The sequence below is a fragment of the Mytilus galloprovincialis genome, chromosome 2 (genome assembly GCF_965363235.1).
Source record: "Mytilus galloprovincialis chromosome 2, xbMytGall1.hap1.1, whole genome shotgun sequence".
In the NCBI taxonomy this organism is placed as follows: Eukaryota; Metazoa; Mollusca; class Bivalvia; order Mytilida; family Mytilidae; genus Mytilus; species Mytilus galloprovincialis.
Window position 1 is genome coordinate 5,852,947 of NC_134839.1, and position 121,896 is coordinate 5,974,842.

General features: G+C 32.0%; 3 protein-coding genes and 2 long non-coding RNA genes across 9 annotated transcripts; 2 read left to right on the forward strand and 3 right to left on the reverse strand.

The window, feature by feature from the left end:
- Nucleotides 1-50,039: 50,039 nt before the first annotated feature.
- Nucleotides 50,040-58,994, reverse strand: LOC143062092 (uncharacterized). Its single transcript, XR_012974540.1, has 3 exons — nucleotides 58,942-58,994; nucleotides 51,521-51,841; nucleotides 50,040-50,731 (listed from the first exon to the last, which is right to left on the reverse strand). It is a non-coding gene; the product is annotated as an uncharacterized LOC143062092 (long non-coding RNA).
- A 5,933-nt stretch (nucleotides 58,995-64,927) lies between these two features.
- On the reverse strand, nucleotides 64,928-71,612 carry LOC143062739 (uncharacterized). Of its 2 annotated transcripts, none has more exons than XM_076234501.1 (4): nucleotides 71,594-71,612; nucleotides 67,292-67,348; nucleotides 66,693-66,964; nucleotides 64,928-65,030 (listed from the first exon to the last, which is right to left on the reverse strand). In XM_076234501.1, the coding sequence occupies exons 2-4, from the start codon at nucleotides 67,317-67,319 to the stop codon at nucleotides 64,935-64,937; spliced, it is 396 nt and encodes a 131-aa protein (XP_076090616.1). In that variant the 5' UTR covers nucleotides 67,320-67,348; nucleotides 71,594-71,612; the 3' UTR covers nucleotides 64,928-64,934. The 2 variants fall into 2 exon arrangements, with proteins under 2 accessions (XP_076090616.1, XP_076090615.1); XM_076234500.1 differs by lacking the exon at nucleotides 71,594-71,612 and adding an exon at nucleotides 67,501-67,519.
- On the forward strand, nucleotides 67,822-75,711 carry LOC143062740 (microtubule nucleation factor SSNA1-like). The gene is made up of 3 exons (XM_076234502.1): nucleotides 67,822-67,976; nucleotides 72,952-73,151; nucleotides 74,280-75,711. Exons 1-3 carry the CDS (start codon nucleotides 67,925-67,927, stop codon nucleotides 74,382-74,384), a joined length of 357 nt encoding a protein of 118 aa, XP_076090617.1. The 5' UTR covers nucleotides 67,822-67,924; the 3' UTR covers nucleotides 74,385-75,711.
- Nucleotides 75,712-82,355: 6,644 nt separating this feature from the next.
- On the reverse strand, nucleotides 82,356-113,817 carry LOC143062741 (endoplasmic reticulum transmembrane helix translocase-like). 4 transcript variants are annotated; one of them, XM_076234504.1, is made up of 27 exons: nucleotides 113,505-113,817; nucleotides 110,451-110,540; nucleotides 109,377-109,564; nucleotides 108,308-108,536; nucleotides 106,992-107,061; nucleotides 106,393-106,499; nucleotides 105,465-105,594; nucleotides 104,804-104,986; nucleotides 104,256-104,393; nucleotides 103,442-103,562; nucleotides 102,262-102,413; nucleotides 101,512-101,687; nucleotides 100,746-100,856; nucleotides 97,876-98,001; nucleotides 96,797-96,902; nucleotides 95,791-95,900; nucleotides 94,932-95,024; nucleotides 94,422-94,494; nucleotides 93,534-93,557; nucleotides 92,907-92,971; nucleotides 92,349-92,471; nucleotides 90,901-91,018; nucleotides 88,344-88,540; nucleotides 87,034-87,176; nucleotides 86,292-86,403; nucleotides 85,005-85,148; nucleotides 82,356-83,531 (listed from the first exon to the last, which is right to left on the reverse strand). In XM_076234504.1, exons 1-27 carry the CDS (start codon nucleotides 113,760-113,762, stop codon nucleotides 83,424-83,426), a joined length of 3,495 nt encoding a protein of 1,164 aa, XP_076090619.1. In that variant the 5' UTR covers nucleotides 113,763-113,817; the 3' UTR covers nucleotides 82,356-83,423. The 4 variants fall into 4 exon arrangements, with proteins under 4 accessions (XP_076090619.1, XP_076090621.1, XP_076090622.1 ...); XM_076234506.1 differs by lacking the exon at nucleotides 93,534-93,557 and adding an exon at nucleotides 93,678-93,701; XM_076234507.1 differs by lacking the exon at nucleotides 93,534-93,557 and adding an exon at nucleotides 93,966-93,989.
- LOC143062742 (uncharacterized) lies at nucleotides 113,724-119,295 on the forward strand. The gene is made up of 2 exons (XR_012974833.1): nucleotides 113,724-114,040; nucleotides 115,661-119,295. It is a non-coding gene; the product is annotated as an uncharacterized LOC143062742 (long non-coding RNA).
- Nucleotides 119,296-121,896: the final 2,601 nt, after the last annotated feature.

The following is a 121,896-nucleotide window of genomic DNA, read 5'->3' on the forward strand; positions in this document are numbered from 1 at the left end:
AAAAAATAATATATACAAAGTGATTTAATAAGCTCTAGATAAAGCATCAGCTATAACATTATCTTTACCCTTAATATGTTTTACAATTACATCATATTCCTGTAACAATAAACTCCACCTAGTCAACCTCTGATTCTTGTTTCTCATTTTATGCATGAAGGTGAGAGGATTATGATCAGTATAAACAAGAATAGGATATACAGTTGGATTCAAATATACATCAAAATGTTGAAGTGCTGACAACATTGCAAAACACTCTTTTTCAATAGTTGAATAATTTTTCTGATGTTTATCTAATTTCTTAGAAAAATATGATATAGGTTTTTCAACATTATCATCTGTCTCTTGATATAAAACAGCTCCTATTCCTACATCGCTTGCATCAACGGCAAGTTTAAATTGTTTTTCAAAGTCTGGAGTAATCAGAACTGGACTATTAATTAAAAGTGATTTGCTATTTTCAAAAGCTTTTTGACAATTTTCACTCCAGATAAATTTAGAATCTTTCCGTAAAAGATTAGTCAAAGGTTGAACAACAGTAGCAAAATTTGAACAAAATTTTCTGTAAAATCCAGTCATGCCTAAATATCTCATAAGTTGCTTTCTATTTGTAGGAGGTGGAAATTTGGAAATAGCTCCCACTTTAGTCATAATAGGTTTTACTTGACCTTGGCCAACTGTATGCCCTAAATAATCAACAGTGGCCTGACAAAATTCACTTTTACCAAGATTAACAGTCAAATTTGATTTTGACAATCTATCAAAAGTATCATACAAATGTTTTAAATGCTGTTCCCAGCTATCACTACATACAATAAGATCATCAATATAAGCATAACAACAGTCTAAATCTTTTATAACATTATTGATCATTCTTTGAAATGTAGCTGGTGCACTTTTCATGCCAAACGGCATTACAGTATATTGAAATAAGCCATCTGGTGTAACAAAAGCTGATATTTCACGAGCTCTCTGTGTCAATGGAACTTGCCAATAACCTTTCAATAAATCAAATTTACTCACAAATTTGGCTTGACCAATATTGTCAATACAATCGTCTATCCTTGGAATCGGATAGGAATCAGATTTTGAGACTGAATTTACTTTTCTGAAATCAGTCCCGAAACGATAGGTTTTATCTGGTTTTGGCACAAGGAGACAAGGAGAGCTCCATTCACTGTTACTCGGCTCAATAATATCATTGTCAAGCATATATTTAATTTCTTTTCTCATAACTTCAAGTTTGAGTGGATTGAGCCGGTAACGATGTTGCTTAATTGGAGAAGCATCTCCTACATGGTGACGTTCCCTTGTCACCATCTTACGGTGTTTATATATCTCAACTTGTACGATTCGCTCGTGTATGTAACAATGTTTTAGATTTTAACGAGAGAAATTTATGTATTACTGAAAAATTATTACACCAGGGTTTTCGATATCACAAACTAGTCAAAACATTTACTAAATTTTATCATCGGTATAAAGACATCATTCGTAAATATAGCTCAACATGCAGACTTCTAATACGTTCAGGTATTTCACATCCAATTTTTTATGGTAATATTCTTTATAAAGCACAAAGGTGTCAGTATTCACCTCAGAAACTTACAAAACCTTTGAATAGACTTATTAAGAAGGGATATAATTACGATACTGTTGTCAAGTCATTAAAGATTGCATATTTTGGCGTTAATATTGAGTCACTGATAAGGTCTTTGCATCGGAACTAAACACATTTATTCTAAAAACAGTTGTTGGCATGACACGGGTTATGTTCTTTTCATATATGTTATGATGGTATGATACTAAACCCCTAACGGGAAGGATTGTGCCTGATGTTCATATGATGAAATCATAATCTTTCAGTCAGTTTAGTTGAAGTCTGGAGCTGGCATGTCAGTTAACTGCTAGTAGTCTGTTGTTATTTATGTATTATTGTCATTTTGTTTATTTTCTTTGGTTACATCTTCTGACATCAGACTCGGATTTCTCTTGAACTGAATTTTAATGTGCGTATTGTTATGCGTTTACTTTACTACATTGGTTAGAGGTATAGGGGGAGGGTTGAGATCTCACAAACATGTTTAACCCCGCCGCATTTTTGCGCCTGTCCCAAGTCAGGAGCCTCTGGCCTTTGTTAGTCTTGTATTATTTTAATTTTAGTTTCTTGTGTACAATTTGGAAATTAGTATGGCGTTCATTATCACTGGACCAGTATATATTTGTTTAGGGGCCAGCTGAAGGACGCCTCCGGGTGCGGGAATTTCTCGCTACATTGAAGACCTGCTGGTGACCTTCTGCTGTTGTTTTTTGTTTGGGCGGGTTGTTGTCTCTTTGACACATTCCCCATTTCCATTCTCAATTTTATCAACATCATGACAAACAGAAGTGGTTTTGTTTGGCACATCTGGAAAAAGATTTTTAAAAGAAAATACCAAAGTTTTTATTTCTTCTCTACGATCAAAAGACAGATGTGCAACTTTTGAGTCTAAATTTGACAAAATTTCTGAATTTTTCAATCTAACTGTCTCTTCCATAGATTTAGAACTAAAAGGTTGTTCAATTACATCTGGTTTGTCATGATTGTTCTCAAATTGAACCATGCCTAAAGTGGCAACTGGTTTACTCTCACATTCATTAGTACGCTCAAAATATGGCTTTAACATATTAATATGACACACTCTGTTTTGTTTACGCCGACCTGGAGTTTTTACAATATAATTCAAATCATTGATTTTACTGTCTATTGTATAAGGACCACAATATTTAGCCTGTAAAGGATGTCCAGGGACTGGCAAAAATACAAGTACCTTATCACCAGGCTCAAAAACTCTATCCCTGGCATCTTTATCATACCATATTTTCATCTTGTTCTGTACATTTTTTAAGTTTTTCTGAGCAATTTGACAAGCAGTAAACAATTTTTCTTTAAATCTAGATACATAGTCTAAAAGATTCAAGTCAGTATGTTCAGTAAGCCACTTTTCCTTAATCAATTTTAACGGGCCTCTTACAGTATGACCAAATACCAACTCAAAGGGACTAAATCCAAGGGATTCTTGAACAGCCTCTCGAACCGCAAAAAGTAGAAAGTGAACTCCATCATCCCAGTCTCTGTCAAATTGAAAACAAAAAGTTCTAATCATGTTCTTCAATGTTTGATGAAAACGTTCTAAGGCACCTTGAGATTCTGGATGATAAGCACTTGATCTGTACTGAGCAATCCCTAACTGGTATACGACTTGCTGAAATAAACCTGACATGAAATTTGATCCCTGGTCGGACTGTATAGACTTAGGAAGTCCTACTAATGTGAAAAATTTGATCAAAGCTTTGACGATAGTAGGTGTCTTGATATTTCTGAGCGGAATAGCTTCAGGAAAGCGGGTAGATGTACACATGATCGTCAATAAATACGCATTTCCAGTCTTGGTCTTTGGTAAAGGTCCAACGCAGTCAATTAGAACTCTACTGAAAGGTTCGTCAAAGGCTGGAATAGGCAGAAGAGGTGCTGGTGGTATTTTCTGGTTAGGCTTACCAACAACCTGGCATATATGGCATGATTTGCAGTATTCTGCAACATCGTTTCTAAGTCTGGGCCAGTAGAAATGTTGCAATATTTTTAGGCAAGTCTTCCTTATACCTAAGTGTCCAGCCAAGGGGGTGTCATGGGCAAGACCAATAATTTCTTGCCTATAAACTTTAGGCACCACCACTTGGTACACCACTCTCCATTCCTCCTCTGGGGTAGCATCGGGAGGCCTCCACTTCCTCATTAAAATGCCGTCCTGATGGTAATAGCATTCGGCCACTTTGTCTGCTTCCTCCTGTGGTTGAGCTCTCTGGCTGAGCTGAAGAACCTCAGGGTCTTTATGTTGTTCTTCAAATAAATTCTTTCGGTCTAATGAATGGCTGGTAACGTCTGGCCATGGCATAATAACATTCTTGTTAACACTAGGTGGTTTTGTAATGGCCTTTTCTGAGCTACCAGGAACTTCAATGTCAGCTATAAAAGTGTCAGAAAGGTCCATGTAATCAAACTTGTCTTCTTGCAAAATCTCATTTTGTTGTTTTCTAGCCATCGCCCTAGTAACAACACAAGCTGGATACAATTCAGCATCATCTTCAGGTGATTTAAATTCCACCACCGGTTCACTGGTAACAATTGGTTCAGCAACCACTTTGTTCCTAGCTAGATCATTTCCTAGCAATAATGTAACACCCTCAACAGGGAGATTAGGACGAACACCCACAACAACTGGTCCAGTTATCAAATCTGACTTCAGATAAATTCGATGGAGAGGAACATCTATACAACCTAACTCTACACCTTGTAACAAAACGGAGGCACCAACAGAAGTCTTCTCAGACAAAGGCAACACACCTTCTAACAATAAAGATTGAGAAGCTCCAGTGTCCCGTAAAATCTTAATAGGCTGAAGAGTGGTATCATCAACAATAGAAACAAACCCATCAGACATAAAGGGTTTATATTCCTCCATGTAATCACAAAAACTGGACTTAAAAGCCTGACTCGCAGGTCATTCCAATGTACTGGTAATATAAGGTGTCGTACACGCACTGGTCTTAGGCTTATTATCTCGTTCATTCTTCTTTTGGAGTCTAAAACAATCAGCCATCAGGTGACCATTCTTCTTACAATAAGCACAAATCAGTGACTTCTTCTCAAAAATATCAAATTTTGGACTAGACATATTATAACTGGACTGACTCTTATTCTGTGCAACAGGCTTACTATCAGTACGCTCAGTGCTTTGATTTTTGTAATTTCCACTGGAAGTATTAACATTTTGACCCTTGAAACTTCTTTTATGTGAAAGAGTATAATTATCTGATATAACAGCTGCATCATGTATTGACTCAATAGTTTTGTCGTCTAAATGTGTTTTTAATTCTGAATGAACACATTGTTTGAACTCTTCTAATAACATCAATTGTCTTAGGTTATCAAAATTGTTATCTGTTTTCTTTGAAGTAAGCCATTTATCAAATAGATCTTCTTTTTCCCGAGCAAATTCCACATAGGTTTGCGAATCAAACTTTTTATAAGATCTAAATTTCTGTCTATATGCTTCTGGTACTAGCTCATAGGCTTTCAAAACTTCCTGTTTCACCGTGTCATAATTAGAACTTTTTTCTGATGGAAGTGCAGCGTATATTTCAGCGGCCTTACCCTCAAAAACACTTTGCAGCATGGTAGTCCAATACGGCATTGGCCATTTCAAATTATTAGCAATTTTCTCAAACTGTGGAAAATATTTATCGACTGTTTTTTCACAAAATTTTGGAACCAAACGTATATTTTTTGCTGCATCAAAATAATCTGATTTTAACTGGACTTTAGTGTTGCTTTCTTCTTTGACCATTTCAATTTTCAGTTTTTCCATCTCTAGCCTTTCCCTCATTTCAAGTTCTGCCTGTTTTAATTTAAGTTCATCTTGTTTTAATTTGAATTCATCTTCTTTTTCTTTTTCTTGTTTATCCATTTCCAATCTTTCCTTCATTTCCAGTTCCTTTAATCTAAGTTCATGTTCTAATTCAAGCTGTTTTAATTTAAAGGCGTCAACTAGTTTGTCTATAACCAAATTTTTTATAATTTGTTTTCTCATAGATACTTTAAAAACTAATTTCAGTTGTTTAGCTAGCAACACTAATTCCTCTTTCTTTAAATTATCAAAACTCTCCAGGTCTGGCGTTTTCAAAAATTTACCAGCATCAAATGCCATTTTGTAGAATTTTGTTGGCTAGTTATAATAAAAATATTAAACAAATTTTGAATTAAGATCCCGGACGAGCCCCCAATTTCTGTTACGGCCAGAAATCGCCTTTAAATTGTAGCCAACAAAAGACACAAATCAATAATAAAATTAACAAGATTTATTATACAAATGTTTACAAAAGGTATTACACAAATATTACTGTTAACTTAACTGTCAAAATATGAGTCCAATCTGTTATCTTTATCTGTATCCGGAAATCTTTCGGAATCCAATTTGAATATTACGTTCACTACTAATGTCACAATCCAGTATGATGTTGTTTGTAGAATAAAAGTGTCAATCCAAATGCTGTGAATACTAATGTCTATCAATGTCTATGTCCAAGTTTAATTATGAGAGTTTAACTTTAGTGTCTGTATATATAGTGTTGTCATGGAAAATTCTAGAACACTCTATAATGGAACATTGTGGAAAATCCTGGAAAGTTACAACGGAAGTTTCTGGAATAACGTAGAAGTTTAAATTACGCATCTTTTATCAGGATCATTCTAGAAAGTTCCAATCATTCATAAACTGCACAGTTATAAGATTATTTGGTAAACAACTATCAGGCCATACAACACAAATTAGGCCAATATAAATAAATACAATAATTACAATATCATAACAATAGCAGTATCAATTTTTCTACCAATTTTCGTAATCACAATCATAAGTCTTAAATAACAAAATCAGAACTTCAGTACTACTCCTGCTCAATCGAAAGATCAACTTCTTTAATTAACATCTCTTTCTACAAACAGAAATTTGAAATATATAATTTGTGTATGAGATCTCAAAAATTCTTTTAAGTAAAACAAAATAATAGTGGCAACAACACACATGATATGACAGTAATCAAACTGTTCTACTTTTTGATGGACAACTTTTCTTCTGAGTTAGATATGTTAATAGTTTAACAAGTAGATTGCTTTCTTGATTGGTAGTGTGTGGATAAGCATTATAATGTTGAATTATGATTATCATTTGTCATATATTTGAATCGTGTATATTCGACATTAATGTAACTAAATAGCCTAGAAAGTCAGCCTCTTTTTCGATATTAAAATTCACTGAGACGGACAACTTTTAATTAAAACAGAAGATAAAGTTATCTAATGTACTTGATCACTTGCTTGGAGGTAGGTTTTTGTCAAGGATGAAAAGGCGGTGTGATTTCAATTGTCAGGTTTTAGTAAAACTTTTGAGTTTTGATGTACTATAATTGTTGGTACAAATGAAGTCCAAAGATCAAGTAAATTTTCTTTGTAAATTGTAACGTTTTCATTCTCCAATTGAATCATTTAGAATAGAATAAAAGAGGTCATCAATACGGTACTTGAACAATTAGCAAAGTTGAAGCGTCTCCTTCCTCTGTATTTATTTCTAAAGCAGTGATATTTTTAAAAGTTCCTTGAATTTATATTATCACAGTTCTGCTGTTTCTAAATAACTTCTCTGGTGAAAATGCATATCAACTATTCCTAGACACTAAATTGTAGCGATTTTAGTTTGACAGTAACATTTATTATTATGTAAGATGTCTCTCGTTTTAATACATTTGGGTGAAATTACATTTCAATAGGGTTTAGTCCGCTGTTTTATTTGTTTGAACGGTGTCTATTCATTTAAATTCACCGCCCGGTATCTTTAGCACCGCCCGGTCATTTATGGAACCGTCAGGGTATCGCCTGGTATCTTTGTAACTGCTCGGTACCCCATCTTTAGAACGGGCGGGGTACCGCCTGCAATTATGTACATAAGGGAATGCGAGAGAGATCAGAGAGGGAATTGGGATAGTAAGTTAGAACAGTTGAGAGGATAGTAAGAGAACGAGACGACAGTGAATTAAGATTATTGTTCAGCTGCTTTATTATGTTAACATGATATATATCTAAAAGATAATATTGTGATTTTAATTGAGACTTTGTGTTGTGGTTTGTTTTCTTTGTGCCATTAATTTAAACATGGATATTACGTTATTTACGCTACCTAAAACTAACATATAGACAAACATACACAAAGTTTTATATATTCGTAATTGAGATAAATGTTGGAATATCAGTGAGATTTAAACTATTTGGCTACAGGTTAAAATTTTCAGTTCAAGTTGTGTTTTCTTAGTAATAAAGATGGATCGAAATAGAACTGATTATAATATTCATCCGATGGATTTTACAAATGTTGGAGATGAGCAAACTGTTTCTGGAGAATTGAACTTTAGGAACAGAAGTTCGTATTTACCAGGATTATCTTCACTATCTCAAGAATTCCAAGTGTTATCCTATGCCATTCTGAGGACACCGGGAGATTCCAGAACCGCACACCGAATGGTCCCTGGGCCCCCATTGCCGACGATGCCGACAACTAACATGTGGGGTGGTTTTGACAGTAGCAGTAATTGAAAGGATGAATCTATTATTTCAAGCAAACCTATATATGATATGAACCAGAGGAACCAAATTCCAAAACAGCCGCAAATATTCATATATGGAAGAAATTCGTTCTTAGATGGATTTGGTTTATCTTAAGTTTGATACTTATGATCGGATGGTTTTCTGTAACATTTCATTTTCATGACATTGTTTGTTCGCTGAAGCAAAATGTTTTACTATTTGTGGTTACCCTTCTGATAACATTTCTAGTTTCGGTAAGTGTTAAGTTATTCATAGATGAAACCTCGAGACGTTTTGAACACTTTGACAACCAAAATGAAAACGATACCGTACGTCAGAAATTGAACAGAGCATTCCACATATATAAGAGACAATGCAAAGACTGTACCGGTGAACGCATCATCATCTTTGGAAGCTAACAGATCCGACGTTCAGGTGAAGAGAACATTTAGTGGCAGTAACGATGATGTGCTTGCAGAGTTCTTACGTTACTTTGAAAACTTTGCGTCACTAAATGCGTTGAATGAAGAGAGAAAAAAGGTTAGTGTTCTTTACTAAACCTAAGAAGGAGGAAACCGGGTGAATCGATTTGGGTCAATCTATTGAAGATTTTTACAGGCGTGCATACAAATCCCATCCAGAACCAGTCCAGGAAAATAGTATCGAATCGTTTATTGACGCTTGCGGTGAGTCAGAGGATTTCCGCATGTTTAAAGGCGAACTAAGCCTAAGACACTCTAGGAAGCTGTTGGATGCCATGCAAGAAGAATGTATACAAATGAATGACGGAAATATGAGTTAGGTCAACAGGAGAAATAATAGATATACCGTGTAAAAAAAAGTGATGTTCGTGAACAGAATTTAAAGAAGAACAATTATTCAGAAAGTCCTTTGAACAACTGAAGATATCAAAACAACAGATATAGACAGTGTACGAATTGTGGAAAAAGAGGACACACAAGAGAGTACTGTTGGAGTGAGACACATTCAGAGGATTAACAAATTTTGCCCGGTGACCCCCATTTTTCTGTTTATAGTTCTTTTACATGTATAATGATAAGCTGTATGTTTTTTAAAAAGTCTTATAAAATTTTCATATTTTTTAATAGTTTTTGAGGTCTTAAACTTGTCAATGATAAAGCTATGAAAGAGGAACGCCATGGCTAAAAATTACAAAAGACAGACACACAAACAATAGTACACATGACACAACATAGAAAACTAAAGAATGAGCAACACGAACCCAACAAAAAACTAGGGGTGATCTCAGGTGCTCCGGAAGGGTAAGCAGATCCTGCTCGTTGAAAAGTCAAGAGAGAATATTTTCCAGCCAAAATGTCAATGGCTAATATCTTGAAAACAAGCACGGTGACCTATATTTGTTTTGCACTTTTTACTCCTTTGTTAATCACCTTTCAATATATGCTAGTGTTTTGAAAAGTTAATTATTTTGAAACTGAGAAGCCAACTCCCTTAAACATTTTTTGATTCGAGCGTCACTGATGAGTCTTTTGAAGACGAAACGCGCGTCTGGCGTAAGTGTCAAATATTTGTCTTGTTATCTATGATGAGTTTATTTGTAAGGACACTTATTTAGTTTAGGTATCCAATACAGTGATGGAAGATCCGTTTATCATCTTTGGTAAAAATTCCTAGAATAAACCTATGACTATCCAGGATTTGCTCTTTTGTAAACGTTTTAGGGGTAAATGTTAAGTTATGATTTTAATTACCAATGCCTGATTCATTTATCAAGCAGTTTAGCAAGCACCTGAGATCACCCCTGTTGTCAGGTTTTTTTTCGATCTATGAGTTTGAATGTCCCTCTGGTATCCTTCGCCCTTGTAATGGGATTTACACAAACAACGATGTTGTTTTGGACTTTATATGTAGCGACAACAACATATTTGTCATGGAGATAGGACATTTGTTTTGCAAAATTTGGTTCTTAAAAGATTGATGACGCATGGGTATTAATATGCCCATTCAGATTTTTCTCTGACTTGTGTCAACAACCTCATAGCCTTAATCTATTCTGAAACAGTATCTACGTCTTCTTTCTAAGGTTTAACCAATTGCCTGAAATATTTTGAAGTTATGTTTCAAATTGATGGGTTAATAAGGCCCTCTATGTTTCGGGCCTTTGGATAACACAAATCGCAGAGTGTTATTGACATTGTTAAGTTCACCAGTAATAACGTTAACGTGGCTGGCTGGATCATACCAGTATATGAATGGGGCACATGCACAGGTGTTATCATGAGGTTTATACTTAAAGTTTTCAATATGGAGAACCTGCAACGCGTGTTTGTAATTGAAAATTTAAGTTGCCATTTGGGCTGTACAGGTATAACAATTTGACAGGTACAAACTGATAAGCTCAAGTTCATTTGATTTTCATAACTTTCTAGTATATAATTACTATCTTATTGGATACGTTTTCATTTTTCTAGAACTCGAGTTGTAAGTTGTCATATAAATTACACAGTATATGAGTTTGACTCTCCCTCTGGTATCTTTCGTCTATCTTTTACAATGGATCAGTAGAAACTGTCGACAACAAACATTATCCACAACACAAGATCTGCAAAAAATACATTTTACACCCTATTCAAGCTGTATCTGTCTACAAATAAATACAAATTAATGTGACAATTTGATAGAAGGGTTTTCTTAATCATGTTTGTCGATATGATCTTATAGCAGTATTCAACAATAATCTTTTAAAAACCAACACAATGAACCATGTAAATCACTCCAATGCAATTAAAATAATATTTCAATACAACAAGGTCGAAGTTTGAATTTCAAAAATGTATGTGCACACGAGAATAGAACAATGTATTTCTAAAGAACTTACTTTTAAATATCTCATATTATTTTATTTCAAGGTAAACATCAAAATGAGAGAGTCATATATTAACAGTAAGTATATTTCGATTACATAAATTTATTACTAAGTTGGTTAATATCATGTTTGGTTTCATCGTTTGTTCGTATGTTATTAGTTGGTCTGTCTTTTTTTTTTGTCTGTTTTTACAAGCAAATACTTTGTTTATATTTCGGGGGTTTTTTTTGTCAGCATGAATAACATTTTATATTGTAATGTTTGGTGTGGTAGATAAGTTTTTATTTTCAAGAAAGGACGTACCGGATACAGAGAATTGAATTTCGCTAAAAAAAAAGATTCACTTCAGCAAAATTATGCATTCCAAATAAGTAAGAAGGAATGAAGTTTTACGAGACACGTAAGGATATATAGCTACCTCTAATACAACACTACAAGGATACACTTAGTACAGATTTCAGCATACATGCAGTTACTAGTAGCTTGTTCACAGACTATACCAACTATTAATAGAATCATATATTTTGGCCTAAAAGATCAATCAGTACACATCTAGCATCCAATGGCTTAAATGTGAACACGTAATAAACAACCAGAGAAAAACTTTACCTTTTGTAATGCCAACAAGACACTTGAAAGGGAATTTATTCCGGCTTGATACGGTAATTAAGCCTATGCAAATACACAAAAGGACGCCCATGAAATTTGTAAAATTGTTTAAATGTTTTCGGAACGTATTTGTCTTTCTAAGCGAGCAAAAATCGTTAATTCCTCAGTTAATTTCGGTTTGAAACGTAAAACGGTTATTTTTACTGGTTATACAAAGTTGCATGCGTTATACCATGGCGGGCAGTGGTTGGGTATTGACATGATTTATTACATACCTTTTAAAAAAAGGTCCGTTGATCAATTAATTTTTATTAAGGGTGTACTTAGGTGATCTAAGGTAAAATTAGATAAATCAAGAATTCAAAATTGATACTTTAAGCTGAAAGAGTATTAGTTAAGGATCAAAATAAGCTAAAAATGTTGATAGGTCATGGAGCTCCTTTTCGAGATATTTGATTTATAAAATATGGCGGGAAAAGGTTGACTCGGACTTTTACCTTATATTTGCATTTGTATTATTTGGGTCTCAAATCGAAAGAAAAAAATCAAGAATCTGCTTAAATTTTGTCAAATGACTTTTTATGAGCCATTAAGTCTTATGTTGAAAGATAAATAAGTGTTATGGGGCAAAATATTTTACCTTGTAACCTATGGAAAACACCAAGGAGTCCGAACATTTGACACTTTTTCCAAAACCTCACCTAAGTACATTCTTGAATACGGTTCCAATTCACTCAGGTTAGGTTTACTTTAAATGGATTTGGCTTTTTTTCTTTGTATATCCTTTTTGTATTATATAGTGCCTAACGATTATTCAAGTACTGACATATCCTTAAGTTTGGGCTTTAGGGATGAAGGCCTAGTTATATTAGGAAAAGCGCTCAGGTGCATCAAGTTTATATAGTGTTATTTCTATTATCGAAAACTAAATTGATACCACTTTGGTAGACAGCTAGTCCCTAAAAGGTTACCTAGCACCACCTTATAAGCCAGTTTTTCCATAGTGGTATTATAAAGAACAAACTTATCCTAAATTTTCCGCTAGCTTTCTTAAATTAAAGTTGATAAATTAAGAAATTATTAAGAATCTATTTATAGTTCAAACTCATTCAGGTAAATTTTACTAACGTTATCATTGATTATTATATGTATGTAATATTGTTGGTCATTAAGCTTACCACGTATTTAAAAACCTATAGTCAATGGCTAACAAGTTGGGTTTTTAACGTTCTTGGTAAAACAAAATCTGAATGTGGACGATTTATAAAAGAAGTGTGGTTTACATTGTAAGTTACATAATTTTCAACAGATTCTTTTACAAAAAGTTAAGCTGTGATAGTTAAAGTTAAAATAATTTACCCCTCCCCTTTTTCAACCTGTGTTAAGGTTGTTCAAATGATATTACTGATAGTGAACGATCAAGCGTTGAGATTGATAATCCATTCTAATAGTACTGATATCAATACTATATAATCATTAACAAATTCCAAAGATATTGAAACCTGATTTATACAAAAGGCCAACAGTAACCTTGAAATTTAATTACAAATACACAAATATAATTACAAATATAATTTCCGTTTTGACTATAGTCATATAACCGATATTAAACAAGACATTGTAATAAATACAAATTAAAAACCAAAAATACTTTTAAAAATGAACTTTAAACGTAATGTGTTGTTTAAAAGAAGAATGAGAAGATATGGTATGTCAATAAACTCATCCTAGATACAAGGATTGACATTTTTTACGGTAGACAAGCGCCTCGTCTACAAAAGACTCATTATAGATACTCTAATAAAAACAGTTAAAAAGGCAGGAATAAAGTACAAAGTTGAAGAGCTTTGACTACCAAAAATAATCTAAATGTTTTGCCAATTAAATGAGACAAATCTCAAACAGAGACCAACCGATGTAAAATGTTTAAACTACAGATTACATTTGTAATATATAATGCACTGACGACGCAGGGTTCGATCAAGCCATTTTCAAAAGGGGATTCCAACCAAAGATAAGGAGGGGAGGGTCCGACCGTATGTCCCTATTCAAAAGCATTGACCGGCAAGAAAAGAGTGTTCCAACCCCCCGGAACAGCCCGTGATTTCTCACTGCGACGTTGTTCATTTCAACACAAAGTTTATACGCAAATCTATTCAAATGATTTTTAGGGATAAAAAATCTAAAAGTGAATCAGGTGAGAAGAAATAAAAAGATAAATAAAAATCTATTTAAGTCGGCAAGGCAAGAGTTGCAGATACAAAGTTGTAATCGTGCATACCAAAAACGACAACTACATTGCTATTTCAAATGAAACAGTTTGTGGAGTATCTTCTGGACAATATTTTTTTCGTATACTAGCCATTGCATTAAAAGTTCCCTGTTTTGCGAGGAAAGTCTATTGCTCCTGCTGATAATATATCATACATCTATCTACACCTTCGTCCTTTATAAATCCTTGTCGTCAAATATTCGGCTTTGTGTGGTCCTGATGGTTAATCCAGAATTGCGCTTCGGACACATGCATTTTTTGGTTTTGAGATGACCCCTTGTTTTTTTTCACCTGTAATCGTATGTCTGAAGTGTAAACCTAGGTATAGACCTAGTTTCCGCAGACGTCTAATTATCATTTGACATATTCGCAACGATATGCGGTCGCATAGTTTTGCTACTCACGAAAGATACATTAATAAGTTGTTATAATGCATTTAAATATTCTCTGAACTGTTGTTATGAAAACGCAGTCACCTTCTGAGGTAACATCACATTTAAAGTTTTCCCTGCAAATGCTGAAAAACAACGGAATGATTTTCGAAGTTGCAGAGACATTTTAAAAGAGCAATGCATCTATTGCTGTATCATATTTAATTAACCGACATTGAATAACTAGAGGTGTGTTGGTGCAACTGAACCAGTAAATATCAAACTTATGGTTAATAAACCAGAAAGACCTCGCCGTCAAAAGGAGGCAATAAACAATTAACAATGCTCAGTCATATATAGATATACGAAGATGTGGTGTGAGTGCCAATGAGACAACTCTCCATCCAAATAACAATTTATAAAAGTAAACCATTATAGGTCAATGTACGGCCTTCAACACGGAGACTTGGCTTACACCGAACAAAAAGCTATAAAGGGCCCCAAAATTACTAGTATAAAACCATTCAAACGGGAAAACCAACGGTCTAATCTATATAAAAAACGAGAAACGAGAAACACGTATAAATTACATAAACAAACGACAACTACTGCACATCAGATTCCTGATTTAGGACCGGTGCAAACATTTGCAGCGGGATTAAACGTTTTAATGGTACCAAACCTTCTCCCCTTTTCTCAAACAATAGCATAACATCACAACATAGAAAACCTAGTTTAAGTTATTTGAAAGCCACTCATGTTTTTTTATTGAAATATAGAAATACGAAACGCAAGGATTGGGCGTGCTATTGTGTGTTTGACACGTTTGGTCTATTTTCCCCGTATGGTATACCTACCGGATTGAAAGAGAGGCAAAATACCAACATGACCAATTGGATACTAAAATTTCGATAATATAATGACAATTCCATGGCAAAATAAAATGACTAACAAACAAACAATAACACACAAAACTCATAACAGAAAGTTAACTACTGAGCAGTGGAATCCCACAAAAGACTCGGGGTGATCACATGTGCTCTTGAAAGGTAAGCAGATCCTGCATCACACGTGATACCCGTCCATTAAAGCTTAGTATAAAAACAATCGTAATGAATTTTTTATGGATATCGTAAAATCATAATGTAAATCAACCTAAAATATTTAAAATTTATTCAAAACATGATTAAGCTTATGTGTTTTAGACTATCTTTGTCCGTTATTTTCGCCAATATGTAGACATTGTTTTAGAATAATAAATCAACTTATATTTTTTTTTCGTTGTTCATTTTTTTAAGTCAGTTCTATTAAATATTTAAAATAAGCTAGCAACCAAGTTAACAGATAGTGTATTAAAAAAGACACAAAGACCAGTTAAATAAGTTTTTCAGTGAATACAAGCAAATAACAAAAAAAAAGAAACTCATTTAATAAAACCATTTTTTACTTTTTGTCTTCCTCAAAATTTAACAGATGTGTTGATCACATGTTCCTCTGTGTAGCATGGTTTAGCTTTTGTTTCACTTTTAACAAAATATGCCGTATTGTATCCTAAAGTTATTTATCTATAGCGTAAGCTGCCATCTTAAAAAGTAAAGCCATATATTATAGCTTTTTTCTTTAAACATTTTTTGTTCAATTTCACATGGGGAATGGTTGTAAACAAAGTTGAAAAAATGTGTTAAAATAAATAATTTCGGAGAATAAATGAGATTTAAAATTATCCAGAAGTTATTAACTGTTTATTAGAATCCACATATTGTTAATACCAGTATTTCTGCAGACCCTTTTTCATTGCAAACACAATGCCTTTTTTGAAAAATGTACCTTTGTACTCTAAATTGTTTCTTCGGTAAATAAATTCAAGTGCAAAAAAAAAATAACTAACGACTGATGTATGACTGAAGAAATAAAATGTCTTCTTAATATTGTTATGTACCTTATAAACTTGCTTAATATCACACCAATGTTGTCCAAATAACTTTAATCATATCAAGAAGGTTAAAAAAACTTCAATTTAAATTTATTGATCGGTTTTATAATAAACAATTACATGAATTCTGTTTTATGGTGTTTTTTGTTTTATTGATACTTAATTTCGAACTGGAGAAAATAAAAACATTCAAAAAGCTCTGTATCTACATAAAACAAAATTCAACGATTACATATTGTTTCTTAGATACATTGTTTTCTTTGAAATGTTAGAATAATAAATAAAAAATAAGAATATTTTAATCAATGGTGTGGAAGCTCGATTCCCCATATGGAATTTACTGACCCCAAATTTATCGTTTTAGGTCAATAGCACACTACGAAATGCATTTATCTTACCAACTATCTAAACATGTGGTATTGATACTGTTGCCCTATCAAAGTGATTAAGTCTTTAATATCGTTAGTTTTAAGAACCTACTTCCATTATTTTTTACAAAAACAAATGCCAACAATAACAACTTGTTAGCTTTAAATTGATTTTATTTTATTTTTTCAATCGTTATATAAAGCATCAATTTCTTCGACTGTTTAAACCAAGAAATGAAGAAAAGTAAGATAAAGAGATTTATGGTGTACAATTTAATCAAAATGTGTGTATTTACCAAATTCAATCGTGTTCAATTCGGAAGTTTGATTTACAAATTTCTCTGTTTTGGTAACAAAAAGCATCGTACATATCTTATATATATATAACTTCAATCGCGACTTTCCAATTGACGTTTTAAAACTATTCGGCATTATTGACTTTTTTCATAGGGAGATAACACTTGTCTCATTGATACGTGTGTTTAAACGTGAATCCTAACTTAACATTTGAAAAAAAACATGTAATTAATGAAACATGTAATTAGTTATCAAAGGTACCAGGATTATGATTTATTACGCCAGACGCGCGTTTCGTCTACATAAGACTCATCAGTGACGCTCATATCAAAATAGTTATAATGCCAAACAAATACAAAGTTGAAAAGCAATGAGGATGTAATACAAGAAGAACTGTTACTTGGCGAAAACTGGAATATGTTTTCATACCTATCAAATATATAAATATATTCAGCAGATCTGCCGTGCCGAGTGTCGGTAATAGGGTGTAGTACATGAATCTATGAACCCCATCAACATTAACGGTTTGGCACTTATAAAACTTTTGGACAAATTGCACCTTTCAAAATCAAAATCAACAATTATGCCTTAAGAAAAAAGATTTTATTTGTCAAAGATAAATTTTAGTACAAAAGTATCGAACGAGTATTGTTAATACATTATTTTAGGTATAGTGTGTACTTATTGTTTACGTATATTGTATATTGATTTATAGATGGCTTAAATAATGATTGAAATTCCATGGATGGAGCCTCCGATGATTATGAGAACGTTAAAGACTTAAGACCCGATGATTATGAGAACGTTAAAGACTTAAGACCCGATGATTATGAGAACGTTAAAGACTTAAGACAAGATAATAATCTCCAGAGTTCAACTGCACAGGTTAAAAACGTAAATGAAAGCCGCCAAGAACCGTTGCAGTTATTTTCAAAACCAATCAGACCGAATACAAAATATAGGGCCATCAGAGATATATGTATAAGATTGAAAGAGCACAAGTGGTCCATATTTGCATTTGTGTGGGGTGTTATCCTGACACAAGCGATAGTTGTCCCTGTGATGTTTGTGAAATGCTCGTCTTCGGAAAAGGGTATATCTTATTTCTGTTTATCTATTATGATTGAGATTTGTCAAATAGTCATCAATGTGGAAGAAAAATATACATTTTTTTAATATTGACATTAAAGTTTTCAAAACTCAATCATGTATTGCAGTTTCGAGGTCTCTTACTATATTTTCAAATTGTTTTTTGTGTGCACACATAGTCCTATCGTTACATTTTGACAAGAGTTATTAAATTCATATACCCCAGAAAATGCACTTTACTTTTAAAACACGCATTTACTTATTTTAAAATCAATTTTATAACATCCTATTGGCAAATTATTATACTTAAGGGTGTTCGCTACTATATTTTAGAATAACAAGCATTTTAAAAGACTTTTGTTAATTTATAATATAATTAAAAGAACTAAAGAGACAGAAATGAATAAGTGGTCCGTGAGCTTTTTTTCAAGATATTAGCTTTTGCAAATTTGGCGGGAAATAATTCTCTCTAGTCATTCCATAAGTTTATCATTGTCACCCTTTTTCTATTAAAAATAACAAGAATTTTCTAGCATTTTTCAAACATGGCTAGATGAATTATATGATATTAAATTCTGAAAAGAAAAGTAGGAGTAAGAGGTGAAATATTTGTTATGGCTATACATGGATAAAACTAGATGATACCAAATAACTGGCAAAAAGTCAATAATAAGAGGAGCGAACATCCTTTAACAAGATAAACACATGATAACGGTCCATAATTCAACAGAAATTAACTCGGGCATCTTTTAATATATTTGCGAAATGACCGAATACGATAAGCATTGTTAAATATGTCCTCGTTATAAATTTAAAGTTTTGTGAAAAAAATGACAAATCTAGCTTTTTTTATTTACTTAACTCATATATGATGAAGTGTCTGTAGGAAAAACTTAGCTTGATTTGTACAAACGCACAAATTTACAGTGGAAGACATTTTAAAAGAAGTATTAATATGCAACTTGTCAATATCTAAATTAGCAAATACATGAAATATGTATAGCTTCTTTCAAAAAGAGTATGCGGTGAAATATAGTTTGCATTTACGTAACGTGGTCTGCTGGAAGTTGTCTCATTAGAATTCATTCATAGTGTACTCATATTACAAACAAACAAAAATTCTAACTTCAAATTTCTTCATAGGCAATCAGAAAGACAATTTTAAAGTCAAGGTACTTCTTGAACTTAACTGGATGAAACTATTCCAACTTTACTTATAACTTACTTAAGCTAAAAGATGATATCACTAGGATGTTACGTCAAATTGTAAATGTATTATTGATTATGAGTTTGTTTCAGATAACCAGGCTGGGTACATATTTTCGTTGAGATTTGACAGGAAATCGACTTATTCAGTAGTTTTCTTGTCTGATGATAATAAAGTATTGAGTAATTCTTTCACAAAAGAAACCCCGAATCTCGTAAATCATCCGGAACAGTTTAACACTTACAAAGGAACAATAGGAGATAGATGCTTAACTTCTACAAGTAAAATATACTTTGAGATCATGTTCTCGTTTGAAATATTAAAGTCTTTGAACAGCACTAACTTGGTCGTCGAGGTAGGAGTAGCCAGTCGTGAAAAAACAGATACTGAACATCATGTCGGACAACACGGATGGTCATTTGCAATACATAATTGCAATACTGTCATATGCCTTACAGCCAATCATTTTGATGCAAATACAGATAAAGAGATTAAAGTAATAAGTAGCAGTAATACAGCCGGTTCACTTGTCACTGGAAGACTCGGATTCTTTGTTAACATGAAACGCAATGAATTTTCCGTTATTGACAAGGACAGTTCAAAAATATTGTTCACGTTTACAAAATTAGTGTCAGCTGACCAGCTTTGTCTAGCTTTTGGTGTTTATAACCCTCATTTACTGGAATCTAAACTGGAAATAATATACTCGTATGATTTTACAAATCTTCCACACATGAATGTTGTTGCTTAGCAAATTTTTGGGAAATAGTTAGACCCAAAGAATATCATATCACATAAGTCAAAATGATATACGGCAAAGTGATTTACAAATTTTTGATTACTCATAGTGAGGAACTATATTTTAAGCAGTATACTGATATCATTATGCAAGTGCTTGCAAGTGTACTTGCAAGTGTGATTTAATAAACTGCGGAGAACATTATGTTATAGACGTATAATGCCTATTATAAGGTTTTTCTTGTCGGAGAACACTACGAGGACCGAGGGGTGTCAGGATCGATCAAATGAAAGACCGACCGTACTTTCTTTTGGCAATCCTGACACCCGATGTGTGTTCTACGAAAAGAAAAACCTTAAAATATGCAATAGCTAACTTGTATATCGTCAAAAACAAATTATTTCCAAGAAAGATTTGCAGAATTAGCATCATATTTTACCGACCACACTTAAGTGATATATATTCCGTATTGATACCTTCAGGTTTTATGACGCCCTACGGCTTATTTTAGAATGTGAAATACAAATCACTAATTTAAGGTAGCACAATACAAAGATGTTTCATTCCCAATCAGACATCTTTAAACTGATGTAATACCACTCATCCTTCTTTAAATTTTATAAATGAGGTACCAAAAGAAAGAAGAATGATTAATCTTTCAAATTGTGATAGTTTCATTATGACATAATTACTACATAATTAATTGTTATGCAATTAGTTGCTATATTGTGATGTCCATACTTGAATGAATTTAGCTTCTTTGTTATTCATAGCATCCCAAAAATTTTATAGATTCTTGCACAACACAGTTTGACCTCCAAAACTTTGTCTCAGATTTTTCCTACTGTATTTCATTCTTTCATAAATCTTCAATGAAGTTTGCAACATCAATTCATAAGAGATCACTAAATTCAATTGGGTATAAAATTTGTTCAATTGATGTTTTTGGAAATCTGAGACACTGTTTTAGAGGTCAAGTTGTGTTGTACAACAATCTATAAAATATTTTGGGATGCTATGAAGAACAAAGACTTCACATGATTTTTTTTCGAAAGTTAAATACGCGCCAATGACGATTTTAAGTTAAACCTATCAAAGATAGAACTTTAAGAAATAAATTCCTTAACTTGCAACAACTGATTATCAAACGAATTAAATTTTTAAAGTAAATTATAGTTGTCATTTCTAACAAGCATAATAATGACCTCACACAGGTCATTATTTTATGCCTTGAAGCATGGTATCGTCCAGGTAGATTATTCGAAAGAATGACCCATCGTTCAGAAAGAAAATAACTCCACATAGATATACATAACTCTCATTAACATTGCAATATCCCATCTATAATATATGCTGTTCTAAATGTTTCAGCATTTGATGAATCGTCGTCCAATTCATGCAATTCTGATGCACGAAATCCTTTTTTTTTGTACAGCATTGTTTGTTTGTTCTTGCGAATATTTTTATTTTATAAATTCCTTGTAAATTTGCGAATGCGCATATCGTAATTTGACCGGCATTGGAAGAACAATCAGAAGTGCTGGCAGCCACCAAACGACAGAATCAGAAGAAGTAGCATCAAATGCAATATCTTTATTTTTACTCGAACGTCACGAATGAGTCTTTTGTAGACGAAACGCGTGTCTTGTGTACGTAATTTCAATCTTTGTACTGATAATATTGTGTTTATAGATAAATTTCCCATCGTTAAAACGGATATTGTACATTAATAAAAAAAAAAAGTATGATATGTTGCTTAAATTTGTCGAATTTAAAAAAGGTCTTAATCTTATGACTTCTATAAAATAAATTATTATCTTGAAATGAAATATAAAATGGATGATTTTCCGTGTAAATTGTCCAATTTTTAAGTTCGACTTTAACCATGAAGAAATCAAACAGACCTTATAAATACTCATGATACTTTTTCTTCTTAATTGTGATTAAGATTCATTGAAATAATTGGGAAAATATCTCTGTCCCCATTGTATTAGTATCCTTGTTAATCGCCATTAAATCGATGTTTAACTTATATAAATATTGTCAATCTTTGGTCCTAAGTGGGTCGTCCGTTTTGCTGTACAGGATGTATAAATTCGATACCACATCCGATACATCGATCTCTGTACAAAAGTTATAACTCTTTGAGAAGTCCGTTCGTGGCTTGTTGCGAGGCTAAAACTTTATCCTAATTGATTAAGCTTATTTTTTTTACTTATCGAAAGATTTCTATTACGTGTTATGAAATTAAAAAAGGAATTTAATCCTGATATTTAATGTAGCGAATTGCTGAGGTGTTTTCTCAAGTTAACTAATCCACATCAACATCAGTTCACAAGAGACTTATGTGCAAACTCATAAAGGTTATATGATTTCAGCCATAACATAATATGTGTTTAATGTTTGTAGTTTAATTTACCATGACTTATTTGTCTGCATTTTACATTATCAGAAAATAATGCAATCCATCTGCGATTCCTTTAACGTCTTTACACAGATTTTCTGTACTTCTTTTTCATATTTTTCATATTTATTCTTTAATCATTTTTTACTTTCCTATTTTCGACATTCCGACCAAAACTTTCTATTTAAATAACAGGGGTTTTGGAATGATATTTTAGAACGTGATATGTCGTATCTTCAATGAAATCATTTTGATTTAAACAATGTGATACTTTTTATGTATGAATTTCACTTATGATCCCAGGTTAATCACACAATTCAGGAAAAATTGATAGATTCAGCTTTGAGAAAGTACACCATAATTTGTTTTAAATTGTTCTTGGATTTAAAAGGAAACGCATGTAATATAACTTCAAAGTCTGAGTAGTTGCCTCCTTTATAAAAACTCAAGTTTATATATTTTGATAGATTTAACTGCCATGAAATAAACCCTCTTGTTTCTTGTTATACACGCATTCAACGTAAATATGTCTGATGATGGAATATATACTTGGTATACTATTGCCAATCACATTTTAAAGAACTTCACATTAATGAAGAATAATGTGTTGATTTTGATCAACCTTTTAAAACTAATTAAAATGCATTTCATTTTTCTTTTAAATATTGTAAAAGAAAAGTTTGATAAAATCACTCCTGAAAAACTTTCTAATATTGATAAAAGTTTAAAACTTTACCTGTATAGTAAACTTTAAAATGAAATCAAATCTGAAAACTACTTGCATAATCTAAACAATTTTAATAGTTGTCAACTTTTAACCAAATCCCTATAGAGACCATAACTTTGAAATTGAAATAAGTCGATATAAATAGATTCCAAGAGAACACAGACTGTGTTAATGTAGTAAAATTTGAGATGATGAGTAACATTTATTCCTTCATTGCCAAATTAAAATAGTAATATTAGAAATCCCTTAATAAATGCAATTAAAACCCATTATCCTAATTCTAACCACCTTGAATCAAACTCTCAACTTAAACTTATTCTAGATCCCAATAAAAATATGTTGTCTAGTGCTGTAGACCATTAAACAGCGATCAACGGAATTGCGAAAATAAGGTCCATATTGGTCAATTATATACCTAAAATATTATCAACTTCACTTGTTTAACACTTTTATCATGTATTGTGTGTTTCTTGTCACTTGTGTATTTGATGTAAGAATTTGACCCGTCAGGGTTTCACTTTTGCAATAAAGTTATCATTAATAATTTCTGGTATCGAGTGACCTCAACTACGAGACCACTCGTAAAACATTTTGCTACCACAAGGGTGAGGACAAAACCTTGATGAACAAATGTAAATAAACGTGCATTTGAATGTTAAAAATTATAACTGAGTCTAAAAAACTAATTTTTAAAATACAACAAATAATTTGACAAATTGTTTATGGAATGTTAAATGTACAGATAGGAACACATGGAAATATCAAAGCTTATTTGTGACTTAATCCACGTACTTTCTTTATTGTTATCCATGTCACGATCTAATAAACTTTGGCAACAAACTCAAAAGATACTTAGCTTAGTACACACTGCAATAAATAAGTGTTTAACGGTTGAAAACTCGCAAACTACCAAATAAACTCATCATAGATAGAAGTGAAATGTTATATTTAGGCCAGAAATGACTCATAAGTGACGCTCGAAAAAAATGTTAAAAAGGCCAAATAAAGTAATAAGTTGGAAAGCATTGAGGACCAAAAATCCTAAAAGTTGATAACTCAAGTCAACACAGAAGTGCTGACTACTGGGCTGGTAATACCCTCCGGTAATTAAAACTCCACTAACAGTTGCATCGACCCAGTGGTTGTAAATAAACTCATCATAGATACCAGAATTTAAATTTTAATATATTTACGCCAGACGCGCGTTTCGTCTACAAAAGATGTGTCATGCAAATAATTCTTAATAACGTTAAAAGGAAACGAACAATCCTGATATAACAAAAAAACAACCAAATTGTCGAATTTTAATATTTAGGAAAACATCAAAATGTCGCAGGGTTTAACTAGTTTATCGTTTATATGATATCTTATTTTGTATTGAAAAAGTTTCAAGACATGAAGCAATTAAGGCTTTGACAAACTGTATCTTTATCTTATTGTCATTCCTAATGTTGTAATCTGTAAGCCTTATTTTATTTGGTCTGTTGCTTTCCAAGGTATTCCCTACATAACGTCTTTTTCGAAATCTGAATCGATTGTCTATTTTGGAGTTTTGTGAGACAAATGCAGAAAAAACTCATCATAGATACAAGAACCAAATTTTGTATATACGACAGACTCATCAGTGACGCTCGAATCCAAAAGGTTAAAAGGCCAAATAAAGTACGAAGAGCATTAAGGACCTAAATTCCTAAAAGTTTTGCAAAATAGAGCTAAGGGAATATATGCTTGAGGTAGAAAAGCCTTAGTATTTCAAAAATTAAAAATTTTGTTAACAGTTAATTTAATTATAACATTGAGAGTGAAAACCAAGTAATGTGTCAAAGAGATTACAACCCAAACAAAGAGCAGAAATCAAGCAATGGGTATTCAACACTACGATATTGCTCTAACCATGTAGGTTGTATATTTTTAACATTCACATTTGTACCTCCTGTTTTTGTTCCAATTATTGCTTCTGAAAGTAACAAAAACAAATATTGAATTAACCGACGTAAATGAATATATTATAACTACATAATGGCATCAAATGTCATTATCAGACACAACACGCTGAGTTCTACATCACAATGATTTTACTAAATTTACTATGTCTTTTCAAGATTAGTATATTTACATAATTATTTCTTCGTGAATTTGAAATAAAGGGAGGCCTAAATTCAGGATACATTACTCATTGAATCATTTTTCATTGTTTTTGTCTCTATGGACCAGCCTAAGTTCCATCTTTTAAAAAGAAGAAAAAACAATTTCATTTGCTAAAAAATGAAAACCACACGTTTATAGTTTCATGCGTCCGTAGCGCTTTTACGGATTTACCTTAATCAGGAACGTTACAAACAAAATAAATATGGAAAAGTAATAATGTATAAAAACCAAAACATTCCCAAATCTGTCTTAGCTAACGTCAGCAAAGAGTTGAACCCTTTGTTTATAATAATTTTTTAATTTATTAACGGAATGTATTAAAAAGGTTTGTTATAAAAGAGGGACGAACGATACCAGAGGGACAGTCAAACTCACAGATTGAACATAAACTGACAAGGCCATGTCTAAGAAAATAAAAAGACAACAGAAAAATAATAGTACAGAAGACACAATATAGAAAACTTAAGACTAAACAACACGAACCCCAAACAAAAATGATGCTCCGGAAGGGCAAGTAGATCCTGCTCCACATGTGGCACCCGTTATGTTGCTCATGTTATTACAAATCCGGTAAATAGTCTGATTCGGTAGGTCACATTAGTGAAAAAGGGAGGGTATTTAAGTTACGACATATGGAACATATCCGATAGCATCTGTGAAACGGTTATTCCGTAACGGTCAACCAACTCGTGATGTTGTCCGTAAAATTTTCGAAAGGATAATTTCAAAATCACCATATGAAACTATTGGTTTAATAGCTTACCCGTGAGCAACAATCCTCTATCAAGGAAATCATGATAGGAAATACAAACCCAGAAATATCGTATCAATTCGGAGATATATACTTTGAGTGCAGGCGCTGCTAGAATGTTGCTACATAGAAATGTAAATCATGCCAGTACTGAAGTACTGACTAATGTCCTGAATGGTCGAAATGATTAAAGACCGCAGGGGAAACTAATAAGGAGTAATACATTTGCACATTTTTACTTAGTGTGAATTCGCATGAGAGGAGGTGTATAATAAGAGAGATACTCGTGCCCTGTCTGTTCTCCTGGATTTGCTCTTTTTGAAGTTCCAGCGATTTTCTCAGAGTTGTGTTTTTTGCTATGATATTTGTTATCGAAGTAACAAGGATTATAGTTTAATACGCCAAACGCGCGTTTCGTCTACATAAGACTCATCAGTGACGCTCAGATAAAAATAGTTTTAAAGCCAAACAAGTACAAAGTTGAGGAGCATTAAGGACCCGAAATTCCAAAAAGTTGTTTCATACGGCTCATGTAATCTATTCCTAAGAGAAGAAAATCCTTAGTCTTTCGGAAAATTCAAAATTTTGTAACAGGAAATTTATAAAAATGACCATATAATTGATGTTCATGTCAACACCGAAGTGCTGACTTCTGGGCTGGTTATACCCTCGGGGACGAAACGTCCATCAGCAGTGACATCGACCCAGTGCTGAAATTATTATCAAAGAAGGACGAAAGATACCAGAGAGGCAGTCAAACTCATAAATCGAAAATAAACTGACAACACCATTGCTAAAAATGAAAAGGACAAACAGACAAACAATAGTACACATGACACTTCATAGAAAACTAAAGAACAAACAACACGAACCCTACCTAAAACTAGGGGTGATCTCAGGTACTCCGGATGGATAAGCATATCCTGCTCCACATGTGGCACCCGTCGTGTTGCTTATGAGATATCAAATCCGGTAAATAGTCTAATTCGGTAGGTCACATTTATAAAAGGTACCAGGATTATAATTTAATACGCCAGACGCGCGTTTCGTCTACATAAGATTCATCAAAGACGCTCAGATCAAAATAGTTATAAAGCCAAACAAGTACACAAAACGGGATCATCTGTGAAAACTATTGTCACCTTAAATAAAGGGGCATTACATGGAGCATGGGCTTAGAAAAAGCATTAACATTTGATTGTTTTTATTGAAATATTTGTAAAATAGGAATTTTGAATAAAGATTTCGCTAAAGTCAATTTGTCAAAATAAACTCTATATATAGCTGGTGTATTATTTTAAAAGTCAATGAATAAGTATCCACGAGTCTTGCAATGACGTTGTGCATGATTTTGTTTTGATCAATTTTGTTTTAGATTGTCATAAAAATTAAAACGTAGACACGTCATTTCGATTAAAATATAGTGATTTCTGGTTGAATTCATCACAATAGATATGAAATTCATGAAAAATCGGAACCGATATTTAGAATACTTAAACTTTTACACTTAATTATCCCATATTTACGTTAAAACGTAATGTCCAACGTTACATTTTTTGTAATAAAGATCGGAGTTCCGTTTCTTTCATTCTATATTTTTTCTCCGATCGTCGGAAAACCTCATAAGAGTATTGCTATTAATATAGGTACTACGCTTATAACTGCAAAATCAATATTACTGAAACTGTTAACCGGAAAATTACATTTTTGAAACCGGTTATAAAAATGTCCAAGCATATGCAAGGTAAACATATATCGTGTTTGTTCATTTATATTGTGAAATTGGAAATGCTGATAGGAAAAATATTTTTGATATTAAAAAGTCTTTTTACTTGATTCCTTGTTCATGATATTTTTTGGCCGGAAACCATGTGCATAGTTTTCATTGCACTGAATTCAAAAAATATATCCATCTTGTCACTACGAAAAATAAGCTATATTGTCATAATATGATTACAAGTGAGGTTTTAATCGGCTTTTTATCTTATTAGAATGCAGATACGTTACGTATGTAATGAGCCTGGGTAGATATACATTTTAAAAAACAATAATGTCAAAATCGTAAAACGATTGGACATGTTTTTTTTTGGTATATATTTATGTAAATGAGCATGTAGAATCTACAATTCATGAACATCTTGTATCATTTCTGTAATAGACACGGAATATTTATTTATTAAGTCTAGGAACTTTCCAATGCACTTTAGAAAAAAAAACAGATGTTCCTTGACAAACCCTTGCTCATTATGTTTTTACTCAGACACTGATGACGTTTTACACAAAGTATGAGTAGAATAAACGTAGTAAATTCAAGCTCTTAAATATCGTATGAGTCGTGAAACGCATTTTCCATACGTGAGGAATATTATATTGGTGCTAAGGTGAGAAAAAAATATGATTTCGAATTTAATTCGTCTCGTTGGTAATAAGTGTGGTTGCGATGAACCTTATTGTAAAATTCGAGTTGAATATCAAGAAATTATGCGGAGGGAGCTATACTTGTGGTTTCATAAATCTGAAGTTTGGATTGTTAATGGAAAGAACGTCATTAATATATCTCTATGTTAAATTTTAAAAACATCTATTTGTTCTTTTTGTTTTTACAAGTGTATGATGGACTCTGACTGATATGAACATTAGATAAAGGTCTACCAGGAGAAGTGAATAGTTTGAATCTATGGTTCTTCAATTTAACATGTATACTGACAATTAGATGACCATGTTTCTTGCTTTTATGGGGTCTCTTCGTACAACCTGACTTCAGAATATCTAGGTGCACTCCTTTCTGTTGCTTATTCTTTAGTCTGTTGTTTGTCCGTTTGTCTTCTTTCATTTTTAGCCATGGCGTTGTCAGTTTATTTTCGATTTATGGGTTTGACTGTCCCTCTGGTATCTTTTGTCCCTCTTTTGTGACGATTGATGTAATTAAAACTAACAACATACAGTTTAACGAAGTATTGTTATAAAATCAATGATACATTTCTGTATAAAAAGAATATACCAACATTTCATATTTTGTTATTCGTGTATTACTTATTTTACTTCAGCAGATGGACTCAGAAATAACAACCTGTGTCTACCAGTGACATTTTGATTAAAATAAAGCAACATAAGTGGTCAATACTGGCTTTATATGTGGTGTAGTCGTGGGACTAGGGATAGTTGTTCCAGTGATGGTATCAAAATCTCTTCGGTATGCTAATAATTGCTTTCATGTAAAAAAATATATTTGTGGACACATATCAACATATCTTATACATGTAATATTGCTTCCGTTTAGTTTATTATCAGGTTCTTGCCCCCTCCCATCTCCATTTCGTTTTCACTTTTTGCTTTGTTCATTTTAGTAGTTTGATGATATCTACTGCTTAAAAAGAATTTAAAAAACGAATAAATAGGCACAGTCTTCTTTGACGTTAAAATACTAAATCCCTGAGATGTGTTTTAGTCTCTGATGCATGATATTTTATTTTAATTTGGTTTTGGCTTACAACTAGCTTACAGTAACTGCGAGTTTTCTTAAATCATACTTTCGTGTTAATTGGACCTGTTGATACAATTTGTAATGCGTTTTTATGCCCCACCTACGATAGTAGAGGGGCATTATGTTTTCTGGTCTGTGGCTCCGTTCGTTCGTTCGTCCGTCCGTTCGTTCGTCCCGCTTCAGGTTAAAGTTTTTGGTCAAGGTAGTTTTTGATGAAGCTGAAGTCCAATCAACTTGAAACTTAGTACACTTGTTGCTTATGATATGATCTTTCTAATTTTAAAGCCAAATTAGACTTTTGACCCCAATTTCACGGTCCATTGAACATAGAAAATGAAAGTGGGAGTTTCAGGTTAAAGTTTTTGGTCAAGGTAGTTTTTGATGAAGCTGAAGTCCTATCAACTTGAAACTTAGTACACTTGTTGCTTATGATATGATCTTTCTAATTTTAGTGCCAAATTAAAGTTTTGACCCCAATTTCACAGTCCACTAAATATAGAAAATGAAAGTGGGAGTTTCAGGTTAAAGTTTTTGGTCAAGGTAGTTTTTGATGAAATTGAAGTCAAATCAACTTGAAACTTAGTACACATGTTCCCTATAGTATAATCTTTCTAATTGTAATGCCAAATTAGATTTTTACCCTATTTAACAGTCCATGGAACATGAAAAATGATTGAGTGGGGCATCCGTGTACTTTGGACACATTCTTGTTGTTATCTAATATTCACTATATCTCGTCTCTTTATTTTTAATATATACCAACTTTGATAAGTGTTTGATATGACTTTGAGTTTTAACTTCTGTTCTCGTACTATGAAACAAATATTTCCGTACTCCTTGACTGTACTTTATTTACCTGTGTACATTACTAGTATTCTATTTGGCAGCATTTGATTCAAGGTTATGGTTGTCTATCTGAAATTGTTTAACATTTTACCCCTTATGTTATTGATTTTGTATTTCCATTGTGTCATCGAACAAATTTATTCGTTTTATTTTATTTATTTGTTTGCACCTGTCCTAGGATAGGCATCTGATGATCAGTGGTTGTCGTATGTGGTCCATAAGTGTTTCTCGGTTCTCTTTTTTATATTGATTAGACCGTTGGTTTTCCTGTTTGAATGGTTTTTTTTTTCACTAATAATGTTTGGGGGCCTTTATGCTTGCTGTTCTGTGTGAGCCTTGAATCTGTGTTGAAGATCGTACTTATTTTACTTTTACAAATTGTGAATTAGATGGAGAGTTATGCCATTGGCACTCTTAACACATCTTATAAATATGTTAAATTTACGGAATTACTTTTAATACAAAATATATAATGCAGACTGAAAGTGCAGTTCATCTATAAATCTATCAAGGTACATACTCGTTCCTTCCCTTTTGGGGACTTTCCATTTTGACTTTCTTTTGTTATTTTACATTTCACTTGTAAAAACTACTTTGCAATGCTTTTTTCTTGAGGTTACATACTATATAAAAAAGTTTTATTTCAGTTAGGAAGTAATGGTTCATTTTTCAAATTATTAATGAAATTAACGTTTTAGATTATGACACAAGAGAACAAATTAAAGTAATGTGTGTGAGTAGTACAGCTGGGACAGTTGCCACAGGTAGACTTGGATTTTGTGGTTAATATGAACCGCAATGAGTTTTTAGTTATTAACAGACAGTCCGAAAATATTGTACACCTTAAAATGGAAAGCTTCTGCTGACCAACTCTGTCTAGCGTTTGGTATCTCTAACCCTAATTTTCTGGTAGCAAAACTTGACATAAAAAAAATGAAAACAACAGGTTTAATAATTTCATGCGTCCGAAGCGTTTTTCTGGATTTACCTTCATTAAGTATCGAAAATCGTTGAAGAGCTATTTGTCAAAAAATACCTAATAAATTTCAAAATTTATAAACGGACAATTTTAGTAAAGTTTGTTAAATCATGTCAGTACCGAACCATTGACTACTGAGCTGATTATACCCTCGGGGACTGATAGTCCACCAGCAGAGGTATCGACTCAGTAATGTAAAAAAATGAAAACAACACGTTAAATAATTTCTTGCGTCCGAAGCGCTTTTCTGGATTTACCTTCATCAGAAACGTTGAAAGCCAAACATTTAAAATCCGAAGATGTATAAGTACCGAAAATCGTTGAAGAGCTATATGTCAAAAATACCTAAAAACAAATTGCCAAATTCATCTGATGCCTGTCAACTTTGCCTGAGGGAGGTGAAACCTTAGTTGTATGATAATTTCAAAATTTATAAACGGACAATTTTCATGATTTTAGTAAAGTTTGTTAAATCATACCAGTACCGAAGCACTGACTATTGAGCAGACGATACCCTCGGGGACTGATAGTCCTCCAGCAGAGGTATCGACTCAGTGATGTAAAAAATGAAAACAACACGTTAAATAATTTCTTGCGTCCGAAGCGCTTTTCTAGATTTACCTTTATCAGGAACGCTCAAAGCCAAACATTTGAAATCTGAAGATGTATAAGTACCGAAAATCGTTGAAGAGCTATATGTCAAAAATACCTACAACTTTGCCTGAGATGTATGCATACGAATTTACATCACTTTTAATTATCAATGTTATTGCTTAGTAAAGAAGAAGCAAAACGGGAGATAATGTCTGTGTACGATTCCACATATATTCCAATTAACAATGTTCAATCTTGAACAATTGGAATAGTTAGTCAATATGACCCTCAATGTTTTGTAGAAATATATTTGGAACATAAAAGCAACTTTCAATAATACAAATACTGTAGTAAATAAAAATGTATTTGCTTGACAAATTTTATCGCGTTGAGTTGTTTTTTACAAGACATCAATTTGAATTATTTTCCAATTTGTCGATAAGTTGCGATATCAATAATAAAATTTGATACACACTTGTCAAAAAAAAAAAGAAGACAGATCATATAATTTCACATATATTGATAATGTTCTTTCAGTTAAACATTTTTTGGATTTGGTACCATTATAAACATATCCTCCAGAACTAACAATTAAAAAAGACCAAGACGCGTCTTTCCCTGTCTCAATATTAATGTCCCCCATCTTGCCCAGTACGTTTTAGAAACCTTAGGTTCACAAAACAAGTGATCAGTTTACTGTAGTTTCTTATTTATAACATAGTTGTTGAATTTGGAGCATAGTTTAAGGCATCAAGTTGCCGACATTCCTATGGGAACGATTATGTGCATCTCCTTGTTGACCTCTTCTTGTTTTTGTATATGTCAGAGTTCGTTTTATAAAGTCTGAGCAGCAGCTGCAAGCTCTTCAATGCCGAATGAGTTATGAAATGTATATTCTATATGCAGGTAAAGTGATTTAGTGCCGCTAAGGTAAGATGGGGGACATTAATATTGAGACAGGGAAAGACGCGTCTTGGTCTTGGTCAGAGGCTCCTGACTCGGGACAGGCGCAAAATGTGGCGGGGTTAATCATGTTTTTTTAGATCTCAACCCTCTCCCTACACCTATACCTTTGCGTGAACAGATCAAATATTGTAGAAAGTCGGATGACACCATACCGGTAAATATAATTGGCATCGGACCGATGTTGCCTTTTAGCCAACCAAAGTCATACAGATAGATATGGGAAGATGTGGTAGGAGTGCCAATAAGACAACTCTCCATCCAAATAACAATTTATAAAAGTAAACCATTATAGGTCAAGGCTCGGCCTTCAACAAGGAATTCTTATTGTTTCTTTAGTTAGGTCGTTTTTTTCCATATTCATCAACCAGTCTTATGTATAATTCATCTTTTCGTTTTCCCACTGCGGCAATACAACTGTGTCTTCATTTAAGTGTTGAACTACATAGTTTCTATGTAGTAAATACCTGGCAGACTATACACCTGTGCCAATCATGGATAGTTTTTGCTTTTTAGCATAGGAAGGGTTTCAAACTGGACTGTAAAAGTTCGTCACGACTCGGAAGATTTTCTACATTTTCCAATACGATTCCTTATTTAGAAAAGGGTGAATTGGACAGAACTCAAAAAGTACGTTTTAGTTTGATTTGATCTTAATTTCGGACGATTTTATTTATATTTAAGCTACACTGAAGTTAAATAATAGCACTTTATAGAACACGGAAATCGACTTACAAATTCAGTCAAAAACCGATAACGAAGTAGATAAGGAATTCCAGAAACTATAGTAATTTTACCCAACATCATAAAATTACAGAAATTCGTGATTTTAAGAAATGTTGAGATAACGTCTTGGTCTCGAATGAAAAAAAAACGATAACTGACGAGTAATTTGGTGTGTTCTTAAACGGATAGAGTGCAAAAACATTTAATGAAAATTAAAATTGTAGATCCGAGAAGGTAAGGATTTTGAGAATTTTCGTATAAAATGCCAAATATTTAGAAGGACTGCAAAAGTTTGCTGACTTACAGTTGTAATTATTGTTTTTTCAATATTTTAAAAATCTAATCCACTAATTGTTCTGCCTAAAAGAAGAGATACGTCTAATTCCCTTTGCTTGAAAAACATGTCGTAATTTTATAATTTTCAAGTAATTTCTGAAATAAACGCAAATTTAAAAAAAATTGCACCGTACGATTTTGTGACGACCGGGCAAAAATCAAAATTAAATCATTATTCTTTCATTTAAAAAGAAATAAGCCATACGTTAGGTGGGTGCATTAAAATCCTTAACTATACGTCTTTTTCAAATATTACACTCGCCTATTAAGTGTGCTTTTTTGTGACTGTGGCATAAAAAATACAAGCTAGAAATACAAAAATACCTTCAAAAAATATAAAATGACATTAGTGTGTTTAATCCTAAATATTTACTGAATATTATATATTCCTAGAAATAGCAGAATGATCTAGCCAATGTGAGGCCAAAGTTGCAAAATGTTGAGAAATATGCTTTCTTCCTGGGTCATAAAACATATCATCTAACTTGTGTATACTAAATCGGGAATATAAAGTAAAACAGAGAATTTATGTATACAATAAGAAAGTGACTCAGTCACGAAAGGTTCACATCAAAGTCTTTATTTTTCGTGCAATGTTCATGACAGATATCATTTCACGTTCAACTTGAAATTATGTCTGATTCCACGTTTTTTTCCTGTACAAACATCCCCTTGACCACCCTCTGTAAATGGTATGATTTATGATTTTAATTTCTTTCGTATAGAAAACAATAACTGTGTGGAAGTTATGCAAAAATAAAATGTTAGCAGTCAGTTCTATAAAACTTTTAGTGAGTTCATACATCAGACTGGTAACTTCATACAATCAACTTTGCATTATGTCAAAACTTAAAGGGACTAAACTTAACGCTCGGCCAGTCGCCAAAGGCGACCAGATTTTCGGCTGGGCGAATATATTTAATCATCCTGATCGCCTAGCTGGCGACTGTAAAAAAAATTGAAGTAAATCCCATTTTTACCCTTCCCCCCCCCCCCCCCCCCCCCCCCAGCGATATTAACAAAGACTGTTCCCAAAAGGAAACCTGTTTGTCTTATCAAAGCGATAGTAATAGAGAGTATTTCCGAAACCCAGTAGTTTCATTCTAATAACCTAAACCCAGTCGGACAGCTATGTTTTCAATCCGGAGTCACGATATGTCATATACCTCCTTCTTTCCGCATGTTTTCTTAATTCTGATAAATTTTCTACGATTATTTCATTTTTGAATAGTGTTTTCTTCTAAACTTTTCAATAGCATCGCGAAAGAGATGTTTTCTTATTGTCTTGGAGTCATTACAAGCCTGTGTTAGACGGTAACTTTTCCCTGAATCGTTATTTACAAAATAAATCAATGAAAAACGAAACGCAAAATCTCGTAAATTAATATCCCAATATCTAGTTTGATATCCAATCTTCATTAAAAACTTCTTGAAAAATATATTTTGATCAACACTATTAGAGGATTGCTTGGATTGAGATAGTATTTAATGTTAAAAAAAGAGCCATATTGTCTAAAGGTCAACAGGAAGTTGAAAAAATTGAAGGGAGATAATTTTGTAAGGAAATAACTTAAAATAAATATTGTCAAATCTTATGAACATTTATGGTGGCAATAATTCAAATATTATTAAGGTTACCACATAAAACATTTTCAAAACTCAAAACCTACAAGTAGGATTTCATCATAAGGCTTCATTAGAAAAACTGTTTTGTTTCATACCATGAACATACATTTAAAGAAGAATCAAAGAAATGTGTATTTGAATATAAATAAAGACTTTACTTTCTGTTTTACTATTTGTATTTATGATCCTCCTTACGTGGGAGCACTTAACAAATGTTTTTATTTTTAACAATTATTGAGAAAAAAAATAACAGTTTTTAGCTTCTGCAATATTTGCAATGTATTGTTGCATCAAAATAATATGATCCTCTCCTGTCTCACCTATCACATTAATAAAACTTCTTACTTAGGAGCACTTTGGTGTGTACTTAAAAAAAAGTAAGGTGCCCTTTCGGAAAACTAGCACCCTTCTGCCCTGAGATTCAAGCTGGAACACTCTTAGTAACGTATATAAAAAGTAATTTTCTGTGAGTCTTTTAGTATAAAGATTAGTGGGCTCCTAAAATTTCAAATGGGCCCCTGAAAATTATATCTTAGGGGCCCAGCTGGCCTCTAGAGAAAAACAGTTAAGTTTAGTCCCTGTTAATTTTTAATTTTATTGTGGGTTTGTTTAAACACGTCTAGTTGATTTATTAGCTTAGTTATGTTAGATACATGGTTAAAGATGACACTGTTGTGACAAGATTTTCAACCTGACCATGTGAGGCAGAAATTTTACATTTTTATTGACAAATAGGCATACAGTAATATGACCACTGGGGACAGAGGCAGGATTGGCTACTTTGATAAATCTTGATGTCGGAATGATTAACTTCTAAACTTTACATTTATAGTATTCTGAAATGATTGCATTGAGTTCACAATAGTTTCAAAGAGGTTCTAGACATTTCACGATAGTTAACATAAACATTTGATAACCTTGCAACCATTTAAGTCTTGTTTTCAAAAACAAGAAAATGTGTTATAGAGAGTTTTCTAATTGAATAAATGTTAATCTGATTTGCACTTTGTAAACGTAAATACAAATGTTTCACAATCCACCTTTCTTTTGGGGAGATATATAATACGTACTGAATCCCAAATATGATCTCAAAGTTTCATCTCATAGAACCTTTGGAATGTCATCAGTATAAAACATATGATTGTGGTGTAAATTGGAATCTGAAGACGGCCTAAAGTGAAAGTAGGTGTAATAGAGAATTTTTAAGTTTAAACTCTAACAATATAATGTAAATGTTGAAAATATGCCACACAGCCCTATGTTTTGACATTTGAATAAACTAGTAGTGCATATCAACTTTCCCTTCGATATGAATTTTAACGGAAGTCTATAGTTTAAATGGCACAGTTTTAGCCGCAAAATGAGTTGTCATGGAAAATTGCATTGTCTTTATTTACAGAAATGCAACCCATTTTCCAAGGTGAATTAAAAATGGGTTTGAGCTTAAATATGACAAAGAAAATCGTCGAACTCTATCAACAAATGGAACAAATGGAAAACAATAGTCACGTGAGTCATAGCTCTGACATTGTACAGGCATTGTTCAAAGAAAACAGTGATTTAAACCTGGTGTTATAGCTAGTTAAACCTAAATTCTGCCATGCAAATTTACATGAAGCCGAATGACGAAAACAATGTCTTTGGGTTGTTTTTTTTTGTCTGATTGCAAAGTTGAAGTATATAAAATACGAAATCTCTGTTATAAAGTTATGTGGCTACGACTTTGGCTTTTGTTTTACACATATAATTGAATGCTTTCACGAGTTGATTGACCTTTATGGAGTATTCGTCAAAATACAGATGATATCGGATATGTTCTTTATGTCGTAACTACCATCCCCTTCACTTGTCACGAATGGCACCTACTGAGTTAGACTTTTTACCGGCTTTGAAATAACATGAGCAACACGACAGGCGTCACATGCGGAACAGGATATGCTTACCCTGCCAGACCACATGTAATCACCCCAAGTTTTTAGAGGGGTTCGTGTTGCTGTTGTTCCCGTGTTCCCCTGTTTGTGACCTTTTCTTGACTCATCGTTGTTTGGAATTTAATGAGACTGTAGTACAAGTGAGAGGTTTAGCGCTATAAAACCAGACGCAATCTACCATTTTCTACATTTGAAAACGCCTGTACCAAGTCCTTTCGTTTGATGTGTTTTATTATTTGATTTTGCCATTTGATTAGGGACTTTCCATTTTGAATTTTCCTCGGAGTTAAGTATTTTTGTGATTTTACTTTTTAGATGTCAGAGGGTAGAGGAATCGGATTATCATATTCTTGAAATATGTATCCATTGTGTTACGAAGTTCCCGTATGTCATATAATTATTTTCCTTGACCTCATTTTCATGGTTTACTGACTGCTGGAAAAACTGTATATAACTTTTTTCCTTATGTGAATGTCTCATTTGTGAGTTTGAATGTCTCTTTTGTATCGTTCGCATCAACTGTTGATGTAAATGTCCTTTGGTTTTTTTAGTCTTTGTTTACTCCTTGGTTTTGATTGTTATTGTCTTATTCCTTTTTATCATGAGTTCTATGATATCTATATTTGGTTACTAATTCTTGATATCCTTGCAGAGTCCATGTGTCGCTTATACATGGTTCACCTGACTGGACCTCATTTCATGGATCAAAAAAGGTTGAGTTTTAGTGGTCAAGTCCTTATCCCTGATACTATAAGTACTGTGTGACTGTCAAATTAATTTATTTGGAGTATGGGATGGTAGCAAAGTTTACATGTCTTTGTGGCCAAGTTAACCTGAACTTACCTCATTTGCATGGGAAATTGATCATTTTAATTTCATGAAATACTGGTATAATAAAAATAAAAAAAGGTGGAGCGGAAGTAAGCAGTACGATTGACTGATGTATTGATTGATTGTTGATAGCTGTACGCTGCATCAGCACAAAAAAGCTATATCGCACCGGGAATGTATATAATCATAACATGGCTTGGTATGAACTGAAAATCCATTATTTTGCACAAGACAGGATGAAAAACAATACTCTGCAACATGAAATGCAGGATAGTTAAGGATATAAATGGGTACAAAAGTGAAAATATATTTTAACGCAGCGAAACTGCGGAAAAATATAAGAATGTGTGGCAATAGAATAAAACAATGGTCAATTTGGAAAACAAATCTTGCTGCCGCCTTGGCACTTATACGTCAATGATTTCGGTTGTTTGCTCGAAAAAAAAAACTATTGCTAATTCAGCTTTTAAATATTTGCAGCTGTTTCTGCTGGTGTATAATTTTTAGCAAGAACGATCATAATGTGTATTGTCTTCTTGCACACAGAGGGATTACGGTCGAAAACATTATGCAAGACCATTGACTAGCCCTGCTGAGCCATATTCCGGATGTGACTCGAAACCGACCGATTTATATATAATTAGTGCTTATACTACAATTATAATAAAAGTATATATTCACAAAAAAGTTAAAAGTATTAAAAAGACAGACAAAAACGTATTCTTTCAAAGACGATAATAATTTACAAAGTTAGCTGGCTATTCAAAACAAACATATCAACCACACAACAAGCAAACATGAGAAATAAAATGAGTGACCGATGTCCTTGTTAATTACCTAAATCAACAGATTGATTATGTTTAGGTGTAATCTGTGTTTAATCAATGACAAAATGTTGACCTATATTGTGTTTTGAATTGCTTATTCTTCAATACTACTTTTATTTGACGTATGAACTTTTTACACGCATGCAACGTGTCTTATAGCCTTAATCAGAGTAAAAACTATCGTGATTATATATGTAATAATGTTGCTTTCGATGAAAATGTGGTAAATTTGGAGTAAAATTTTAGTCTTACAAAAATGCTGAAATAGTTATAGCAAAATCACTTAAATACTTTCCGCTTTTGTTATATGATATATTAAATGTATAAGATATCTCATAAGTACTATTGTAACTACCAACAAAGAGCGTAATAAATATATTTTTCGTGTTGAAGATACTCCGTACAAAACGATATCTGCGGGTACCCTGTAAAAACACGAAATTTAGAAAAATCTTGACCATGGGATCTGACGACGACAATTATGATTTTAAAATATAATAATTTGCCTTTAATTTGGAAATAAAGTTAGCCGTGTGCTGTCTTTTAACTAAAAATTGTTTACTATTAAAACTTTTTTATACAACGGGCACGCTACTATTTTAGACACGCACTGTCTAGAATCTGTCATTTCACCAATTGTTTTAAATGAAATAAACAACTAACAGCGGGTTTTTTTTAATGGGACAAGCAAATAAACATAGGGTGATGTTTAACTTTTTCTCAGAGTATCTTGTCATATAGTTTCATATGAATACGTAGGTTAACCATTTATCAAACATTAATAAATAAAAAAATAAGAAACATCTGGAAAATATAATTCAATGGTAAACACAAGTGTGTAAATCATTTTTATACCGATAGATTATAGACAAAACAAGACGAGACAAATACTTAATTATACAAAATCAATAACAAAGTTTATGATAATTTTACAAGTGTGAACATTGTTACCCAAAACCTAGTTATGTAAGGCTACAAAAGTAAATAAATACGATAAATATACATTTTTTTCAATAATTTGGATTTTAAAACCAGATTAGTGGTAATATATAAGTCCATTTTCCTGATTGTATTATAGGCAAGAAAAAAGATATATATGAAAACAAATATATCCAGGAATCACTGTAAAAAAACACACACAAACACAATATTATAAGATAGTTTAAATTTTAATCAAAATTAAAACCAATTAAAATCGAAAATATGTTGTAAGCTCTTTGAAACAAAAACATTAAAATATTGTTATATTGTGAAAGTGACGCACACTCCTTTTAAAATAATATTTAAATGTCTTTTGGACAACAAATGAACGGTAAATCGCGGAACTAAGGACCCTTATCTGCAAGAATAGACTCAACGCGAATGAAGTATCCATGTAATTACATTTGTAAACGTATAGTTTTTGTCTTGTTAAAAGTTTATTTCAATGTTCAAAAAATATTTCTAGAAAGTACTAAGGGTCATTTTTGCCCAAACGTTCATTTTTTTCAATATCGACAATTTTCAATCTAAGCCATCGAAAATGTTTAAAGCTGATGCAACATTGTTTTTGAAAGATATCTGAAATCTTTTTGCCTAAGCAATAACATATGTAATTGGAAGAGTTGTGAAATCGTATGAATACAAAATCTCCAATTTTGCTTCCACTACTTTAGCGTTATAAACTCCAAACGCTAGACAAAGTTGGTCAGTAGATACTACCCTTGTGAGGGTGTACAATATTTTTGAAGTGTCCTTGTCAATAACTGAAAACTCATTGCGGTTCATATTAACAAAAAATCCAAGTCTCCCTGTGACAGTTGTCCCTGCTGTATTCGTCAAACTCAAGATTTTGATTGGTTTATTTGTTTTCGAAATCAAATGCTGGGCTGTAAGGCATATGTGAGAAAGGCAATTATGAATAGTAAACGACCATCCAAAGTATCCGGCGTAGTAGTAATTGTCTATCTTTTTGCGACTTATCACTCCTACATCGACAACTAAGCCAGTTGAGTTATCCTTAAAGGACGATAATATCTCGTACGAAAACTTAATCTCAAAGTATATTTTACTTGTAGAAGTTAAACATTTATTTCCAATTGCTCCTTTGTACGTGCTAAACTGTTGTGGATGATTTACCGCAATCGGAGTCTCTTTACTGAAGGCATTACTCATTACTGTATTATCGTCAGACAAGAAAACTAGTGAATGAGTCGATTTTCTGTCAAAACTCAACGAAAATACGTAATTGGTTTTGTCATCTGAAATAAACGTTTGCAAATGAATACAATAGATAGAAATATAAGATACAAATAACCCAACAATCTTTTTATAATGTATGTACACTTCAGTACACATTAGTATCAACTTTTCTTCATAAAACTATCTATGTTGTGTCATGTGTACTATTGTTTGTCTGTATGTCTTTTTCATTTGTAGCCATGGCGTTGTCAGTTTATTTTTGATTAATGAGTTTGACTGTCCATTTGGTATATTTCGTCCCTCTTTTAGAAACCTTGCTTACAATACCTTAGGTATCTATATTAGCCTAATTAGGTAACAGAGTTAACTGTTATTTTGTATAAATATTAATTTTGTAATTAACTGGTGTAAGTTCATGATTTGATTTTATTTACCACTATACCTTCCTCTCAAAGATATTCAAGACAATAATAGTTTAAACAGTATAATATGTCTAGCGGGACGGCTGCAGTGCAGGCGATTTGGTGTCACGATATCACAGTAGCATGGGTTCGAATACCGGCGAGGGAAGAACCAAAAATTTGCGAAAGCAAATTTACGGATCTAACATTGTTGGGTTGATGTTTAGACGAGTTGTATATACATTATGTACACAGCCATGTATCACCATCATTGATGGCGATCCGATGGATACATCTGTTGTAGAGTTGTCACTGACTCAGACGTACTTATATATACATATATACAACTCGTCTAAACATCAACCCAACAATTTTAGATCTGTAAATTTGCTTTCGCAAATTTTTGGTTCTTCCCTCGCCGGGATTCGAACCCATGCTACTGTGATATCGTGACACCAAATCGCCTGCACTGCAGCCGTCCCGATAGACCACACGACCACCTGGGCTCTCAAAAAAAAGAGCTTTCGCTGGCCGTGTGTTACCTTCCCTCATCAGTTTTAATCTAGCGGCGTACTACAGTACATGATATAGAAGGCATGAAGATGTTCTTGTTACAGATCAGCTAAATTATATATAGTAAAGGATCCTACAAATTAATGTAATATACAGTCACAGAAAATATATATTATTAACATTACGACGACATTCAAATGACTGAACAACATTGGTGGTCAAACACAAAAGAAATTAGTACACAATATTGTAAAGGGAATGAATATTTAAACATAAATAAGTACGTCATATCATAGAGAAATATCTAACGAACCGGACTATATACATTGACAAGCTGTGCATGGGCAACAAATAATAATGGAAATAAGTGCGACCTGAACCTAGGTCGCAATTAAAAACTTTTCTTTTCGAAATTAGAAAAATCCGTAACTGTTTAGTCTGCAAATTGTCAAAAAGTATCATAAGGACATAATAGTGACGGTTTATAAGTGAAAATAGCAATTAATTAAGGAACAAAATAAGTCAAGCTATTGATAGGCAATGGATCTCCTTTTCGGGATATTTCAGTTGCAAAAAATGGTGGGGCAAGCTGACACGGCCTTTTACCATATATTTGCATTGGTTTTATTTGGGTCTCAAATCTAAGAAAAATAATCAAGAATCTGCCGAAGTTTTGGTGAATGACCTTTTATGAGCTATTGAAGTCTGATATGAAAAGAAAAATGGGTGTTACGGGTAAATCTATATTTTACCTCATTACTTAGAAAAAACGTCATGGTGTCCGAACATTTGACACCAAAACCTCACCTACGTACATCCTTAATTGAAGTTTTCCATGCCATTTGTATGGTGTTGAAACAAAGTCCTATACGTACAAGACGTATACCTCTCAAAATCCTATGTCAAGTTTTGAAGTTTTCTTACACCGGTTGCAGGCAACAGTAGTTAACCGTTACCTAAATCGATTAACAAGATACCAGGAGGGTGAATGAACACAAAGGGGAGAAGACTAGGTGCTTCGAAGAATAAGCTTCTCCATTTATATATTTATGAAAATGTTTGAGTTATCTAATCAAGATGGGGAAATCTTTGATCTGTGATGGGGTATATTCTCGTTGTGATAATTTCATTATGACATAATTTTTACATAATTAATTGTTATGTAATTAGTTGCCATATTGTGATGTCCATACTTGAATGAAGAAGCTTCTTGGTTATTCATAGCATTGCAAATTTTTTTTAAATTTTTTATAGATTCTTGTTCAACACAGTTTGACCTCCAAAACTGTGTCTCAGATTGTAATTCATTCTCTCATAAATCTTCAATGAAGTTTGCAATATCAATTCATAAGATACCACTCAATTCAATTGGGTATAAAATTTATTTTATTCATGTTTTTGGAAATCTGAGACACAGTTTTAGAGGTCAAGCTGTGTTGTACAAGAATCTATAAAATATTTTGGGATGCTATGAAGAACAAAGACGCTAAATTCATTCAAGTGTGGACATCATAATATAGCAACTAATCACATAATTATTAATTATGTAATAATTATGTCATAATGAAATTATCACAATTTCAAAGATTAATCTTTCTTCTTTCTTTTGGTACCTCATTTATAAAATATAAAGAAGGATGAAATGAATTACATCAGTTTAAAGTTGTCTGATTGGGAGTGAAAAAATCTTTGTATTGTGTTACCTTTTTTCCTGAAATATAATGTATACAGAAAAATGATGATTATAAACCCTTACCCGAGGACTTTGATAACATCACGGGAACAACTATCGCTATGGTCAGGATTACACCGCATATAAAAGCAAGTATTGACCACTTGTGCTGCTTTATTCTAATCAATATATCGTGTGAATCCATCTACTAAAAGGAAGTAAGTTATAAAAAAAGACATAAAATGAAAGTACACTTCTTTTTATTCTGGATTCAAAATTGATTCTTAAACATTATTTGTTTTATTTCTACAATTTTGATTATTAATTTTAAAGACTTAAAGATGTAATGCATTAAGATAGTTGATTACTATAAAATAGTGGCACCAGTAGTATATCGTTGTTCAAAAGTCATCAATCGATCAAGCGAGAACAAATACGAGTTGCAAACTAAATCCAAGTGAAACACATGAACTATCAGAGTAAAACAACGGAGCAGCAAAAACACTGAACTGCAACAAAATCATATATAGAAACGGATATCAAATGCCTTATTCCTGTCTTGGTACAGGACATTTGATGACAAAAATGTTAGTTGATCATGGTTTTATGGCTTGCCAAACCGCCGCTTTATATAACAATGTTAAGAATATCGATAAAATAAAAACATTAGTCAGCACTTCGTTGTTGACATGAACTATCATTGATAGAGTCAGAATTATTTTTACAAAACTTTGATTTTTTATATACTAAGGCTTTTCTATCTATACGGAATAGATTATTTTAGCATTATTTGGCAAAACATTTAGGAATTTTTAGTCATCAATGCACTTCAATTTTGTACTTTATTTGGCCTTTTTAAAAAAACATATTTGAGCGGCACTGATAAGTCTATGGTAGACGAAACGTCTGGCGCTAATATAAAATTTCAAACATGGTATTTATGATAAGTTTATTTACGTGACAGAAATATAGTACAAATAAACACATGAACACTCAGGACAGAGAAAACATACTAAATAAATAATATAAAGGAATATTACATCAGGGTAATCACAGAACAACAACGAACACATCCATGAATTTACGACAGTATACCAGTACACCACAAACGGAGACGGAGTATAAACTGCGTGTCCTAGAATGCAGCAACGCCACAAACAGAGACATTTTTTTTAAATTTCTAAAAACAGAATATATTTGTTTTATTGTACACGTACAAAACATTAATTCACATGGGGTTAAACTTTTTCACATCTGTCGTTTTAAGTTTCGCAAATATTGACAATATTTAGTTTCTTCTATATAAAACATAAAGAATTAGGAGAAGATCGATAATTTCAAATATATTTGAACGAAAAAGGTCCGTGAGCTCAAACATAAATGTTGAAAATTTGAAACTATATTGACTAGGAAGTCTTTTCACATAAGCTGAAGAAGAATCTATGGTCGAACATTTATACAACCAAGTTACCTCAAGCATTTTTAAGTTTTTCTACTTACATTTATATACTAGATATGTATTCTAACAACTGCATGGTAGTTTACTATTAACAGCGGTCACCGATAAAACATATAGAGAGACTTGTGAGTATGACTAGATGTCATCGAATTTACCAATGAGTGATGTTCCTATCATTAAAAATCCTTTCCAAACTTTTCTGATGGGATTTTATAAATATATCATTAAGAACTAGAAATTAAAGAAAAACAGACACGACTTCCTCTCTCATTTTTAGACTGATACCTCGAATTTGACATAAGCGGTCATCGCAATACCAGAATCTATGACAAACGAGACATTTCTTATTTACAAATTATCAATTTCCTCCAACTTAGTAGCAATATACCAACCTCACCTGCATATGGGGTATACCTTTCCCAGCTCATTCGGTATTCGATAGCTTGTAGCTCCTTCTCAGACTGGGTAAATGTCACCAGTTTCTGAACAGAAAGTTGATAAACCAAGGTTATATCTAATAGTTATCAAAGGTACCATGATTATAATTTAGTACGCCAGACACGCGTTTCGTCTACATAAGACTCATCGGTGACGCTCATATCAAAATATTTATAAAGCCAAACAATTACAAAGTTGAAGAGCATTGAGGATCCAAAATTCCAAAAAGTTGTGCCAAAAACGGCTAAGGTAATCTATGTCTGGGATAAGAAAATCCTTAGTTTTTCGAAAAATTCAGAGTTTTGTAAGCAGGAAATTTATAAAAATGACCACATTATTGATATTCATGCCAACACCGAAATGTTGACTACTGGAATGGTGATACCCTCGGGGACAAAACGTCCACCAGCAGTGGCATCGACCCAGTGGTGTGAATAGTTATCAAAGGCACCAGGATTATAATTTAGTACGCCAGACGCGCGTTTCGTCGACATAAGACTCATCAGTGACGCTCATATCAAAATATTTATAAAGCCAAACAAGCACAAAGTTGAAGAGCATTGAGGATCCAAAATTCGAAAAAGTTGTGCCAAAAACGGCAAAAACGGCAAGGTCAAAGTTCAAAGACAGTCTCATCCTTTCGTCGAACAAAGTTCATTGGAAAATACCAAGACCTTGGTGATAAATGTTCCGTATAAACCCCACTTCAGAAAAAATATACGATAGTCTTGAAGTTCTGACGTTGTTCATCATCTGAGTTATAGTGTTGTTTTATTTGTCATTGTAAATTATTACTTTTTCTGTTTATATTAATTTTGTAAAATCTATTTGATGTAGTTCTGTCGTTGTGTTATTGTGCTCTTGTATTTTTTTGTATTCTTGTCTTTTGTTTTTGCAAATGTGCTTTGTCTGTAATCCTTTTTGGTTTTTCATTGTTCACATTTTTTATATTTATAACGATTATAACGCAATGGTTACTGCTGTATACCTATTTTTAACATTTTTTTCTATTACATTTTTTTGTTTTATTCACACATTGTTGTCCATATTATGGAATTGTATGCGATTTCCATACAAGTAAGAAGTTTAATCCGCAAATTTCTACATAAGAAATGCCTGTACTAAATCAGGAATATGACAGTTGTTACTAACAAGAAGCAGAATTCATTTAAAACCTTTTAAAAGACAAAAAGAAGGATCACCATACAGTCAGTACTTGCATCTCATATAATTTATGTATATATTATAACATGTAATTGTTCATATCGGCACTAGGTGGTAATATCACCCCAAGAGCCGAAGTCTCGAGGGCTGATATCATTTTGAACGAGCGCCGATAAAAGGTCTGATATGAGAAATATAAAATAATATAAGATTATTACTTGTCATTTTCATATCGCATGTATTATCAGCTCTAGGTTCAATATCAGCCCAAATGCCGCATGGCTCCAGGGCTGGTATTGACCGTGGGCTGATAATACATGCGATATGAAATATGACATGTTATGATCTTTTTATCATATGCTTCAACAATGGAGAAAATAACATTCATATATTGATCCTTTTACGTGGTTCCCAAATAGAAGTTCAAAGAGTGAAAAGTTCACGGACGTCAGACCAAAATTTAGTACATTCGATATGAAATCTTTCTGTCATATGCCACAACAGAGAAGAAAAACATTTTGATGTATACGAATAGACTTTAAAAATTCAACAATATACATAATGAACACTGTTTGGAAAAGCTAATTTTTTAAAGTAACTTTCTAAATTATGTTTGAAACTTTTATTTAATAATCTTTTTTTTTTATTATTATTATTATTTTACACAATATATTTTCCAGTATTTAAATAATTGGTTTGTACAATACTTTGTAATGTTTTTCACTGAAAACATAGCATTGAGGTGTATTTTCCGGAATTTGCCGAGTATCACCGGAATGCCATGCGATAACGTCACGGAAAGGCATGTGATAACAATCGAAGCATGTGATAAACTTTTCATATCAGCCCGCTAATCACCAATTCGAAAAACATGGAATTTACGTATTTTTAATGCTATTATCATACAGTTAAATCCATATGTTACTCAGTCTAGGTATATGATAATTATCTTTTTATCACATACTTCAGCAGAAGACAAGATCTATTAAAATTTGGTTTTCTTTGAACTTTTAGATAATAATTTACAGTAAACCAAATACAAATTTCTAATTATTTCTATTAATATTACAAGCATTATATTTATCTTTCCACAACAACTATCATGTTCTTATTTTGAAAAAAATATTGTCACCTTTCATTTGATGGTTTCCCCCCGAAAACATGTGCATGTTATTTTCCTTTATAATTGTCATGGGCATTTCTGGCATTTTATTTATGCCTGAAGTTGTTGGGGCTGGAACCTGTCTAGAGTTGGACTACAAATGTCTTTCTTAACATGTCTATATAATCGTAATTCTTTGTGCTCCTCAACCAATTTGTGAAAAGTCTTAAATCACTTGCGGTTTTTCGCATCATGTTGTCGTTTTTCAAAGACTCGACAAACGCAACTGTGTCGTCTATCGTGTTACCAAACAAAATTTCCGGAATTGCACGAAGTTGCATGCGATAAACGTCACGGACATTACCGAAAATGCATGTGATAACATTCCGGAAGCAGTCAATAAAGGTTCCTTTATCAGCCGGCCGAGTAAATTATAGGGGTAAATTCAGTAAATAAACATACGTCATCAGGGACCGCCTATTTGGGGGAGAGCTTTCAGTATAAAACTGAAGTCATGTGCTCTTCTGATTGGTAGATAATGTTTGTAATAAATGTTTTTTGGTAGATGGATCTAAACTAGAGTTGAAAAAAATAAAAAAAATAATTGCTGAGTGTACTAATTTTTTTTCACTACAGGGTTGAAAAGTAATGGGGGTCAGTATAGGAATTCAGTGCGAATCTGCATTGTTGTAAACAAGGCCATGTGATTGCCCCAAAATACCGCATGATCCTATGTTTTTATTGTTGGAAAAGTTAGGGCTACATTTGTACTTTCATGAATGATTTATGAAAGTTTCTTATTTCTAAAGGTAAATCAGGTATAAATGTAATTCTATACATAGATTAGCATTAAAGTCAATGGGATTTTCTTTACTGAATTTACCCCTCTAATGAATCTGGTTAATAAACATAGTACTTCTTTCATAGCCTTTTATTATTTTTAAATGTTATTGAACTTTAAAAATAAAGTGATATTTTATACAAGTATATGATAAAGAGATTTATCATATACTTATGGAAAATAAGGGTTTAATTGTATTCCTTTATAAAACTTATTTGTACATATATATATTCATTTTATTTGAAAATTGTCTTAGCAGTGTGATATGACATACTTTTGTTATCAACTGCTTCCGTTTTATATCAACTACATCAGGTTATTATCGCATGCCTTTCTGTAACGTTATCGCGTGAGATTTCGATGTCATTCTACAAATTCCAGAGTATACACCTCAATGGCACATTTTAAGTGCAAAACTTAACTAACAATAATAAAAAAATATATATTAGGAAACATTTATTATTAAAAAATGCAAAACAAATGATATTTTAAATGCATTTTTTCAAAATTTTAAAATCGTTCTAAGACTTGTCTGTATGTATTTTGTTGAAGTATATGATATAAGACCCCTTATCAGCCCATGGTCAAAATTCTCCCACGAGCATGTCGACTCTCGGGCTGACAAGGAGTTTGATATGAAAAATACAATGTTATAATCTATATTGAAAGCTCCGAAAGTTATATCGGAAAAATAAATTGTTTTTAAAATGTATTCCAAGTGAAAGTGACAAAATTCGTAAGTCACACCGGTTTCGATAATAATAACACAGGGTTAACCAGCTATTTTTGATTATTCGAGTCATATTATTCTTTTAAGTTTTGAAATGAATTATTGTCGATTTCGATCTATATTTCCTGTTCAAATTATTTGAAATTTAAAATGAAAAAAAATGTTGTTTTTATTGAAAGAAAACTTATATGTACACTTTCATAACTGTTCGGTGTGAGCCAATGCTCCTTGTGGAAGGTAGTACTTTGACCTATAATTGTTTACTGTTTATACATTGTGAGTTGGATGGAGAGTTGTCTCATTGGCCCTCATACCACATCTTACTTACTTCTTACTTATATTTCAGACAAAATTACATATTTCATGACAAGTCATTTTTTTTAACAATGATAGATTGAGATAATGATGATTAAAAGATACTTTGAAATATGTTTGCAAGAACAAGGAGTCGTGATAGAGTTTTATCGAATATGTCTCGTATTGCTATGCAACAACATTGATAATTGGAAGAGTTGTGAAGTCATACGAATACAAAATCTTCAGTGTAGATTCCAGTACTTGTGGATTATAAACGCCAAACGCAAAACATAGTTGGTCAGCAGATACTACACTTTTTAAGGTGTACAATATTTTTGAATTGTCCTTGTCAATAACTGAAAATTCATTACGGTTCATGTTAATAAAAAAACCTAGTCTTCCTGTGACAACTGTCCCGGCTGTGTTACTGCTACTTATTATTTTGATCGGTTCATCTGTTCTCGTAATCGAATGCTGGGCGGTTAGGCATATGTAAGAAAGGCAATTATGAATGCTAAACGACCATCCATTGGTTCCGGCATAGAAGTACTTGTCTATTTCCGTTGAACTTATCACTCCTACTTCGACGACTAAGTCCGTTGAGTTATTCTTTAAGGACGATATTAGTTCGAACGAGAACATGATCTCAAAGTAGATTTTACTTGTAGAAGTTAAGCATCTGTCTCCTATTGTTCCTTTGTACGTGTTAAACTGTTCCGGATGATTTATAGCATTCGGTGTCTCTTTACTAAAAAAATTACTCAAAACTGTATCATCATCAGACAAGAAAACTGTTGAATGAGTCGATTTCCTGTCAAATCTCAACAAAAATGCGTAATCGGTCTTGGCATCTGAAATAAACTTTTGAAATGTATACGTAAAAAAATCAAATATAGAAAAAACACAAAACCTGGTTTTTTTTTAAATTAGAAAGCTCAAAATTTGTTAAACAAATTAATCTTTGAAATAGACGACGTTTTGGTGAATACGACAAAAAGCCATCTAATCAACCCAACTAAAATCAGGCTTACAGATTTACATTACAAGATAAGGAAATAAAAATAAAAAAATATATCTACAACTTGTCAAACTCTAAATTGCTCCAAGTCTTGAAAAATTGTGAACAAATTTTAGTTTATGGAAAAACTTGCATTCAAACGACTAACTAGTTTAACTTCGCAATTTGTGTATGGTTTTGTTCTAAATACCGTTTTTCTGCAATGCGATTGTTTTCTCAATTTTGCTTATATCTGTGTTTTTTTGTTTTCTTTAATAAAAAAAAATAAAAAAAAAAGTATTTTGTGAATGATACATCTTTTGTAGTCTCTGCTAGTTTTAGATTGTCAAAAGTTAAAGCACTTGTTTATTGGGAAAAGCACCTGAACAAATGGGCAACGGACGCCTTAATGACTTGGATTGCAGCTAAAACCTGTGTTACAAATGACCATGGTATTGTTGATCATGTCGGAGCAGCAATAATATTTGTAATAGAATTTTAAAATCGCACATTACAATAAGTTCGACTTTGGAAATTAGTTTTATCTGTGTTAATCTCTTCAGCTTATCCGAATAAAGATAAATATATGTTTTAAATAATGAAAAAAAGCATGTTAAATATATGCTGAAAATAATTATTATACCCTTTTCCGGAGACGATGATTTTGACATCATTACAGGGACAACTATCCCTAGGGTCAGGCTAACACCACATATAAAAGCCAGTAATGACCACTTATGTTGCTTTAATCTAATCAATGTATCTCTGGTAGTCAAAGGCTCATTGTTTGCTCTAACTGCACTTGTGTTCATCTGAATTTGTACATGAGTGTCCTGGCTACAGGTATTTACGTTTTTAACCAGTTCGATGGAACTCTGAAGAGTATTATCTTGTCTTTCGTCTATAATGTTGTCATAATCATCGGAGGCTACATCCATGGAACTTCTATAATTGTTGAAGCCATCTATAGGAAAATATAAAATATACGAAAAAAAATATATACACAAATGCGTACATTATTTCTCTCCAGAAATGCATCATTGAATCATAAACGGTTTTCCCAATTAACCAACTGTTGATAATTGATTTTTTTTTTAAATTCGTCCATTTTATTTGTTCGTGCTTAACTCTAAGTTCCGGTGTGATTTATAGATAGAAGTACTACAATTTATCACTGACAGCTGGTGCGACAGATGCAATATTGGTAATATATTAGTATACAAATCAGAGGACTGTTTGACAGGTCGGTTAATATATATTCCCATTTTATCTGGTTTACCGTACTTCTTGTATGTTTCACATGTGTCTTTTCTTTTCTTTTTTTCAAATACGAAGTCAGGACTTCACTTTATAACACAAATTTCAATAAATCAAGTTAATATATTTAAATTGAATATATTGTCTACGATTTAGACAAAATATTTAAATATATATGAGTAGTCTTGTTTCAAACATCACTTTAGGCGGAATAATGCAATAATTCGATAAAAGCAAATATATTGCTTAAATTTTAAACCATAGTGATTGATTGATTGTTGGTTGCTTAACGTCCAGTGTGAACCATAGTGTAAGGCGGTATGGTTCTAAAATATCTCAGTAGCATGAGTTCAAATCCCGGCCATCAAGGGAATATCAAAACTTTGCTTCTGCAAATTTACAGATCTTACATTGTTAGGCTGATATTAAGCCGAATAATACATACAGAATGTGTTTTCATCCTTGTATCACCATCACTGGTAGAGTTGTCACTGGTTTAGTAGCACTTATAATATAATTATTTCTGCATCCTACATTAATTGTTTTTTTTTTGTAAGATCCTTTTAATTTATAATTCAGCTGATCTGTAAAAATTATATCTTCATGTCTTATATATCATGTACTGTGTTACACGCTAGATAAAAACTGACGAGGAAAGTTAACACCAGGCAACCAAAAGCTTTATTATTTGTAGAGACTAAGTGGTCGAGTGATCTAGCGTGTCGGGGACAGTGCAAGACGATTTGGTGCCACAATATCTCAGTGGCATTAGTTCGAATCCCAGCCAGGGAAAAACAAAAGTTTTCTTCCGTATAAGAGGGACGAAAGACAAACAATAATACACATGACACAACATAGAAAACTAACGAATAAGCAACACAAACCCCACAAGAGTCACCCGTCGTGTTGCTTAGGTAGTACTCCACAGTTAGAAAATAAAATGAAAAATGAGCCACAAAATGTTTAATCATCTCCTATTCCTGGATTTCTAATACATTAACCTAACTGTTTGTGTTGTACATATGCATAATTATGTATGTAATCAGTATCTTCCATAGATTTGATTTTCAAAAGTTTAAAGGGTGAAAAATAATTCCTTTTATGTGTATTCATGGCAATATTCTGCAAAATTTGGATCAAACTAGAATTTCAATGCCTTTGAGTGATACCTTTTTAGAAACTGTTTTCATACCCTTCCTAATGATCAAATAAAAAATGGGTGTCTTTCGCCCCATTTTTTTTTGTTTGTTAAATCTAATCACAAAGTTCGTGCGACAAAAAGATGAAAAAAACATTGCAATAATTGCGGGACCAATGTATGGTATGGCCAAACAAATACGGACTGTCATACCGAAAATAGCCTATATTACATACATTATACGATCTTGATGTTCATATAAACCCAATACGAAGGCTATTTAATACTCAGCTATCCAAAAATGAATTCTAGTGTGCACTAGCTCTTATATTTGAACAATCCACAGGGGCCAAAATGCGAAACTACACACCTTACTGTGGAGTGCTACCTTATGTGATAACAAATCCGGTAAATAGTCTAATTCGTTGGATCACATTCATGAAAGGGAAGGGGATTGTAGTTACGACATAAGGAACATATTCGATATCATGTGTGAAACAGTTATTCCATAACGGTCAACTAACTCGTGATGCCGTCCGTAAAATTTACGAAGGGCTGATTTCAACTTCACCATTTGGAACTCTTGGTTTAAAAGCTTCCTTGTGAGCAACAATCCTCTATCAAGAAAATCATTATAGGAAATGCAAGCATGGGAATATCTTATCAATTGGGATATACATATACCCCGTATGCAGGTGCTACTTGAATGTTGCTACTTAGAAATGGAAAGTTCACAATTGGACAGCTGAAATCATCTCTTTTGTCGTAAAGTTTTGTTTTCAACCGACCCTCATTGTCAATTTCTAGATGTAAGTCAAGATATGAGGCCGACTTAACTGTATCTGTAGTATCCTTTATCTCTAGTTCGATTTGATAGATGCGTTCAACATAGTCACAAAATTTTGAATTATTTAGTGAATCTAATTAGCGGAAATAAGAGTTAAAGGATATTGCTAACTTCTTATCTTTCTTCCCGAGAAGTTCCTGTATGAAGTCAGCCTCATAATAATAAAGAAACAAGTCGGCAAGAAGAGGGGCACAACTTGTTCCCATTGGAATGCCGACAGTCTGTTGAAAAACACGTCCTCCGAACAACACATCTTGATAATGTCAATTTCAGAGAATTTTTGATTGAATCAGAGTGATCCTTTACAAAGTAGGATTTATTCCTCCCTAAGACAAGATACTTGTATCTACGTTGGCCATTCTTTTTTATGAAACAAAGCAATACCAACTCTTTCAATTTGTCTTTTAGTTTGGAATGTGGAATATTTGTGTAAAGTGTAGAAAAGTCAAATGTTTTAATACTATTACAAGATGAAAGAGAGTTAGGTTGTTTGTTCTCTAAAAGATCTTTGGAATTTTTAATTATCCACATCTGATTCACGCCACCTCTGGACTAGGCAGTTTCAGAATAACTTTGAAGCCCGTCTTTGATTGCTAATAAAATAGATTTTAATAATTTAGAAAGAACTTTCGTGGAGCACTTGGAAGACCCAGCAATATACCGTTGTTTGTAAGGACACTTATGTAGTTTAAGTATCCAATACAGTGATGAAAGATCCGGTTCATCATCTTTGGTTGAAATTCCAAAGGAACATAGAACAGACCTATGGTTATCCAGGATTTGCTTTTTGGTAAGTGTCGTAAGCGTATATGTTGAGTTTCCAAGTGAATTGTCAATACCTAATGCGTGTATCAAGCAGTTAATGTAATGAGTTTTACACACAAAAACTATGTTGTTTGGGGCTTTATCTGCGGGATATTTGTCATGGAGGAAGGATAAGTGTTTTGCAACATTTGGGTCTTTAAAGCTTGACGTAGCATGGGCATTAAAAGACCCATTCAGTTTCTAAATTCTGATTTGTATCAACGACCTCACTGCCTTAATCCATTCTGAAAGAGTGTTTATGCCTTCCTGCTCATGCTTAGCTCATTACCTGGCATAATCCTCGACTAAATCCACCAAAATTTTAAAGTTGTATTTCCAATTGATGGATTTAGGCTCACGATATTTCGGACCTTTTGATAACACATTTCGTAGGGAAGTGGTATTAACAATGTTGAGGCACCGGTAGTAGCGTGACCAGCAGGATTATATGTGAATTGGGAATTAGCACAAGTGCAATCAGGAGGTTTAGACTTAAAGTCGTCAATATTAAGATACTGCAAAACCTGTATGAATTGAAAATTTTAGTTGCAATAGGTTTGGTATAAGTAAAAGAAATGATTGGTAAAGACTAATATTTGAAATAAGGAGGTATATTCGATTGAAATAATTTATGATGAAGGATATTGCCTAAGTTGACGCCATTGAGACCTTTGTTGGTAAAGGAAAGATTAAGGAAAGATCTTTTCTCTTTTTCATCTTTTCCAATGCGGACTGGCTTGAAAAGTCTGTGACTTGCAATATCCGAAATTATAGCTGTTTGTAGAAGTTTGTATTGGTTTGAATGAGAGTTTGTAGCAGTGGTTTCCAAACATAAATTGAACAGAGAATTAAGTTTAGAAAGGGATAATGAATACCTAACGGCTTTTGTATAAATACATACAAGTCATTAATAGAGACATCATGCAGAGTAGTTGGTGTATAATGACGATGACCATGACTGCGTCTACGTCGAGGAGTAGAGTTGATAATATTCATCACATTCACCGAGCTACACGAAGGACTAGATAGAATACCTATACCATCAATTTTGTTATTGCAACCATAGATGAATTTCCCTTGTCAACAATTAATAGTTTTGTTATATCTAAACTTGTTCGATTCGCTCGTATATATAGTGTATGTTCCACGTATTTGATTTCAACGAAATCTGTGTATTACTGAAAAAATATTACACCAGTGTTTTCGATATCACAAATTAATATTAACTACAAAGCACAAAAATGTCGGCTTTTACCTCAAAAGCTAACCAAACCTTTAAACAGACTTATGCAGAAGGGCTCTAGTAACGATACTGTTGTTAGGTCATTAAGGATTGCATGTGTTGGTATTATTATTGATTCACTTATAAGGTCTTTGCATCGGAAATAAACACATTTATTTTAAGACCAGTTGATTGCATAATACAGGTTATGTTCTTCTCATATATTCTATGATAGTATAATACTTAACCCCTAAAGGGAGGGATTGTACTTGATTTTCATATGATGAAGACATAATCTTTCAATCAGTTTTATTGAGGTCTAGGGCTGGAATGTCAGTAACTGCTAGTAATAGTTGTTCTTTGTTAATTTATGTATCATTGCCATTTTGCTTAGTTTCTCTGTTACCTATTCTGACATCGGATTCGAACTTTTTTTAACTGAGTTTTACTGTAAGTATTGCTATGTGTTAGTTTATTAAGGGGCTAGATGCATTAAGGGGGTTGAGATATCACACAAAACATGTTTAACCCGCCGCATTTTTGTGTATGCTCCAAGTCAGGAGTCTCTCTGGCCTTTGTTAGTCTTGTATGTTTTTTTTAAATTTTAGTTCATTTATCAGATTTGGAGTTTTCACAGAACTATTACACCATTTTAATTTGGGGACTAGCTGAAGATCACCTCCGAGTGCTGAGTTTTTTTGTTGCGTTGAAGACCCATTGGTGGCATTCAGCTGTTATCTGCTCTTTGGTCGGGCTGTAATCTCCTTGATCATGCTTTGATAAATTCCAAATTTCCATTCTCAATTTTATAACTACAGTCCCTTATATAATAAGAAGCAGAGTATTTTTCTTTTTATCTGAATCTAATAGCTTTTTTACCTACGATAAATGTCAGTATACCATATATAAAACAATGTTGACTGCTGTATCTCCGTTTTTGACATTTTTACCTATTATGTCTGTTTGTTTTGTTCACACATAATTGTTAATATAATGGAATTTGATGCGACTGTCATACAAGCGAGAGGTTTAGCTAGCTAAAAAAAAAGTTCTATCCACCGTTTTCCACATGAGAAAATGCCTGTCCTAAGTCAGGAATATGACAGTTGTTATCCGTTCGTTTGATGTTTTTGATCTTTTGATTTTGCCATTTGGTTAGGGACTTTCCGTTTTGAATTTTCCTCGGAGTTCAGTATTTTTGTGATTTTATTTCTTTCAATGGCAATAATTCCTAAAAGGCGTTAATTGACGGCTAGTCCATGTTAATTTACTTATTTGTTAAATGAGGATCCTCTCTTGTTGAACATTTTTACTATAAAACAAATTCTATCTATCAACTTTTGTTACCACAATAAAAAAAGAATATACAAATTGGTGTAAAAATCATAATTTCAAGGAAATAACTTTTATAAGTAGTATTTTTACGATATCAGTCAAGTTTTACTTATTCGTAGATCTTATTGATCTACTTATTTATAATCTTAAGAATTTCTCTCTATCTCTGAAAAAAGACATTTCAGGGGTTATAACTCCAAAATGGGTTTTCCAAATTTTATGAAAATCCAAAGAAGAAATACCTTTACCGGCGGCGGACATTTAAGCGTATTGGTGGGACATTTGAGCGGAAAAAAATCGGACGTTTTAACGCCAAAATAGAACCCATTTTAGAACCTGATTTTTAACCCATTTTAGCGAATATTAGAACTGTCAATGTTAATTTTAGCGAAATATGTTTAACCGGCATTATAATATATAATAAATACAAAACTTTAATAGACTCAATACAGCACAATGTAAAACATATGATGATCATTGGAATACAGCACTAAATATGAAATGTTAAAAGTTTGTTCTAGCCTAGAATTTATATAATAGGAAACGTACGTAAATGGGCTCTGGATATACTCCCTGTACAATACTGTTGAATGGCATCAGAATCTATCATATATAAACTTGCCAATTAGTATGGAACATGGAACGACTCTGGACCATTATTTGTTCGCCTTGAATTACCCTGACCCTGAACTTCTGCCCAAAGTTCAGTGAGCATTATTCAACCAGGTAAGTTTTCGCTTAAATGGGCTATCGAAAATACAGGTGAACGGATTAATCCGGGGCTAAAATGGACTCTAATGTCGGCGCTTACATGTCCCATAGTAGTTCAATATGTTTCGTTCTGCACCCACCTTTACCTGCTGATCAAATTTATTCTGCCCTATTCCCGCTCTACCTGCTTCCGTTTTTTAAATCAGGCCAAACGTTGAATTCTTCTTAGAATTTACATTTCATTGATGGTTAATTCAAAATAGCTTTTCCAATTCAACAGGAGATAGACATTGGCCTGCTGATCATTTATTTGTAGTAAGATTTCATGTTACTGCTTTAATATTTAAGATATAAGCCATTTAACTGCATTTTACCCATATCTTATAATTTTAGCAACAGCGGCCACTTATATCTGGGATCCTCGGATAAACTTAAAACATGTAGGGAACATTTAACTAAACCATGGCCCAGTATAGGTGGGAAAGATTTTTAAAAAAAAGTCTTCGGCGACGACGGACGCGAATGGATTAAAAAAATCATCTGTAACAATGATATCAATCAAAATCTGCCATTCCAACCCATTGGCAGAAAAGATTGAAATTCAAACGGTTCAGTTGATAATGCACAAACTGGCAAGCAAATATATTCGATCAAAAGCGAAAAAGAACAAACACTACACATATATATATATATTCAAATAATAGTAATAAAACAACTTTGTCATATATGATGTAACTGAAATGCACTTACTGTTGATGTTTGACTCTATCATTTTGACTTATAAACTTTGAAGTAAAATAATATGGTTTGATGCACTGCACGTATTTCTAAGTAGTCACGTGTGCACATAATTTTTTAAAAACCTTGTGTTCTTTAAATATGATAATTTAGGTCTATTGTACAATGTCAGTCCTATTCTGCACAAAAAACCCTTTCCATTTAAATGAAACATGAAACTAGACACAGGTTAAATATAATGTAGCACATATTAGATTAACTGAACATCGTTTATTATGCAAAAATACAACAGTTGCTTTAAATATTGTATCCCAAGGACGCATTCGATAATTCTAAGTTAGTTGTGAACTTTTGTGATCCATTCCATTAGAGTTACAGTGAACCAACTTATTTTCACGAATAACACCTCCTTTATACCCAGATTTTGAAATTTGAGTAATGTGGTGTAAATAAGGACTTGAAAGATCAAAGATTAACAAATTCGTGGCGATTTATATTCGCGTTATTTTTCAAATTTACAAAAGTCGCAAAATTGGTTTACAGTATATAAGTCAATAATTGGTGTGGTTTCCTTAAAAGTTTATAACTCTATAGTTTTGAAAAGTTCACAGGAGGTATAAATGTGAAGTTTGATAAATTGAATACAATACATTTCATGGTTATTGCCATGTACAAGTTGTCAACACTGAATTCTTGACAAATAAGTGACTGACAAATCACTACAACTAATCAAAGAGCAGATTGCTCTGAGGGATATCATTGCCGTTGTTTCATTGACACATGTACACATGTAGCTGGATAATATTATTTCAAAACTAATTAAAAAAAAAAGTAAAATCACAAAAATACTGAACTTAGAGGAAGATCAATTGGGAAAGTCCATAATCACATGGCAAAATCAAATAACAAAACGCATCAAAAACGAATGGACAAAAACTGTCATATTCCTGACTTGGTACAGGCATTTTCAAATGTAGAAAATGGTGGATTAAACCTGGTTCTATAGCGCTAACCCTTTCACTTTAATGACAGTCTCATCAATTTCCGATATTTTTACATTGATGCGTTAAATAAACAGACACAATAAATATAATAGTCAAAATATGGGTACATCAGTCATCATCGTTTAACAATTTTAAAAGGAACAATTTAACAGAACACAAAAACATCTACTATCTGCGAACACATTTATTGAGTGTCTGACGTCAGAAAATTTTATACGTCACATAAATTTGTCGTTCAATGTGCGTACACACAATTTTAAAATTTTCATGGGAATGTTAGCATACAGGGTTAAAAAATCAAAAGTATGTAAGAATAAATTTAAGAAATAGACCGAGATTTAAAGTAGTCCAAAAGTTATATATAGAATTTATAAGAATCCAAAAATAGTTAATACCACTACGCGATTGAATGATTTTGACGTTTGTGGTTCAACGTATATTGTAATTCATAGTAGAAATATATCATAATGACATATAATAGAAACAATATCATACTGACGGGATCTTTTAAAGTACAGAGTCACGTTATAAGAACAAAAGAAATACAAAAAGTCGCAAATACAAAACAAACCACAAAAAAATGAAAGCCAATACAAACACATTGACGAGATGTATAAGTACCGAGCCACGTGAAACGGATATCACATGAAACCATTCAACAGTAAAAGTAATATTAATAATAGAACAAAGACAAATGAAAGAACTATAAAACACGTTGTTAAAAGAGGGACGAAAGATACCAAAGGGACAGTCAAACTCATAAATCTAAAACAAACTGACAACGCCATGGCTAAAAATAAAAAAGACAAACAGAAAAACAATAGTACACACGACACAACATAGAAAACTAAAATGATAAACAACTTCAGTACGAAGAATCTATACATCAAGACCATCGTGTATTATTTGAGAAGTTGATACGGAATATTTATCAACAAGGTCTTGGTACCTTCCGATGAACTTTTTTAGAAAAAGAACGAGACGTTCTTTGACATACCCCTGTTTCATCAACTTTCTACTCAGACACTGATGACGTATTTCAAAGTCTGAGTAGGAGCTGCAAGCTCATACTCCCACATGTAAAATAGTTACCGCACATGTAAAATAGTTACAAAATAGCCAATCCCGGTTAAAAGTGTATGAACAATGTAATGAGTCCTATTGTGTTTTATTTTTGTACTATCAATTCCAATTTTACTTTCCACAGCAGTCACTGAGACTCAGAGTGAGAGAAGGTATCTTATCACCTATTTTCCTACGTTAATTCTAGGAGGAATCCCATTTCTAACTCTTTAAATATTTAATTTCCTTTGGGTCAGTGATCCTGACTCCTTTCCGTACACATTCCTCGGTTTAAATTGCAATCGTTTTTAATATAACACGACGTTTATTGACAGAACATTAGCTCGAAGTGTTGTTTTGATTCAGAATTCACAAAAGTTACTTCCGGAAGGGAGACAACTCGAAACGATAATATGGAAGACTCCATTTCACCTGAAGGGGTGTTCTACGATGCGGACTACATTTATTTTGATTTAAATGATGCATATGATTTAAAATTATGCAACAACAATAACTCTCAATAGAAGACATACATAGAAAAGATCCCATGAGTTATAAATTAGTAAATTGAGTGGGGAATCCAGAGCAACCATTCAATCTAAAACCCCTTGAAGTCAAGAAACAATACGCATGCGCATAATTCCAAAACAAACCCTTGAGCAAGAACGTATATTAAATGTTTATTAAACGACCTAGATGGTTCTCTATTTCTTTATGGAAGTACAATCTCAAATATCAGTTTCATAACGGTAACATATAAGAAAAACTCCATTTCGGTTCTTATATGACAGAAATAGATTTATCGGAATACAGAGAACGATCGCATTTTATCAAAACTGGGAATTCCCTCTGACGTGATTCTAAATTTATAAAACACTAAAAATAAATACTGCTTAATTCTGATTTTCCGTGTTGTTAAAAACACGCATATAAGTCAAGGGAATTATCAAACATGAAGATTATGAAGAGAACATTATAGGAAAGTTGTTTAAGTTCAATCCCTTTGTTCGTTTTTACCTTTTAAAGCAAGACAATCATAAGAATCTGAGATGTTCCTTAATGTTTAGAATAAAACGATTGACGCGAGGGCAATGCTCTGAGCCACCGGTATAAGTCTACAGATTGCTTGAAAGCAATCGTATCCCAAAAATGCTCTATATCACTCGAAAATATCCTTATTATAGCAATTTATGAACTGACCACAACGTCGGTGGAGTAAATTTATCAATCGGCAATCCTCGGGTGACTCCGCTACTCTCCTTGTAAGAGGTACGGAATCGGCCGAGTTGTGACGAATGGAAATATGTTTGTTATTATACATGCTATGTATGAAAATGCTAGATCCGTGTTAGGCAAGGTTCAAAGTTATCTGAATATATTCAAGTAATATTGGTGTTCGTTAAGGTGAAAATCTGTCTCCTGTACTCTTTTCACTGTTTTTAAATGACCTGGTAGAGTTTATTTCCAAAGCTTATGATGGTCTATCTGATGTATGTGATGCAACTCACCTAGTACTTGATACTGATGAAATTTCTGTTTATTTAAGATTATACTTGTTGTTATATGCTGATGACACTGTTATTTTAGCTGAATCCAAGGTAGAATTACAAACTGCTCTTAACGCAATGTACTTGTATTGTAAGACATGGAATTTAGAAATTAATGCTTCAAAGACAAAAGTTGTTGTATTTAATAAACGTAAAATTATTGACAAACCTGTATTTACTTTAAATGGTGAAATTTTAAATGTAGATGACTTTGTGTATTTAGGTATAATTTTTATGTCAAATGGATCTTTTTCCAAAAACAGAATTAAATTGTTGGATCAGGGTAGAAAAGCAATGTATAGTATGTTGAGAAAATGTAGATCCTTTAAAGGGACGACATCAAAAGATCGATGTAGGATAAAAAAAACTTAAATCGAATAGTTTGGGGTGGGGGGTCAACATTGCTGCAAGTTTTGTTAATCTAAAATCGATTTTACATATATCCATATAGGTAAATCAATTTTTCCCAAATTAAGTTAAGAAGGGGGGTAGGGGGGTCAGCGAAAAAACTATGTGAATTAAGATTTTTATCCTACATTGAACTTTTGATGTCGTCCCTTAGGTTTACCTATTGATATCCAACTTAAAATGTTTGATACTATGGTTTCTCCAATTCTACTTTATGGTTATGAAGTGTGGGGTTATGAGAATAATGCTGCTGTTGAATCTTTGTTTTTACAATTTTACAAAATTATACTTGGTGTTAAAAAATCTACTCCTAATTGTATTTTATATGGAGAATTAGGTAGATATCCTACTGACATATTTATAAAGAGCAGAATGATAGGTATGTGGAAAAGGCTCGTATGTAATAAACAAGACAAGATATCTGCTATGTTGTACAAATTGTTGTTTAATATGCATAAGAAAGATTTTTTCCATTCTAAGTGGATAACATATATTGAAAATATCTTGAATGATTTGGTTTTTCTGAATATTGGATTGTACAAAATGTACCAAAATGTATAAATTTATCAAAACTTGTTAAACAGAGATTATGTGATCAATTTAAGCAGAATTGGTATACAACTATTTTTAACTCACCAAAATGTCTTAACTACAGAATTTTTAAATATAATCATGGTTTAGAATTTTATTTACTTAATTTACCAGATGATTTGAAAAGAGCCTTATGCAATTTTAGATGTCTAAATCATCGACTCCCTATTGAAAGGGGTCGCTTTTGGGGTATAGAACGTGACGACAGAATTTGTGACATATGTAACAAAAACCAATTAGGTGATGAATATCATTATTTATTTAATTGTACTTTTTTCAATAATGAAAAGAAATCTTTATTACCTTGTAATCTTATTACCAATCATAATACTGACAAATTTTATGAATTATTTAATTCTGACTCTTACAATGTTGTTCTTACAATTGCAAAATTTTGTAAAATTGTACTAGCTGTTGTTAATTAAACTAAAATTGTTTCAACCATTAATATGTCCATTTGAAGTTTACTGTCTTCCTTTATAAATGCATTACTTTTTCAAATGTATATATATGTTAATGAATGTTTATAATGTTCACTGTAGACTTGCTACATGTCCCTTCCTAATTATTATTTTTTTTTTCAATTTTGCCCCTTTAATAATTTTACTGCTATAACTAGGAGATTACAATTATACTGACATCTGCAGGAGGAAGCCTTTCTCCAAGGGCAATCAGTAGGCTGGCACTTATCAGTAAACATATAAATTAGTAAGAGAGAAATATTAGAAAGGGAATTGTAGCAAGTCTATGTTCACTGCATTACTTTGATACTTTGTTATTTGTTATATTATGAATACTTATGTAGTATTTGTTATTGTTCACATACCCCTGTTGGGGTCTTTGAGAAATAAAAAACTTGCAACTTGAAACTTGGTAAATTTATGACATTTACGTCGGATGACTATTCGTTGTATTAACTTGTGTCGTGAAGTTAATGTTACAGGTTATACATTGTGACTTGGATGGAGAGTTGTCTCATTCGCATGCTCTCGTGCCACATCTTCTTATGTATACTAGATTCATAGGAATCTCTGTGTGGTGGATCTTCGATCACTGTTCAAGCACAATACTTATAATATATGAATAAAATATCCACTTGTTTGAATGGGTAATAAGCTGTTCCTTTAAAATTGAAGCAAGCTTGCTGAGTGAAGCGTATACAGTTTATTTAAGAAGATCATTCTGTTTGTAATTTTGACTAAAATTACAACATTTAAATTCTAAATACATTAAAATTGTATCAGCGCCGTGTTTTTCTTACAAAAAATAATGACATATAGATTGGATAGTAATTAAAATAAGTAACTGATATATTTAGAGCTTTTTTAGGTATTGATTAAACTTCAATATTTCCTTTTTTTATATATATAAAACAGTACTGAAATGCTTCTAATCAAATTTCTTTATTTGTTTCATAAGTATGATTTTCTTTCAGCATAGTTGTCTGTCTCTTTAAACTGTTGATCAGTAGTTTAGACGTCTCATTTATCTGCAAAACAAAAGATGACTGTGAATTCGAAGGCATGCGTTAATTTCTCACGGTAAAACATTTTCATATTATTTATCTATTATAAAAAAAATGTGGTATGTTTGCCAATGAGACAACTCTCTACAAGAGACCAAATGACACTGAAATTTACAACTATATGTCACGGCCGTATGGCCTTCAACAATGAGCAAAGCCATTACCGCATAGTCGGCTATAAAAGGCCATGAAATGACAATGTAAAACAATTCAAACGAGAAAACTAACGGCAACATTTTTGTACAAAAATGAATGAAAAACAAATATGTAACACATAAACAAACGACAACCACTGAATTACAAGCTCCTGACTTGGAATAGGCACACACATACATAATGTGGCGGGGTTACACATGTAAGCGTGATCCCATCCCTCCCCCTAACCTGGGACGGTGGTGTAACAGTACAACATAAGAACGAACTATAAAAATCAGTTGAAAAAGGCTTAACTCATCATCAGATGGACACAAATACAAATACTACAAAATTATACAAGTGGACGTGGCAGGGTTCTTGGATATCCCAACAACAACAATTAAGACACTAAATACAGATATGGGTGTACTCGCAGATACTGACAGCTAGTTCAAAGCCACTATAACAACTAATAAAAAAAAATCATGCATGTAAGACTGAATTATCAATCAGTACACATCCAACATCCAATTGATTTAGTGTAAAGATGTCATAAAAATATGATCAAGAGTATTCATTGAAGAAATGAATTTATAAAAGGCAATCAGGAATGTTATGTCACACTCGATAATATCCACATATTCAATATACGAAATACGTTTCACGGTTTGGGTAGCGCACAAGGGACGTGTGTAGAAATTTCTGCGGCAACATAACACCGGTCTCAAAGTCACATCCGAGGTAAAAATCAAAAATTAAAAAATAAATAAGAATAAAAACAATTTTAAGCTCTGTAGTTTAGCTGCAACCCGAATCTGCAGTAGTTCGAACCTTAATTCCAAAGCGAAAATTAACCCATGGTTTTAACCTAGAAATTGAATATTAACTCAAGGTAATACTCACACTCTTACTAAAACTGTAATTCAAGGTTTAACTCGAAGTCTTGAAGAAAATTCAAATTATATTAAACTCCTACCTTTATCATGTTTACATTTGTATGTAAGTGGAACTTAAAATTGCTAAAAAGATTCATGTAAAACATAACCTAGATCAGCTTTAATGAAATAAAATAGAATTTGATAGTGTGTTTGGGTGTGTTTCTTTCCATTTCTTTCCCAGATTTTTTTTGTGTACATTTGTGGCAAAGAGGGCAACTGAGATTCCACATTACTCAAGTATATTCGGGATGAAATATACATAAAAATGTGATTCAAAGTATAAGAATCTGAAGTGTTTTCTTACGACCGACAGGTGCAACATGTAGAGCATGATCTGCTTACCCTTTCGTGGTACCTGAAATCACCCCCAGTTTTGTGTAGAGTTTGAGTTGTTTATGGTCTTTAGTTTTCTATGATGTGTATGGTGTACTATTGTGTGTCTGTTTATCTTTCTTTTTTTTTTTGGCCATGGCGTTGTCAGTTTATTTTTGATTTATGAATTTGAAGTCCCTCTGGTATCATTCGCCCTTCTTAAAAAGATATTCAAGTTTACCTTTGCAAAGTTTTTTTCTGCTTCGGTAATTTGATCGATAATTTCTTTGCTTTCTTTTTCCTTTCCAGTAAGGCTTTCGTCTACTTTCTTCAGTCTATCAAGTCTTCCTTTAATTTCCGTCTGAAGTCGTGAACACTCGTGTGCTAATTGCTTTTTGTCATATTTTTCGTAGGTTTTCTCCCATAATGGAATTTCATTTAATCCATCAGCCATTTCAGGTCTAACTTTTGGATTATATGTCCTTATATTGAGTTTGTGGAGCTTCTTAGAGCCTATCAAAATATACCGAATGAAATATTGTAATGTGTAAGTTCCAGTCAAATGTATTTTCGTTCATAAAATTATTAGATACTGACACATGACGAATACTAAGGAATCATATCATGAAATCGTTAAATAAGAATTACAAATTTTATTGATGAATTTATTTTTCTTTCTTTAATGAGTGACTCAGTCTTTACTCTGTTGTTAATATTAAAAATGAGTTTCGACATGATGATTGACTCTCCATGATTTGATCATGTCTCCGGCAAAGTTTCAACAAATAAGATTGACCGACCCGAAGCAATGCATTTCTATTCTAAGTTTAAAAACAATACCTTGTTGTTTGTCACAAATTCCACCCATCTTTGTGTTTGATTTCCATAATTAAAAATCTGCAAGAAAAAAGTAAAATTCAGTTAAATATTTAAAAAAAAACAGAAACTGGTTATGGTAATCATTACATTTTTGTTTTGGTTCAAAATATTAACAATAATCTTAACCATTTATTGATTATTTCACAAAAGAATTTCACACAGAAACACACTTGTATTTAAACTTTCAATTCACTAGCAGTAAATTAAGCTGTACGTATACGTACAGCTTAAAACTCAGTGATGTGATATTCGATCCGTTATTTACTAAGGGTGCTAAAGGAGGGGGTAATTGAATTATGAAAGTTCGAACGCTTAAAAATTTCTTTTTCTCTATTTGTTTCAACAATTCCTTATCCTATATTTCTTTATTTCTTTTTTTTCTTATCTATCCTACATATATATACGTTTTTGGCGACTCGAGAAAAATCCGGAATAATATCGTCATTATTCCGTAACCGAAACACTTTTAATTTGAACAACATTCTTTATGACGTAGAACTCATTTTTGCTTATCAACACAAAAAGTGCAAACAAGTTTTGACAGCGAAACTCAAATTTACTTCATTCATTTTTTTGCTCTCAAGCGCCCTAAATATGTCGCAACAAGGGGCTGCTTTACAGAGTTATAATAACGAACTCGTAAAATGTAAGTAACAATCGTTAAAGTTTAGCATTTCATTCGTAACAAACATTGCAAGATTTTTTATAAAACCAAGTCCAAAACAAACACACAAATACGATATATATATATAATTCCAGAACTTAGTTTTCTATCAAAATTTCGCTTTAAGAGAGTATTTGAACACAAGAAAACTATTGAACCAAGTAGTTAAGTCGAAATAATTAATCAGAAAATTGAACGAACGTCATCAAGATTATTTTGGTGCCATGGTGGACAATCATTGTACATTTGTACATGTACAAAATGTATCTATGTCTATGACAGATGTTAAAGATGTCAAATGTTTACATTGTCTAAACCTTTATCCTGTCCACTTTTATTTGAATGATACCCACTGAATAAGACAGGTCACTGGATATGTACTAACATTAGCACCAAACCACTTTCGCACCCTACACATTCCCACCTCACATGTTCGCTCCCGAAGTCTGTTTGCTCCCTACACGTTCGCACCCAATTTATACCAAATAATTCTATTTTCTTGAATAAAATTTGAGGAATTATAATATAGATTTTTTTCTATTAATTTGATGATTAATTATTAAATGTTAATTATGTCATTATGTATGATTACGGTGCAGTCCGGTGTATCCGCGCACCTAAGACTTATGTCTTCACTTCATTTAACTGATAAAACCAATAATTGGATAATATTGTGTGAATACATTCATAACATACTTTTATTTCATAAACTTATCAGTTTGTAGGGTTTCACCCTCAAGATGTTGTTGTAATGGGTTTCCAAAATTGGGGAAACCCATTTCTGAGAGTTCCTCCAATGTCCGGTGATTTTGCGCATGCCTTCCAAAAATAGCTTATTTTGAATAGAGGAAAGATTTGCTGCTACAAAATGTAGCTAAATTCAAACCAAGCACACTGCCAATGATGCAGAGCAAAAATTATTTCAATTTGATAAAAAATTGACTTAAGTATAACAAATTTTATCTGATGCTGAATTTCTTTTAATGGCCATTGGCCAAATATTGTAAATCACGGGATTGCAGTTATTATTTCAATCTGGAACTTATCTATTTTATTCTTTTTTCTCCCTTCGGAATGCTAAAACAATAACAAGAACAATTTCGTTTGTGTTACGGTGTTGATATAACTATATCAGCAAATGCGCGGTATCACCGGCCGCGCGGACACCGGGGACTCCACTGTACTGCTAATTGGTAAATTATACACAGCTAAATTTGGTGTTATTGTTGAGTGTTTAATGATCATATAAAAAAGAAGATGTGGTATAATTGCCAATGAGACAACTGTCCACAAGAGACCAAAATGACACAGACGTTAACAACTATAGATCACCGTACAGCCTTCAACAATGAGCAAAGCCCATACCGCATAGTCAGCTATAAAAGGCCCCGATATGACAATGTAACGAGAAAACTAACAGCCTTATTTAAATAAAAAATGAACGAAAAAACAAATATGTAACATATAAACAAACGACAACCACTGAATTACAGGCTCCTGACTTGGGACAGGCACATACATAACAGTACAACATAAGAACGAACTATAAAAATCAGTTGAAAAAGGCTTAACAATAACTCATCAGATGGACAAAAATACAAGTGGACATGGCCAGGTACTTGTACATCCCGACAACGTATTTAGCTTGGTATGAGTAAAACTTTGAAGATTTTAAATCAAAAACTTAAAAGATAATTGTTTTTTACAGCTTGGCTCCTTTGAACTCATGTAAAAAAAATATTTATAGCAATACACTAACCAAAACATGATTAAAATTTTATCAACACATAAAAAAACGTTGTCAGAATCTCACTTTACATGTACTTAGAAACAATGAATTAATTTTTTTATATAGAGCAGTACACTTGCCTAAACATGATTAAGATTTATTCAACACATTAAAAAAACGTTGTCAGAATCTCACTACATGTATATATAGAAACAATGAACAAAAAATATTTATAGCCATACACTTACCAAAACTCGATTTTTAAATTCTATACATGTACAGTGTTCTCCCAAGATACATGTATGTCATATAGCATCCTGGTGAAAAAGGAAATTTGAAATAGCATTTGGTTTCTAAAAATTATAGCATCACATCCATAACACAATCTATAAGAAAATGAATTCAGATACATGTAGCATCACATTCAAAAATATAGCATCACATTACCATGATGCTTAAAGGCCATGGGGAGAACACTGATATAAATAATACCAATAAAAATTGTGCGCTAACGTGTAGGGTGCAAACAGACTTTGGGTGCCAACGTGTAGGGTGCGAAATTTCAAGGGCGCGAACATGAATGGGGACGAACAGACCCGGATTCCAAGTGAAGCATGATCTGTTTCTCTATCATGAGGCCAGGGTAGTAATGCCTTTTACCGTCAGGCGTCAAACAGCAAATTTCGGTTACTGTTAAATTGATTAAAAATTTTACCCCCATTACCACCCTCTTTCATGTCTATCGGGTGAAAAAAATTTCCTGAATATTCTTATCCTACATAATGTATCTGTCTATATATTCTTATATTTGATTACAAGATAAAATTAGCATACACATATAGGAAAGTGTTTCGTGTTTTGAAATAATATTAATAGCCCTACAAGGAAAAAATTAATGGTCGCCCATTGGGACCAGAAATTGACCTGGGCAATCTTTTTATTCAGTTGTGGTAGCCCAGGTGGCGAATTGAAAAAAAGTACTTGACTGAAGGAAATCAGCTGTTTACTTTAGCTCCAAGTGTGGGCTACTTCACTGACAAAAAATATTAAATCAAAAAGAAGAAAATAATCTGTTTAAAATGTATACAGGCAAGTGTCGAGAGAAGTATTGTCGTAAGGTCACGGTCGCAATACACAAGGATGTAAAATCAGTATTTACCTTAAAGCTTTGACTAAATATTATAAGTTCACGTTAATTCAGGTCACTGATTGGTCGTCCATTTAAAGTCGTAAAGTATCAAATGTTTGTAAGGACATGAAGGATATTAAGAGAGACATTCCAACAGTCATCAAGAATTGTTCGGTTTTGGCTTCAAGAAAGCGAAGTTAGTCAACGAAGATGATAATAGAATGTTATGAAATGATATCAGTCTGACAAATAGATATAGATTCTACCACTGCATCGAGTGTAATACGATATTTATCCACTCGAGACGGTCAAATTTTCAAATATAAAACGCAAGGCTCGCCGAGCGATTTAAATATTTAAAATTTAACTGTCGAGAGTGGATAAATATCGTATTACACTAGATTTGGTGGTAGAATCTGTATCTCTAATGATTTTCAAACAATATGCAGGCAAACATATTCCTCTTTTTCGAATGATCTGCAAAAAGATGTGTACTTTCTATGTGACGTCATCAGACACGGTCGTCTTTTTTCATGCCGTCACAATATGAAATTCAGAGGAAAGCAAGAAAATTTGACATCACAATTGGATTTTAACCAATGAAGAACTGAGATCAAACGAACCACACGTTGATTAAATTTTTTTATACAATGGGTGCAGAAAGGGATAAATTGACGAAGAATTAGAGAAAAGAAAGTATAACATGTAATGTTGTTATATTAAGAATCTGGAAAACAGTACCTTTTGTAGTTTTGTAGTCCCTTTTCAAAGCCCATGTGGTGTCCAGAGAGTGAAGGTCTAAAACGAAAGTAGAATATATTGTTGACCACAAATAAATAACATAAGTTCAAAATGATTTCAGTTTCCTACTTGACTGAACTTATGACTGCTTTTGAAATACGTGTACAATGTATAAGTCTTTTTAGAAAAAAAGAGGGGTCATTTGTTTACAAATGAACGTAGTTAAGCAAAATAAAATGACCAAGATATTTAATAAGGCCAAATAATAATATATGTGAGGTTACCCGACATACCCTAGTTAAAAGATACAATGTAAAATGTATGTGTAAAAAAATACCAAGTTCAGCCAACTTTGCAGTCTTCATCAGTGATAGTAAAATAAAGTGGGCTACTAAATTTTTGTCTGGGCAAACTGATTATAAAGTCTAGTAACCCAGCTGGCTACTGGCCTTAAAAAGTAAATTTTGACCCCTGCGATATACATGATATACATTTTGTAGTTGTTTAGGTGAAGTCTGTGAAATATTATATAAACAGATCTAGAGTGTGACCATAAGCATTTGTCACTTTTTATGCCCCACTTTATTGTGACCTAAGACTTGAAACTTAGTACACATGTTCCCTAATTTAAATGCCAAATTAAAGTTTTGACCCCAATTTCACAATCCACTGAACATGGAAAATGATAGTGCAAGTGGGGCATCTGTGTACTCTGGATACATTTTTGCTTCACTTATTTCATTCAAAACTAAATCTTTTCAAAAAAATATTTTGTACTAAGTATTCAAATTTCTGACCAGTATGATTTTGAGCAACTTGGTACCAACAGAAGCAGATTTGTCACAGGAATATTTGGTTGTATTTTTGTTGTGTCTCTCTCATTTTCATTTTCTCACGAGATCAACAAAAAAAAATATTTTCTGTTCAGAAATTTGCAATATATATTTTTCAAACAATTTAATTGTAAAATTTTATTATTGGTGTTTACATCAGCATAAAATAAAAACAAAAAAAGGCAATACTTTGCCCTACATGCAATAAAAAAAATATTCTTTAGACATGTTAGACTATTTTATGTCTTTTATACTTTTAGCTATGTACCAGTGTACTGTTCATTGATACATCACAAAATTAACAGATAAAAATCACATAAAAAGTCCTGACATTTAGAGATAGATATACCAGACTAATTTATTCACTGTTTTAATTCCCATCTGAATTTTGAGACTTAAAAGGGAAGAAAATATACATGTATCTATTGAAAAACTGTAAAAATTTCTGTTGAGATTACATCCTTTCAATCTCAAACTTGTCAAGGATTATTTTATCCTTACAGCTAATTTTTCTCTATATTTCAGGTATAAATGACCTGTGTCAAAAGAGGGATGATCTCCATAAACAAATTCTTCAAGAAGAGGAGGAGAAACAAAAATTACAAAATGACATTAGAATCCTAACAGAGCGATTAGCTAAAGTCAATGAAGGTCTTAGTAAAAAGATGGCGTCAAGAAATGAATTTGATAAGACTATTGCTGAAACTGAATCAGCGTATATGAAGGTATACTTTTATTATTGCTTTGGTTTTTTTTTTACTGAGGTCAACCACTTTTACAACTCAAATACGATTGTTTCAGTTTTAAATTGACATGATTTATTGGTACATGTACTTTTTTTAGCAAGTTATTTATTACATGTGCACATACATATACAGGTACTGTACAGGTACATAATTTGATTTTTGTTTTACAATAAACAGTGAATTATTAGATAATATCAGCTAAATGTTTATATTCAATAATATCAAGTGTTAAAAAAATACAAATAGGTTTAAAAATCAAAATGTTCAAGGTGCAGTCGAACAGAAGAAAGATTTTGTTTTAAAACAAGGTGTTGATTTCATTTGAATGTAGTATTGTACTGAATGTAATTGATCACTTCATGGTTGGTTGGTTGATTGATCTGAAGATAGTTGTCAATACACAATTGTTTTATTTTAAATTAAGTCAGTATGACAAGTTATAAAGGAGGGTATTAATGGAAACCCTTTGTGAACGCTAATGTTGAAAAACAGATTATTATTTATTGAAATATTATCATTATTATATAAGGAATAGTTTAAATTGAAGAAATAAATTTAAAATGAGAGTTTCAAGACTGTTTTTAAAAAGAAAAAAAAAGGAAAAATCAGTGCTCAGTTATAATTTGTATGAATTAATTTCAGTTTGAATCGAGTGTTTCAAAGTTTAATAATTCTTTAATCAGTTTTAAAAAAAATATATGTATTCCATTTTGCTTTGAGAGCAAATTCTTTTCATTAACAGATTATGAATGAAGCTTTTGATAAAAAAATAAAAGAAGTTATTTTTATCGTAAGAAAGTTAGGAAAGTTACTTGCCCAGTTTAACTGTTTTTAAATTCTGTTTGGGTCTGAATGTAAAAAAAAATCTGTGTATAAGGGTCCAGCAGCCACATTCTTATTTTAATCCCTAACATGCCTAATATTCAAGAGAAAAAGGATAATTGATCTTAGTTCTATGGAGGAAAATTACAGATATATTTGTCAAAAAAAGGTGATTATTGAAATTTTCAAACCTGACACTAAAATAGGTGATAATAAAATCACTTGTTTGAGTCATACCCCTGACTGTTCATAAATTAACCAAAATATTTAACTTTTGCATTACAGATTTTGGAGAGTTCACAGACTTTACTGAATGTATTAAAACGAGAATCCCATACTCTAAAGGACAAAGGAGGACAGAGCACCAGAGTCCATTCCCAGGTCTCATAGACACATCAGCTGTTGATATAATGATCTTTGAGCTTTTAACATTGGGGTGATATCTCACACGGCATTGACGATTGTTTTCACCATTCTAATAAGTCATGACAATTATACATTATTTTTTATATGTTTTTTTTTAAAGTCGTTCTGTGTAAACCTGTGACATTTGTCATCCTAAAACTTTGATACAAATTTTTTAAACCTTTTCAATTACTAAAATTTGAATTATTGATTATTGAGAAATCAATGGAAGTGGTAATTTCATTAATGAGCCTTAAAAAATATGATCACAGAGAATTAGTACTACTGCATGTAATTAAGTGGCGCTTAACAATTTCATGTTTTGAAACAGAATTCAAACAAAATGTGTTTAATTCATACATGTAGTTTTTACAGCTCTGCTGTTCTTCTATGCCTTTAAATGATGAATTGTACATTCAGATCATCCATCTTGATATATTTCAGTAGTCCTTAAATACATGTACATGTTCAGTAGTAGAACTCTTACACTGTGTGAAGATTTCACTGTCATTGAAGGTTTTTTATTTCGTTACCCCATCAGTAGTACTCTGATTCGTGCTATACAGAGTGCTTTCCATAATCCTGTGATATTTATACTCTTGTCCATGCACTCCTAGGGACTGGTTATTGCACAAAAGTTTGAAATATACATGCACCTGTAATTTTCTCTTTTAATTGGTAGAAAGCAATGGTGGACTAAGATCTTGTATGGAAAAAATGAAAATGATTCTGCAATTAGACTAAAGATTTTAATTGAAATATTTATTGTCTTTAAGAAAGAAAAATGAAACAAAATCTGTTTCAAGGGATTTAAAATATGGCTAAATTTAAAATATGCACAAAACTTTTTTTTCATATTTGAGTTGGAACATACACATATTCAATCTAACATATTTTTTAATCAAACACCAAAGTCTATCATTCCAAGATGAAAAAGTTGTAAAAAAAACCTACTTTTTCTCAGATTTATTAGGGAACATTGAGCTTTTTCTCCATTTTTTGTACTACAAATAAAACACATTTGTTTATTGTATTTATATAATATATTTTTATGTTGATTGATATTTAATGGTATGAAACAACAAGGGATCTTAACACTCAAATTCATTGTACAAGAATTTTTCAAAATTGTTAACAGCTACCAAGATTTGGACATCTTAAATGTGTCTTAGGACTATTTTTTTTTTATAGAATTAGCTGTTGAAAGTTTATTATTTATATTGTGGCACAGTGCAAAGTGTTAAAGTCTCTATAGGTTGGATACCAGGTTTTGTATGATATTTTGAACATAAAAATAAAAGTGATACATAAAGTTGTCTTTGTTTATATTTTCATCTTTAGAACATGATTATTGAAAGGTTTTATTTACTACTGTTTTAGATCACTGTTACTGAAATCAAAGATCTGTCCAATAGCAGGTTTGCTTATTTGGTTTCTTCTTTAGCTCAATGCCCCTTTCTGTACATCTGTGTATTTGGCAAAAAAATTAGGAAAGGAGTAGGTTCGATAAGGTCCTAAAATGGCCCCCTTTTTTAGCGTAAATTTCATATTCGGATTTATTGACCAATATCACGATAAATTATAGCTAAAACATTGACTAGATAGGATATAAGCCATTCTGTTGAAAATTTTACGTTTCTGCGTTTCATTATGACGTCACAAGTTGTACGCATATCGATTTTTCACGAAAAAATCAATGAAAATGGGTAAATTTCCAAAGATTATTTGACAGGAAACATAGAGCGCATACGTCGACAACAAAGATCTTTTAAAATAATGTTTGTGAAGACATTTAACATGTCTTATTCGAATATTAAGCTTGTCAACACCTGCGCTCTATGTTTCCTGGTCCTTTATTTGGTTGAAATCCAGCTGATTTTGTCAAATTTCACCAAAATCCCTTATCTTGACCTTTTTGGGATGTAAAAATCAACGTGTTAGAATTAAACTTTGACAAAAAAAGCCCTGTTTAACTTTCTCACATGTCTTTAAGGCAACTTAAAACAATTATTGTCTTGTAACCATGAACTTTACAATTTGGGCTAAATATGGCACTTACCGAACTTACTCCTTTAGTCCTTACTTTATTTGGCCCTTTTAACTTATTTGGATTCGAGCGTCACTAATGAGTCTTTTGTAGACGAAACGTGCGTCTGGCATATATACCAAATTTAGTCCTGGTATCTATGATGAGTTTATTTGTACAATAACACTACATTTGTACTACTGTCTGTATATTCAGAAATTGTTGAAAGATTTTTATTATTGCGAAAATAATGGAACAGAGTTGTAAATGCAATAATTTAAACTCGCATTTTGAAATATTTCATATGAATTAAACATATTTTTCTCAAAACCGTAAAAATTAAAATCATATTTAAGTCTAAAATGACAAAATCGTAATAGTAAAAGAGGGACAAAAGATACCAAAGGGACAGTCAAACTCATAAATCCAAAACAAACTGACAACGCCATGGCTAAAAATGAAAAAGACAAACAGAAAAACAATAGTACACACGACACAACATAGAAAACTAAAGAATAAACAACACGAACCCCACCAAAAACTAGGGGTGATCTCAGGTGCTCCGGAAGGGTAAGCAGATCCTGCTCCACATGTGGCACCCATCGTGTTGCTTATGTGATTACAAATCCGGTAAAGAGTCTAATTCGGAAGGTCACATTTATGAAAGGGAAGGGGATTGTAGTTACGACGTAAGGAACATATCCGATATCATTTGTGAAACGGTTATTCCATAACGGTCAACCAACTCGTTATGCCGTCCGTAAAATTTACGAAGGGATGATTTCAACTTCACCATTTGGAACTCTTGGTTTAATAGCTTCCTTGTGAACAGCAAACCTCTATCAAGAAAATCATGATAGGAAATGCAAGCACAGGAATATCGTATCAATTGGGAGATATATACCCCGTATGCAGGTGCTGCTGGAATGTTGCTACTTAGAAATGGAAAGTTCACAATTGGAAAGCTGAAATCATCTCTTTTGTCGTAAAGTTTTGTTTTCAACCGACCCTCATTGTCAATTTCTAGATGTAAGTCAAGATATGAAGCCGACTTAACTGTATCTGTAGTATCCTTAATCTCTAGTTCGATTGGATAGATGCGTTCCACATAGTCACCAAATTTTGAATTGTTTAAATACGCGTAATAATTTCTGAATTTACAGTATAAGATTTCTTGGATGATACAAATCTTTTTGATTCGAGGATGAATAAAAGCAGAATTTTAAAATTATTTGCTTATAAGTAGTTAGTTGAGGCCACATTTTTCAAAATAAGATCAAAAACATTGCTGATGTATTATTGACTTGCAAGTGACTAATTCAACCTCATGTGAATCTGTATTCATGTCGACTTCAATTTAAAACCTTAGCTAGAGATGGGTTAACCATGTACTAAGGATTCAGCTTTTCAAAGGAAAAGAATGTCGACATTGAAAGTGAAACAAAGGTGAACCATTTCACAAAAAAATACTGATTTATATTATTGCATGTGTCCATGTGATGTTAATTATTAATTTATTCTTATTGTTACAAGAGAGCGCACATGCTGAAATGTCTTGTCTATTTTATTGACCATATTGGACATCTTCAAAATAAAGATTTACTAGAAGTTTCATATAATAAACTTGACATTAGTTTACCAATGTTCGATAACTATGGTCAAGGTCAGATAAATCCTGGCAGACAAACTTCATTTCATACACCCAATATAGTTAACCTTTTGCTTAAAGTATCAAAGAAACCAAACTGCGAAACTTAATATTGGCAAATGAACCATGCAAATGAGGTCAAGGTCAGATGATGCATAACAGACAGACATGTACACTTTACACTTAAAATAGAATTGTTGTTTTGCTTATACATGTAGTTTAACTGACTTAACTAGGTAAACTAAGCATTGGCAAGAAAATTAAATAGTTTACACAGCCACTCGATAGTAATCTTATGTCTCCCATTCTGCAACGAAAGTCACAGTTGCGATAAAAAGAAAAAAACATTTTGCACTGGGCAAACCACAGATTATACATATTAATAACGGAAAAGTGACCACTTTAATTATCTGAATCCCATGTTAACTAGTAATTGTATGACTTTCCAAATGAAAGACATTGGGTAGAAAACTTTTGCATTAGTTTTTTATCGAGCCTGCAACTTTTGTTGCAGAAAGCTCGACATACAGATAGTGGTCCGGCGGCGGCGGTGTTAGCTCACTTCTTAAAAGCTATATATTTTAGAAGGTGGAAGACCTGGATGCTTCATATTTTGTATATAGATGCCTCATGTTACGAAGTTTCTGTCAGTCACATGTCCAATGTCCTTGACCTCATTTTCATGGTTCAGTGACCACTTGAAAAAAAAGTTCAGAATTTTTGTAACGTTGAATTCTCTCTTATTATAAGTAATTGGATAACTATATTTGGTATGTGCGTACCTTACAAGGTCCTCATGCCCGTCAGACAGTTTTCACTTGACCTCGACCTCATTTCATGGATCAGTGAACAAGGTTTAGTTTTGGTGGTCAAGTCCATATCTCAGATACTATAAGCAATAGGGCTAGTATATTTGGTGTATGGAAGGACTGGAAGGTGTACATGTCCAACTGGCAGGTGTCATCTGACCTTGACCTCATTTTCATGGTTCAGTGGTTATAGTTAAGTTTTTGTGTTTTGGTCTGTTTTTCTCATACTTTATGCAATAGGTCTACTATATTTGTTGTATGGAATGATTGCAAGGTGTACATGTCTAGCGGGCAGATGTCATCTGACCTTGACCTCATTTTCATGGTTCAGTGGTCAAAGTTCAGTTTTTAAGTTTCGATTTTTTTAAATAATATTAAAAGCCAAAGATCAACTATATTTGGTGTATGGAAATATATTATGATCTATATGTCAGTCCTGCAGGTTTTATTTGACCATGACCTCAATTGCACGGTTCATTGGACAGTGTTAAGTTTTTGTTTTGGTCTATTTTTCTTAAACTATAAGTAATAGGTCAACTATATGTGTTGTATGGAAGCATTGTTAGCTGTACATGTCTGCCTGGCATGGTTCATCTGACCTTGACCTCATTTTCATGGTTCATTGGTCTTTGTTTAACTATCTTGTTTAATGTTAAGTTTATGTGACAGTTGTAATAACGCTTTATACTTAGGACTATCAACAAAATTTCAATGATTAGTAAATCATGGCAAGACATTTCAGTGTGTGCACTCTTGTTTTACTTTTGTATATTATGGATTGATTTTATATTGGGTAGGCAGGTTGATCATGTGAAGTTGTAGTGTGTAAGCCATTTATTACATCTGCTTATCATACACTATCTGTTGCTTGTACAAAGAAAAACCTCATCAATCTTTCTGGCTTTTATGGAAGGAAATGATTTTTATTCTGCAGCATGAATATGTTGAGTTGTACATGAAAGCAATTTTGCATATGATTTATAGTTACTTTCTGTTTGCCAAGACATGTAGTTTGAATTTTAAAGCAAATTTTCATCAATGTGTCTGTCTTAAGTCAGGTGCCTTATCAGTGGTTGTCTTTTGGTCTTTATCTTTTCATTTAGTCCTTTATGATTTTAGATCTAGACTTTTGATAGATTATATTTTCTCTCCAGGAAAACAGTATGTAACCAGATGCTCCGCAGGGCGTAGCTTTATACGACCGCAGAGGTTGAACCCTGAACGGTTAGGGCAAGTATGGACACAACATTCAAGCTGGATTCAGCTCTAAATTTGGATTGTGATTAAATAGTTGACACAGCATAGGTTTCTGACACAGAATGAATGTGTTCTAATGAACTTAAAATTTTTGTTTCTCTTAGAGCAATTCACTATGCTGTTGAATATTAATCCTCTCAAAAAAATGTTAGAAGAAATTTTCTTTTTTATTTATGAAATTTCAAATGAGAAAAATTGAACCCAATTTTTTTAATCACATCCCCCTTTCCCTTATTCCAAAACTAATCTCAATTAAAATTTCTAATGGAGTTTGCAACAATAACTACTCATTTAAATACATCATAAAATATTAAGATGTAAAAAAACTGCTTGTTATCACTGAATGGTAAAGATTATTTTAATTTATCAGTTGGTAGTAAAAAGTGAATATACATTGTATATTGTATATAACAAAGATTTAAGTTGATTCTGGACAAAGAAAGATAACTCCAATTAAAAAAAAATCTTGCTATTGCACAATATTTTGCAATTAGATATTTCTTGCTTACTATTCTGGACAAAGAAAGATAACTCTAATTAAAAAAAAATTGATATTTCACAATATTGTGCAATTAGATATTTCTTGCCATTGTGCAATACTGTGCAATTGAAAAGACTTGCTATTGCACAATACTTAATATAATAATTTTAGATCCTGATTTGGACCAACTTGAAAACTGGGCCCATAATAAAAAATCTAAGTACATTTTTGGATTCAGCATATCAAAGAACTTCAAGATTTCAATTTTTGTTAAAATCAGACTAAGTTTAATTTTGGACCCTTTGGACTTTAGTGTAGACCAATTTGAAAACAGGACCAAAAATGAAGAATCTACATACACAGTTAGATTTGGTATATCAAAGAACCCCATTTATTCAATTTTTGATGAAATCAAACAAAGTTTAATTTTGGACCCCGATTTGGACCAACTTGAAAATTGGGCCAATAATCAAGAATCTAAGTACATTTTTTGATTCAGCATATCAAAGAACCTAACTGATTCATTTTTTGTCAAAATCAAACTAAGTTTAATTTTGGACCCTTTGGACCTTAATGTAGAGCAATTTGAAAACGGGACCAAAAGTTAAGAATCTACATACACAGTCATGACAGTTAGATTCAGCATATCAAAGAACCCCAATTATTCAATTTTGATGAAATCAAACAAAAGTTTAATTTTGGACCCTTTGGGCCCCTTATTATGTTGGGACCAAAACTCCCAAAATCAAACCCAACCTTTCTTTTATGGTCATAAACCTTGTGTTTAAATTTCATAGATTTCTATTTACTTATACTAACGTTATGGTGCGAAAACCAAGAAAAATGCTTATTTGGGTCCCTTTTTGGTCCCTAATTCCTAAACTGTTGGGACCTAAACTCCCAAAATCAATACCAACCTTCCTTTTGTAGTCATTAACATTGTGTTTAAATTTCATTGATTTCTATTTACTTAAACTAATGTTATTGTGCGAAAACCAAGAATAATGCTTATTTGGGCCCTTTTTTGGCCCCTAATTCCTAAACTGTTGAGACCAAAACTCCCAAAATCAATCCCAACCGTTCTTTTGTGGTCATAAACCTTGTGTCAAAATTTCATAGATTTCTATTAACTTAAACTAAAGTTATAGTGCGAAAACCAAGAAAATGCTTATTTGGGCCCTTTTTGGCCCCTAATTCCTAAAATGTTGGGACCAAAACTCCCAAAATCAATACCAACCTTCCTTTTGTGGTCATAAACCTTGTGTTAAAATTTCATAGATTTCCATTCACTTTTACTAAAGTTAGAGTGCGAAAACTAAAAGTATTCGGACGCCGGACGACGCCGACGACGACGACGACGACGACGCAGACGCCAACGTGATAGCAATATACGACGAAAATTTTTTCAAAATTTGCGGTCGTATAAAAACAATTATTTTAAGATAAATGGTTGAACTGTTTCATTAGCTCAACTTGCCATAAGCATGATAGAGTCTGCTAACAACAATAATAACCAACAGGACAAGATTTACTGCTGAGTATATGAAACAGGTTCATTGTTATGGACTCTTAGAAATAGTTACAATGCATTACCCTTGCATGAAGATTTTTAACAATTTTTATGTTTTTGTGTAAACTAAATTGATTTGTGTCACCTGAAAACTATCTATTGACAGACAAGCCTAGGCATTATAGCCATTGGGGAACAGACATCAACCCCAAAATAATGGTAAAACAGAGTATATTTCTGGTTTTATTTTGAGATTTCAATATGAAATTATACATTGTTGACAATACAATAAATAAATTCATAAACAATACATTACAATGTTTAAAAAATATGTTATCAGGCAATAATAAATGATACCATTTCACCCACTCTTGACAGAAAAGTTACAAGCAAATTCTACATCATGTTTTTATATTTATGAATTTACGTTTATAACAATATAAAAAAAACATTTACGTCAAGTTAAAATAAAAGGCAAAAAAAAATATATAAATTATAATTTATTTAGAATAAATAAAATAAACTGTTTTGCCATAAAAGAATTAATTATTTTAAGCAAATCATTTTAGATGTTAGGGATTGGGAATTAAGAGTATCAATATTGAATATAAATATTCATAAATAAAATAATCTTTAATTCTTTTTTCAGAAGTCAAGATTTTATGAAAACTTTGAACAAAATATTAAAATTCAGCATGTTCAGAAAATGTGTAGATGATAAAATTAAGAATTGGTAAATTTTTTCGTTTTTTCTCTCAAATTGTGTCGGTTTTATTTTATAAAACTACATACAAGTATTCAATCAGGAAATTTTATCACTGTCATGTGAAGGACATTATTTAATAGATTTATATATAAAAAAAAATCTTTCAAAGAAGTTTCATGAGATTTTATATGTTTCTAATATACTGGTACTTAAAAAAGTATGGGGGCAAGTGGTGCAAAAATTGTGAGCAATGAAAATGGTTTTGCTAAAAATGAATATTTCAGCATTTCAATAAGTTACAGGCTTTTTTTGGGTTCCATATTCTACAGAAATCTAATCACAATGTCATCCATCTCTTGCAAGCTGGCAGATTGAATGGTTTTTATGGACAAACAATGGTTAATCAAAAAAAATAAAATCATGTCTAATCCATGCAAAAAGTATAAAATATTTCATTCTAATATTGCAATTCCATGAATTTTTTTTATATGTATACTATAACTGTCAAGAGGTTTTGTCTACAGAATATGAATTTTGAAATAATTCATTGTTATTGAGCAAGCACCATTGACTACTCTGAGTAAATCTTATGTTGATCGTAGATGTCCCTTTCCAAACAAGAATCTCATTATTCTGTCTATAAGGAAGGATCCTATTATATCAGCTGCTAAAATCTGTAAAACTGTATTTCTAAACTGTAAAAGAAAATTATAACATGTCATTTGATACTAAACTAAGGACTGGTTTAAAGTTGATAAGTTACACACTTTAGAAAAACTCAGAAAAACAATAAAACAATTAAATAAAAACAGCATACACAACCTTGAAGGTAACAAGTATTTGTTAATATATCACTTCTGATATTTTAGGTTGGTTTTGATAAGCTACAATAACCATCAAACTGTCAATGAAACCCTGGTATTTTGCCAAAACAAGTGAAACTGCGAGCTACTGCTCACTGATGATACCCCCGCCGCAAGTGGATAATATTAATAGTGTAAAAATATGCAAGTGTTCGGTAAACAGGAAGTTGTCGAGTGTTGAATCTGAAAACGCATCACACGGTATAGCTGACTTATAAAAATCCTGAAACCAAATTTCAGAAATCCTTGTATTGTAGTTCCTGAGAAAAATGTGACGAAAATTTTTAACTTGGTTATCATGTGTAAAATCATACAAGTGTTCGGTAAACAGGAAGTAGTCGAGTGATGAATCTGAAAACGCATCACACGGTATAGCTGACTTATATAAATCCTGAAACCAAATTTCAGAAATTCTTGTATTGTAGTTCCTGAGAAAAATGTGACGAAAATTTTCAACTTGGCTATCATGTGTAAAATCATACAAGTGTTTGGTAAACAGGAAGTTGTCGAGTGATGAATCTGAAAACGCATCACACGGTATAGCTGACTTATATAAATCCTGAAACCAAATTTCAGAAATCCTTGTATTGTAGTTCCTGAGAAAAATGTGACGAAAATTTTCAACTTGGCTATCATGTGTAAAATCAGACAAGTGTTCGGTAAACAGGAAGTTGTCAAGTGATGAATCTGAAAACGCATCACACGGTATGGCTGACATATATAAATGTTGATACCAAATTACAGAAAGGGTGGATGTGCAGTTCCTGAGAAAAATGTGACGAAAGTTTCATGGGACGGACTGACTGACTGACTGACGGACGGACTGATGGACGGACTGATGGACGGACGGACTGACAGAGGTAAAACAGTATACCCCCCCTTTTTTAAAGCGGGGGTATAATGACTCTTATAATGGTTACTTACTACAGTCAATTGACAACCATTCTTTCTAAATGTTGGTCTCTGATTGACATCACAACCTGACTTATGTATACCTAGTATTTCAAAATTGGTCCGTTTTGGGGTGAATATAATTTCTTTACCATAACGTAAGTATGACTTTAAATAGATTACCTGCTAGCTCAATTTATATTTACTTTTAAAACTACAATTTTAAATTGATAAGATCACAATATCTTTACCCTAACTTACCAACTGTTTCAAAAATTGATAAGCTCATAATATTTATACTAGATACTATAATGGTGTGATAATAATAGTCAAATAAACAACTGAAAAGAGCCTACTTAAAAGCTCAGAGAATTTTCAGAGCTTTCTTGTTAGAATTCATCTATGATCCCTTACCTCTGTTGGTAATTCGACTAGTTCAAATTGTTCTGTAAGTTCTGGAACAGTACCACTAGCCAAGGCTGTAATTGCTCCTCCAGAAAATACAAGACTATATAATAATGGTTTGTTTTCTGTTAAACTTTCCATAAATGGTTTCCCCTGTAAAATAAAATACAACAATATACTGTTATGCTTTCTGTTAGACTTTCAAAAAATGGTTGCCTCTGTAAAATAAAATACAACAATATGATGTTTTTCTATATGCAAGGACTTTCCACAAATGCTTCCACTTTGTATTAATTCTCCAAATGTCAGTTGTTAACATTAAGAAACTATTCAAATTACTGTGTAACCTGTACATGTGTCATTAGACACACTGGGGGACCAGAAAAAAATTTCAAGATTTAGCAGGAAATCAGAATACTCGGGTTTTTCTCCAAGGATGGGCATATTTTAGGACCAGAAAATGTGTCAGTTAAAGCAATATTTTGGAATACATGAGTGTCGGATTAGGTAGGTTACACTGTATTCAGTGATCTTCCCCCGCCATTTAAGGGTCGCATCCATATTGGAATAGATTACAAATATATGTAATCTATTTCAGAATGGAATACTTCAAGGTACCTAAATAGTAACCTTATTTTGTTCCAACTTCTATCCAAATTCAGTGAAAATTAGAAATACAATGAATAATAATAAATCCACAACAATATGGTTTCTTCGATGAAGCCTCATGTCTCATTTACTATGGGTTTATTATTATTCTGGGATATCAATCAAAATAAGTTTCCTCTATTAATACTACGTCAATCAATACGTCTTTTTAACAATCAGAACAATGTGTTTTTGTTTGTCAATACAAAATTTGGACACATTTAGCCTCAGAGATATTAACAGAACAAAATAAAATCTTGCAAAAAAGAAAGAATCATTAGAAATTAAATGAACGTACTAAAGTGATTTCAAAACTAAACAGTGTATTTCCACAGCAAAAATAGGGAAGACTATCTGGGGATAAAAATTGGTATCAGAAATAATTTTAAAACATTTGTGTATCAAATTTTGTAGTAAGGTTTGTTTCCACTTATTAAGTTATTTATTTTTTAATATATTATCAATCCAGATGGAGTTGAACATTTCATGTTTCTACATTAAAGGTACTAGGCTAACAATACATGTAACATACAAAACTGGTAAAGACAACAAAACTGTTGACCTCAGATGACTACATACTCTTGTCAAGATTCAAATGTTTTAAGTACCTGTGATATGGAATCCTTTAATTTTTACTTTTTAACTTACCCTATAATTAACAGCAAATGTTGACACTTGTAATGCCATAGATATAATATAAACTGTTGTGTTTAATATACTAGGTGAAAATTTCCTTTCTAAATCTACAAACTCATCTTCACTGTTTAAAGAAAAATAATAAACAAAATATAATTTATAAATATATTTGATGAATACAAAATGCATCTTACTGTATAACAAGAAGCCATTACTGCAAGGCTATTCAACAAAAGTCTTATCTAAATAGTTATAAATTATCAAATTATATATATGTTGATATCACAAAAATTGTCAACTGCAAGTCAAACTATAAAGCAAGTAAACAAAATTTTGCAACTTGATTCTAAAATTTGTTGTTGATGCTTCTTTTTTTTTATCTGACAAGTCAAAAATTTAGGTAGCTCTTAAGGTATGCTGTGCTGTTACACCACTGTTCCAGATAAGGGGACAGTAAAGTGCTGACCTAACATGATTAACACCAACACATGCTTTGTTTGCTTGTGCCAAGTCAAGAGCCAGGGATCACTGATTGTTGCTGTCTGCCAGATTTGTTTTGTTATTATTTTTTTAATAGCAAACATCCAATTTGTTCCTTTTATCATTGATGGACTATTACCGATAGCTGCTTAAACCCGTGTCCTTTTGTCTCTATAGTAGATAGTGGTCTCATGTGCAATAATATTACATTGCTTTATTTCTATGTTGCTTTTCTAATATATGTATTATACTTGCAAAATAAATGAAATATTACCTTGGTGGTGTCAGAGCTTTTGCTTCTTGTACTAAATATACTAAACATGTAAAATGTACTGCAAACTGTAATAACACTGTTAATAGTGTGTAGAAATTAAATATATTTGGTAAAGGTCTCTCCTTTGATAATGTCTTCAATGGCTGAAAAGAAACAGATTAGTATTCAAATACTGAAGAAATGAACCAGGTATATGAGGCAAGTGTATGTGTGTGTTTCAATTCGTTAGTGATAGCTATTTTACCATAAAAATTTAACCTGACACAACATTTCATGGTCTTTTCATAATCATTGTACAAAGCAATGAAATTACAAAGAGTGAACATGACAAAGATTTATCTGTCCCTCTCAGGCCTGAACAGTGAAAAACAAGACATAACAAGAATGTGTCCAAAGTACACGGATGCCCCACTCGCACTATCCTTTTCCATGTTCCATGGACCGTGAAATTGGGTAATAATCTAATTTGGCATTAAAATTAGAAAGATTATACTATAGAGAACATATGTACTAAGTTTCCAGTTAATTGGACTTCAAATTCATCAAAAACTACCTTGACCAAAAACTTTAACCTGAAACTCCCACTTTCATTTTCTATGTTCAGTGGACCGTGAAATTGGGGTCAAAAGTCTAATTTGGCTTTACAATTAGAAAGATCATATCATAAGCAACAAGTGTACTAAGTTTCAAGTTTATTGGACTTCAGCTTCATCAAAAACTACCTTGACCAAAAACTTTAACCTGAAAGGCCGCACAGACAAACGAACGCACAGACGAACGGACGCACAGACGAACGGACAAACGGAGCCACAGACCAGAAAACATAATGCCCCTCTACTATCGTAGGTGGGGCATAAAAACTATGTCAGTTGGTCTCTGGTGGGGAGTTGTCTCATAGGCAATCATTCCACGTCTTCTTTTTTTTTATACTGACATGGAAACACACTGACATACTGTGAAAACTTGTGTGGAATTCAAGAGGACTTCATATACACCTTTTACATCCTTGTGTTAGTAAATACATAAACAACTAATTATAGTCATATGCATTATACTGATATTGGACATAAATATAAATATTTGGCCTAAGAGAATATCAGTTTTTTAAATAAATAAAACCATAACATGCATCATACATCAAAATCTGTCAGTTTTATACAAATCAATGAACTTTGAACGAGACACAATAAAGAAATCTATTAACTGCAATTTAGTATTGCAGAATGAAGATTGCTGAGTATTATACGATCTTTGATATGTACTGAATAATAAAAAATGCATTATTGAATTCTTATCACATATATACTTACCTTTGACCTTGATATAAATAAGAAACAGCCAGCTAGCAGCAGTCCTTGCATGGTAGCCTGACTATCACTGAATTTAATACCATCTAAATATAGAACACTCTGGCTGTAGGCTAAGACTAATGCATTCAATGCTAGAATCTTAAACATCTGTAGTGTTGTCACTAAGGTACATCTACCTTGCTTGATTATATGGCAAACTGAAAAAAAAACAATTACAGATATATTTACACATACATGTTTGATAAACGTCAATGAAATCAAGTATGACAAAAATAAATCTGTAATAGTTTCTGTGTAATTTATCATATCTTTTAAGAGCTTTAAATATTGTGTTTCTACCTGTCAGCTGTTAAAGACTGTATGTTGCCCTCTAACTGTTTTTTGCTTTTTATCAGTCAAGGGTCTAACTTAGATGAGTTATTAGAGAAAAATAACATACATGTTGTTATTGTGGGCTAAAATATCAAAAACCTGTGATAACATATGTATGTTACATGTTTCAAAGGGACAATATACAACCTTTATTTTGTTAAATTTTTCTCAAGTTCCATTGTTATTATAATTTTTTTTATGTATACTAAACTTTGCAAAGATATAACAGATTATAGTTTACCAATCATGCATAGTACACCTATGTTATTACAGAAATATATTCCTGCCAAAGGGTGTAATTACAGCTTCTCTACATCTCTTTAAAGACTTTGCTCTGACATATATCACAATGTATTTCAATACATTGTAAGAAATGATGATCAAAGCTTATAATGAGGCACTGCGCAAGATTCCAAGTAATTCCCAAGTGTCTCATTTACTCTCATATAATAAGTTGCATGCCTGTAATAACTAAGCCTTGTTATTACAGCTTAGTTTCCCCTCAAAGGCCTTGTCTCATTGATTTACCATGGTTGATCAAAATTGTATTAATGGAATTAGAAAATTAGTTATCAAGGTAATATATAAATCAACTGTGCAAAGTTTCAAGTATTCCCAAGTGCCCACTAAAGATAAAATATTTATGATATATTTAACTGATAACAAATATATGTTATTACAGATTAAGGAAAAAAGAGTAGACAACTCATGAAAGTGTCTGTAATAACACATGCATGTTATTTTTCTCTGATAACTTGTTTAAGTGAAGCCCTTGACTGTTTATAGTCTTTGGGTTTCTGTCTCATTTTCATGCATGCTACCCCATCTTCTTTTATTTCAAAAGTTGCCATCAACATAGAGTAAGTTCTTAATTTGAAAGGAGTCGGATGACCTTCTATGTAAATTCATAAGATCAATATCATATATGCATTGTGATAATTTTTTAATGAAATGTTATATTTCTTATGGTGAAACTATAAAGTTAGGGGTTGCTTTTCACCAAAGAAACAGATTCCATCATTTCACTCCATGCCATTACATAACCATATCAAACCTTGATAGTTCAATTAGTACTAATTCAAGTTGATAAAAATCATCAGAATATTGTTGTTGAATCTACATGTATATGAAAATGATGAAGATAAAATTGAGAAAGGAAATGGTGAATATGTCAAAGTGACAACCACCCGACCATAGAGCAAACAACAGCCGAAGGCAACCAATGGGTCTTCAATGTAGCGAGAATTCCCGCACCCGTAGGTGTCCTTCAGCTGGCCCCTAAAATATGCATAATAGTACAGTGATAATGGACGTCATACTAAACTCCGAATTATACACAAGAAACTAAAATTTAAAATCATACAAGACTAACAAAGGCCAGAGGCTCCTGACTTGGGACAGGCGCAAAATTGCGGCGGGGTTAAACATGTTTATGAGATCTCAACCCTCCCCCTATACCTCTAGCCAATGTAGAAAAGTAAAAGAATAACAATACGCACATTAAAATTCAGTTCAACAGAAGTCCGAGTCTGATGTCAAAAGATGTAACAAAAGAAAATAAATAAAATGACAATAATACATAAATAACAACAGACTACTAGCAGTTAACTGACATGCCAGCTCCAGACCTCAATTAAACTGATTGAAAGATTATGTCTTCATCATATGAATATCAGGTACAATCCCTCCCGTTAGGGGTTTAGTATCATACTATCATAAAATATATGAGAAGAACATAACCCGTGTCATGCCAACAACTGTTTTTTTAGAAATAAATGTGTTTAGTTCCGATGCAAAGACCCTATCAGTGAATCAATGTTAAAGCCAAAATATGCAATCTTTAATGACCTGACAACAGTATCGTAACTATATCCCCTTTTAATAAGTCTATTTAAAGGTTTTGTTAGTTTCTGAGGAGAATACTGACATTTTTGTGCTTTATAAAGAATATTTCCATAAAATTTTGGATGTGAAATACCTGAACGTATAAGATGTCTGCATGTTGAGTTATATTTACGAATTATCTCCTTATACCGGTGATAAAATTTAGTAAATGTTTTGACCAGTTTGTGATATCGAAAACCCTATATACTAGCATCTTTAGTACCTACCACATGTTGTTGTTGTTGTTGATAATTTTGATGTGAATGGTGAAGCTATGCTAGCATCTCCTTATATTACTTACCACATGTAGTTGTTGATAATTTTGATGTGAATGGTGAAGCTATGCTAGCATCTCCTAACTTGACAACTTGAGCTTTCTCATCTTCTTCCAATTCCTTCATCATATTAGCCAACTTTTTCTGTTAAATAAACAAGAATAATTTCACTGTTTTTGGCAAGGTTGATTCATAATCCAGTAATATGTCATTACATTGTTAAATAGGAGTTACGAAGTAGTCACCCAATTATTTCAGTCTGACAGGTTTAAATGTGTGTTTATCAAGAAGTATTGCATACTAATTTAGAGATGTTTATCAAAAGCCATTACTTGGTCCCTTAAATCACAAAAACAGCTAAATCCTTCATTTCTATCAAAGTTGTGTTAAGGTCAAGGAACAGTAAATGGGCTATGTTGCAGATTTTGCTAAGATTTTGCATGCAATCTTGGCTCGGTGAACTACAACTGAAAAAAAAAATGCATTTATCTCTTTTATTATCTGAAATATTGCAGATTGATTTCGTTTAATATTGGTGAATATTTGTATAGAAAGCACATAAAATTGACGATAAAACATTTAATATTTGTCTTAAATTTCCAAGCCTCTAATTCTACTCCATAGATTTTTCTTAAAAAACCGTATGTTGTTGACACATACATTTCTGTTTTAATGAAGTAAAAAATCATATGGTCACCGACTTTGTTTTTTGTCTAAAAATCAATGTGTTACCTTCTTGATGGTGAACAACGTCAAAAATCGATGGTTTTACAGCCTGCATCATGACGACGTTAGGATTATTTCAACGTTTTATTGGATTTTTTTCACAAAGAACACAACTTTGAATGATTTATACCGTTTAAATGAAGTTCAGTGACCCTTCCTTTATTTTGCATCATTATAACGGAAATTTATGTATCAACAACATATAGTTTTTAAAACAAAATCTAAGGAGCATAATGAAAATTTTGGCGATTTTAAGACAAATTTTAGAAGGTTTATGCAGAATTTATGTGCTTTCTATACAAATGTTCATCAATTTTGTAAAAATTCAATCAGTAATATTTTAAATGAGATAAATGCATTATTTTTTTTTATTTTCAGTTGAAGTTCATCAAGCCAGAGTTGTATGCAAAATTTTACTGAAATCTGTGACATTTACTGTAACTTGATCTTCAGGGCTGTTTCAGCAAAAAAATATTTTGTCCAATGAACAGAACAATTAAACCCTACTAGCAAAAAATGTTTATCTAATAATTTGATGCAGTATGGTAACATGGTTGAAAAATTATGATAAGGTACAAACACTACTATTTTTTCGTAAGTCATTTCTTTTAATTTTTGGTCACATGAAAATGAACCAACTACCAAATTCTTATATCTAATCATCATTACAGCATTGTAAAGATGATATTTTAGAGTTGCTACAACCAATTTTGTATACATCTGTTTGTTTTCATTATTTTTTTTATACCTGTGTTGGAGCCAAGTTATCTCCCCTTGCTATAGCTCTCTGCTTTGCTACTCTGCCACCAGGTTTTCCTTTCATTGAAGATGGTCCAGCTCTGTCATTCATTGTGTGATTGGCTTCACCATCCTAAAATTTAAATAAATCATTAATTTTAAACAATCAAATATAACTACATACCGTATATTAACTATAAAAAGAAATCTTAAATAAATTCATCTTAGTAATGTAGATTGTGTTTGTGTTATATCAAAACCATATTTTGCTTAAAGAAAGTGAATGACTGATCAAATTTTCATTCTTCAGTTTGAACAACCCGTTTAAAATCAAATATTTTTTTTTAAATTGCTAGAAAACTTACTTGAAAGCAACAATAAAAGCCATGATCTTTTGCTGTTGCGTTTTGTCAATCATGTGTAGAGATTTTGTGCCATGAATTAATATGTAATATCCTTTCTTTTCTTTTGTTTTAACATAACTAAATTTCAGTATGGGAAATTGGAAGTAATTTAAAATAAACACTATTGATGCAAAATTAATCAATGGTTTGACGCAGTAAATTACCTCCTCTGACTTCCTTTTCTTCTTTTCTGGTAACTTTTCTGGGGCATTTGCTAATAATGCAACACCTATAACAAAGGAAAATCACCATGGTTATCAAAAAGACATACAAAAGGAATTTTCATTTCCAAGATCCATATTTTGATGGCATCTTAAAATATAAATTTATATTTCAAATATTTGTGGTTTAAAATTCTGTGTATTAAACATTGTAATATTAAAGTCAACAAATATATAGAAATAAAAAAGTTTAGAAGAATTTACAAAGAGATAATTTTTATATAAGTATAAAGCTATATACATGAAGCCTACCAAACAAATAGCTATATACATCAAGCCTACCAAAATGAATATTTTTCAGGGCACCAAGAGATCATGAGCTAAACTTACATACATATCCAAATCTCAGTGTGCTGACATCATTTGTATTACACTTACCTACATGTGCATGCTTCAGGGCACCAACATCTTTTTTATTACACTTACCTACATGTGCATGTTTCAGTGCACCTACATCATTTGTATTACACTTACCTACATGTGCATGCTTCAGGGCACCAACATCTTTTTTATTACACTAACCTACATGTGCATGTTTTAGTGCACCTACATCATTTGTATTACACTTACCTACATGTGCATGTTTCAGGGCACCTTCATCATTTTTATTACACTTACCTACATGTGCATGTTTCAGGGCACCAACATCTTTTTTATTACACTTACCTACATGTGCATGTTTCAGGGCACCAACATCTTTTGTATTACACTTACCTACATGTGCATGTTTCAGGGCACCTACATCATTTGTATTACACTTACCTACATGTGCATGCTTCAGGGCACCAACATCTTTTTTATTACACTTACCTACATGTGCATGTTTCAGGGCACCAACATCTTTTGTATTACACTTACCTACATGTGCATGTTTCAGTGCACCTACATCTTTTGTATTACACTTACCTACATGTGCATGTTTCAGTGCACCTACATCATTTGTATTACACTTACCTACATGTGCATGTTTCAGTGCACCTACATCATTTGTATTACACTTACCTACATGTGCATGTTTCAGGGCACCTACATCATTTGTATTACAATTACCTACATGTGCATGCTTCAGGGCACCTACATCTTTTGTATTACACTTACCTACATGTGCATGTTTCAGTGCACCTACATCATTTGTATTACACTTACCTACATGTGCATGTTTCAGGGCACCTACATCATTTGTATTACAATTACCTACATGTGCATGTTTCAGTGCACCTACATCTTTTGTATTACACTTACCTACATGTGCATGCTTCAGGGCACCTACATCTTTTGTATTACACTTACCTACATGTGCATGTTTCAGTGCACCTACATCTTTTGTATTACACTTACCTACATGTGCATGTTTCAGTGCACCTACATCATTTGTATTACACTTACCTACATGTGCATGCTTCAGGGCACCAACATCTTTTGTATTACACTTACCTACATGTGCATGTTTCAGTGCACCTACATCATTTGTACCATCACCACACATAAGTGTTGTAAAACCCAAACTTTTTAATGTTGTGATGACAACTTCCTGTAAATAGAATTACACATTGTAATTATGTATATGCACATGTATATTGGTTTACTAATAATATCTTTGGTAATCATCAACATTTATCTAAATGATAAGTTTCAGTGCTTAACCAAATGTGTTTATATTTGTAATTGTTACCACTAATGTATTAAATCAATTATGCCACAAAATCAATCTATATCAAAGTAATCATTGGCTTTTTTCACTGACATCTTGTAAATGCCACTCTTCTGATAAAGAGAACGGCATTACACTAAAAAATCTCTGAAAAAAAACACAATCATTCTGCACAGTGACAAACAAAAACACTAAAAAACTTTCTAACCTACTGACTTAAAGCTTACAATTAATATTGAGAAAAGGAAAACCTTTTACATATTTTGTTTGGTAAAAAAAAAAACCAACAGTTTTTGATAAGTTTTCTAATACATTACCTTCTGTTTGGGAGCAACTCTGGCAAATACTCGAACATTTGGCAACAAGGTCTTCATTAATTTGGGGTCCTCAGTTTGTAAATAGGTAATTGCCTTGAATAGAAAAAGAAAATATTTCAAATATCAATAATACAAATAAAATTCCAATTTTCTATGTATCATAGTCTGAAGAACACATTTTAAAACATTAACGAATTTGTTTCCAGAATAAAAAGTGAAAAGTATAATAGGACTAGCCTTCCTGTGAAGTTGCAGAATTAAAATTGAAGAGAATATTAGAACTTGGGTTCCTGTAAAGCGTTAGAATCTAAATAATTCTTCACATATGTTTTAATTGTTCTAAATCTAATTAGTAAGCCAAAAAAGATGGAAAAAAACAAATGAATAAATAATAATGTTTTTGTTTTTATATTATTTTAAGTTTTTGCTTTATTGGTAGTCCCTTTTTATGTAATTTAAATAGACTCAATCTAACCATATGAATAAGTAAACTAAAATAAAGTGTGTGTTTACAGAATTATCTCCCTTTAAAACAAGAATGTGTCCCCAGTACACAAATGCTCCACTCGCAATATCATTTTGTATGTTCAGTGGACCGTGTAGTTGGGGTAAAAACTCTAATTTGGCATTAAAATTAGAAAGATCATATCACAGGGAACATGTGTACTAAATTTGAAGTCGATTGGACTTCAACTTCATCAAAAACTACCTTGACCAAAAACTTTAACCTGAAGCAGGACAGACGGAGGGACGGATGAACAGACGAACAGACAGACGAACGAACAGACGAACAGACCAGAAAACATAATGCCCCTCTACTATCGTAGGTGGGGCATAAAAATAATTTTGAGTAACTTACCTCCCCTGTTAAACATAAATCGTACTTCTCTATTACATCTTTCCTGATATTCTTGGAAGTCAGTGGTATGATAACTTTGTCATTTATAGACTGCCAATGCCAAGAAGAATCTGATAAATAACAAAAAACACCTTTTATATTTCATTTACAATTTTAGATTTTATAGATTCTAAATTTTTTCATAGGGTGTATATGGGTTAGTAAACATGTAATGTTTCTAGTTACCTAACTAAACCTTTTTATGTTAAGTATATTCTTAAAATGAAATAAATCCTTCAACCTACATTGTCATATTTCAGAACTATTATCAATGTGACAACTGCTTTTAAATTAATACAAATAAATGTTATATAATAAAGATGGAGTATGATTGCCAATGAGATAACTCTCCACAAAAGAACAAATGAAACAGAAATTAACAACCACAAGTCACCGTACAGACTTTAATAATTACTATTATGACTGGTTTGAAACATCCTCAATTATTTGGCCTTTTTCTAAAGAGCTAAACCCTCTTTAGAAATTATAGTAATGGTTAGCGTATGTAGCTTATTTAATTTATCTAAGCATTAATTTTCCATAATAATCAATACTGGGATGAGTAATTTAACTTTGTAACTTTTTGACTGTGTCTGAAAAAAAAACCAATGTAACTAAATGATGTTCTATCTTAGAAAAAGTAATTAATCTGGAAGTAATCATATAAGAATATTCCTAGACATGTGAATATGAAATTCTCAGTTATGTACTGGTTTAAACCATTCTCGAATTGCTGCACATTCTATCATTCAGGTGCCATTTATAGCTTAGTATATAGTTTTGGTTTTGCTCATTGTCAAAGACTGTAAGATGACCTATAGTTGTTAACATCCTCAATCTTTATTCTCTGGTGGATACTTAACTCATTTGAAATCATACCTCATATCATTATTTTCATACTAAACTTGTAAAATTTAACATCGAAATATAAAACCACCAAAAAAGAGTTCTCATTCTATTAATATACCTTTATCATTTGGATGCGTTAGGATCAGTGTGGTTTTCTCTGTAAATTTAAGCTTCTTTGCCACATGACAAGCAGTTAACGGGTTATCACCAGTTATCATGGTTACCTATAATAATAAATCAACAATGATAATCTATGTTACTATTAATCTATTTGTATACTGTCAGAACACTTTCATAATGTACAAACTGACTTTCAGATTTCTTGATGCAATTAATTTATTCAAATATGCCAAAATTTTTCTTACTGTTGTAAGACTCTCTGCCACTTGATATTATCTAATTAACATGTTTAAATCTGTGTCACAAGATAAAAAACAAATTCAATTTTTCAACACTAGGTTTCAGAAAGAATTTTTTACCAACTCTCAAAACCATACTTTGAAGTGTTTAATTGTATGCACTTTGTATTTTTATATACTTATCTTTCAATACTTGAGTAATGTACATTCAGAAATTATTGAAATGTTTTTATCATTGTGAAAAAGGCAATAGGGTTATGCTCGCAATAATTTAAACTCGAATTTTAATTTTGTTTAAATGAATTTAAAAGAATTTTTTTTGATATCACAAAAATCAAATTCACATTTTAGTCTAAAATGACAAAATTTGGTAATAAATGCCTGCAATAATTTCAGAATTTTCAGTATTTCACACAGTTTTTTTCTGTGCAAACTGCAATGTAACTAGATACAGAATATCATATCCTACAGCACAGACAAGATGACTGATCCGTAAACAAACACTTTTGATAGTGATTTTTTTATACAGTGGTAAGTGGCATTTTTATTTCTCAGTGTATGTTCAATAGATGCTATATGACAAGGTAGAAAATCAATAGGTAATCATCATTAATCATTTTCAAATTGATTCTCTTAATTAACAAGATTGATTTTTAACTGAATCACCATGATTGTACTTTATACAGTTTTATAACTTGCTGTCCGGTGTGACTCAAGGCTCTGTGTTGAAGACCGTACTTTGACAGATAATGGTTTACTTTTTTACATTGTGACTTGGATGGAGAGTTGTCTCAGTGCCACTCATACCACATCTTCTTATATCTTTTAAACAACTTACATAATGAGAAGCGTTGATGATCTCTTTAATAACAGACTTGGAATCAGCTTTGTATGGACAGGAAATTATTACAAATCCACAGAAAGTTAAATCACTTTCAATGGTAGCTCTGGTCTGATCTCTAACCTACAACAGAAACAGTTTGTTAAATCACTTTCAATGGAGGCTCTGGTCTGATCTCTAACCTACAACAGAAACAGTTTGACAATATATTAATCATGTTGCATAAAATCATTGTACTTTTTATATATTCAATTAGCATAAATATGATACATGATTTCTAATGACAATAAATGGGTCTAAAAAAAAAACATACAAATTTTAGATCTAATCTGGCACAAGCATTTCAAATATCAGAACATTTCTACATTAAGAGCAGAAACATGTTGAATTTAAATTATTGGCGTATTAAATTATAATCCTGGTACCTTTGATAACTATTAAAATGCATCCAATTTGATAAAATTCACATGATACAGTTATTGGTATTTTTAAGAGAACAACACAATGTATTGTTCTTGTCTCCACATCCTAATGGTAAAATGAGATATACCTATGCCTAGATTATTTCTACAACAAACTTTAAAAATTAGAAAGATCATATCATAGGGAACATTTGTACTAAGTTTCAAGTTGATTGGACTTCAACTTCATCAAAAACTACCTTGACCAAAACTTTAACCTGAAACTCCCACTTTCATTTTCTATGTTCAGTGGACTGTGAAATTTGGAAATTATCTAATTTGGCATTAAAATTAGAAAGATCATATTATAAGCAACAAGTGTACTAAGTTTCAAGTTGATTGGACTTCAGCTTCATCAAAAACTACCTTGACCAAAACTTTAACCTGAAACTCCCACTTTCATTTTCTATGTTCAGTGGACCGTGAAATTGGGGTCAAAAGTCTAATATAGTATTAATGTATGGACTTTTTCATATTGGCCCTGTAACATGCCCAAGGTGTTAATAATGGCCAAGGATGGTTGTAATGGCCCTGAGGCAACGCCGAGGGCCATTACAACTGTCCGAGGCCATTATTAATATCAAGGGCATGTTACAGGGCCAATATGAAAAAGTCCATATATTGATACTTTTATTAACCAACTATAAAGGCAACTTCATTCAAGAACAGTCTTCGTGTCTCGGATCCAAAATTATACAGCTGTCCACAAACTACAACAGGACCAATACAGAAAAGCCCGTTTCATAAAATTTTTATTAAATGGTTTTATTCTTCGATTAAACAAAGAGTAAAAAACTTACCGTGAAGAAGATACGGGAATTTCATAGCTGAACTTCAACTTGTCTTTTCGCATTCAATTTCGCATGGAATTTTAGTCAACATTGTGACTGTCAGATGTAATTTCTGATTTCTCATCCAAGTACTTAATTTTATGCTATTAAAATTCATTTCATCTAGCAAATAAAAAGTAGCTGGGAAGAATTAATCAGACAGTAAAGTCTGCATTCTGAGGATTGAACAACGGAAATGAAACAGTGATAATAATCGACAATCGTTCTCGAAAAAGGCTGTGAAATATTTCCGTTTCAAGTCGTTACAAAACAATGTTAATGAACATCATTTATTAAACTTATTTTTATGATATTAAGTTTAAAAAAGAATAAAAAAAATGTCACACTTATTTACAGAAATAAACGACATTTTGTTTTAATCGATGTCCCGTTTCAACTGTTCATAATGCATGACTGTGATTTCGTAATGCACGGGTGTGGTTTCGTAATGCATGACTGAGATTTCGTAATGCATGACTGAGATCTCGTAATGACTGGCTGTAGCAATTTCTCCGTTCATAATGACCAGATGTCGAAATTTTCCTTTTATAAAGCATGGGCATTTCTATACATATTGTAGTAAGTTGGTTAATAATTTGGCATAAAAATTAGAAAGATCATCTCATAAGCAACAAGTGTACTAAGTTTCAAGTTGATTGGACTTCAGCTTCATCAAAAACTACCTTGACCAAAAACTTTAACCTGGACGGACGAACGGAACCACAGATGGACGGACGGACGAACGGAGGCACAGACCAGAAAACATAATGCCCCTCTACTATCGTAGGTGGGGCATAAAAATAAATGTGAGTAATCATAACAACCAGTGATATTGTTTGCCTCAAATTACAGCCGAAATTCGGCCTTTTCCCCTAGAGAAAATTCCCAATTACTAAAAAAAATGGCTTAAAATTCCTCCCAAAAAATTTTACATTTTCCCAAAACAGTGATGGCATTGGTAGTAATGTTTGTAAATACCGTATTCATGTTATTATTTTGATATTAGAAAGCACTTTTGAGATCCAGTTTTCTGATCAGAATCATCATGGGGTTTGTAACACAAGTGGTTTTCAATGCATTAAGTACCATCATTGTTTTGGTTTCTTTCCCCTCTCCGAAAAGAACCTTTCAGGTTGAAAATGTCTGACAACCAAAATATACATGACAAAATAGTGCAAAAAAGGTCAGCAAAAAATCGGAGATGTCTTTAGAATAAAAAATACAAATTTCCCAATTTCAATAAAAAATATGCATTTTTCCCAATAAAAAACGGTAGAGGTAGTTTTGAAAAAAGACAACAATATCACTGACAACACTTACATGTAAACATACTAACCACTTCATTTCAGTGGCTAAGATTTTGGAAACAATATTTACTTCATTTTTTTAAATGTAGATTGTAATTCTTCTACAAATGTTCTTGCATTTGTTTTAGGTTCTTATAAATCATCAAGAAAACTAAATAGAAATTCATCATTTTCAGGTACGACAGAGCATGATAGTAATAAATATCATATTCATATGTTTAAGTTAATTTGACTGCAACTTTTCAAAAATAGCTGGAAGCCTTATTCACCTGTTGATGAGACAAAACTCCAAGTTTCTTATATCCCAAAGCAAGAACTCTGGCCCCTCTTCTTGACATCTCTAAGTACACTTCTTCATAGTCAGCTGGACAATTCTTGAACTACAATATAGTAAAGTCAACAGGTACTTTTTAACAAGGGTGCACACACTGCAATGTCTTGCCTGATTTACTGATCATGATTGCATTCTATATTGAAAGTCTTGAAGATTATTTTTTTAATACTTCGAACACAAAAACTTATCAAACAATATCAAAGAATTATAAAAATGAGGTCAAAGTCAAAAGAACCTTGTTAAACAGATATGTGCACCTAATAATTTTTCATACACCAAATGAAGTTGCTAAACATATTGGTATCCAATCATAAGAATAAAAAAAACTAAAAGTAATAAAAATTTTGTCCTGATCAGATAAACTCTGCCAGATGGACATGTAAACCCAGCAAGCTTTCCATTCACCAATATAATTCACTTATTGCTTACAGAATTTGAGAAATGGACCAAAACAAAATTAACAATGACCAACAAGCCTTGAATTAACATAAAGGTCAGATGAATCCTGCCACATAGATATATATGTAAATCTTGCAAGCATTCCATACATCAAATATGATTAGCCTTTTGCTATCAGTATCTGAAAACCATACAGATCAATATGAACTTAATTCTTCTTAATATCACTCAATTCTAATTTTTACGCCATCAATGCATTGTTTTAAATTATCATAACAAATGTTTGAAAACAAACTATTTACCATTGACTGCAGTGTTTCTGGAGCTCCTTTTACAACTCCTAAATATTCTGTTTCACTACTGCCTGCTGGAGTGTGTCCTGCTATTACAGACATTCTTTTTAAAGCACTGGCAAAGTGAAATCTTTGGTAGATCTTCAAACCATGTGTCTTCTTCTTCTGAGGAACAACAGTCTCTCCTAACAAAATATCAAAATATTTGTTACTTAACAGGTACTTGGTAAACATTTAGCTTTTAACAAAAAGTCTATAAATAGTGCAATTATGTGTTCAGTAGTTGTTTTCGGTTGATTTCTGTCACAATTTTTTTACCATAAATCAGCCTTTTGATTTCTGGTTTGAATAATTTCACATTAAGTCATGACAGGGCCTTTTAGCTAGCTTACTATACAGTATGTTTTTGGTTTTTTTAAGGCCGTAAGTTGACCTATAGCTGCTTACATCCAGGTCTCCAGTATATGGTTGTCTCAATTACTTATTGTTATATGTATAATGTCAAATACATGTAAAAATGTATGGTATAAAATATAATTATATGGTGGAAACATTTATCTTTATCTTCAAAATCCATGAACATTTGTATCAGGAGAATAATAATGAATTTATACCTTGTATTCTTAATTCTAAATTCAGGTAAATTTAACCTTGGAATCAGTTAATCAATTACCAAAGTAGTTGCAAAGCTAAAAGCTTTAAAAATATTAATGATTCCATTTAATTTAAAATTCTTAGAAAAAGACATAAAAAACTCACCTTTTGTCAAGTTCCATTCAACAGATTTGAGCGTGGCTTTCTCCAAAGGATCACCGACTAGTTCATCATCCAGTACCAGCAAACTATGACAGGTAGCCATTACATGAATTGTTTCTAACGGTGCTTCACTGGCAGGCATTATCTCTGTCCCACTGTAAATATAAGTAATAAACCTGTCATTAGCTGACACATACATGATTGTTAATCTGATACATAAATATAGATTCCTACGCTGCAACAAGTTACAATATTTCTCCACTAGAGACAGTTAAATAATTTGATTATATCAAATCGAGAGGCCTGCTGAGCTTTTTTAATAATTAAACTTTAACTGTTAAGAGTGGAGAAATATCTTAATACACGAGTTATAGTATTGGAATCTGTTTCTCCATTATTTTTTTCTTCTTTCTCAAAGATTTTCAGAAAACTCTTTATATGTGACGTCATCAGGCATGATGCCCTTTAAACATGACGTCACAAGAGAAAATTCAGAAAAAAACTAAGAAATTTTGACGTCATAATCAAATTTCTACTTATAATTTTCCGAGAACAGATATTTCACTAGTGAGGAGATATATTTTATCACATTACTTGTGAAAATAGCACTAAAATTAGAAAAGTTTTGTTCCACTATTTATTTCATTATGGAGATGCATAGATTTTTATATAATTATGTCAAAACTTTTGCAGAATTAATTAATTTATTTTATATGCATTATTATACTGGTGATACCATGTTTTTCTTGATTTCAAAGGTATAGATTAACCCAGAATTTAATATTCAATGAAATTCAAATTATCTATATTTGTGTATGCAAATTTTGTCAAAACCCATTACACAGATGCCCCATCAGCACTACTATTTTCTATGTTCAGTGGAACGTGAAAATGGGGTAAAACTCTAATTTGGCATTAAAATTAGAAAGATCATATCAAAGGGAACATGTGTAACAAGTGTCAAGTTGATTGGACTTCAACTTCATCAAAATCTACCTCAACCAAAAACTTTAACTTGACAGACAGTTGGACGAACAGACCAGAAAACATAATGCCCATAAATGGGTCATAGAAACAAGGGTAGTTGTTCCTAGGCTTCTAGTAGGTTCAGTATTGATAATGTATTGTCACTCTTGTATCTCTATACTTGTACTAGCATGAGGTAGGTGTATTGTTGACTTACTTGATACCAGCAACACCTTCCACAACTAAATTATCTGCTGTCAGTGTTCCTGTTTTGTCAAAGCAACATATATCAACTTTTCCTGCAAATGGTATCCTGAAAGGCTCTGTACAGAATATATCTGAGAAAACAATATATAAAATCATACACAACAAAGTCAGTATAATGTCAATAATGATTTGAAATTAGAAAAATAATCTGCAATTCATTTCATTATATGAATGCAGGATTCCCTTTTTTATCAAAAAATCAAATATAGTAATATGGAGACACACCATTTAAATATTAACCAAATCACCTATAATTTCTATAACGATTTTGAAACAAAAATAAAACAGGCTTTATAAAGAATTAATAGTTGTTTACAAATTAAGAACAGAAGTTTTTTACAGCTTTCTCACTACTGCACCTGTATTTATCCAAGACACCACAAGAAAGAAGATTCTCTGAAAGCTATCTCCTTTAAACAGATGTTCTTCTTTTGCATGGTGTTTGAAATATCATCACATCAGTCTGATATAGAAAATTGTAATACACATAAAATTCACTTATACTGTAAACCAACTTATTTTCGCAGATACTTTATTTCGCGTTTACTACTTACTAACACTTTTCGCGGCGATTTAATTTCGCGATTTTCAACTTTGCTTGATCATGTTGATGTAGTTAATTAGGTAAAGATCCAAATTGTACATATTCGCGACCATTTATATTCGTGTTATTTTTGTACTCGCAAATGTCACGAAAATAAATGGCTCGCGAAAATTAGTTGGTTTACAGTATTTAATAATAAATATATAATAGATAGACTTACATAACTTTGTTAATGCCAGTAAACTTGTATTGACAGCTAATGATAATTCTATTGGTAATTCAGGGGGGACAACTGATGTCAGAATTAATGTGCATTCTAAAAATAACTTGTAGCGATTTCTCTTTGGATCCTCTGAACCTGTAAAAACAAGAAATAACACATGACAAGCCTTCCCTTTATCATCTCAGGTCTTAACTAAATCAAACTAAACTGTAGATGACGACAAAAGTGTTCAAACTGAAGATTATTTTGAAATGATTTAAAAAAAATCTGCTATAGGATAGCTTATAAAACAAAAAGAAAACTATATTTTTTATCATAAAAACAGCGTTAAAAAGTCCAACATATTACAAAAAGTCTTGATTTTATATACCCCTGCCTCATATATAATATCTTCTTATATATTTTTCTTGTTTTAAACATAAACAACTGATTTATTTTTCTTGTTTAAAACATAAACAACTTATTTCTTTTTCTTGTTTAAAACATAAACAACTTATTTCTTTTTCTTGTTTTAAACATAATCAAGATATACATATCTTATTTACCTTTGATCCAAACATAAGATGCTGCAGAGATGGCAAAAATGAGCAGAAACAGAATAAATGCAAAAGTCTCTAAACTGTTAGCTGTAACTCGTTTCACACCAAATAATATAGTTCTCAGTAGTCTCCCTTGAGATGTGCTAAAACTGTGGCGAATAACATAGGCAATACATCCATTATCACTAGCTACAAGAATAAGTAAAAAAAAATACTACATATAATACTGTTTACATAGTGCATGATTCATAATTACCATATTTGTAGTACATGATGGGGTGAATGTGTAGGATGTCTATTTTAGAAGATTGTTTGTTCCTTTCAGATCATATAATGGTTTTAGTGTGTTTATATAACATTTCATGGCTTACAAGTCAAACAAAACAAGATTTGGCTTAATACACCTTATAGCTATTCCCATCTGACCCGAGAATATGTCCCGCTTGAACTATTGACGTCATACAACAATCACTTTTCAATTGTGGCGTCAGATATTTTGTATTATGACGTCAAAATTTTATGGGAACTTGTGTGATGTCAGGTTATGGCGCACAAATAGTTAAAAGGTGTATAAGAACCAGTTAAATTCTAGCATCAAATGAAAATACTTAAGTTTGAGATTTATAAAAACAATAACCCTCCCCTTTTGTTTTTGATGTATATTTACCTTTCAGACCTGCCCCTGTTTTACTTGGTGGTGTATGTTGTACAACTTTAGTGCCACCATACAGTACATGAAGTTTTCCATCAAGTTCCATATCTAATATATGGTCCCTGTCTATATGTTCTACTGATTCCTAAAATTAATTAAAAATAAATGCTGAGACAAAGATCCATGTTTATAAAACCTGTATCACTGGTAAATTTTGAAGTAATAATAATGCATACTGGTTAATAAAAATAGAATAGCAATATCTTTAATCAAATTCCACTCAAGGTAACCTTGTCATTTGAAGCAAAATCAGTGTTATTTTATTAATTTCTAATCTATATCATGATAACTGAGTTGAGTCGAAATTCTTGTTGACTTATCATGACCCTTGTGAACTCACCTGTCAAATAACAACCTACATAATTAGCAATGACTTGAGTTGGAAGATGATAAATTTTAATCTATTTAACAACTCATAAATTGCATCATAGATCTTTTCCTGAAAACTAAACATAAACTAAGGTCACATAGCTTGCAAAACCTTACAATTGACCTTTTTTAAAGCTTTTTTATGTCAGCACTAGCTGTCAAAATCATGTTCATGGATTTGACTCAAATTCTCATATTTGATTTATAACAATGTAAACATTTATCCAAATCATTAAAAGCCTAGGTAAACAATCTAGAGGGATATAAAGTTTAAGCCCTTTTCAGAACTTGAACCTTTCTGTTGTATTCAATGTGCTCACTGGCCAAAAAAGGCTCATACTGTTAATTGCAGCTAAATTTTCAAATTTTGATAACTATCTAATTAAATACAGTTACAGCCAATTTGGTATCATCTGTTTTGACTATTTTATTTGTAATGCTTTAAAAAAAATATTTAAAGCTGTGATTTTCTTTTGCTGCTGTTGCAAAGAAATTATTATTCTTATAAATGTACCTTCATTACAGGCACTGATTCTCCAGTCAACATGGCTTCATCTACTATACATGGTCCTCGTAGCAACAGCATGTCACATGGTATCACATGATCATCTTGTGATCGACCTTTAGATAAAAACAAAGAGAAACAACATTGTTAAATCCTTTCTACAGAGAGACACATATTTGCTTAAATAAATACATAAAATCAAAAGAGAATGTGTCTATGGGACACAGCTGCTGCCCCTGCTTGAAATAACATTATAAAGGGATAAAACTCAAGAACAGTAAAAGTGTGCAACCAAAATTTGTAATTGATCTGTGGTTTGTGCATAAGTCTCATAACATTTAATTCATGTAAACTAAGAGTTTCTTCCCTGAGAATATTAAAGTTTAATCAACCATTTTCTTCATACAAAAATGCCTGTAACAGCTAAGATATGACAGTTGAAATCCATTTGTTTGATGTGTTTGAGATTTTGATTTTGCAATTTGCTCATGGACTTTTCTTATAGAATATGCCTCAGAGTTCAGTATTTTTGTTATTTTACTTTTTTTTAATCTGCCTAAGAGTTCGGTATTTTTGTTATTTCACTTTTTACCCATATTGATTCCTACCTATTGATACAATATCTCCAGGCAATAACTCATCACTCAGAATAGGTCTCCATTTTCTGTTTCTATACACCTGTAATGGTACATGACACAAATCTGATTAAAGGATGATTAATAATAATACTTTATTCCAAAAGCAAGTACAGCTTATAAAATATACATTCAATTTTTGACAAATTATTTATACATGCACCATATTACATAAACAGACATATAATAATAAAATGTTAACTACATTTAAATATATTTAATCACTCTTGTACAATAAAATTTCAAGTATACGGCAGAGTATAAGATTCATAAAATTATTAAAAGTTTGTCCGCTAATATTTTAAAAAGTATTTACCAAGATTGTTCAGTTCTTAAATATTTTGTACAGATAACAATTGGATCAATTTATAAGTAGAGTAAGCATACATCTACACATCCAACCTCTAGAAAAATGAGAGATTTAAAACTTGAAAATTTCATAAATTTCTAAATAACTCTATAAACAAGAATGTGTCCCAAGTACATGGATGCCCCAAACGCACTATCATTTTCTATGTTCAGTGGACCTTGAAAATGGGATAAAATCTCTAATTTTGCATTAAAATTAGAAAGACCATATCATAGGGAACATGTTTACTAAGTTTCAAGTTGATTGGACTTCAACTTCATTAAAAACTACCTCGACCAAAAACTTTAACCTGAAGCGGGATGATCAAACGGAGGGACGGACAAACGTAAGGACGAACGAACGGACGGATGCACAGACCAGAAAAGACAATGCCCATAAGTGGGGCATAAAAATGTATATTGATGTCATATTTTTTTTATGTAAAAGCAAAGATATTTAACCCTCCACATTCTGTAAGGAGCCTATATATATACATGTTTGTATATTTCAATGGTTGCCATTTGTTGTTGTATAAAAATGTATCAAATATGTTTATTGTTTTGTACCTAAATCATGACATTATTGGGATTAAAATTAAATCAATATTTTTTTTATCATTTTCTTACAACAGGTCTTATCAATCATAACTCATTAAGAAATAACTGCAATATTTGATATTTTATCAAAAATGTGGTGCACACTGAATAACCTAGCCGGCCTGTGTAGCATTTTTTATGTTATTTTGAATAGGCTGAAAAAATTATTAATGCACACCAGTCATTTCTTGTAATTTTTCTAATTCTAAATTATTTTGAAAGAAGTAAATCATGAAAAAATGTTCATGATAACACAACATTATGCCTATGAGCTGATAGACAAAAACCTTTCAGCCAATTAGAAGATGCTTATCATCCAAAATCAATTTATTTTCAGTTGTTACCTGTAAAAGATAGGGTTTACTGCCCATTTTTCTGATTTCTGACATGTTTCTTAACTGTTGTTGAACAAGTGTGGCTTCAAATGCAATCAGCATGAACAGGGTGAACACACTGTAGTACCAATACTCGTCTAAGCACCAGAGACCAACACAGAAAACTTGGAACACAAAAAAGGGAGCTGTAGCTCTTTCCTTAAATAACTCCATAAACTTAGGCAGATCCATTTCCATTCTGTAAACAAAACATGAGGTTATTTTACTAAAGCTTATGCATTTGTTTAATTTACTCAATATATCCTTGAACATAAATCTGTAGGTTGACTTTTAAAATCATCTGACAAACATTAAAGACTAAAAATTACATTAATTTTGATCAATTTCAGAAATACAAGATCAATTAAAACTTCCCTGTTGACAAAGATCTTGCATGCTCAGCAAACTAGACATGCTAGATGTAAACAAGAGCCATAACTCTTACAAAAGTATGTTAAACAAGAAATATATGCATATTTAATCTTTAAATTATAAATCATTTGCATAAATTTGTGGCATGTGAATCAAATAGCCCCTTTTCAAACAAAAGTGAAAAGTTTTTTTATAAGTAAAATCTTGCACACTCAAGACCATTTTCAATTAAATAAGTAGGTCTGACAGCTGGAAAGAAACACAAATTCAATCTGTATTTCATCATTTTTTTCATCCACATTCAAATATTAATGAATATATTTTTCCAAATGTAGTCTCAATCATCATGGAATTCAGGAAAATGAAAGTTGTAAATCAATACTGTGATCAATAAAGTATATAATGAAACAAACATGCAATTGAATTACTTTAGATTTGGGTGGGATTTTTTATTCAAATTTTAATCGAATGAGGGAGTATTGCACTTTTGTGGATATTTAAAATTCCTTGTTTTGACAAAATCTGCATACAAGGTTTTTAATATCAAATCATGATTACACGAAGTATAAATCCTAGTTCACCCTACCCATTTAATCAGAGAAAAATTGGTACAGGTACCTAACAAATGAAAAGAATCATCAGTACTCTTTAAAAAAATAACACTAACTTATTTTGACCATAAAACTTTTCTGCCTGTTTAATTTCCTCCTCTTCCAGGTATCCTTTAGAGTCCATATAGTATCCAATAGACTTATCATCAGGGAAGGGTATTGATAGAAACTGCTTCTTCTCTTCTCTGTCATAAATATAACGTGTTTTCTGGAAGTTGAACCAAAGTTCATGTGGCGTGGTTGTCTGATAAAAAAAGAAACAAGAGACATTTTAAACATGTTTGTTTAACCCCGGCGCATTTTAGCACCTGTCCCAAGTCAAAAGCTTCTGGCCTTTGTTAGTCTTTTTTTTTCAATTTTAGTTTCTTGTGTATAATTTGGAGTTTAGTATGACGTTCATTATCACTGAAATCGTATAGATATTTGTTAAGGGGCCAGCTGAAGGACGCCTCCGGGTGCGGGAGTTTCTAGCTGCATTGAAGACCTATTGGTGACCTTTGGCTGTTGTCTGTTCTATTGTCGGGTTGTTGTCTCTTTTGACACATTCCCCATTTCCATTCTCAATCTTATTATAACACTACAGTTCTACTTGTTCAATGCAATTAATATAAAATTAACCTGCCTCAAGATAATGAATTGTGTGAAGAAACTGGTTTTGGTTGCATATAAATGGTCCCATGTTAGAAAAGTATCATTGTAATATAAATGATAAAAAGGCAAACTAAATTTGATTTTGTTTTAGAACAATTCAAAAATGTTTAATAAGGTACATTTTTAAATCTTATCATGCAGTGTTTCAACCTGCCAAATATAAAATGTTGACCCACCCTTGGCACCCTTCTACCATTCATGACAGGTATATATGTGAAAAATAAAATATTTTACAAGTCAATAGTGTTTATCCATAATTAATGCACCCACTAATCATTTGTGAATTTCTGAATTCAAAGTAGCAAAGATCTTTGAGTGATGAATTGTTTTCTAGTGTGATTTTTCTGTTATAATTTCTGAGTGCTAGACCTAAATACACCTATACACAGATATATGAATTAATTTTGGTAGACTTCAAAAGTTCAAATGGGCTTTAACTGTAAGTGATACATGTAATAATACATAATAAGTAGACATACTATTTCTTTGTGTAATTTAACAAATTCTGTTGAGCCATTATTTGTTGTTGGTACAACTTTTAGCCATGCAGCATCATCAGGGTGTTTTACCTGAAAAATAAATATTTTTATCTACAAAAAGGAAAAATCTGATTTGTGACTCTTTTCCTAAATCATTGTACATGTAAATCAAATGTGTGACTTTTACAAAAATGTTTCATCCCAACCAAATTTGTGTCTTTTTTTCCTGGGATCTGTTTTTCAGTAACTTTAAAATCAATATTGTTTAATAGAAACAGTGAAACCTGCCCAAACCAAACACACACAGGACTTTGCATTTTGTTCGGTTTTCACAGGTGTTTGGATTGTAGAGGTAAACGGAAGTCTACACCAAAAAAACGTTGCCACTTACTGACAAGGGATAATAGGTGACACAATAGACGACAATTAATTTTCGTTTTGATTTAGGTGTAAATGTAAAAATATAAGTTAGTAGACACATGTAGATGAAAATATTGCTACATTTTTGTTTATAAAAAAATCAAACGTCACTCCGTCAATTACGCTCGTGTGAAACTATAAATTGTTCAATGCTGTCCGACGTGGAGCGATTTTGTTTTTTAAATTTATTTTCTCATACGTTAATTCACTGACCAATTCAGATTCCCAGTCACTGTCAAATGACGATTACGTAGTTTAGTCAAGATCATCATAGTACACATGAGTTCTAGGACTAAACTGGCCACCCGCTGACTGATACTTCGCCGCAAGATAAGAGTGAAACAACAGCAGAGGTCCAGTTTATTCTCGAACTTTATCGTTTTTAAATAGCTAATGGAAATCTTCAGGAGCATTTGAATTATATATATATATATGGCCTCTAAAGGGAATCCGGCATCCCGTAAACGAGATTCATAAACCATTGACCTTGTTGTGTTGCTTGACTTATTTATCCAGTGAAAGGCTTTAAAACTATTATTTTATTAAACAGTTTAGCTACAGAATGGCAGTTACACTTTTGTGATTGTTATAATTTGATTAACGTGCATTTAATTGATCTAAGGGAAAGTTCCTTTCTTGTCATTTTCGGCGATGGGGAAAGCTGACCAGTTTCTTTACAAAAAAAATATTGTTTGATCACTGAATACATGGACACAAACATGCTAATTAATTTGTAATAACAACTCACCAGTTGATTTAACCTCACATACCCTCGGGGATACTCTGAGTTTGTTTAATTAAATCACGCAAATAATGGAAATAATTTTCTGTTTTGATTGCTAGCAATCGATTTTGACAGGTAATTTTTAAATACATATTTACTAACAAGCCTTCAAAAAGCTTTCGGAATTCGGTGTTGACAGGATTTGGTTTTTTCAGGTTAGGTTAACGTTTATTGATAGTGAAATTTTGTGGGACTTTGAGAATTATTTGGTTTTAACTGAAATTCGGTTTACCCAGGTTCCACTGTATTTTTTGTTTAATTAAACAATTTATAAAGTAAAAAATAATGAAAAAGTAGAGCTTTTATCGGGTAATTAATATTTAATAATTTTATAAAAGTACAGTTATTAAAATCAAAAGATTTGTCCAAGTATGTCCAAGCTGATATATAATATAACAGAAATAATTTGAATATTATGGAACAAAATAAAAGAGATCAAACATTTATCTAAATTAATTAGCAGTAATCAAAATTTTAAAACTATTTAATCTTATATAATCTTTTGAATGATTATGTTGTTTTTGTGTCAGGAATTATAATATTTAACACCTGTCAAAACTTGACATCATTATTTAATTGCTACACATCTATACTTAATCCTTAATTACCCATCTTAATTCCCCATGAAGGATGTCACACCTTTACTTTGAATAATCAATTTTGAAGAGAAAAGTTAAAAGAATAAATGAAATAAATATAAAAACATCTCCAATATACAATGATATACATAAAAGAAGAAAAAACGATTTTTTTTTTTATAAATTTTGAAAACCATCTATAGTTGTGTATAATCCGCACCCATTGTACAAACTACATATTTAAGGTAAAAAGTGTGGACTATACACGACCAAATACAGTATTTACATGTTAGTGATTAACTTTAGTGTAGCTTTAAAATATAATACTAAATGATCCAGGGCTTAATTATGTTGTTAAAATTATCAGAACCAACATCTGTGTTGAAAGGATGACGGTCATGTCAGGTAATGAATTTGTACTGAATCTGGGATAATGACATGAAAAATGATTCCAAAATCACTTGTTTAAGTATACGTATCATACCTCTATCTTCATCCAAAAAATCCCTTCTTTACATGTAAGTATTATTATTTTAATGACCCCACTTACAATGTATTTCAACCCCCCCCCTTTTTACATGTACAGGTACATTATTCCAGCAAGTCCCCTGACTGATGATGAACATGACAAATAACATGAATAAATTGTGTTCATGGTGTTAATCATGTTAATTTTCCAGATACTTAATAAAATTTAACATTATTCCATGCTTTCCATTCATTATTTAAGAAATGGATCCCTGTAACATATTTTAATTGTTAATTTTTAAAATGTGACTTTTTAATGTTTTGTCGACATTAATATTGCATTGCATCATTTCCATGTAATTGATGTATACAAGGATTTGTATAGTTACTATACAAATCCTCAAGTGATGTATACATGATAGAAAAGTGGAAATTTGCCTGTCCAAAATGGATGTGCAGTTCTCTGCTTCTGGAGTCTACTGAAGACCTTGAATATAAAAAATCAAGCCTCAATTTGTTCATATTTCATTTTTGTCTCCAGTTTCACTACGTACCACCCTTTATTTTCTCAAAGTTGGACAGTTTTCACAGTGACCATTCAAGTTCAACTATGGAATCTGACATGATCTGAGCTCTGACGTCCCACGGCTCAAGCTTGTCTTACTCTGGCATAACAGCTGTTGGAAATCAGAGTAAACTCAGACTACTGTAAAATGTACAACATATGGCATACCTTTTACATATGTGTCATGCTTTTAAGTTTATCAACTTATACGAGTGCAGAAACCTAAGGGGTTCTTTTACCTTAGAACATGTAAGACTACATCTGACATCAACGGACCAAACACAAAAAAGTGACACCAAGATTTGCAACAAGCCGATGATTGCGAGGACGATCAAACCGGCTTCAAAATAACTCTCAAGACCGTATATAAATATCCAAGAATACAGCCATATAGCATAAAGAATAACAAATGGTCCTATATAGCCATGTAAAAACAATGGACGAATATTGTGGCATGAAATGCTCTGTATTTCGTCGTTGATCGCCGCCGTGGACATTTTGCAAAAAAAACTTCTTCAGGGTAAAATGTAAACTTTAATTTCTTCCTATTTTGATTAAGGATAAATCACTTTGCTGATCAGAAAAATTAATTCGAAAGCCGCTACCGTCAATGAAAATAGTCCCTTGACACGTTAACAAATTTATAAACTGATTCCAAACTTGTATTTACTACTGTTTGATATCTTTCATAGGTACGAAGTTGTACCAGATAACAGACACAGAACCAGTAGATTTACGTGACATTTCCTAGTATCCAGAGGTGACGCAATATCAGGTGAGGTGAGTAGTTAAATATACACAAAAAATTAGGATATTAGATATTTGTATTTCATCTTTTACTCTTATAAATATATCTCTTTTATATTTTAATCATTATTACTGATACAAGTACGTATCCGTGTAACTATTTGTGGGTACATGTATGTGTCTAGAAATCAGATCACACAGTGCACAACAGCACAATGGCATTGATGAATGGTGGTTCCACATCCAAAAGCATGTTAAATCACCCTCTCAGAATTATATTCCTTTTATTAAAAAATATTTTTATTGATCACTTTTAATAGAAGACTATCCAATTTCAGTTAAAAGTATGAATACAGAATGATATTTATTTGGCCATGCCCTGCCCCTAGTCCAGATAATTATTTCTGGGAGGCCTTCCAATTTTGGTATTTTGTAATAGAAATTAAATGGTTGAAAGAAAAAAACATGTCAAAACAAGCACTGTTGAATAAAGTTGGACTGATTCCCTTGTAGTAACCAGCAAAAAAAAAAGCTGTGAAGTAAAAGGATATTGCCTACGTAGGCATACCTGCCCTATTAGGCTAATATTTTTCAACACTGTGCTTGCCTTTGCAGAAAATCATATGCATGAGCTTTGCAAAGAATTAATACAATAGCAAAATGCCAAATATAAAATTAAACAGTCAGGGGACTTACATGTACGAGAATATTAAAGTGTAAATTTGAAGTTTTGTCTTACAAATGTAAATTGTAGTTTTACCAAAATTTTAAACATATATAGGTTTATATTATCATGATTATCATGATTACATCTTATTAGTAAAATTGTAAGAAAAAAAAATTCTTTTAAATAGCAAGGTGTATGCCTTTGATGCAACCATTTAGCTGTAAATTCTATATTAGTTGAACAAATTTCTCTGTTTGAAAAGGGGGTGTTGAAATTAGTGTGGGTCATTAAAATAAAAAGAAGTGATTCTTTGGATGAAAATAGAGGTACATGTATGGTACTTAAACAAGCGATTTCATGTCATTATCCCACAAACCTGAAACATAAATTATAATAAATTTATTATCATGATTATGCATAATTTTATATGGAATAAAATGTGTGTATAATTTATTTTTTATTGAAGATTATTAAAAGCAATGAAAAAGATCAAATTAAAGTTAATTATTTGAATTGAATGATTTACTGTTGAGTTCCTATTTAATTATGAAAAAAAGAAAAAGAAAAAAAATACAAATTACATGACATAATATGTTCGCTTTTTTCTATCGGTATAATCAGTGACACAATACACATGATACATGCAATATAATCACTACTATTCTAACGAGGTAAAATTTTTTTACATATTGACGAGAATATATGTAAATATTAATTCATTTTATCAGTATATTAAAAAAAAACACTTATACACCCTTATAACATGTATAAGGATTATCATGATTACCCCAGACTGACATTCAGATATTACCGCAACATTTGATATATATATATGTTTGATGAAATATGACAAACAGTGTCCATATTACATGTGGGTGAGAGAGCTTATGTTATGATGCACATAACATGATAAGTGAATATATTAAAAGATCTAACAATACTTGTGCAACTTCCATGATTTAAAACTTATTCTTTTTTCAGGTCGTTGAGAAGAAGAGAGAGCTCTATTAAAAATCATTGTCTAAAGACACAAGAAAAGTTCAATATTTTTTTTAAATTTAACTATACAACAATGTGCAGTTTACATTATGTTCATTATTCCAAATTGCCAAAATTGACTATTAGTTTCTCAAGGAAATTCTCTGTTGTCAGCACAGTTGTTAGTTGAAATTCAAAAACAACTTTAAAAAACTTACCAGTAGTTTCAAAAACTATTATACCTGGATAAAGACAGGAAGAAAATGCCATCAAAAATGGATCAAAATACACCACCTAGAGCAGATTTTAGCAGCAGTGGTACAAGTCTAGATGGGAAAGACAAGTTTAAGATTAGTTTTCCTCCACAGTTTGGAACACCCCTTGGAAATACACAGGCAATAAAGAGTGAAAACATCACAGAGCAAAGCAAGAGAATACCATGGAGCACCATCCCATTCTTAACTGTTATGAAACCAATACAGTTTCCAAAAGATGAATTTAAAGGGGATATAACATCTAACGTTCAGAAAGCAATGGGATCTAGTCCATCGCAGTGGACAACCATGACAACTAAAACAAAAACTAAAGTCAAAAGGAAAGAGTTAAATATGTTCTCACCATCTTCATGGTGAAAACAATCAACATTCGATACAGCATGTACAGTTTGTTAATTTGATTTTTTAAGTCTACCTCATAAATGTCATATTTAAATTATTCTGTTTTAAAAACAGTTTTCATGGTTTTTGGGTAATCATATGTACATGTATGTGTGTGTGTGAATGTACAAGTGTTCATAATTTTTTTTTAATGCTTTCAGATACATGGATACTAGTGCATTTTTTTTTTGGTATCCAATTTTCTTTTTGAGTTTAGAATTATTATTTTACTGTAAGGACAAAATGAAGGAGGAACAGTTATTTGTTAAAATATAACATGTGTATACATGGTATAAGGCAGCAAGCACCAATTGGATTAAAATGATAAATTGGTTTTTGTAAATTTTTTTCCTAATTTTTTATTAACTTCGAATTCATTCATTTTGATCATGATTGCTTTTTTTAGATATGATCAGAAGAAAATTATTGCAAGAAATCCAAATCGTCTACAAATCAATTATTTTATCAAATTTGTGCTGAATATTATATTAAGGAATAAGAATAAAGAAAATGTACTACATCATATGCATATACATCATGTACATGTTTTACAACATGTATCATAAACTCTCTAATTTTAGTATCTAAATTGTGTTAACATGCCAAACAAATTTTCAGAGAGCTTATTTATTTATGCATGTCAGGTTGTTATCAATTTTTTTCAATTGCTTCTTTTTAAGCATGCAATTTTGTTGTACATGTATAGTGGACATGTTTGATAGTATACCCATTTTTTGCCTTTTAAATTCAAAAATGGAAAAAAAAGATTAATTTATTAAATAAAATGAATTTATTTATCAAAACAAAATACTGTTAAATGTCAGTCATGGTCAGTATAAATGATTTTGAATTTTGTCTTTCCTATTTCATAATTCATAATTTGTTTACTCTTTGAAATTTTCTGTATTTATGTAGATGTTTTTATGCCCCTGCAGTAGCTGAGGGAGCATCAAGGTTTACCCTTGTCCATTTGTATGATTGTCCATTAGTACCTCTCAAAATTGATTTCAGTGTCCCTTGACCAATGTTATAAAACCTATACACAAAGCTCATGATCATTACCATTATTACCATAGAACACATAATAAGTTTATATTACAATGTACATGTATAGGTGGCATCACTTTTACAGTTACTGAATTAATTGCAGAATTCTCTAAATTAGTTTGCCTAAACCAAATGTTATCATAGTTATCATGGTTATCAAACTTATATACAATGCTAATATTAAAACAAACTCAGGTCTAGTTCACATTTGGGTTCTTCACTTTGACTGCTTGAGTTGTCTCTCTTTTTAATGTTCTATGTAAGAGGGGCCATCATCTGTGTCCCATGGACACATTCTCCTTTTTTTTAACATACATTATACATGTAATTTTAAATAATATCTATTGGACATATATATTTATTTTTCAATGGATGTAAATCATTTGTAAATGGTAAATTGTAAAATTATGAAAATTTTATCAGATTTTAAAAGTGTACATGGTCATGATGGTACATGTATAATAATATTTCCTTATGTTGTTCATACATGTATGTGTATAAGTTTATTATGAACATGATGAATGAGCTGTCTTTATCATGTTTATTGTAAATGTAGTCACCTAGTTAAATTTTCATGTAAATACTATGGTCAAACCATTTTTACATTCATAAAGCATTTGTTATGATATACATAATATTTATTCACTGGTTGTATACAATGACACATATTTTATTATGATAAACGTATATCAAATATACGTTATAATTTGTAACATGGTGTAGTCTTTGACTGATATTTAAAATTCTACTCTTGGTACAATAATGAAAAATTCTAAATCTATTATGCACTTGATCTGAAGATACATGTGCATTCATAATATTGATCTGATCTGTGTGCCTGTCCCTCCCATATCTGGTATTTTGTTAACGGTAGTTTGTGGTCACATCAAATTTAAACTTAATATTTGAACACACATATTCATTACGAAGCAATTGTTTAGTAAATAAATGACAAATTAAGGTTTCTATCCATTTATGGTATGCAAATTCCAAAAATCACTTATTAAATTCATGCTGTATTACTTATGGTTTACAGATTTTATAAGATGAGACCCAGCAGTATTGTTTCTACTTCTGTACTGTTTAATATTGTGATGTTTTCAGTTCATGTCCTAATGCATTTTAAGATCAGCATGTGTAAACATTTAAACTTATTATGAAACAGAAAATTATGGAAATCATAGAGCTTGTTTGCACAATATTTGTGTGGTCTTGATATGTGTTTTGTTGTTAAAAAAGGTATGTGATTCCTGTTATAAGTTCTTGAACATGATAATTATTTTTATGGTAACAGTAGGTGGGGTAGGAATAGTGGGTACCTCCCACAGTTTTCAACCTTTATCCTTTAAACTTATAAGATTGAACACATGTTTATGTGTTGCACTTACTATTAATGACATTCCCATTATAGCTCACCTTACTAAAATTGTAAGTAAACCTTTATTTGAAGTTTTTTTTCTTTAATTATGAAGTTTTGAAATTTTGTCAATTATTTTGAAAACTATAATGAAAAGTTATTCCCCTTTAATGATTTGTTTACTAAAAAATGGCCATTGTTGAAGATGCAGGTGAGCAACACAGACTCTTTAGAGCCTCAAATTCCAGACTGGGATAGCCATTTGATGTGTTGCTTCCTTATTTCTACTTTTATTTTGAAAGGCAGCATTATTTTACACTGAAACAACTTCAATTAATTTATCTACACAATTTTTTCTCAAAAGATCCATGCATAACAGGAACTTCTTGTCTTATTTTGCATACATATTTTTTATTTATTCACCATGTTCACTGTAAAAAGTAATGTTTTTGATTGTTGTGATTATGTGTATATTTGTACTTGTACATATAATGTGCATTTGTAAATGTGTTCATTCAACTGTGATCATGTTCATGATAATATATGGAAATTATTTTCATAAAAAAGATAACACAATATCGATGTCTTCTGTTTTCTTGCCATGGTTGAAAATAATGATTTTGATTGTTTGCCAATATCAGAAACATTTGTTACATCAACATGATCAAAGTGGCTACTTACATGTATACAACCACAAAACTTATTTTCAAAAGTTCAAAAACATAAAAATAAACCTAATTAGATATTTAGTGGAAGGGCAGACTGAAAAATTTCAGAAGTTGATGACTTATAATCTTAAATATCACACACAACAGAAGATTTTTTTGCCCCTGCCGTAGCAGAGGTGCATTAAGTTTTACCCTTGTTCATCTGTACGTCCCAATGTTGGTTTCATTTTTGTCGAGCCTGCATCTTTTGTTGCAGAAAGCTTCACAAAGAGATAGTGATCCGGCGGCGGCAGTGTTAGCTAACTTCTTAAAAGCTTTATATTTTAAAAGGTGGGAGACCTGGATGCTTCATACTTTGTATATAGATGCCTCATGTTACGAAGTTTCCTTCAGTCACATGTCCAATGTCCTTGACCTCATTTTCATGGTTCAGTGAATACTTGAAAAAAAAGTAAAGATTTTTTGTTATGTTAAATTCTCTCTGATTATAAGTAATGGGATAACTATATTTGGTATGTGCGTACCTTGCAAGGTCCTCATGCCCGTCAGACAGTTTTCATTTTACCTCGATCTCATTTCATGGATCAGTGAACAAGGTTAAGTTTTGGTGGTCAAGTCCATATCTCAGATACTATAAGCAATAAGTTTAGTATATTCAGTATATGGAAGGATTGTAAGGTGTACATGTCCAACTGGCAGGTGTCATCTGACCTTGACCTCATTTTCATGGTTCAGTGGTTATAGTTAAGTTTTTGTGTTTTGGTCTGTTTATCTTATACTATATGCAATAGGTCTACTATATTTGGTGTATGGAATAATTGTAAGGTATACATGTCTAGTTGGCAGGTGTCATCTGACCTTGACCTCATTTTCATGGTTCAGTGGTCAAAGTAGTTTTTATACAACCGCAAAAATTTAAATTTTTCGTCGTATATTGCGTTCACGTTGGTGTCGTCGTCGTCCGAATACTTTTAGTTTTCGCACTCTTAACTTTAGTAAAAGTGAATAGAAATCTATGAAATTTTAACACAAGGTTAATGACCACAAAAGGAAGGTTGGGATTGATTTTGGGAGTTTAGGTCCCAACATTTTAGGAATTAGGGGCCAAAAAGGGCCCAAATAAGCATTTTCTTGGTTTTCGCACTATAACTTTAGTTTAAGTAAATAGAAATCTATGAAATTTTGACACAAGGTTGGTTTATGACCACAAAAGGAAGGTTGGGATTGATTTTGGGAGTTTTGGTTTCAACAGTTTAGGAATTAGGGGCCAAATAAGCATTATTCTTGGTTTTCGCACAATAACTCTAGTAAAAGCAAATAGAAATCTATGAAATTTAAACACAAGGTTTATGACCATAAAAGGAGGGTTGGGTTTGATTTTGGGATTTTTGGTCCCAACAGTTTAGGAATAAGGGGCCCAAAGGGTCCAAAATTGAACTTTGTTTGATTTCATCAAAAATTAAATAATTGGGGTTCTTTGATATGCCGAATCTAACTGTGTATGTAGATTTTTAATTTTTGGTCCCGTTTTCAAATTGGTCTACATTAAGGTCCAAAGGGTCCAAAATTAAACTAAGTTTGATTTTAACAAAAATTGAATCCTTGGGGTTCTTTGATATGCTGAATCTAAAAATGTACTCAGATTTTTTATTATTGGCCCAGTTTTCAAGTTGGTCCAAATCGGGGTCCAAAATTAAACTTTGTTTGATTTCATCAAACAATGAATAATTGGGATTCTTTGATATGCCAAATCTAACTGTGTATGTAGATTCTTAATTTTTGGTCCTGTTTTCAAATTGGTCTACATTAAAGTCCAAAGAGTCCAAAATTAAACTAAGTTTGATTTTAAAAAAAATTGAATTCTTGGGCTTTTTTGATTTGCTGAATCTAAACATGTACTTAGATTTTTGATTATGGGCCCAGTTTTTAAGTTGGTTCAAATCAGGATTCAAATTTATTATATTAAGTTTAATATGCAATAGAAAGAAATTTTCAATTGCACAGAATTCAGCAATAGCAAGAAATCTTCATCTGCACAGTATTGTGCAATAGCAAGAAATTTTCAATTGCACAGTATTGCACAATAGCAAGAAATCTTCAATTGCACAGTATTGTGCAATAGCAAATATTTTCAATTACACGGTATTGCACAATAGCAAGAAATATCTAATTGCAATTTCAATTGGAGTTATCTTTTTTTGTCCAGAATAGTAGTTGAATCAACTTAAATCATTGTTTTATACAATATATATAATTGATATTTAAATTGGAGTTATCTTTCTTTGTCCAGAATAGTAGTTGAATCAACTTAAATCATTGTTTTATACAATATACAATGTATATTCACTTTTACTACCAACTGATAAATTAAAACAATCTTTACCATTCAGTGATAACAAGCACTTTATTTTTCATTTTATTATTTAATGATGTATTTAAATGAGTAGTTATTGTTGCAAACTCCATTAGAAATTTGTATTGAGATCAGTTTTGGAAAAAGGGAAAGGGGGA

Bases quoted from the DNA above. Each gene is read 5' to 3' on its own strand.
- LOC143062741 (XM_076234504.1), bottom strand. From the start codon at position 113,762: ATGTCCACGGCGGCGATCAACGACGAAATACAGAGCATTTCATGCCAC. The intron at 104,987-105,464 runs GTAAATATACAT...TTATTCTTGTAG, and splicing joins AACAGGGGCAGGTCTGAAAG to CTAGTGATAATGGATGTATT. The intron at 85,149-86,291 runs GTAAGTTAAAAA...TTTATTTTACAG, and splicing joins CATTTGCTGTTAATTATAGG to GGGAAACCATTTATGGAAAG.
- LOC143062739 (XM_076234501.1), bottom strand. From the start codon at position 67,319: ATGGGTGGAATTTGTGACAAACAACAAG. The intron at 66,965-67,291 runs GTATTGTTTTTA...ATATTTTGATAG, and splicing joins AATTTGTGACAAACAACAAG to GCTCTAAGAAGCTCCACAAA. The intron at 65,031-66,692 runs GTAAACTTGAAT...TTTGTTTTGCAG, and splicing joins CAGAAAAAAACTTTGCAAAG to ATAAATGAGACGTCTAAACT.
- LOC143062740 (XM_076234502.1), top strand. From the start codon at position 67,925: ATGTCGCAACAAGGGGCTGCTTTACAGAGTTATAATAACGAACTCGTA. The intron at 67,977-72,951 runs GTAAGTAACAAT...TCTATATTTCAG, and splicing joins TAATAACGAACTCGTAAAAT to GTATAAATGACCTGTGTCAA. The intron at 73,152-74,279 runs GTATACTTTTAT...TTTGCATTACAG, and splicing joins CTGAATCAGCGTATATGAAG to ATTTTGGAGAGTTCACAGAC.